We start from the raw sequence: 119,745 nt of genomic DNA, 5'->3' as shown, positions 1-119,745 counted from the left end.
ACTAAGCAGACGTGCATTGCTCGGTCAACTATGGAATCCGAGTTTATAGCACTAGGCTGAGGAAGCTGAATGGCTGCGGAACTTCTTGGAAGATATTCCGAGCTGGGAAAAACCTGTACCTGCCGTACTGATCCACTGTGATAGTCAATCGGCGATTGGAAGGGCACAGAGTAGTATGTATAATGGGAAGTCAAGACATATACGTCGTAGACATAATACCATTAGGCAGTTGATCTCGAATGGAGTGATTGCAATCGACTATGTTAAGTCCAAAGATAATTTGGCAGATCCTCTTACGAAAGGGTTGAGTCAAGATCAAGTATACTGCTCATCAAGAGGAATGGGATTAAAAAATCTACAACTGAAAACGACTGAAGTGGAAAACCCAACCTTGTTGACTGGAGATCCCAAGATCTTGGTTCAATGGGACAACAAAGTTTCAGAAGTTGTGGTTCAGCACAGGAGATAGTTTATCTCTATCCCAATCCTAGGATGAATTTGTGCTGTCCTACCTCATGTAGTGAGGTTAAGCTTATGCTTTTAGTGACTTCTATACCTTATAAGGTGGAGTATGGTAGGATACTCTTGATAGAAGTGTCACCTATGTGAGTGTGAAGACAGGCCGTTTCAATGAAACACTCATGAATCCAAGATGGTGTCCATGGCCAAAACGGAACCAACCATGAGAACCTAAAGTAGGTGAGATAGGTCTCTGTGTGGGTGTTATTGTCCTAGTATACACAAACAGCTGAGCAGTTCAAGACATCACGTTCACTGCGCAGCCTAGTATACTCGATAGCATTCCACTACGGAAGGTTCAAAGCCACAAGCTACCTCTCCCGATGCAGTGACTTATCGATTGGACTCTTGTAAAGTGTCAGCATGCATACACGCATTACATTAATTTCCATTCATGTGGGGGATTGTTGGATATTGGGGCCTAAATGGACCAATACGATTTTGAGGAGGAAAAATCGGAAGCCATCAATTGTTGAAAGTCGTAATTGACTTCAAAATTGAAATCTACGTTTCGTGTAGATAGATTTAGACTATTAATTTGCTCAAAACCGATTAAGGGTGAATGAGAAATTAATGTTCAAAGTCGGCCCAAAATAACGTTGGTTATTCATTAAGGAAATGCAAGGGAGAATAGTCCCACATCGGAAATTTCCGATGTGCATTCCTTACTTATTAATGATGTTGAGTTATTGGAGTTAACTCAGAAAAGTACCAGGTACTCTCTGCTCAGGGGCGAGCAGGTGCTCGCACCTGTGAGCCCGCCACCCGCCACGTGCGCAATGGGCGCTTTGTAGGCGCACTTTGCACTTCGCGAGGAGCATTGAGGAGCTTAAATTTATGCTCCAGGTGACATTGCAGTGCCTACATGGCACTCGGGTGACGTGTCAGGCTAGTACCTGACATGGCAGTGCCTATGTGGCATCCTCGTGGGCAAAGGGAGATGACTGGACAGTTGGTTGGGCGAACGGATGGCAGCCGTTGATCAACGTTGATCAAAGAAGTATGGTGGATCGCTTGTGATGCGATCTAGAGCGTTGGATCACAATGAGTCACGATCTGACGGCTTGGGATGAGACATGATCTGAAGCATCGGATCAATGGATCCAGATCCGATGGCTGATAGATCTGAGGGTCACAACTCTTAGATCTGATGGATGAAATTAAAGGGGCTATGTGAAGGGTTATAACTCTTCAGTCCAGACGGCCCAGATTAATCCATTCAAAGGTCACACCCCCTCCCTAAAGCCTCTTCCTTCTGTATAAATAGAACCCTCCAGATTGGAATCAAATCACTCAACTTAATCTTCTCTTCCTCAAGTATTCACTCACTCATCTTGTGCATTCAAGAGTCCAAGAAGCCTACGAGAAGGTTCGCTGGTCTCGGAAGTCGGAGTGCTACGATTCCGAGACGATTGTCGTCGTTGTATCTTGGGAACGAATTGCAACAATCCGTTAAGCACCGTAGCGGAGCAATATCGTTTACGGAGATAGTGTCGAACACTAGCCTCGACGATCAGTTTGCATACTCCGGAATTTACCGGATCCAACAGCATATTTATCTATTTCAACTTAATCATCCCATATGTCTAATCCTAACAAATCTATAAGAATTTCCAACATGTATTTGATCTCACAATCTCGTATATTTTGTTCAACGTCTGTGTGGTTTAACATTCATCTTGTGATGCTCATTGAGATGAAACACCTACATATTTTTTCTTGATTACTTGTATTTTATCCACATTCATCAGTTGTTCAATTGTTGTGATAATTTCTATGGAATTTTAGCATTTTCTTCTTTGTTTGTATTTCGTATCTGCACAATTGTCAAATATAATCAGTGAAGCTTCAGTGGTAGTGGTAGAGTTCTTCCACTTTATTCTCACAAATATGATGGAACAAATTAAAGAGTTTCAAAGAATCAAAGCAGCATATCGAGGACACAAACCACTCAACAAAGATAGAGTCAAAGAACATGAATAACTTCTTTTAGGATCTAATTAAAAAGAACTCACCCGTCAAAATATCAGGAGGATTTCTTGGTCTGGCTTCTTTTGAAGGGCATTGTCTCGCCGATCCGGTGTCAGACGTCATTCTCGTTGGCATCGGCCTAGCCCACAAGCGGCTTTCAGTGTCATCGTTAAGAGGACCAACAAGATTGCCTTTGGAGATGAAGATGGCCGATCGCATAGGTAATTGTATTAACCATAAAAAAAATCACCTTTTTTCTCATTTTTCTCCAAATTGATTAATTTAACATCCAAGTCGATTGATTCTTTGTTTTCATCTTCAAAAACAAACAAACAAAAAACATCTTTTGGATTTTTTTCCTGTTTGAAAAATTTGCATTTTCTGATCGGCGGCTAGAGCCTTCAATTTCCCTGAAAGCTGCAGTTTATATTTCTATTGTCAAACCTGTCATTTCCATGTTGCAGTGCAAGAGATTCACCTGTCTCTGACCATGTCGTTCTAATCTGCAATCCTAATATGTTAACTACACAAGGAAGTTTCAGTTTCTTTCCTGCTTTTACTTGTATTGTTATTCATTACTTTTGCTTGCCTTTCTTCTTTTCTCGTGATCTAATAGTGGTAACATAACTGAGTCACAAACTTAAAATGAATTAAATCATTAAAATGATTATTTAAATTTAGTTTGATTTAGTTTTTTATAAGCTTGAGTTTAGTTCAAACTTGACTTGAGTTTGATTCATTTAAATGTTATCAAACTCTCAATTCAAGTTTAATATTTGATTTTTTGAAATTTTTATTTATTTTTTTTGTCATTTTATTTTTATTTATTTAGCATATTGATAAAAATTTTATTAATTGTGCCAAAAGGTGAATACGCTCGCCCCAGCGCCCCCGCTAATCCATCCCAAGGCTAACACGGAGGAGGTAAATCACGGACGGCTACTAACCTTTGGAATAGTGACTAACACATAAGGGAGGTATTTACCTCAGCTTTTGCCAAGATTCGTACCTCAGATTTCATTATGACAACACCTCATGCGCTAGCCACTAGACCCATCCGAGGGGACGATAAAAATTATATTAATGAAGATGCACTTGAAGGTGAGCTTAATGTAATTTGTATATGCGAATACAAACTGAATCCATTTAAATGATCTAACAAAAATTTTTAGTTTTCGGATTGTTGGATGTGAGTTATATATGTAGAATTCTTTAGTCCGATCTATTCTCATCTATAGACTGACAACGAATTAAATCCTCTATATAAAGGAGAGGTCCTCATTGGATTACTGCATCAGACTGATCTCTTGGTTTCTCATTGACAAAGATGATTCGACATCCTCACCCTTTCTCTTTTGGGAGGCCACCTTTTGCTTCTGCAGGATCGAGACCTAGGATGATGTCTCTTTCACATTCAGGTTATATCACCGTTAGTGCAATTTCTGTATTGCTTTTCTCTTATGCCATGCGATTAATGAAACTAGATGATGCTCAATATTATATTTCTTGTTAAGAATTCTAATTCTGTTTTCTAGAATTCATGAGACTTAGGATTTATAATTTCTATCAATTAGTTTCAGAGTTTGTGTTTCATAGCTTTCGTTTTCATTGCAACAAAGTTTAGGTTTTTCGTCAGTTTCATTGTTTTATGCTAGTTTTGGTTTTCTGGTATGAATCAATGTTTGATTGTCAAAGATAGACCATAGAAAACTTAGGAAATGCTTGATCTTCTAGTTTTTTCATGAAGAACACATAGAATAGTAGTGAACCGCCATCTTCTTCAAGAAGAACCATCATGTTTAATCTATTTTTAGGTCAAATCATGATGGTTCAATCGATTGTCTTAGTTTGACAATCGGTTACCAAGTTTAAATTAACGGACATAATTATTTGGAATTGACTGACATAATCGATTAGTTTACATAAATCGATTAACATCCTTAAAATCGCAACTGAATCAATTTAATTGATCTGTTAGATTGATTGAGACACCAATTGATTGATGGACTTGAAATCGAGTATAGAAGGCTCTTGGATCGACTGATTGATCGATTGTGACCACCAATCGATTGCCATGAATCAATAATCGATTGGTAAGTGTGAAGTCGAACACAGAAGGTTCTGTGATTGATTAGCGGGATCAATTGATTATAACTAATCGATTGGCGCACCTCATCAATCAATTGATGGTCATGAAGTTGAATACAGTAGGCTGTCAAATTTATTGGGCCAATTGATTACCATATAGTATCAATATATGCCTAAAACATGAGTTGTAAAGGTTGATTAAGTGCTTATATGTTCGATTAAGGTTCCTAGAGGTTTCTTAGTCTATCTACATATGCACTACTATATGTTTAAGGATAGCCTACAACTAAGAAACAAAATTTATTTTGTTCAGGTCATACACAAAATATGCTGGCTAGAAAGAAGACATATTACATAGAATATTAAAATTGTTGTGAGCTTTGTATCAATACAAAACTCATATAAAGTGTAGAATTATACACATAATGGGTCGGTTCAAAAGAAGGTACATATATGATCAATTAAAGTTTGAATTATATTAGAGAGTACCGCCAATAAATTATATTTTAATTCACAGAATAAACCACAATGCTGTATTTGGTATCTTATAAAGAGTCTATTTATATACATTTAGATTTTATTTTACTTACATAATCTTATGTTTTATTATCTATAATGATATATGTTTTTGGCCTTAATTAAATCATGAGCTTACATTATTTTTTTCTTTAAATTCAGTGCAATCAGTAACTGCCAGTATTAATAACATCCCCACATTAACTGGTTTGAATTTTACTGAATAGAAAGAATATGTTATCGTAATATTGAGTTGCTTGGACTTAGACTATGCATTGAGACATGATCGCCCGACACCCTTGACTAGTGCTAGCTCTATAGAGTTGAGGGTTGAATTTGAAAAGTGGGAGCGATAGAATCGTATGAGTTTAAGTATTATGAGACTTTCTATTCTGACACCAATTAAAGGCTGAATAACTGAAGGAGATGATACTAAGAATTTCCTTAGCCAATTAACAGACCGTTTCGTGGCAAACAAAAAATTTGAAATTATCACGCTTCTTTCAAAGTTGGTAACCATACAATATAATGGCAAAAGAAATATCAGAGAGTACATTATGGAGATGTTAAATATCATCACAAGTTTGAAATAGCTAAAACTCAAAATGTCTGAGTTTTGTCTTGATGTATCTACCTATATGGTTCACTACTTTTAAGATTTTATATAATACTCAAAAGGAAAAGTGAACATTGAATGACCTTATAATTTAGTGCATGCAAGAGGAGGAAAGACTGAGTCATGAGATACCTGAAAGTGTTTACTTAGCATCTGGTTTTCAAGAGTCGAGTAAGAAGCAAAAGAGAATCAATAAAGGAAAAGGAAAGCAAGCTTCAAATTCTGGGGGTTATGGTCATAAGGAGCACAAGAAACAAGATAAGAAACTCACTTGTTACTTCTATAGGAAGAAAGGTCATATGAAGAAAGATTGCCCCAAATACACCAACTGACATGTAAAGAAAAGTAAACTTCTTAACTTTATTAGTTTAAAAATCAATTTAGTAATTGTACTTACTAACACTTGGTGGATAGATATTGGTGCTAATTACTCACATAAATGTTACTAGACAGAGTTGTCTCAGGAACCATCTTCTGCTTGATGGTAAAAGATATGTCTACGGGAAAGGGAAAGAAAGCTAAAGTCGAGTCCATAGGTATTTTTAGGCTTTGTTTAAGAACTAATGTCTATTTGGATTTAGAAAATACATTCATTATACAGTCTTTCCAACAAAATTTAATTTCAATTTCTTATTTGATCAAATTAGATTATTTTTGTTTATTAGGAAATAGAATTTTTAATATTTTCTTAAATTTAGTGTTGATTGACAATGATTCCTTGATTGATAAACTTTATAAATTAAACACTTTGATTTCTATGGTTGACAATGTGATTATGCATAGTATATATACAATATACAAATTGACTGATGAGAATTCGTTAATATTGTGGCATAGCCGTTTAGGATATATATACAGACAATGCTTAGAAAGGTTAATATCATGTGAAATTCTTGATTTCCTTAATATATTAGACTTTGATGTCTGCATAGAGTATGTTAAAAGGAAGACAACTAAAAAAAAGACAACAAGTCGATATAGTGACATTTTGAAGCTAATACATATGGACATTTATGGACCATTACCTAAGGCATCATGAAATAGACAAAGATATTTTATTTTCTTCATAAACGACTACTCTAGATTCAGATATCTATACCTTATTCATGAGAAGTCACAATTATTGGACATATTCAAAATTTTCAAAGCCAAAGTTGAAAATCAACTAGGTAATAAAATTAAAGCTATCTGATTCGACCGTGAAGGTAAATGTTATGATCAATATGATGAATCAGGTGAACAACGTCCAAGTTCTTTTGTAAATTACCTTGTTGAGTGTGGGATTGTGCCTTAATATATCATATCTAATACACTGAGTCAGTGGTGTAGCTGAGTGTCATAATCATACCCTAAAAGACATGGCAAGAAGTATAATGACCTTCAATTCTCTATTTGAGTTTTTATGGGATGAAACACTTAAGACTATAGTTTACCTACTTAACAGAGCACCTAGTAAGATAGTAACTAAAACCTCAATCGAGATGTGGATGGGTAGGAAGCATAGCATTAGACATTTACACGTTAGGGTTGTCCTGTTGAGGTCAGGCCTTACAAACCTAATGGGCCTAATAAAAAAAAATTGGACTCAAGGGCTGTTAATTGCAATCTTATGGGATACTCTGAAAAGTCTAGGAAGTATAAATTTTATGATCACTCTAATATGTTGGTACAGCGAGGCCGACAAGAGGGGGTGAATTGCCAAAAAAATAACCCCTTCTCGTTCTTTTAATTTGATTAGTAGCATAATTAAAATAACAACAATAAGAGAAACAACAATTTAAAAAGAGTAGATAAAAGACCGGAAGTTTACTTGGTTACAACCTAAGTGGTTGTTAATCCAAGGCATTAAAAAGCACTAGAAGATTTCATTCGTTAAAGGCGGAGAAGCCTTTTACACATGTTGATAGGTCAAAAATGACTAAGAAAGTTAATGCAGAAGTTGTTGAATATTTTCTAAGTCCAAGGGTCTGTTTATAACCCTTGAAAAATTATATCCGAGGCTGGAAGGTGCCTCCAAGATGATCCAAGGTGCCTTCCATCAAATAAATTTTATTCGTGCGAAGATAAAACTCTATCTTCGCTAACGGTTATTGTTCGCCCAGTCTAAGGCACCTTCAAGGGGTTGAAGGCGCATTCCACTAAAAAGATGTGAGGGCACCTCCAACCCTATTGGAGGCGCCTCCCACAGAAAAGCGCGGGGGCGCCTCCAACATCATTGGAGGCACCTTCAGCAGCTCCGCAACTCCTTGTTTGCTTTTCCATTGCTCCGATCGCCTGGGTGATTTCGTCCATCCAAAATTGGGCTCACCCAGGCCCATCTTCTAGCCTTCTCCTCAAGTAGGTTTCCTCCCCAGCTTCTCGACCCTCGAACGCTGCACATGTCCTTCTCATCCACTGGTGTACTCTTCCATAGCATCTCGTCCCTCGAATGCACCGAGCTCGCCAGCTCCTTTTCCGTATCATCTTTCTCGTTAACTACGTCTTCCGTTCGACTTCTTGTGTTCCTAAACTCCTGCATACTTAGCATAAGGATCAAATACATAGGACCTAACTTAACTTGATTGACCACATCAAAACTACCACGGGATACTTACAATCTCTTCCTTTTTGATGTGAATCAATCCAAGTTAAAGTTAGGGTAAATAAAAAGAAATAACATGAATATTTAAAGAAGTTGCAATGCACTAAATTAAGCAAGCTAATAAAATTGCAAACTTCGTTAAAAAAGGATGTCCTTATTGTTAGGACCTTCGGATGCGGCTAGAGAGGGGGGGGGGTGTGAATAGCCGACCTCAAATTATCGTTTCTTCCTACAATTTAGGTTAGCGCAGCGGAAATACAATGTAGAAACGAAAGTGGAGAAGATCAAACCTCAAACACGATGATGTAACGAGGTTCGGAGATGATACTCCTAGTCCTCGGCGTGTCCGTAAGGTGGACGAAGCCTATCAATCCGTCGGTGGATGAGACCCCGGATAACCGGCTAATATGAACTCCTTCTGGGTGGAAAAACCTCGCCACAATCTCTCTTGCAACAGCAAGAATGGAGTACAAGAAATAAAAACAAGAAACAATGGATAATATGAATGTAAATACACTCTACCAAGTTTTCTTGCCTTCTTCTCGTCGACTGGAGTCCGTTGATGAAGCAGCAACTTCACGGATGATGCCAACAACAGCTGATCAACCAGTCGAGGGAAGCTCACACGAAGCTTCAGCAAAGAGGAGCTCAGCAAAGCTCAAATTGCAGTAGTGAGGAAGTAGAAGAACTTGCAGTCCTAACCACTGTAGAGGCCCTCTACAGATTTATATGAGCCCGCGAAGAAGAAGAAGAAATCTAGCCGTTGTGTCTCAACGGCTAGACCTGGACCGATCAGGCCATAGCCTGATCGGTCCAGGATATCCCTGATCGGTCTGTGGACCGATCAGGCCCTTGTCTGATTAGTCCCCAGACCGATCCCACCTCTCACTCACAGTGAGGTTGCCGATCCCTGATCAGTCTGTGGACCGATCAGATAACCCACAGAATGCTTCTGTGTGGTTACTGATCGGTCACGAGACCGATCAGATCACTCGAGTATCACTGGATCGGTCTGTCGACCGATCCAGTCAACCAAAGTATCACTGGATCGGTCAACAGACCGATCCAATGTCTCTGTGTTAGTTTTAGAGCTTCCCAGCCCTAAACCCTAACGTCTTCCTGGTCCAGAGAACGAGCTACCGAGCCCTCTATGACCTAGTCCGGAGAACGAGCTACCGAGCCCTCTCTGACCTAGTCCGGAGAACGAGCTACCGAGCCCTCTCCGACTTCGTCCGGTCCAGAGAACGAGCTACCGAACCCTCTCTGACCTAGTCTGGAGAACGAGCTGCCGAGCCCTCTCCGAAGTCCAGAGAACGAGCTACCGAGCCCTCTCCGACTCCATCCAGTCCAGAGAACGAGCTACCGAGCCCTCTCTGACCTAATCCGGAGAACGAGCTACCGAGCCCTCTCCGACCTAATCCGGAGAACGAGCTACCGAGCCCTCTCCGACCTCCCATGCCAAGCTTCCATACTTGGACTTTTCTCCGTGCCAAGCTCCCTGCTTGGACTTTTCCCGTGCCAAGCTCCTTGCTTGGACTTTTCCGTGCCAAGTCTCCATACTTGGACTTTTCCCGTGCCAAGCTCCCTGCTTGGACTTTTCCGTGCCAAGTCTCCATACTTGGACTTTTCCGAATCAGGTCAACTCAAGTCGGGTCAACTAGGTCAACCTTGACCAAAGGTTGCACCCACAATCTCCTAAGTTTGTATTCTTGTCAAACATCAAGATACAACTTTTCTATTCTCGTCAAACATCAAAATACAACTCGAGTCAGGTCAACTCGAGTCGGGTCAACCAGGTCAACCTTGACCTAAGGTTGCACCAACAATCTCCCCCTTTTTGATGTTTGACAAAAACCATAATCAAGTTAGGTTAACCCGATAACCTATCTTAGGTTTTCCAATAGTTTTCCAATGCTATTCCTTGAGCATTCTCCCCAAATTCCAATGTTCTTCCTTGAACATTCTCTAGACATTCTCCCCCTTTTTGACACACATCAAAAAGAGTGAATCAAGGTTAAGAGTTTCTTCCTAATGAAAGTCCCATACCTTTCATTGAAACCCTTAATTTCCCCCTTGATACTAAAGACAATAATCAACTTAGTGATAATCCCATATCACTCATCCTCAGAAATCGAGTAAAAACTCTCCCTAAAAGTCAACTCCCACTTGACTAATAGGTAAAACTCCCCCTAAAGGTCAACTCCCCCTAGACCATTGCACCAACAATGTCTTGGAGAGTTTCAATCCTTTAGAAATCTAAAATACCAACTTCCAGCTGAAATTTCAGACAATCAGTCGAAAATCAGCATTTTGGCACGCTCAGCCCTTTACTGGATCAGTCACCAGACCGATCCACACTTCCCTGGATCGGTCCAGTGACCGATCCAGACCTCCCTGGACCGATCAGCATCCCCTCTGATCGGTCCACAAAGCTCTGATAGTGTTGGTGCAATTTTCAGTAGGTCAAGGTTGACCTAGTTGACCAAGCGTAAACCTTGGTCATGGTTTCGATCTTTGACAATAGAAAAAGACATGTAGACATGGACAATGCAGGTGCAGTTGTCCATGCGGAGAGATACTGATCAGGGTCTGATCAGGTTGGATGAAGAAGAGTCAAGTAGGTCAAGGTTGACCGGATACTTGACTGGAAAGTCCTAACTGGGATGTTAGGTAGTTCGGAAAGTCCTGGTGAGTGAAACCAGGCAGTTCGGAAAGTCCTGGTGAGTGAAGCCAGGCAGTTCGGAAAGTCCTGGTGAGTGAAGCCAGGCAGTCGGGAAATCCTGGTGAGTGAAGTCAGGTGAAGATCCTAGTTAGTGAAGCTAGGTGAAAGTGAAAGTCCTGGTGAGTGAAGCCAGGCAGTTGGAGAAAGTCCTGGTGAGTGAAGCCAGGCAGTTGTGAAAACCCTAGTGAGTGAAGCTAGGTGAAAGTCCTGGTGAGTGAAGCCAGGCAGTGGGAAAAGTCCTGGTAAGTAAAGCTAGGCAGTTGGGAAGTCCTGGTGAGTGAAGCCAGGCAGTTGGTGAAAGTCCTGGTGAGTGAAGCCGGGCAAGGGAAAAATCCAGATGGATCAAGGGTGATCGGACATCTGGTGTTGGAAAGATCAAGTGGGTCAAAGGGATTGACCGGACACTTGTTGGGAGTCTTAGCAGGTCAAGGGAGTGACCGGATGCTAAGCATGATGTACCAACAGGTCAAGGTTGACCGGATGTTGGTTTGGAAGGTTTGGGACTTGGTTTGGGCAAAAACCAAGCTCTGGATCGATCAGGTGACCGATCCAGTGATACGCTGGGTTATCTGATCGGTCTGGTGACCGACCAGTAACCAAACAGAAGTATTCTGTTGCTTATCTGATCGGTCAGCAGACCGATCAGTGATCGATCAGTAGCATACGGTGAAGTTCCTGATCGGTCACCAGACCGATCAGGAGACGATCAGAAGGAGATCACCTTCGGGAGGGAAAGGACCTGATCGGTCATGGGACCGATCAGGGAAGGACCTGATCGGTCTCCATGACCGATCAGGGAAGGGCCTGATCGGTCTTGTGACCGATCAGGACCCTTGTGGACCGATCAGGATGAAGCCTGATCGGTCCACATCCTAGCCGTTGCGTAGCAACGACTAGTTTCTTCTGTGTCTTCTTCGCAGGCTATAAAAGGAGTTCGAGGGCCTGTACAACTTCTTCTTCCTTCTTCTTCTTCCTGATGAGTTCTGCTGAGCTCTCGCTGCCGAAGCTTCGGGTGAGCTTCCTGCTGGTTTTCTAGCTGAGCTTGGATGCGAGAAGTTGTTGCTTCATCAGGATTCCAGTCTGCAACAAGAAGGCAAGCAAAGGGTTTTACATTTCGATTGTTCTTGTTTGCTTTCTCTACTGTTGTACTCCTTATTGCTGTTGCAAAGAGATTGTGGCGAGGTTTCTCCACCCACAAGGAGTGTTTATTAGCCGGTTCTCCGGGGACTCATCCACCGACGGATTGATAGGGCTCGCCCACCTTACGGACACGCCGAGGAGTAGGAGTTTATCTCCGAACCTCGTTACATCGACGCGTTGAGGTTTGATCTTCTTTTTTTCGTTTCTTGTTCTTATTTCCGCTGCGCTAACCCTAGTTTGTAGAAAGAAACGCGAAGAATTTGGGGTCGACTATTCACACCCCCCCTCTCTAGCCGCGATCATCGATCCTAACAAGTGGTATCAGAGCGAGGTTGCTCTTCGCCGGATTAACACCCGAGGGAGCACAAGCTAGAGATGGATCAACTCGGAGAAGACATCACCATTCCACCTTTCTATGATCGCGACGACTTCGCGTTTTGGAAGGTAAGAATGAAGTACTTTCTTATGACTAACCTTGAAAATTGGAGTTGTGTTCAATTAGGTTTCAAGCCTCCGATGGACAAGAAAGGAGAAACCCTAGAGAAGAAGGAGTGGACCAAGGAACAAGTCCATCAATCCCTAGTCAACGATGAGGTATTGAAAATTTTTGAATTTTCTTTACCTAATGATGTTTTATGTAGGATAGGTGGATATAATGATGCCAAAGAGTTGTGGAATAACTTGGCAAAGTTCCATGAGGAGAACTCCACTTCAAGTTATGAAGAGGAGTCAAGCGAGCCAAGGAGTTCACATCATGGAGGGATGGATTTAGAAGTTGAGGACTACTCAACATCTAAAGAAGAAGAGGAGGAGAGTTCTTCTTCAAGTTCGGAGCAAGAAGAAGAAGCGTCTACCTCCGGAAGGGATGAAGGAGAGAGCGGTCATCCATCCTCAACTCTAGGTAACTCAAGCCATTTAGTTTCTAGCAAATTACACATAATGTGCTTTGAGTGTAGGGAATTTGGACATTACAAGATGAAATGTCCAAAGAGGGTTAGAAAGACTCCACCGGCGCCAAAGGTCAAGGAAGCCGGAGTCCCAACACGCAAGGGCAAGGAGCACGTGGTGTGCTTCCAATGCAAGCGAAGGGGACACTATAGGAGCCAATGTCCGAGGGGGAGACAATCTCACAAGGACAAGAGACCGAGCACATCGATAGGGGGAGCTAAGGCAAACCCTAAGGTAATCTCTAAGGCACATTCTTGCAATTCTAGTAGGATGCATGCTAGTAGCCTTATTGCTATTGTCAAGAATGATAAGCATGTTAATTATAGGAATCAATACATGAGCTTAGGAGCCAAACATGTTAACCTAGATAAGGATAACACTAGGAAAGCCAACCCTAGAATTAACCCATCTAAGGCTAAGGAAAATCTAGGTAGAAATCCAAAATCATCTAGACATATGCCTAGGAATACCCCAAAGAAAAATGATAAATTAAAGCTTGAAGTATTAGAGAAAGAAAATCAAGTCTTGAGGTCAAGACTTGACTCTCTAGAAAAGGCTCTTGAGGATTTGACTCTAGAGTCTAGGGGTCAAAAACCCAAGTCCAAGGACAAGAAAGGTTTGGGTCACAAACCTAAGTTCCAAGTGGTCAAGCCCACTTACCATGATGTTCCATTCGATTATGGAACAAGACCTAGGGTTAGAAAGACCATCACCAAGGTCACAAGGGGAGTCACCCCTAGAGTGGATCTTGATGAGTCCCGAATGACCAAGGCTTTAAAGCCTAGGAGGGTCATTAGGAGGGTTGCTAGGGAAGTCATCCCTAGTGAATATTTAGTGAACCCAATGAGCTCCAATAGGTATTGGGTTCCTAGGAGCGTGATTTCATCACGCTAGATTAGTTAGGGTGTGCCAACCTTACTTGAATAGGTAGTTAACCTAATCATGGCAAAAGGTGGCACTTTAGGATTTTTCAAGGTATAATCAAGCCTTGAAAATGAAATTAAGAATTCTTCCTAAGGTGATTAGGATGTGCCAATCACATTTGAGGAGCTCTCTTAGGTCAATTTAATTGGCACATAGTGATCTAAACATCCTTGGTATGTGATTTTAGGTCTATTACACTTAGGAATATAGAATCTATGGCAAATTGATCAAAACTATCAAAAATGGCAACTAAGGCTAGAATTAGGTATTTTCTATACCTTTAAGTGCTATTTGCCATATATTGTTTGCCATATGCCATGTCATGACATCATATTTATTTTATGATCATTTAAAATGTCATAATAATGCTTAGGTCAGTTAAATGTCATGCTTTATTTAAGTTTCATACTTTATGCCATGACATCATAACATTGGCACATGTTTCACTTATGATATCATTATATGTCATGTCATCATCTTTTGCATTTATAATCAATTAATTTGATTTAAGGACAAAAACACAATTTGATATGGAGATCAAATTATTGTTTAGAAAATGCATGAGAATTTAGCCTAAGATGACCTAAACCCATATCTCACATTAAAATTGACTTGGATGTATTTGATACACCTTAGATGTGTGTGAGATATTAGGATTGTAAGTTAAGATCAAGGTACATAGTTCTTGTACCTAGATGAGCCTAATTCTAATTGGGGATCATAGGGAAAGCTTATGTACAAGTCATGTACATTTAGCCCTAAGATTATGGTCCTAAATTAAATGGTTTAAAATCATTTCGAAATTGATTTGAAAAACCTTGATGAAGCTTTTCTAGTGATAGCATTCATCATTGAACAAGTTGATGCAAAGATAAGTTAACTTTGAGCTATTTCAAAGACTTTTGAGCTTTGTATCAAGATTTGAAAATGGAAGATATTTTTATAGAAAACTATTTTTCCATGATAGTATATGTTATGAGGAATGTATCCTCAAAATTTCACAATTTTTTGAATTTTCTGTAATTTTCTAGAGGTTTCTGAATTTCGTGGAGAGAAATCAAAACCTATCAGACCTTTATCAGGTTTGTGGACCGATCAGAAGGGTTTCTGATCGGTCCAGGGGAGCCTGGATCGGTCACTGTGACCGATCCAGAGGGAGCCTGATCGGTCTGGTGACCGATCAGGCCGTGCCAACCTGCTGAATTTCGACTGTTTGTCTGAAATTTCAGCTCGGGAATTGGTGTTTTAGGTTTCTAAAGGTTTGAAACTCTCCAAGACATTGTTGGTGCAATGGTCAAGGGGGAGTTGACCTTTAGGGGGAGTTTTACCTATTAGTCAAGGGGAGTTGACTTTTAGTGAGAATTTTTACTCCTAAAGACTTGAGTGATATGGGATTATCACTAAGTTGATTGTTGAATTTAGTATCAAGGGGGAAATTAAGGGTTTCAATGAAAGGTATGGGACTTTCATTAGGAAGAAACTCTTGACCTTGTTTCACTCTTTTTGATGTGTGTCAAAAAGGGGAAGAATGTCTAGAGAATGTTCAAGGAAGAACATTGGAGTTAGTGGAAGAGTTTGTTGATCACGACGAGTGAAGTTGTGAACAACGATAACTTACTCTTCGGGGGGAGAGTTTGTTGATGTGTGCCACTAGGGGGAGAATGAAGGATTTAAGTTAGGCCTTCATTATCTAAGAAGGAGGTTGCCTTCTTAGAAGGAGAATGTAAGGTTGTAACTTATGGCATGAAGAAAGTTGAGGCTATTGGATTAGCCTAACTTAAAGGTATTGTCAAATATCAAAAAGGGGGAGATTGTTGGTGCAATTTCCAGTAGGTCAAGGTTGACCTAGTTGACCAAGCGTAAACCTTGGTCATGGTTTCGATGTTTGACAATACAGAAAGACATGTAGACATGGACAATGCAGGTGCAGTTGTCCATGCGGAGAGATACTGATCAGGGTCTGATCAGGTTGGATGAAGAAGAGTCAAGTAGGTCAAGGTTGACCGGATACTTGACTGGGAAGTCCTAACTGGGATGTTAGGTAGTTCGGAAAGTCCTGGTGAGTGAAACCAGGCAGTTCGGAAAGTCCTGGTGAGTGGAGCCAGGCAGTTCGGAAAGTCCTGGTGAGTGAAGCCAGGAAGTCGGGAAATCCTGGTGAGTGAAGCCAGGTGAAGATCCTAGTGAGTGAAGCTAGGTGAAAGTGAAAGTCCTGGTGAGTGAAGCCAAGCAATGGGAAAGTCCTGGTGAGTGAAGCCAGGCAGTTGTGAAAACCCTAGTGAGTGAAGCTAGGTGAAAGTCCTGGTGAGTGAAGCCAGGCAGTGGGAAAAGTCCTGGTAAGTGAAGCTAGGCAGTTGGGAAGTCCTGGTGAGTGAAGCCAGGCAGTTGGTGAAAGTCCTGGTGAGTGAAGCCGGGCAAGGGAAAAATCCAGATGGATCAAGGGTGATCGGACATCTGGTGTTGGAAAGATCAAGTGGGTCAAAGGGATTGACCGGACACTTGTTGGGAGTCTTAGCAGGTCAAGGGAGTGACCGGATGCTAAGCATGATGTACCAACAGGTCAAGGTTGACCGGATGTTGGTTTGGAAGGTTTGGGACTTGGTTTGGGCAAAAACCAAGCTCTTGATCGATCAGGTGACCGATCCAGTGATACGTTGGGTTATCTGATCGGTCTGGTGACCGATCAGTAACCAAACAGAAGTATTCTGTTGCTTATCTGATCGGTCAGCAGACCGATCAGTGATCGATCAGTAGCATACGGTGAAGTTCCTGATCGGTCACCAGACCGATCAGGAGACGATCAGAAGGAGATCACCTTCGGGAGGGAAAGGACCTGATCGGTCATGGGACCGATCAAGGAAGGACCTGATCGGTCTCCATGACCGATCAGGGAAGGGCCTGATCGGTCTTGTGACCGATCAGGACCCTTGTGGACCGATCAGGATGAAGCCTGATCGGTCCACATCCTATTCGTTGCGTAGCAACGACTAGCTTCTTCTGTGTCTTCTTCGCAGGTTATAAAAGGAGTTCGAGGGCCTGTACAGAACTTCTTCCTCCTTCTTCTTCCTGCTGAGTTCTGCTGAGCTCTCGCTGCCGAAGCTTCGGGTGAGCTTCCTGCTGGTTTTCTAGCTGAGCTTGGATCCGAGAAGTTGTTGCTTCATCAGGATTCCAGTCTGCAACAAGAAGGCAAGCAAAGGGTTTTACATTTCGATTGTTCTTGTTTGCTTTCTCTACTGTTGTACTCCTTATTGCTGTTGCAAAGAGATTGTGGCGAGGTTTCTCCACCCACAAGGAGTGTTTATTAGCCGGTTCTCCGGGGACTCATCCACCGACGGATTGATAGGGCTCGTCCACCTTACGGACACGCCGAGGAGTAAGAGTTTATCTCCAAACCTCGTTACATCGACGCGTTGAGGTTTGATCTTCTTGTTTTCGTTTCTTGTTCTTATTTTCGCTGCGCTAACCCTAGTTTGTAGAAAGAAACGCGAAGAATTTGGGGTCGGCTATTCACACCCCCCTCTCTAGCCGCGATCATCGATCCTAACAAATAGGAATTTCTGATTTTTCTCCTGAAATTCAGAAACCCCTAAAAAATCACAGAAAATTCTAAAAATTGTAAAATTTTGAGGATACATTCCTCATAACATATATTATCATGGAAAAATAGTTTTCTATGAAAATAACTTCCATTTTTAAATCTTGATACAAAGTTCGAAAGACTTTGAAATAGTTCAAGGTTAATCCATCTTTGTATCAACTTGCTCAATGATGAATGTTATCACTAGAAAAGCTTCATCAAGGTTTTTCAAATCAATTTTGAAATGATTTTAAACCATTCAATTTAGGATCACAATCTTAGGGCTAAGTGTACATAACTTGTACGCAAGCTTTCCCTATGATCCTCAATTTCGAATTAGGCTCATCTAGGTACAAGAACTATGCACCTTGATCCTAATTCATAATCCTAATATCTCACACGCATCTAAGGTGTATCAAACACATCCAAGTCAATTTTGATGTGAGATATGGGTTTAGGTCATCTTAAGCTAAGTTCTCATGCATTTTCTAAACAACAATTTGATCTTCATATCAAATTGTGTTTTTATCCTTAAATCAATTTAATTGATCATACATGCAAGAGATGATGACATGACATAAAATAATATCATAAGTGGAAACATGTGCCAATGTCATGATGTCATGACATAAAGTATGAAACTTAAATAAGGCATGACATATAACTAACCTAAGCATTATCATGACATTTTAAATGATAGTAAATTAGATATGATGTCATGACATGACATATGGCAAACAATATATGGCAAATAACATATAAAGGTATAGAAAATACCTAATTCTAGCTTTAGTTGTCATTTTTGATAATTTTGATCATTTTGCCATAAATTCTATATTCCTAAATGTAATAGATTTAAAATCATATACTAAAGATTTTTAGATCACTATGTGCCAATTAGATTGACCCTAGAAAATTTCTCAAGTGTGGTTGGCACATCCTAATCACCTTAGGAATAATTTTTAATTTCATTTTCAAGGCTTGGTTACACCTTGAAAATTTCTAAAATGCCACCTTTTGCCATGATTAGGTTAACTACCTATCCAATTAAGGTTGGCACACCCTAACCCATCTAGCGTGATGAAATCACGCTCCTAGGGACCCAAAACCTATTTGAGCTCATTGGGTTCACTAAATATTCACTAGGGATGACTTCCCTAGCAACCCTCCTAATGACCCTCCTAGGCTTTAAAGCCTTGGTCATTTGGGACTCATCAAGATCAACTCTAGGGGTGACTCCCTTGTGACCTTGGTGATGGTCTTCCTAGCCCTAGATCTTGTTCCATAATCGAATGGAACATTATGGTAAGTGGGCTTGACCACTTGAGACTTAGGTTTGTAACTCAAACCTCTCATGTCCTTGGGCTTTTGCTTTTGACACTTAGACCCTAGAGTTGACTTCTCCAAATTCTTAAGAGTCTTTTCTAAGGTGTCAAGTCTTGACCTCAAGACTTGATTTTCCTTCTCTAATACCTCAAGTTTTAATTTGTCATTTTTCTTTGAGGTATTCCTAGGCATATGTCTAGTTGTTTTGGGATTCCTATCTAGGTTTTCCTTAACCTTAGATGAGTTAATTCTAGGGTTGGCATTTCTAGTATTATCCTTACCTAGACTAACATGTTTGGCACCTAAGCACATGTATCGGTTTCTATGGTTATCATGCTTATCATCATTGGCAATTGCAATAAAGCTACTAGCATGTTTAGAATTGCAATAATATGCCTTAAAGGGTACCTTAGGGTTTGCCTTAGCTCCCCCTATAGATGTGCTCGGTCTCTTGTCCTTGTGAGGTTGTCTCCCCCTCGGACATTGGCTCCTATAGTGTCCCCTTTGCTTGCATTGGAAGCACACCATGTGCTCCTTGCCCTTGCGTATCGGGACTCCGGCTTCCTTGACCTTTGGCGCCGGTGGAGTCTTCCTAATCCTCTTTGGACATTTACTCTTGTAATGCCCATATTCCCTACACTCAAAGCACATTATATGTAATTTATTTGAAATTAAGTTGCTTGAGTTACCTAGGGTTGAGGATGGATATACGCTCTCTTTTTCATCCCTTCCGGAGGTAGAGGCTTCTTCTTCTTGCTCCAATCTTGAAGAAGAACTCTTCTCCTCTTCTTCCTTAGATGTTGAGTAGTCCTCAACTTCTAATTCCATACCTCCATGATGTGAGCTACTTGGCTCACTTGACCCCTCTTCATGACTTGAATTGGAGCTCTCCTCATGGAACTTAGCCAAGTTGTTCCACAACTCCTTGGCATCGTTGTATCCACCTATCTTACACAAGATATCATTAGGTAATGAAAATTCAAGGATTTTCGTTACCTCGTCGTTGATTGTGGATTGGTGGATTTATTCCTTCTTCCACTTCTTCTTCTCGAGGGGTTCTCCCTTTTTATCCACCGGAAGAGTAAAACCTACTCGTACACAATTCCAATTCACTAGGTTAGTCATAAGAAAATACTTCATTCTTACCTTCCAATACGCGAAGTCGTCGCGATCGTAGAAGGGTGGAATCGTGATGTCTTCTCCAAGTCGATCCATTCTCTAGCTTGTGCTCCCCCGGGTGTTAATCCGACGAAGAGCAACCTTGCTCTGATACCACTTGTTAGGACCTTCAGATGCGGCTAGAGAGGGGGAGTGTGAATAGCCGACCTCAAATTATCGTTTCTTCCTACAATTTAGGTTAGCGCAGCGGAAATACAATGTAGAAACGAAAGTGGAGAAGATCAAACCTCAAACACGATGATGTAACGAGGTTCGGAGATGATACTCCTACTCCTCGGCGTGTCCGTAAGGTGGACGAAGCCTATCAATCCGTCGGTGGATGAGACCCCGGATAACCGGCTAATATGAACTCCTTCTGGGTGGAGAAACCTCGCCACAATCTCTCTTGCAATAGCAAGAATGGAGTACAAAAATAAAAACAAGAAACAATGGATAATATGAATGTAAATACACTCTACCAAGTTTGCTTGCCTTCTTCTCGTCGACTGGAGTCCGTTGATGAAGCAGCAACTTCACGGATGATGCCAACAGCAGATGATCAACCAGTCGAGGGAAGCTCACACGAAGCTTCAGCAAAGAGGAGCTCAGCAAAGCTCAAATCGCAGTAGTGAGGAAGTAGAAGAACTTGCAGTCCTAACCACTGTAGAGGCCCTCTACAGATTTATATGAACCTGCGAAGAAGAAGAAGAAATCTAGCCGTTGTGTCTCAACGGCTAGACCTGGATCGATCAGGCCATAGCCTGATCGGTCCAGGATATCCCTGATCGATCTGTGGACCGATCATGCCCTAGTCTGATTAGTCCCCAGACCGATCCCACCTCTCACTCACAGTGAGGTTGCCGATCCCTGATCGGTCTGTGGACCGATCAGATAACCCATAGAATGTTTCTGTGTGGTTACTGATCGGTCACGAGACCGATCAGATCACTCGAGTATCACTGAATCGGTCTGTCGACCGATCCAGTCAACCAAAGTATCACTGGATCGGTCAACAGACCGATCCAATGTCTCTGTGTTAGTTTTAGAGCTTCCCAGCCCTAAACCCTAACGTCTTCCTGGTCCAGAGAACGAGCTACCGAGTTCTCTCTGACCTAGTTCGGAGAACGAGCTACCGATCCCTCTCCGACTTCCATGTCCGGTCTAGAGAACGAGCTACCGAGCCCTCTCTGACCTAGTCCGGAGAACGAGCTACCGAGCCCTCTCCGACTTCGTCCGGTCTAGAGAACGAGCTACCGAGCCCTCTTTGACCTAGTCTGGAGAACGAGATGCTGATCCCTCTCCGAAGTCCAGAGAACGAGCTACCGAGCCCTCTCTGACTCCATCCAGTCCAGAGAACGAGCTACCGAGCCCTCTCTGACCTAATCCGGAGAACGAGCTACCGAGCCCTCTCCGACCTCCCATGCCAAGCTTCCATACTTGGACTTTTCTCCGTGCCAAGCTCCCTGTTTGGACTTTTCCCGTGCCAAGCTCCTTGCTTGGACTTTTCCGTGCCAAGTCTCCATACTTGGACTTTTCCCGTGCCAAGCTCCCTGCTTGGACTTTTCCGTGCCAAGTCTCCATACTTGGACTTTTCTGAATCAGGTCAACTCAAGTCGAGTCAACCAGGTCAACCTTGACCAAAGGTTGTACCCACAATCTCCTAAGTTTGTATTCTTGTCAAACATCAAGATACAACTTTTCTATTCTCGTCAAACATCAAAATACAACTCGAGTCAGGTCAACTCGAGTCGGGTCAACCAGGTCAACCTTGACCTAAGGTTGCACCAACACTTACTCCCCCTTAACTTGTATATATTTCTCTCCCTTTGATAATATCAAAAAAAAATTTAGGAAAAATACACGAGCAGTTAAAAAACTTTTCTATTTTTCTAGGGGTACATAACAATAATTATCAGTAAGATATTATTTTTTCAAAAATATTTTTTAAAAATATTCTATTTTTTTTACTAATTAATCTCCTGTTTTAATAAAAATAATGTTAAAAACTACTTATATATTTTGAAGAATCCTCAAAAGTTTTGTCAACCTCAATCGGACAATGTTAGAATAGTGTAAAAATTTACATGAAAAAAATACTTTGTATTTGAAAAGAAATAAATTATTTTAGTACAGAAATTAATTTTTAAAAATAAATCTTTAAAAAAATATTTTTTTCAACTCTAAAAATTTTACTAATTTTCCTGGAGATGTAAACATATTGTTTAATACTAAAAAAATTAAATCTCCTGAATATCTTTTTTTTTTAATTTTTAATATTAAAAATTAACTTTTCATAAAATAATTCTTAATAATTCAGATAAAATTTAAAAAATATTGAAAATTTTTATTATGATAGAAAACATTACATTTTATCAAAAAAAAATTTTTTAAAAAAAATGCCTAAAGAATATTTTTAATTTTCAAAATATCATTCTCATAAAAAATATTTTAATGAAAAAGAAAATTTCAAAAATTGTCTATTTGTAGATTAAATCATTAGATAACATAGAAAAAATTTCCAACTCAAAATACTAACAGTAGACATGTAAATAATTTACTTAAACAATGTGGAAGAGAAAACAAATTAAAATTTAAAGCATGCATAAGATTAAAATTATACTAGGCATGAAACCAATATAAATTATTTTCTACTGGGTTAATTAGGAATTTTGGATACTTTTTAGGAATTTTTCTAATTTATCCTTGATGATTTCTTATATACCAATTGACTCTACCATAATTCCTAAATATTAATTTTTGCAAATTGTTTGAACATACATGGTCATTTTTCAATTTTTCTATTTACACTTTCAATTTTTCATTTTCTAATTTTAAGTTATCAAACATATCTAATGGGCATGACTTTGCTAAGTTTAATTTTAACCTAGTATTATCATTTTCTAATTATACTATGTCCTTTGAAAGTATTTTAATAAATTAGAAAAACTGTTTGGAAGAAAGTACAGGTACATCACTTATCTCGTGTTCTGATATTTCCCTTTCATCATAGCTTTCCTCTAAAGATCCTCTCCCTTCGTCAATGCTCATCTCTGAGGAACTTTCGACGTCCCTCTGGTGGTCTGCCATTAGGGCTAGTCTGACATAAGCTTCGATCTTGGACTCGAAGGACGACGATTCATCCCATGTAGCTTTCAAGTTTTTGTGCTTCATTTTTGTTGGTCTGTTACCCTTGTCTTTCTCTTTCTTCTTTAGTTTAGGGCAGTCGTCCTTGATGTGCCCTTCTTCTTGGCAGTTGTAGCATCGAGCCTTCCTTTTGCTCCAAAAGTACTTTTTCACCAATGACTTATTAACTTTATTAGATTTAATAATCTTACAAATTTTTATTACCAATAATGTTACTTCATCTTCGTCGATTGATTCTTCGGAGTTTGAATCTAGTTTGCCTTTCAGCTTAACCTTTAGTATTATGAGTTATTATTGATGAACTTGAGTTGGGTGTTCAGGTCGAACACATGAAGCTCAAGCTCATCAGGAGGTCAAAACCAATTCCTCCTCTCGGTCCCTACTGTAGCCTCTATAAAGCCTCGTATTCACTCGTTTTGTTTTTACTTCCTACCCAAGAAAGGGGCCGACCACTTCCTCGCTTGGAGCCCAAGCAAGGGGCCGGCCAAGCGTTGCTTGGTGCCCAAGATGAGGGTCGACCAAGCCTTGCTTAGTGCCCAAGCAAGGGGCCGGCCATAATAGTAATAAAAGGAAGATTTTATTTAAAACAGAATTTTGTTAAAAATTATTTCCTTTTATAACTATTTACAATGGTTTAAAAGGGAGATTTTAATTTTGTTAAAATCTTTCCTTTTTATAACCATCCATAATAGGAATTAAAAAAAGAGAGTAAATTTTATTTAAAAATAGAATTCTGTTAGAATCTTTCCTTTTTAGCCGCCAGCAAAGATTATAAAAGAACAGTAGGAGGTGCTCCCTAAATAATAACCTAATCTCTAATCTCTCCTCAACACAATTCTCCTCAATCCCTCTAGGGCCGGCGACACCTAGTTGTTTTTGCTAGGGTCGGCGGCAATTCTAGCCTCCACATCTTTTGTGGCCGGCGGCAAGAAGACAAGAGGAAGAGAAGAGAGAAAGGAGAAGAGACAGCATCCACCTTCAACCCATAGGGCCGGCAGCAATCCTTGCTTCCACCTTGGTGGGCGATGGTTTTATGAAGAAGGAGGCACCCCTTTTGCTTTGCATTCTTTAGCGGTAAGCGGCTTGGAAAGGAAGAAAAGGTACAGGTGTTTTGTCTTGGTAGATCGTCATCCACACAATGTCCAAGAAGAGGAGAGGAATACAGCAGAAGATCAAGAGGTCTTAGCATAAGAAGAAAGGTACAACTAATTCTTATTCCGTAGCGCAATTAGTTTGTTTTTCTTTATATAGATCCTGAACACCAACACAAGAGGCCAGCGATCTTGTGCTTCGATCAAGGTGCACTTTGATCAATCAAGAACTTTCTTGATTGATAAAACACATGTTTGATCGAGCATGTGGATTGTTAAGAAAAGTTCTGTGCTTGTACAATTTTTTTTTGTACAGGGGATTTATACAGAACAGAATTCCTAGCACCAACAAAATAAACATATTATTTAGTATTCAGTGTAATTCACATGCATACAATTTATGATTGACTCATTGTTAATTTGAGTTGGCTTACAAAATTCAGCGATAACTACGTTTCCACTCATCATTTGTATGATCCAATCAAATCAACATTGATCAATACTATTACATACATCCCAACTAATGAACTTAATCATTATTCTATCATGATTTCTTTAATTAAATAAAATAATCATTTAATAAAATAAACTAATCATTTAATAAAATGAACTAATCATTTTTCATGCATCATGTAGAGCAATCAACATATGAATGGACATATCATTAACATAAACATGTTGCAGTTTGTTAACATATAACAAACTGACATGAACTAAATGGACTAATACTGTTTATACATAATGGCAGTAACAATAACAAAACTCTAACAAACTAGATAAGTTAACACCACTCTCATTAGGACAGACACTAGTGTAGTGACCAACATAATCCTCTTCAACCTGGACTCATTTGAGGCAATCTTAGATAGACCAACTTCAAGATTTTTAATTTGATCTATCATCGAAACTTCTTTAAAATCCTCCTCAGATTCTTCAGGATCCTCCTCTGGATCCTTCTTAAATTCTTTAGGATCTTCCTCTAGGAACTCATGGTGAAGTAGTTCCACACACAACTATGCATATAAGATTCTCCCTTCAGAGAGCCTTCATATCTGGTGTGTTACCACCTTTGGATTCTCCAGTAGTGAACGAATCAACGCCCAGATCCTGTAATTATCTAGGATTGAAAACTCTTCTTGTTCAAGTTTCCAGGACTGATAATCATCCGTGCCATCTATAAATTAAAATTAAATAAGTCAATACAAAATCAACTAACTAGTACAAAACCATCTTAATTCAATTTACACAGGCATAGGACCAATATTATTAATCAAGAAAAATAAGTCTTCTTGATTTTCTGGAGTCTAAATCAACTGACCCATTTGATCAGTCGATTAGGAATCCAAATCCTAAACTCTGTCCAATGTTCTCATTAGAACTAATCTAATTGGATAGAGATTTTCTGTACCTATATTTTGTTATCGTTTAATCTAAGTCCATTTAAGCCAATCTCAGACTTATTGACCAAACTCAAGTCCGTTTGATCAACCCAATGTCCATTGGATTAAGTCTGACCCATTAGAACAAATCTAATCTATTTGATCAAATTTGACCCATAAAACAAATCTGGCCATTTGATCATATCTAGTCCAAGCCCTATTAAATCAACCTAAATCAATTCTGGTTTGGATCAAACTGTTTTGGTTAAACCAACTAATGGTTTAAACAAGACCGGGGTCTAATTGAACCATCATGGTCTGATTAAATCAATCAATGATTTAAATCAAATCTAGATTTGATTGGACCAATCTGGTCTAGTTAAACCAACTAATAGTTTGAAGTAGACTGAGATCTAATTTGAATTAAAGTGGTTCAAACTAAATTAGTTTGGTTCAGTGAACCAGATTTGTTTTAAGTCAAAACCAATTAATTAATTAAATCTAAGCTCAATTAATTAATTGATATGTCATGCAATGCAATAAAAACAAATTACGTTTTATTAATATGCATTAAACATGGATTAATAACAAACGTTATTTTATTTTTCATAAAACCACATCTTTTGCCCAACGCTGAAGCATGTCCACTTCTTCCACCGAAATCAGGCCCACAAGCACGCCGATGTCGTTTCTGCCACCCCATGCAGTGGTGAGGTTGCCGACTACTAGATACAATCAACTGCCGATCTTCCAGCGCCTTTTCTAGTGCTAGACGACTAAGGACACCTATGTCTATCCTCTCGACTTGGTCGTCGATGTTTTACGACCGTTTTACGTGACAAACACGTGGTTGGCAGCAATCGTTGGTTCTTTTTCTTCGAGGTGACTTGTATTATCCAGCACCCGGCAATGGTGGCAGATCGAAACACTGTCGCGATTTCACTTTCGATGACAACTCCGTTGGCGATTTCTTTGGTGATGAACATGTGCATACCATTCGAATAAATCTAAAGGTATATTTGCACAGATCTCTTGGCTTATCATTTTAGGCATTTCAATATAACAGTTCTACGTGTATACTGCCTACATGTACAGATATATTTTTGTGATCTTAGCTTATCACGATAACAAATCATGCAAGCAAAAAGATCCATCATGCATTCTTAGAACTAAGACAATGCTATGATACCATTGTTGATAATTCTAAAGCATGAAAAATACATAAATACAAAAACTGTAAAACTCACAGTGATCTCTCGTAGTAGATCTTGATCTTCGCTTTTCGTTCAAAATGAAAAACTCATAGTGATACTCGAAGAAGAAGATTGGAGAAGATATCGAAGAATAACTTGCCATTGGAAGAACAATCATGAACAAATCCAAAAACTCTTCAAGATTCCATGAGCCAAATCCATCTCTAATGGATGTTCACCTCTTACAATCTTGTGCACACAGACGAACCTTGCACAGAGACCTTTCACATATGGGATGAACCTGACTTGCACAAAGCTCGCACATAGCAAGCTCCCACAAAACTCCCCATTTTTTTCTTCTTTAGCTTGGACGCATATATATAAGAGGAAGATGACTCTCCCTCTCCCTCTATTAATAGAGGAATTAAATAAGCTAGAAGATGAAGGGGAAGGGGTGCCCTTTCATCTTCTTAACTCCAACAGTCTAAAAGTTAGAGAAATAGCACGTTGGACAGGTGGCTCGAACGTTTATCAGTATTTCTAATTACTCTTGTGTCAAGGTAACGTGGTGAGTTATCCAACTTCTTTCATCCCTATGTTTCAGATTCAGGCGAAGATTCCCACAGACGGTGTCAAATTTGATCCTGTCGAAAGTTGGAGAGATGGCTCGCTGGACAGATGGCTCGGATGTTGGCCGGAAGAAAACTTTTTAATCAGAGAAAAGGTTGCGAATGGGAGTGAAAATCCTCTCTACACACACTCAAAAGAGTAAACAAAACGTCAGTGCCAAAAACCAGGGAAAGGGTCCCTGCGAAGGCCCTTCGATGCTCAAGTTAATGTAAATGAGACTATTGTAAAGGTGTACCTTGTCAACGGAGATGATCCTCGTTTATATACCACCTCTCATAACCTTTGTAATTATAACATTATAGAGAATGTCGGATGTCAGAAACTATCAAGTAAGGAAATATGTACAACTTAGAAGGCGCATAGTCATCGTCCGAAAAATCTTCCATTACTCTGTGCACCCTTTTCATAACTTGTACCTTTAATAAGGCGGTTGAGGAAATATGCTATCATAATATATCGATTGATGGAAAGCGTATAATTACCTTTGAGGAATGTTCTCTTGAATGTTCATATTACAATAGGAGAATATTTTTTGACAAACAATTCTTATTCTCTGACAAGTTATTATGATTCTCTAACACTGTTGTCTCTGGAGTATATCTCGATCAAATTTATTAACCGGCTGACTGCATAGCCTCCCATCTTCAAGCCACGTGGTCATCTATTATGTGATATTGGAGATCTGATACGATAGGAATATGAAGCTAAGTCTCTTAGGTCTGATCGATTATATGTTCAACCGACCATTATTAACTGGACGATTGTAGAGCTGCTCGTCTTTAAGCCACTTAGTCATGTATTAATTGTGATGTTAGAGATCTAATGCGACAGCAATATGAAGCTAAGTCCCTTAGGACCGGTCGATTATATGGCCAACTGGCCATTATTAATCGACCGACTGTAGAGCCGCTTGTCTTCAAGCCACTTGGTCATGTATTATGTGATGTTAGAGATCTTATGTGACAGTAATATGAAGCTAAGTCCCTTAGGTTTGGTCGATTATATGGCTGACCAGCCATATATCAAGGTACTTGCTCCTAAAGTGATAACCTGAGTTCTGAAGCCTGACCATGTGCACAATGAGAATTGCCTTGTACATTTATATTTTGTACATATGAGATCTTAGTTGGTGTGCTGAGTTCTATAAATCCGATCGATTTTATTACCAATCGACTGTTGGATCAAACTAACATACTGCAGGCATACTAAGTGGGAAGCTGGATCTCTTGCATTCGGCCTGTTATATGGCCGACCACACCTATGGTAGACTAGCTATCCCTTAAACCCGATTGGCCCATGGCCGATCGAATATATATATAATAGATGTTTTAGCATAGGCATGGAGCATTTGGGTCCCTTAGGTACGACTAGTTACTAGGTCGGCCGCTCCGTACTAAGGGCCTTAGCACTAGGCGAGGGATAAAGCTCCGTTGAGAGTGACCCTTTGATTGTTACATTCCCTTAATTTTGACCGTCATCTCATATTGATTTAGACTGCCACATCATAAATATCTTGGATCCACTCGTAATATCCCGTATCACATGTGAGTTTTTACTTCCTATTAAGAAAAAAAAACACAAGAGAGAAGAAAATCAATTTGCTTGTGGCCAGCAAATGCATGTGATTGCAATTGTTAATTAATAATCTAATGACTTGTTTTCTTTCTAAGGACTCGTGATAACAAGGGTTCTGTTGTGTTGAGCAGTATACTTAAGCCAATTTTGTTCTTTAGTTAATCATATAAACTGAAGTTTAGATATTTGCTGTAATCTAAAGTTGGATTTTGCTATCGCTTTTGAGTTTTGGGACAGTTTAGGCAACATCTAACAGATTAAAGAAAGGCTATATTTATTGGGTGTCTGGTGGATTATTAAAACTGAGTTGTTAAGAAAGGTGCAGTACATATGTTAAAAGTGAGTGTTTACATGGGATATAAGTTTGAGAGTCACTTTAAACCCATCAAATTACTTCATCTAATAATTTTTCGATCAAAACAATACTTTATTAATTTTATTTTAAAAATAATAAAAAAATAATTTACTGATAAAAATGTGGCAAAAGGCGATTTGCTCATCCCAGTGTCTCCGCCAATTTGTCCCTAGACTAACACGGAGAAAGTAAATCATGGGTGACAACTAGCCATCAGTGCATGTGGCAAGACATGAGAGGGAGACATACTCGGACACGCTGAATTTTGACTCCAAAATATCATGTGACAATACTCTATGTCTTAATCATCGAACCATCCCGAGAAGACAATTTAATGATAAAAGTTAACTGAGTTTTTAAGGACTTGATTAAGAAAATAAGTCAACTAAATCAAAGTTTTAGCACACTCAATTTGAGAGTATTTTGATTTAGGAAAATGAGAGAAGCTGGATTTGAACATTTTCCAGTCTATTTGATAAATTGCTCTAATGAAGAAATCAACTCATAAGAAAACAAGGGGAAAAAAAAAACAAACTGTTTTCAACGAGATTATTCGATCAACCACAATGTTTCTGAAGCTTCCAAGTTTAATCGAAGCCCAACGCAGTAGTAACTAAATTCACCCTCTGTTTCGTTAATCTCCATGCAACTAAATCTGACACGTAAGTTGACTTTAATCATGCGCTATTAAATATCTAGTTCGGATATTTGTCCTGAAATCATGTGTCCTCTTACCGATCAAACACATAATACGAATGGCACTTCATTTATTTTGTTAAAGTCAAAATGAAAGTTCAAACATTGCACCAGTAATAATATGCAACCTTATTGATGAACACATAAACACACTCCGTACTGAAACTAAGCAAACCGAAAGTGCACACTCCATATGATCAGCTCCCAATTCTACTTTGTCATGATCTTGCGCGCCGTCTTGCTGCTCTCTCCAACTTCATCCTCCTTCTGCCAAAATCCTTCATCATCGCAAGGCCACTTATGAAGCAACTCACAATTGAATTTTTCCACGCGCTGGAGCTTCGGAAACGAAGCATGCAGAGAGCTCCATGAATCCTCCAACTTCTTGAGGTACCTCACCCGCAGCACGGTCGCTGACCAAGTTTTTCCCTCTAGTATAAGGCTCGTCAGCATGCTCCCACCCCTCAAGTAAAGCTTCTCCAATTTCTTCAACTTCTCAGGATCGATCCACTCCGGGAGTCTCTCTTTATTGAAGCACCGGAGGTCCAACTTCTCCAGATTCGGAGGGAGAACCTGCGTCGGCGTTGATCCCGCCGGAGTCGTTGTTCCCTTCGTCGTTTGTACCCTCTTCGCTTGATGATCTTTTGAATCGGCCACATCACGAGTCGGAGCGACAGCAGTTTGCTTGCTCTGAGAAGCTTCTGCTCGGATTTCCCTTTTGGTGGCTTCTTGAACTGAAGGTTGACCTGCGCCGCCGGCTGCGGCGGCCACCGGCTGAGATTCCTTTTGGACGACTCCCCATGTTATAATTAGTGTGGTGACCTTCTCCAGTGTGCCAATTGCTTTCAACTCTTCGTTCCTGAACTCACGACCCGTGTTGATGCTGAGCTTCCGCAGTTTGGCCAACTTCCCCAAATCGCCGAGTTGACAATGGTTCCTGTTGGTGTAATCGCCGACGACGAAGCCCTTGAGCACTTCCAGCTCCGACAGGGAAGAGAGCGTCTTCGGAATATGGTCGAGTAAGTAGCACTCTGACACGTCGAGGAACTGCAGCCTCTTGATGCTGCCGATATCCGGTGGCAGCTTCTCAAGGTTATGGCAGGCCCGGAGGTCGAGCGTCAGTAGCTTGGTGAGCTTCTCGGTGGAGTCCGGCAGCTTCTCCACCCGAGAGATGCCCCTGAAGCTGAGGTACTTCAAATTCCGGCAGTTTCCTAAGCCGGCCAAGAATTCATTGTCACGGACCTCAATATGCTGCTTCTTGTCCTCCTCTGTTTGCTCCCGCCACCTCCCCAGATGCATCGTCGTCATCTCTGTCTTGTTAACAAGCCAATCCGGCGGGAGCTCGATGTATCTGTTAAAAGAATATAAACATCATCATCAAATCTAGCTCCTCGTCATCTCAAAATGATTTAAGGTTTAAATTAAGAGGATGATACTGTTTGCTGATGTTGTAGACAGTGCGCAAGCTCCGATCTGCCTCCTCGTCGGTGGCCTTGAACAGCTGGTGTTTCCTGGACAGGCAAAAGCGGTGGCTCCTGGTGTAGTCTTCACTGGGATGGCCCGACTCGTCGTACTCGAGGAAGGCATTGGTGTTTGCGACGTCGATCAAAAGCCGGCGAATCCAGGTCTGGATCTGGCAGTAATGGTCCTTGTCGCAATGTAGCTTCTTGATTGGGATGATAAAGCCCTTGGCAATGAGGTGATCGAAGCAGCGCTTGCCGTCTTCGATGTTCTTGATGATGTCCTCGCCCATCCACCAGTGGAAGAGCAGCCGCTTCTTGATCACGGCGTTGGGGGGGAAGACAGAGATGGTGAAGAGGCACTTCTTGAGTTGCTGCTCGAGGCAGTCGACCACGAGCTTGAGGTGCCCCCACGCTGAGCTCTTCTGGATCTCCCGCTCCGCGAACGACAGCTCCTCCGGCGGCTCCTCCTCCTCCTCCGGCACGACCTTCTGCGGATCTTTCTCAGCGACTTCTACTTTGAGCGCTTTGTTGAGGGCCTTATCGATGCTTTCGAGATTGCGCTCCAGAAACTTGGGATCTAATGATTTGCTGTCTGTGGTCATGATCTCATCGATGCAACGGGCAACTTGACCAAGTTCCTCCATGGCTTTGTTTTCCTTGGACGTGTCTTTGTCGAGCATGCTCTTCAGCTTCACCATTTCATTCCTAATATTCTTAAACTTGTCATTGAAATCTTCCGGCAGAGAGCCGCGGGCTACGCCGTCCAAGCGCATCAGCAACCGTGAGATTATTTCGACGCTGCTTCCACTGCAGGGCCACATGCTGAGTTCTTGGTGACGAACAATGGTGGAAAGTGAGGAACTATCACTCACATATATATAGCCCTAAGCATGGTGCCTCCCCTGATCTGCAAGTAAAGAATATCAAAAACAAAGAGAATGGGTAAAGAATAAAGAAAAAGGAAAAAAGTAAATGAAAAGAAGTAAATCAAAGGAAAAAGATTGCTTGACGTGCAGGTTTTCACTGAGCTTCTATGAACCAATTAGGAATTTGCTTGAAGAATATCATTGACAGAGCATCATCGCTGCTAACTTTGTGCATCAACATAGGGTTGGAAATATGTTTAACATGACACAACACGAAGTATGAAAAAGAATTTAAGAATATTCAAAATATATATGTCTCATAGAATTAGACAAAGTAGAACAATATAGAAAAGAGTTTATGAAAACTAAATAAGTAAACTATTAAGCTTAAGCAACGTTAATTTAACTAGCATTGAACCAAATAAGTGATGCGGCGTATGATGTAGGGCTCTCGAAATCAAGTGAAAGTTCAGGAGATCAACTGACATGGTGGTCAAAGTCAAAGATGAGTCAATACTCGAAGCTAGCATAGTCGATCACCTCAGCCTAGCAATTAGCCGACCGGACCCTTAGGTCGATCGCATCCCGAGTCCCTCAATATTGGTGAAGCCCCGAACTGAGTCAGTACCATCCAAAGCTAAGTCCTCTTCATATCTTGGGGATAGCATGGTTAATCAATTCGGCCGAGTGGTTTAGCTGATGGGACCTATGATTCAATCAGACATACTGGGCACTTGGTCCAACTAGACCCTTTGACCAAGCAGAGAGGCCGAGCGAAGATCGAGTCTCTGATAGTATTCCTTAAATTCGACATGGTCGCTCCTACAAGCGACATCCGATCGGATCACAGAATGGACTTGGTCGGTTTGCCGGTTAAGCATATTAAGGACCCCTAACCCAGCGGCCTAACATTCTTTCTTATCGTTTTGTGTGACAACTGCCAAAGAATCAAGGAAATATCTCTTATGCCAACTGTACACTAGAAATTTCTACTTTGTGAAACGTAGAGATTGCGAGTTCATTTTAATAAAAGTGTTAGAGCATCTTTATGGTCTGTCTTTTTTTGGTAGTGCATCGAGATTCATGCATAGAGGAATGGTACCACTATAAAAGAGGATGATACTATTTTTTGGCAGTGCTTTCCACTCGATCGGTCACTGACTTAAGCATGTGGAGGCTTCTCGAGTCCTGATCTACTTGGACTCTCGATTGGTCCTTGAAGAGGGTAATGTAACCGGCAAGAGGAAGGTTGGGACTATTGTGACCGATCAGAATTATGATATGATGGGAGGGGATGTTGCAGGTGAGGGTTGTGAGGCGTATCTGGTCCACTTCACCGTCATTAAAATTAAAGGTGGCGGAGGTGCTCTAGAGCCCATGGGCAACAACAGGAGGAGTTGAGGCCCTGGAAAAAGAAGAAAGTTGAATGAAGGATGAAAGAAAACAAACTTACGAGAAAAACAAAGAGCTTGAGAATCGTCGACGATAGCAGAAGGAGCAAAGAGGAAGACGATAATGAGAAAAATGTGAAAACAATAAGGGTTGCATCAACATGTAAACCTTACAAACCCTAGCGGTGGCATCCAAGAGTCGTCCAATCAAGGGAATAGAAGAGAGAAATTTAATCTAGATCGTTGAATTTGAACCGTCATATGTCACATCAAATCCCAATAGTCATCTGTTACATTATATATTCTTTTCATAGGTGTGCGACACGTGGTAGCAAGCTATGGGTTGCATTTATGAGGGATGGGAGACAATAAATAAAATTATGATAAAAAGGCATGCTCATCATGCTTAACATTAATGATAAGTGATGTGTCCGATTTCTAAGGTGCCAAAGTGATGTCATCTTGAGCCAAGCAACAATACAAGGACTGAGCATTCAGTCGGGAAACAAGAAACAAGGAACCATAGAAACATCAACAACTAAGTGTAACATTCACTTAAGTTAAGCGGCAGAACAAAGACTGAAAGTCCGATCGGAGGACAAGAGACACAAACAATACTAGTGTCTAGTTAGTCAGGATCCACAGCCTCCTTTGACTAGACTTGAAGGGAGACTTGTGCTTTGATGAATGATATAGGTGTTAGGGAATGGCAATGTGGTGCGTGCTAAAACACGTTTCAAAAACATACACAGCGGAAATAAAAACATAATTCCTAATTATGACATCACACACACACACCACACGCAAGCAAGGATATAACACGGCCAGACATGATCACATAATTAAAATTTTATGGAAAGTAAATTTACGCTAGGTATACCTGACATTTCATTAACGAACCTTGTAGAGAATGTTTACTAGCCTCGCAAGGCAAGCCTCCTTCGGAATCAACGTGCAAGTGACCGATTGATAAGGAGTGGAATTGGAATCAACTAAGTGACACTAGAAAGCCTCGCTTCTATTCATATCCATGCCGAGCTATCGTTAAGACGATGTCAGAAGTCACGAGTTCCATCTTTGCAAAAGGTACTAGCCTTGTGTGCGAAGACGGAGCGATCTGAGAGAACTCCCACAGTATGATTTGGAGAGCGGTGCGACACTGAAATCATCGACACTAGATTCATTGGTATCAAAATCATCGGTATTGAATTTGTCAGCACCGAATTTGTCAACACCAAATTTGTCGGCACCAAATTCGGTGGCTAGAGATGGCTGGCGGTAACTCTTGGGTGACAAGAGCTTGGGCGATGGCTAGAGAGAGGGAGAAGAGGATGAAAAGAAACCCTAATCAAATTAGAGTTTTCTCTCAAAAATAAAATCACTACTCTTTTATCCTCATAGAGGGTATTTATATACTTCTACATAACTTGGGGAGCAAGTCATCTCCCAAACCCAATAAGTAAAGTCAACCCAATCCATTATCATTAAGATTAAGTTTGGTTCACAACCAAACCATCTTGGTTCATAATTAAACCAAACACTTTTAATTTATTATTAAGCCAAGTTGTTTTATAAGTAAACCAAATTCTTTTTGGTTTATTATCAAACCAATATCTCCTACAATAGTCATGGCATATTCTCGCTTCTGTTTTGACAAATATCTTTCCATATTTGTTCTTTCCATTTGGTCTAACCAAACTCTATCTCTCTCTTCATTTAAGAATTTAATTCTTAAACTCGTTTTAACTCTCTAAGATAAACTCGTAGTGCATGTGACCTTAGAGGTTCCTGGTTATATTGGTCGTCCATAATTAACCATTAATTATGAAACGATCATGAGGGACACCTACTAATATATTATGATCCCCAATTAATAAAAAAAATACAGTTGATTCCAGAACCACTTCTTAACCCTTCAGCAGCTACAGGAGCCGTGTCTCATTCCTTTTACTCGTCTTATACCCACTTGGTTCAAAACATGATCTACTTGTCAGTCCTCACTAGGTTGATTATGTCACACGGGCCAAATAATACTTCCTCGTCATGCAGATTCAAATTACTCATACATGTGTCCAAGACTCTCGTACTTTGACATATGATACTTTGGCCAAAGATGTTGAGTAATAATCTTGACAAGTGACCATAGGGTATACTGTTGGATTGTAAAGACACTAGAGGAAGGTGAATAGCCTATGTTACTTTTTCGAAAGTCAAGATTACGCAGTGGAAAAGAAACACAAAAATATAAATGCTAACACAAGTAGTTTTATTTGGTTCGGAGCCTTCGACGACTCATACTCCAAGGCCTGCACTCATTAAGTGCTTTCATTGGCAATCCATTAATAGTTTGAATAATACAGTAATGAAGTACAAGTAAACTATAAAAGGTTACCGACAACAAAGAAAGTAAGGAGAACTTGATCGCTGGTTGTCGGAGGAGCATTACAGCTTCGTATGAGCTTTTTTGAAGCAGTCCGCTGGAATGAAAGTTGTAGCACTTGTTGTTGTGAAGCTGCTAGTTGAAGGCTGCTTTTATAGCCCCATCCGAGCGCCTGGACTGTGCTGACACAGCGAGCTCTTGTCAAAACTTCATTCACAAAGTTTATCCACCTCCAGGCTCCCGAATCCCCTCCGGGTGCTCGAACCGTTGATGTGGGTCACCCAATCGTCGCGCTCCAACTCAGCTTCTGGATGAACTTTTCTGGTCCGGGTGCCTAGAGCACCTTTGGGCATCTGGACCACTAGGATGCCTGGCTAGGCACTCATCTGGGCGAAACTACGAGCGCCCAGACCAACTCCGGGCTCCCAGAGTCCGGGTGCCCAGATGCCTTCCAAGCACTCGAACCACTATTTTTCAGTCTCTTCTTTCATGCAAAAAAGAGTTAGTCCAGGCAACCAAAATATGTTTATTTTGTAAAATAAAGTTAGCACAATACAATAAGATAGTAGTAGTAATTAGATCATGTCTCCTCGAGACCAGGATCTAGTCAACATCTTGGCTTATACTTCCCAAATGGACTTAAGTTGGATCAACGTCTACTATTCTCTTAACCGGGAACGCGTTCTCACTGGATTTCTCCTCCAGTAGCTTACCTTTTACTTACTAACTGCAATCGCTTGACTTACCTTTGAGCCACCTGGTCTTCTCGCCAATTGTCAAGTCCGCAGACCCAACTACACTTCGGTCAGTTATCAGGTCTCACAGACCTAACCGGACTTCAGCCAGTTGTCAAGTCCCACAGACCCAATCGGATTTCAGTCGATTGTTAGGTCCCGTGAACCTAACTGGATTTTCCACCAAATATTGGATCACTCCTTGACATATCTAGATTTTATACTAGCTATCGGGTCCCATAGACCTAAATGGATTTCAGCCTAGTGTCAAGTCCTCCAGATCCATCAACTCCTGCATACTTGGTAAAGCAATTAGACTACAAACACTCTAACTTTAATTCACTTGTCATTCATTAGTGTAACTTGCACCAACAATCTCTCCCTTTTTGATGCAATGACAACCTGGGTTAGAGTTAGAAAAAAATAATATTGAAAGACGATTTTCCAAATGCAAACAAATGACTTAAGTCAGTTTTGAATTTGATTTACTTGATAAGTTTTTGTTTGTTCTTTTTCTATATTAACCCTTACCTCCCCTTGGCATTCATAAAAAAAAAAAAAGGTAAAAGACATGCATAATATGGGATAGGTAATACAAGACATTAATGCACAAATATAGCTGAAAGTATATACTTTGTATGTATAGGACTTAGGGAGAAATTTGAACAAAAGTTTAATTTAGCAGAACAAAAAATTGTAAATATTTTTTAGAGAATTTTTTATGTAAAGCTTTGTCAAAATTGTGTTCCAAGTAAAGCTTTGTCAAAGAATTTTCCAAGTAAAACTCTTCAAAAAAATTTAATTAATTTTTTTCAAAAATTTTAAGTAAATTTTTTCAAAGATAAATAAGAATTTTTAAAAATAATTGTAATAAAAAATTTTCTAAGTAAATATTTTGCAAAGGAATGACATTGTAGTAAATATTTTCCAATAATTTTCTAAGTAAAGATTTTCATATTAAAAAAAATTTGCTAAGCAAGATTGTTAAAGTTAATTTTAAAGAAAAATTTTCTATGCAAGATTTTTAAAATAATTTTTTAAAAAAATCTAATAAAGATTTTCAAAGTAATTTTAAATAAAAATTATCCTAAGAAAAATTCTTTCAAACAAAGTTTTAGGTAAATGTTTTCAAAAAACTTTTAGTAAATGTTTTTTAAAAAAACTTAAGTAAGACAGATTTTCACAATAATTTAAGAGTAAGGATTCAAAATAATTTTTCAAGATTTTTTTAAAATTATTTAATTTTTCAAAAAAAACATTTTAAATTATGCATTTTTCAAAGCAAATAATTTTCCAAGATGTTTTCTAGGAAAAAAATTTTCAAGAAAAATTTCTCAAGTAAATATTTTAGAGTTTTTGACAATTGATTTGAAATTAGATCCTCCCCTGAATCTGATATCTTTATCTTAAAATAATCATTCAACTATCAATATTCTTAGTACATATCTAATCGTTAGTTACTATCTATTAGAAAATAGTAGTATTTACTTTGTTAGTCAAGTTAAGCAAAATTTAATCGAACTTATTATTTATTAAAAAGAATTGTTTAACTTGATCAATATATTATTGTATTTATAGCCCAAATTTATTTTAATGCACTGATATAAGCATATAAAGCATAGGGAAAAGACTTACGCATCTCACTCCATTCTACATTTTGAATCCACAATCAAGGTAGACCTAGTGTATTTGTAAGATGCTCATCCCTGAGATCTATAGGATCATGCTTTCTATAGGTTCGATCTAAACTAAAGCCAAGATGATTTTTGTAACACTAGAGAAATGAAAATTTTTAGAAAATACAAGTAAATAATTTTTCTAGAATTTTAAAATTACTTGAATACGTATCCTCCCTTTAACCTAAGGTCTTAGTTTTAAAAAAAAAAACATACTTATAATGATTTTACTGTATTTACAAATGTGATAAATTTTAAAATAATTAATTACTAAGTTAAAATATTTCTTTTATATTCATTAGTATTATTTTAATTAAGCTTGATTATTTAACTAGTATTACTTTTGTTATAAGTCATTTTGAATAAATAAATTATTAAATAAGTTTTAAATTTAAGTTAATTAAATTTCAATTAATTTGTTTAATTAATATTTAAGTTTAAATTTAGTTTAATTTTAATTTTAATTTTAATTTTAATTTAATTTAATTTAATTTAATTTATTTTGATGTTTATTTTAATTATAATTTAATTTTAATTATAATTTAATTTTAATTTTAATTTTAATTTATTTTTTATTTTTAATTTAAGTTTAAGTTTTAATTTAATTTAATTTTAATTTAATTTAATTTTAAGTTTATTTTAAATTAATGTTAATTTTTTATTTAATTTATCTTTTAATTTTAATTTAAGTTTAATTTTATTTTAAGTTTAATTTTTATTTATTTTTAAATTTTAATTTATTTTAAATTTATTTTAAATTTATTTTAAGTTTATCTTTATTCATCTCACTCATTCTAAGTTTTCGGACAAAGGGATCCTATGCTTTTGTGAGATAAGTTAAGTTAAATTTTAGGATTTTGGTTTAACTTATGTTAGATTCAAGTTTAGTTTTAGGCTCAACAAGAAGACACTCTTTGGCTAAACGTTTAAGCTGTGGTGGGTCACCTAGGCATCATTAGAGTAATCACGCCTTCAAAAATTTTTAAATAGTCCTGCCCACTGAACTTGGTATAAAACTTTCGTCTAACCAGCTAAGATTAGTAAGAGATAGCTTCAGTTACTTTCAATAAGCCAAATGTATTAGGTCGAAGTCATATCTTTCTAGACATGCATAGACAGAGTTTTCCTAACCTACTATCATCCAAAACTTCTCTAATGTTGTTTGTCAAGTTAAACTTTTATCCTTGTTAACCTAGACATAATTACCTAACCTGATTAATTATTATTTTGGAAGTGTCAACTAATTTGGAGACTCACCCAGAATTATTAAACTTTGGGTTTATGTTTTAGGTTTATGTCGATTAGTTTTATAGTTGTAATAAACTTGATTGAAACTTGTGTTTAAATTAAATTTGTAGTTATTTGATTTAAATTTAGTTTTTTTATTTGAGTTTGATTTGTTTGATCTCATTTTACATTTTAGGTTTGGGTTTGAATTAATAGGTTTAGATGGATTTGGTTTTAGGTAATGAATTTCATTTTTAGGTACATAAAATTAATTGAGTCCTACTTGCTTGGTTAGACAAGCTTTCGGAACTCAAGCTTTGGTTTGTTTTGAATTTTGACTTATTAATGAGATAAAAGGTTTATTTGTCGAGCTAGACTTGTAACCAAGCCCGGGCATATTATATATAGCTTTTTGTGATTTAAGGATTAAGTCTAAATTCTTTGATCTTGCGATGAAGGTTTCTAATAATCCTTTAAGTTTATTGATTTCACCTTTTAAAATTATATTCTCCTCCTCAAGTTTTATAGCTTGATTTAGATTTCCATTTTTAATTTGAGTATTAATTTGTTCTTTGAGGTATTGATTTTCCTCAAGAAGCGTTTCAGTTTATTTTTCAGATCTAATTAATTTTTTATTAAGAAATGCAATTATTTTAAAGAATTTAGAAGTTAAGATAATTATGATACCTCGTTCGAACCTTCAAAAATGAGTGCGGACTCGTGGCTTGATTCATATTCAAACTCGTTGTCTTGTTCCGCCTCACTTTCTGATTCCAGTCCCGATGCTATCAACACGAGATAATTGTGATGCTTCCGATTTTCGATATTCAATTCTTCGAAAGATGCCTCATTCCATGTCACCTTTTCTCCTTCCTGCATTTTTATGTTAAGTAACTTATTGAGAGGTGAATCCGTCTCGGTTACCTTTGCATCGTTTGTTCCTTCGTGTAACTTGATGAGTTTATCCCAAAGTTCCTTTGCATTTTCATGCGGGACAACGCGATATAGTTCCTCCTTCGTGAGTTTGCACTAGATCATGTTCAATGCCTTGAAGTCAGTTTGCGCCTTCTTTTTCATCTCTAAATTCTAATTTTCTGGGTCCATCAGAGTTCCAGTGTTGTTGTCGATCGGATGCTTGTATCCTTTGCGTATGTTGGACCATTGGTCGAAGTTTGTCTTCAGGTATACCTCCATCTGATTTTTCCAATACAGGAAGTTATCTTCATTGAAGAGGGAGGGGGGACAGACAATGTTGTACTCTCGTTTTGGGCTACTAATTTCTGAAAGAGAAACTTTGAAATGTTGTCAAGACTTGGTTTGGGGTAAGTAGTGTGGGAGAAAAGAAATACTTGATTGGTGTTGCACTAATTCAAGATATTGTAGAAAGAGACGAGAAAACTTGTCCAAAATGGTAATTGTACCAATTTGGGCTTTATCGAAAAGCTCAAAACCGAAAATAAAGATTAAATAGAAGTTTGAAAGTCATCCCTTGCTTGATTGGTGGTTTCACTAATTCAGAGCCAACTTAGCTCTGATGCCACTTATTGGATTGTAAAGATACTAAAGGGGGAGTGAATAGCATTCATTGCTTTTTTGAAAGTCATGATTATGCAGTGAAAAAGAAATACGAAAATACAAACGCTAACACAAGTAGTTTTACTTAGTTCTAAGCCTTCGACAACTCCTACTCCAAGGTTCGCACTCGTTGAGTGCTTTCATTGGACAATCCACTAATCATTTGAATAATACAATAATGAAGTACAATGAACTAAAAAAATGTTACCGATCGACAACAAAGAAAGTAAAGAGAACTTGACCTCCGGTTGTCGGAGGAGCGTTACAACTTTGTAGGAGCTTTTTCGGAGCAGCACGCATGAATAAAAGTTATAGCACTTATTGTTGTGAAGCTGCTCGTTGAAGGGTGCTTTTATAATCCCATCTGGGCACCAGATCCCCTCCCGGGCATATGGACCGTACTGATGCAGCAAGCTCTCGTTGAAACTTTATCCCCGAATTTTATCCACCTCCAAGCGCTTGGACTGTTGACGTGAGCCACCCAATCGTCGTGGTCCAACTCAGCTTCTGAATGAACTTTTCTGATCTGGGGGTCTAGAGCACCTCCAGGCACCTAGATCACCCGACTACCTGGTCAAGCACCCATCTAGGCGAAATTAGTTCGAGCGCTCGAACCAACTCTGGGCATTCGGACCCCTTCCGAGCTCCCGAACCACTCTTTTTCAGCCTCTTCTTTCCTAAAAAAAGAGTTAGTCCAGACAACCAAAATATGTTTATCCTGCAAAATAAAGTTAGTACAATATAATAAGGTAGTGGTAGTAATTAGGTCCTGTCTCCTCAGGACTAGGATCTAGTCAAGGTATCAGCTTAGGTTTTCCAAATGGACCTAAGCTGGACCGATGTCTACTATTCCCTTAATCGAGAACGCATCCTCACTAGATCTCTCCTTTAGTATACTTATCAACTACGATTGCTTGACTTACCTTTAACCCATCAAGTCTTCCCACCAGTTGTCGAGTCCGCAGACCCAACTAGATTTCGGCCGGTTGTCATGTCCCACAGATCCAATTGTACTTCGGCCGGTTGTCAGGTCCCACAGACCCAACAGAACTTTCTGACAAATATCGGGTCACTCCTTGACATATCTGGACTTCGCACCAGTTATTGGGTCTCGTAAACTTAGCTAGATTTCAGCCTAGTATCAAGTCCTCCAGACCCATCAACTCCTGGACATTTGGTAAAGGAATTAGACTATAAACACTCTAACTTTAATCCACTTATCATTTATCAAAACCTAAGTTAGATTATTAGTGCAACTTGCACCAATATATATAACTCCTTATAAGGAGTGGTGAATCCTTTGTTAGTTATTCAAACATCTTCGAATACTTTGACTTATACCCAATTATTTTGGGTCCACACCTTCATGGAGATGTTTGCTTAAAATGTCAAGATATGTCTCCATGACCAAGGTGACTTGAATATCTCAAGTCGAAGAAAACTTACACTCGAGCAGCAATGAGATCTTCATTAACATATTAGAGAACCATATAAAGTCTCAATGAATTTGTTACTATAACTAGTATCTACGTTTAACTCTTGACATCCCAATGTTTGATGCCTCCAGCTAGTGAGGAACAACTGCTTAGATAAACCGAGTATAACCCATGCTAGTCTCGCAGAATCGATGATGTCCAAACTCATCAATTCAACGACTAGGGACTATTTCAATACATTTATCATTGCACATGTAAAGATGCTCATTAGTTGTGATCCAATCATAAGTTCTCTCATGATATAAATCGTATTGTGGGCATTCAGTAAGTGAGTTTAAGATCCAATCATACACATAGGGAATGTGCACTCAAATAGTAAATTTCATTTATCTAATAAATGATACAATATCTAAGGTGATTGCCTTAAGACATCTCTCAAATATAACAATAGGGCCTCCGAAGTCAAGTCAAAGTCCAGGAGGTCGACTAACGTAGCGGTCAAAGTCAAGGAAGGGTCATCACTCAAGGCCAGCATAGTTGATCGCCTAGACCAAGTGGTTAGCTGACCGAACCCTTAGGCCAATCAGATCCCGAGTCCCTTAGTATTGGTGAAGCCTCGAGCTGAGTTAGTACTATCCAGAGCCAAGTCCTCTTCATCACTCAAGGATAGCACGGTCAATCAATTCTGCCTAGTGGTTTAGCCGATCGGACCTATGATTCGATCAGACATACTGGGCACTTGGTCCAACCAGACTCTTTAACCAAATAGAGAGGCCAAGCGAAGGTCGAGTCTCTGATAGCATTCCTAAATCCGACCTAGCCGCTCTTGCAAGGGACATATGATTAGACCATAGAAGGTACTCGGTCGGTTTGCCGGCTATGCATATTAAGGACCCCTCAACCCAGCGGCCTAACATTCCTTCTTATCATTTTGTGTGACAACTGCCAAAGAATCAAGGGAATATCTCTTATGCCAATTGTACTCTAGAAATTTCTACTCTACGAAATGCAAAGATTGCAGGTTTATTTTTGGGAAAGATGTCAAAGCACCTTTAAGGTCTGTCCTTTTTTGATAGTGCATCGAGATTTGTGCATAGAGGAACAGTACCACTATAAAAGAAGGTTTCCATCTACAGGCGTAGGTACGCTTGTATTACGCAAATGCTACACACGCATCCACAGTTCATTTCACTATTGTTCATTTGCTTTCCACTCGATCGATCGCTAACTTGAGCGTCGGAGTATTTGTGTTGGGGACTCCCTCCCTAACCTGGTTGCTAACACTCATTTTGACATGTAGCAGTGTTTCGCGACATTTTCTGCCATCTTAGAGTTTTTGCACATTCAATATCAGAGCCACCTTCTCAGCGAACCGTCCTCTCCGCTGAAGGATCAATAAACATTACAATAAAACAAGCAAGTTAATATCTGAACATCTTCCTATTTATCGATCGTAAAGGTTAAAGAAAATAAATGATGGCATCACAACTCATCCAAACTAAAAAAAATTCAGTTAGCCTCATTGACTATCTCTGGGTGACCGACCTAGTCCTATGAATATTTTCCACCAGCCACCAGGATAAATCGGGAAGCATACGCAGTGGCCAGTCCAAAAGCCTAACATCCTTTGGTTGCGTGCCCCATTTGGAGGAAAAATTTCTACAAATACGTCATAGCTAGGAATCGAACTGCAGGTGTCTGAATGATAACCTAGATATCCTACCGTGGTATCATAGTCCCGGGGACCACAATTCATCAAAACTAGCACAAAGTATCAAGTGCCCTTAACCCAACTACCTAACATTCATTCTTATCATTTTATGTGACAACTGTCGGATAATCAAGGGAATATCCCTTATACAGTGGTACACTAGAAGTTTTTACTTTGCAAAATACAAAGGTTGAGGGTTCATTTTAAAAAAAGGTATCAAAACACCTTTTTGATTTGTCTTTTTTTTTTACAGTACATCGAGATTCGTATAAAAAAGTTAATACCACCTCAAAAAGAGTCTCCATCTACATGCGCATGTACACTTACATGACGCAAACACTACACATGCACACTGTTCATTTCATTACTGTTCATTTACTTTTCACTTGATCGATCATTAACTTGAATGTCAGAATGTTTGTATTGAGATCCCTCCCTGGCTCAATTGTTAATGCTCATTTTGACATATAGGAGCACTTCACGACATTTTTTGCTATCTCAAAGTCTTCGCATGTTCAATATCAGAATCACCTTCTTAGTGAGTCGTCTTCTCTACTTTTAAACAGGATCAATAAGTATTACCATAAAACAAACAAGTTAATATCTGAACATCTTCCTATTTATCGATAGTAAAGGTTTAAAAAAAATAAAAAAATGTCTCAATCACTGCACTGCAACCTAGCAGTTAAACAGAATCTCTGACATCACAATTCATCAAAACTAACACAAAGTATAAACACCCTTATCTCTACTACCTAACATTCCTTCTTATAGTATTACTCAACTGCCTAACATTCCTTCTTATGTGACAGCTATTAGATAATCAAGAGAATATCCCTTATACTAGCTAGACACTAGAAATTTTTACTTTACAAAACACAAAGATTAAGGGTTCACTTTGAAAAAGGTATCATAACACATTTATCATTTGTCTTTTTTTAACAGTGGATCGAGATTCATGCACAGAAAAATAATATCACTATAAAAAAAAATCTCCATCTACATACACATATACACTTGCATTACGCAAACACTACACGTACATTTACTGCTCATTTCACTACTGTTCATTTACTTTCCACTTGATCAGTCACTGACTTGAACGTCAAAATGTCTGTTCTGGGATCCCTCACTAGCCCAATTGCTAATGCTCATTTTAACTTGTAGGAACGCTTCACGACATTTTTTGTCATCTCAAAGTCTTCACACATTCAACATCACAATCACCTTCCCATTGAGTCGTCTTCTCTGCTTTAGACCGGATCAATAACCATTCCCATAAAGCAAACAAGTTAATATCAGAACATATCCCTATTTATCGATCGTAATGGTTAAAGAAAATAAAAGATGGCTCAATCACTGCACTGGAATCAAGCAGTTAAACAGAATCTCTGACATCACAATTCATTAAAACTAGCACAAATTATATCACTGTTATCAGGTCATTCATGTTCACTTAACATCTATCGCAAGAATTATACTGCAAGAACCAACCTACTAATTACTAATGGAATTGGTACAAACAGAAACAAGCCAAACTACTGAATGCCCAAAGCTTCATCTTCAGATCTCAATGGCGCAACACCGCCATCATCATTTGTGTTGTTCATGCCTGCAAGAATCAAAATCGACATAGAAAAAAAAAATTCTGAATTAATGTCACAGTACACATGGAACAGTGTAATCATAAAACAAGAAACTCTTCAGGCAAACAGCGAAACAACGATGCATCAACATCATCCCCAAAGCCATGGGATGGCTTTGTGCTGAAGGCATGTTTTCCCCCAAAGTTGGTTAACAAGCATATAGTCAAATTCCCTACTTGATTTTGTAATAAGACAAGTTTACCTATTGATTTATGAAATCAGACCGGCCATATAATATGCAAGACATTATAAAAGGATGAAAAATGAAAGCAGAATTTGATATGACCAGGATCAAGATTGAGGGTTCCATACAATATGATCACCAGGAATAGCATGCAACTCAAATTTAACTGCAAAGTGGAAACAAAATTTTGCATGAAAAAATGGATCCTTGGTGGTAACGACATGCCAGATTATCATTGCACAAGTGATCACTTATAGTAAGATGATGGTGTCACATGAAACGGCATTACCAACAAGGTTTTACCTGAGGAGGCGGTTGTTGCTGATAGTTACTATATCCTGGATATGCTGCATAAGCATACATATTAGGATCTTGAGGAGCAGCATATCCATAGCCTTCGTATCCTTGGTTGTAGCCGTAGTAGCTGCCATTCCACTGGTTGGGATCTTGCTGTGGCTGATAAAGAATAAAAAGAATAAATGAAAAAAAAATTAAAAGATTTCTAAGCCTTTAGAACCTGAGAATGTTCAACCTGTTTATTTGTTGGAGTGCGACCCCATGAAAGCCGGATGTTTTGTCCACCCAATGACGTCCCACTTAGCATCTTCAAGGCTTCCTCAGCACTAGTTCTGAGAAAAACAAAATAAAGACAAAATACTACATAAAAAATTAATAAAAAAATTACCCTGTTTCCCAAGATGCCTAATTCAATTATAAGTTAACCTGTTAGCAAATTGAACAAAGCCACAACGCTTGCCAACAGGTATTTTAACATACAGAATCTCTCCATATAGACCAAAAGTATGGTGCAATAGATCATCTGTGACATTTGAATCCAGCCCGCCAACAAATAACTGCAAATCAATTCATCCATTTCAGATTATTAAAGCCTCATGAAAATTTAAACCAAGTACTTACAGTGGTATTATTTGGATCATTGTCAGACTCAGTATTTGGTGTAGCATGGTATGAAACTGCAAACAAAAACAAAACATTTCAATACAATGAATCTTAAATCACAATGATGAAGACAAGTAATTGAAAGCTAACCTACAATGAACCACAATTAAATGTGGACTACGAACACTTCAAGTATTGTCCATTCTCACAACTTACATATCACAAGTTATATGAGGTTTGTAATTAAGGACTTTTAAGGGTTGTGCTTAATGAATGAGGATAGCTCAACCTCTGAAGGTAGAAATTGGCTTGGATCAAAGCCCGCAGCACTAAGCACCTTCTATTTTCATTGAGCATTCACAGATTAGTTGATGTCAATCAACTGATGCTGGCCTAACCCATGTTGAATCCCAATGCGAGTCTTCAAACTCCAAACAGACATAACTTTTGACTTGGGAATCAGAATCAAGTTGTCTGTCGTCACACGTGTAGAATTCAAAAACCTACGTTTGTTACTAGTGAAACTGTAACCATCAAATTTTCAACCCAAATTCCACAGTTTTAAACCATTTTCAAGGTCTTTTTGCTATTTTTGATAATTTTTATTTTTCAGGTATTTAGAGTAATTTTCATATTTCTAGTATTTTTTAGAGAGAATTTGTCTTGATCCGCATTTTGATTTGAGTTAAGATCGTTATGATAATTACTTTCCTTTTCAGATAAAAATCTATTTCCTTTCTTTACAAGATTGAAATTAAGATATGTTAATTGTAATTTATTTGCTTATTTGAGTCTTAGGTTATAATTTATATAAGAGTCATGTTTCGATGTTGAGGGATTAACTCGAATTTTAATAAAAAAGTTTCCTTCTTAGGGGGTCCTCTTCTTATCTTCTCCTCAATCTTTCCTCTTCTTGTCAGCCTGCAGGATAGTGGCGTCAGTTGGTATCAGGGCGCAAGAAGGTCATCAACATATCCAATGGCGGGTCGTCGTGGTCGTAGTCACAATCGCAACAACAGGCAAGCTTCAGCGGAGGAAGCTGAGCACCGTGGTCATAGCGTCAAGGACATAATGACGATTGAGGATTTACGGAGGCAAGTGTCAAATTTAACCTAGCGTATGGCGACGCAAGATCTCGAGGATCGTGTGATTTCATATCGTGGATCTGAGTCTTCTTTCGAGAACTCATATACGCTATGGACGAGGAGTCTGTTGGAGACTTTGGATTTCGGGATCTGCCAAAATTTTCTGGTTCGTTGTTAGCAGAGAACTTCATCGACTCGATCAATGAAGTGGAGCAAATCTTCGACTACAAGCGAGTTGTTGGTTGCTACTCGGAAAACCCAATGGCTCGGACAAAAATTTTGTACGTGATCTGAACCTTTCCTAGCTACCATGTGTTCTTTTAAGTTAAACTTGTATCTCCGGCGGAACTTAACACGTTTGATTCCAAGTTTAACTTATATGTTCTTTTAGGTTTAGATTTAGATCTCCTACGGAACTTAACACGTTTGATCCAAATCACCTAAGTTATAAATTCAATTAAATATTAGTTTCCAAAATTGGCTTCCAGTACTGCATGTCGAGGCACTTGGCCTTCTTGGATATGGGAGCAACCATCACCGACTAGACAAAGCCTTTTAAGGAAAGTTAATATTTAATTTCCTTATATAACTCTAGGTTAACCAAAAGGAACAATCAAATCACAAGGAAAAAAGAAAAAGAACACAACATCGAAATTAAATTCGAAAAACAAGAATCGAATGTCTCTTGTATTTGGTATTTATACAAAGAAAAATTAACTAGTATGATGCGGAAATTAAATACTAGCTATACCTCTTCCTTGTATGCTAAAAACCTCGAGATCTTCTGTCGTATCCCTCGCCTCCTCTTAGACGTCGTGTGGACGACGATCCTCCCAGACGAACACCACCCGGAAAGCTTCTCCTCCTTCTCTAGAATTCGGCCATCACCACCACAAAGGAGCAAAAGAGAGCAAAGAGAAGAGAGGGAGAGGGGTCGGCCACTTGATGATCTCCAACAACACAATATCAATTGTTATGTTTTTTAAGGCTTCCCCTTCCCCCCTTTTTATATTAGTTTCCCAACGGAAAATTATGGAAAGAGTTTTATAAAAAATTAGACTCATTCCTATTTCCTTTTAATTTTTTCTTTATCTTTCCTTTTAATTAATCAACCCTAGATTGATTTATTAATTAAACAACTATTTGTTGATGTTTAATTATTTGACCGGCCCCTTGCTTGGGCACCAAGCAAGGTGGCCGGCCACTTATTAAAAGGGAAAGAAAGAAAAAAAATTTATAAAATTTAAAAGAAGAAAACTTCTAATAAAATTTTACAAACTCTCTTTTTTTTTCTAATGTGGATATTAAAAGGAAAATTTTAAAATTTAAAACCAAGTTTTAAAATTTAAAACATCTCTAATAATATTTCTTTTTAAAAGAAAGTTTTATAAATTTTACAACTCTCTTTTAAAACCTTGTGGCCTAATTTAAATTAGGAAAATTTTATAAATTTTTAAAATATCTCTTTTTATAAATTGTAAATATCTGAGGAAATTTAAAAATTCAAAACAACCTTCCTAATTTAAATATTGCGGCCGGCCCCCTTGCCCAAGGCAAGGGCCGGCCACTTCTAGAGAATATGTGGCCGACCATTGCTTGGTCACCAAGCAATGAACCGGCCCCTCCTTGGGCACCAAGATAGACTTTTCTTTGGATGGACTTGAGGCTTTATTGAGGCTACAACAGGGACCTAGAGGTGAAATTGGTTTTGGCCTTTCGATGATCTTGAGTATCTCGTGCTCGCCCCGAACACACTACTCAAGTTCATCGATAATAACTAATTCCACTAGAGAGTTATTACCGCACTACTGCACCAATCACAAATTACATTATGGGCTCCTTGTTAATATGAGTGTGTTAGTCTCCCTGTGTTTAAGATTACGAATGTCGACTAATTAAGTAAGTTACTGATAACTCACTTAATTAATATCTAGCTCCTAGAGTAGTACCACTCAGCTTTATTGTCATGTCGGACTAAGTCGACCTGGAGTGTTTGACATGGCAATCCTTATAAGCTCCTCTTGGGGACATTCTCAACCTAGATAACTAGGACACAGATTCCTTCTATAATCAACAGCACACACTATAAGTAATATCATTTCCCAACTTATCGGGCATATTGATTTATCGAGCTAAACCTCACCCTTTGATAAGTCAAAGAAATAAATATTAAATATATATGCTTGTTATTATATTAGGATTAAGAGCACACACTTCCATAATAACTAAGGTCTAGTTCTTTTACTAAGTCAGTACAAAAAGAACTTACCTAAATGATCCTACTCATTACACTTAAAGTGTATCAGTAATTTATTAGTCAAGATAAACTAATACTTAATTACACTACGTCTATTCTGATGGTTTGTTCCTTTCCATCTTAGTCGTGAGCAACTGTTTATAATTTATAGAGAACCGACAACATGATCTTCTAAGTGTGACTCCACACTCCATATTATCTACTATATAAATTAATTGAACAATTGCATTTAACAAATAAATGTAAACATTTGACTAATGTGATTCTTTATTTCAAAATAAATCTGTACAAAAGCTAAACTTTTAAGTATACACTCCAACAAGTTCCAAATTGGATGAAAGTGAAGTTAATTGCCATCAGACTCAAAGGGCGAGCATTAGCATGGTCGAAACAAATGCGGCGCTCTCGGAACAAACAAGGTAAATCCCACATAACTATCTGAAGGAAAACATAAAGGAACACTTCCTTCCCTTCGCCTACACCCAAACTCTGTTCCAGCGACTTCACTCATTAAGACATAAAGTTGTACACTTCCTTCCCTTCGTCGGCGAATACACAGAAGAGTTTTTTCAACTGGTGACCCGAAATGACCTATCCGAGATTGAGGAACAGCAAGTGGCACATTACTTAGGGGGTCAGTGTTTGGCCTTGCAAGATGCCCTCAGTCTTCATTTATTCTTGACAGTGTCAGAGGACTTTCAATGCGCACTGGCGGCTGAAAGGCAACAAAATAAAAAACCAGCGGGGAGAGGTGACCAAAACAATCGGCAAGTTCGCCCTCAAAATTCTCATCCTTCACAACAGCAACTACCGAGGCAATCATCGCAGCGACCACCACAGCAGTTACCATAGGTTTACTCTAAGACCCCTATCATATGTGGTGATAGGACATATGGAGCACAAATGTCGGAAGCCCTCTTCTACTAATCCGAAGCGCAAAAACTTGTTGATCGAGGAAGAAGTGATAGAACATACAACAACAATTGGCGATCCGATGCATGAAGCATCTGACGAAGTGATTTATGACGATGGTCATGAAGACTTTGGTCGTTCGTAAAAGTGACTCCCAAGGGCGATTCGGGGGACGATTGGTTGAGAACCAATATTTTTCACACTACCTCCACCATCGCAGATAAAGTCTATAAGATGATTATTAACAGCGGCAGTTGTGAGAATGTAATATTCGTAGAGGTTGTCCAGAAATTACAACCGAAGACAAACCGTCATTCTAAACCCTACAAGTTATCTTAGCTGAATAAAGAAAGCGAGGTAACAGTCTCGATTCCTTGTTTCCTTTTCAATTGGCAAATATTTTGATAGTGTCTGGTGTGACGTGGTGGTCATGGATGCATATCATGTATTGTTGTTCATGATGGGCGAAAGAATACCTATGCCCTTAACGTCAAGGGAAAAAAATTTGTGTTGGCGTCGTGGTAGGAACTACTCCAATCCCTGTAGCTAAAAATACTCTATATCCAGATTTTTAAATGAAGTGGAGCATGGAGTTGTATATACTTTGCTACCATGCCAAAGTATTGCTCCGACCATGGACGCTGAGTAACTAGCCAAAGTACAGCAGCTGCTAGATTTTGATAAGCTGATGTTGGAGGATCTTCCTTCTAGGCTACCGCTTATGGGAGATATCCAACATTAGATTGACCTTGTTCCGATGTCGAATTTGCATAATCGGCCAACTTATCGCCTTAGCCCTAAAAAAGCAAAAGAATTGCAGCATCAGGTGGTGGAGTTGCTGGAAAAGAGACACATCTGAGAGAGCATAAGCCCCTGTGCAATTCCTACCCTGCTAGTACCGAAGAAAGATGGCTTATGGCGTATGGGTGTTGATAGCAGAGTCATCAACAAGAATACAATAAGGTACAGGTTTTCAATTCCCCGCTTGGACGACATGTTGGATCAGCTTATCTGGTTCTAAAGTCTTCTAAAAAATTTACCTTAAAAATGAATACCACTAGATCAGAACAAGGCTTGGTGATAAATGGAATGCAACATTCAAGACACAACATGTGCTATATCAGTGGATAGTCATGCATTTTGGACTGTCCAATGAGCCCATCACCTTCATGAGGTTTATGCATCAAATCTTTTGCGACCCGAAAAGTTTGTAGTGGTATACTTTGGCGATATCCTCGTTTACAGTCTGACAAGGGCATCACACTTCGATCATCTCCATGTTGTCTTCGAAAAGCTTAAAATGGGGTGCTTATTTGTAAACAAGAAGTGCTCTTTCTTTACTACATCGGTAACTTTCCTTGGCTTTATTGTGTCAACTGATGATGTATATGCAGATCAAAGATAGATGCAGTCCGGGAGTGGCCTCAACCGATGACCTTGCACGATGTCAAAAGCTTCCATGGCTTAGCTTCTTTCTACCGTCGATTCATAAGAAATTTTAGTACTCTAATTGCTCCTATCACTGAGTGTCTCAAAGGAAGAGACTTCAAGTGGTCTGAAGAAACAAAAACTAAGTTTCAACTAGCCAAACAATGGATGACAGAAGCACCAATTCTAGCACTTCTTAATTTTGATAGATTATTCGAGATCAACTATGATGCATCCGACATAGATATCGGGGGTGTTCTGAGTCAATCTGGGTGACCAATTACTTTCTTCAGCGAGAAACTCTTTGGGTCCAAGAAAAATTATTCTACTATGACTTGGAGGTATATGTCATTGTGCACTCCTTGAAGCATTACCGACACTACCTAATCCAGAAGGAATTCATGTTCACTGATCATAAAGCACTAAAGTATATCAATGGTCAACACAAGCTGAGGAGGTGGCATGCCAAGTGGATGGCTTACTTGCAAGAGTTCACCTTTACACTAAGGCACTAAATTGGAAGTCTGAACCATGCCCCAGATGCCTTGAGTCGGCGTTCTTCATTACTCAGTATCATGAGTACTAGCGTTGCGGGCTTTGAGATTTTTCCAGATATGTATGCAACTGACCCATCATTCGGAAGGATATTCCAGAAGGTACATGATGGTTACCGACATGATTTTATTTTGCATAATGATTATTTGTTTCGTAGGTTGCAGTTGTGCATTCTAGACCACTCTCTAAGACAGTAGATTATGATCGAGCTTCATGATGAGGGGCACTTTGGACGTGATAAGGCGTTGGCCCTGATCTCTGCCAATTTCTATTAACCCAAGTCGACCAGCGATGTGACTCACTTTTTTAATTGATGTTCTGTATGTCTAACGGGTTCTAACCCAAACAGGCTTGTACACTCCCCTACCCGTTCCTAAAGCTCCTTGACTTGATGTCAGCATGGATTTCGTATTGAGATTACCCCACACCCAACGAGCCTCAGACTCAATTCTTGTTGTTGTTGTTGAGAAATTCTCAATGATGACATATTTCGTAGCTTGCAGGAAGATTATGAATCCTGCACGGATTGCCCATCTTTATTTCAAGGAGATCGTGCGTTTACATGGCGCTCTTCGGTCCATGACTTCAGATCGATATACCAATTTCATTAGTCACTTCTGAAAGAGCTTATGGGAAAGTAGGAACACAGTTAAATTTTAATAGTGCTTATCACCCTCAGACAGATGGACAAACCGAGGTTTTGAATCGGAGACTAGGCAATTTTCTAAGATGCCTTACAGGAACTACTGGGCAAACCAAGGTGGCGAATCGAAGTCTAGGCAATCTTTTGAGACGCCTTACAGGAACTAAACCAAAGCGATGGGACTTGGCGTTACCCCAAGCAGAGTTTGCCTAAAATAGATCGAAAAATAGGACCACGGGATTGAGTCCTTTTGAGATTGCCATAATGCTCTTCGGTCCATGACTTCAGATCGATATACCAAATTCATCAGTCACTTCTGAAAGAGCTTATGGGAAAGTAGGAACACAGTTAAATTTTAATAGTGCTTATCACCCTCAGACAGATGGACAAACTGAGGTTTTGAATTGGAGACTAGGCAATCTTCTAATATGCCTTACAGGAACTACTGGGCAAACCAAGGTGGCGAATCGAAGTCTAGGCAATCTTTTGAGACGCCTTACAGGAACTAAACCAAAGCGATGGGACTTGGTGTTACCGCAAGCAGAGTTTGCCTAAAATAGATCGAAAAATAGGACCACGGGATTGAGTCCTTTTGAGATTATCTATGGCCGAAATTCATAAGCAGTTCTAGACTTAGACACTGTTCCACGTGTAGGGTGAATTAGTCCTAAAGCAAATAAGATGACAGAGCATCTTTGAGTAGGGTTGTAAACGAGCCAAGCCGAACAGTAAGAGGCTCGAGCTCGGCTCAGTTCAATTCCAACTTTAGTTCTTAAGCTCGAACTCAACTCCTAATAAAATTAAATAGCTCGAATTTGGCTCAAGCTCAGCTCGAAAAAAGCTTGTTTAAAAATTAAATGAGCTTAATTCGAGCTTGTTAAGATAATTAGCTATAATAATTAATAATATATTATTATATTTATTATTTATGTGATATTTAATTATATATATATATATATAAATGAACATGTTCGCGAGTCTCTTAACGAACACGTTCATGAGCCTCTAAACGAACATGTTCGCAAGCTAACGAACATGTTGGCGAGTTTACAAACCAAATACTGTTAAGTTTGAGCTCGACTAGATAATGTTTTCGATCTCGAAATCAAACTCGAGCTCGGCTCGTTAACTCAATCGAACGAACATTTTTTTTTAAAACCAAGACCTGAATAGCTCGCGAGAGGTTTGACTCATTTACACCCCTATCTTTGAGGTATTCATGAGCAGGTGAAACTACAATTATGAAAAGCAATACTAAGTATAAGGCTCAAGTCGATCGTTATCGTCGACAGATACTTTTTGAGATTGGAGATTTTGTCTGGGCTATATTGACTCGTAATCATTTTCCTGTTAGAGAATATATTAAGCTAAAGGATAGAAAAATCAAACCATGTGAGATACTACAGAAGATTAATGACAATACCTATAGGTGGTGCCTTCCTAGTCATCTGAAGACTTCTGATGTCTTCAATGTGAAGCACCTAACTCCTTATTCAACGGTTGCTAATGAAGTTGATTTGAACTCGAGAGCGAGTTCTTTTCAATTCGAGGAGACTGATGCAGGCCCAATCCATGTTGAAGTCCAATATGAGCCTTCAAACTTCAAACGAACATAACTTTTGACTAAGGACTCGGAATCAGGCTTTGTCTGTCGTCACGCGTGCAGAATTCAAAACCTACGTCTGTTACCAGTGAAACCATAATCATCAATTTAAGTTAAGATCGTTAAGATAATTACTTTCCTTTTCGGATAAAAATTTATTTCCTTTCTTTACAAGATTTGAATTAAGATCTGTGAATTGTAATTTCTTTCCTTATTAGAGTAGATGTTGAGGGATTAACCCAAATTTTAATAAAAAGTTTCCTTCTTGGAGGGTCCTCTTCTTGTCTTCTTCTCAATCTTTCCTCTTCTCATCAGCCCACAGGATACTCTATCCCGCCCGGCGTCATTAACCCATTAAATCTGGTCACATGATGCATTATCCAAATATGATACCATTAAAGCAATCCACTGACAAAAACCAAAAAGAATTCCAATTTGTACTAAATGTGTAAATGAAATCACTATGGAAAATCTAGTAAAGTATTATTCCATCATTTGACTAGTTTAAAGCTATTAAAACAAAAGACAATGAGGAGAATAAGATGTTGTGTTGGTTAATCACCTCTATAACCACTTAAATAACAGTAATGCAGTTAAATGATGAAATAATTTAGAAATAAGGCAAATTCATGCTACACAGAAAAAAGCAGGTAAGAGAATCTGCTAGACAAAAGACAAATATGTTAGAGTTAATTTGTAGCTAGGCGCTTCGTTGGCTTACTTCGTGCTTCGTTGGCTTACTTCGTTATTGTTGATATGTAGCGGAAGGACTCGAAACAAGACTCACAACGCTAACACGAGAATTTACTTGGTATCCACCTCGAGAAGAGGTGATTAATCCAAGGATCCACACACGACACGCGCATCCACTATGAAAACACTCTTTTACGTAGCTTGCACAAACTCTAAATACAACAAGAAAAGAAAAACAAACTTATACAATACAAATCTTACAAGATTTACAAAACCCTAACTTGCTTCTCCTTTTAGAACGCCTCTTGACCTAGGAAGTGCAGCAACACTTTGCTAAAAAACTTCAAGAACTGGCAGAGAGTTGTGGAGAAACTCGCGTGAAGATCGGGAAGAAGCCCACGAAGAACTGCCGAAGAGATCGCTCGCCAACAGCTTTAATCCTGCGCAACAGTCACTGCCCAATCGATCGGGTGATCGATTGGGGAGGCGACTGATTGATTCAACCTTCTTTTGTTCTCTCGCGTCTGCGCGAGAAACCTGGCCCCAATCGATTGACCAATCGATTGGGGAGCCAATCGGTCGGCTGATCGATTGGGGAAGCTACTGTGTGCGCGATATATGTTCCCAATCAATCGACTGATCGATTGGGCTGCCATTTGTCGCAGCACTGTGCCCAATCGATCGAACCGATTGTGGTTCAATCAATCGACTAATTGATTGACCTCCCTTTGACTTGCTTAACTCAAGTCTAGGGTCCCCAAATCCAACATCCGGTCAATCGTGACCTGTTGGAACTCCTCATGCCTAGCATCCAGTCAACCTTGACCTGCTGGGACTTCTCGCCAAGTGTCTCGTCAACCCTTTGACCCACTTGGATTTTTCTCCTCGTACCAAGTGTTCGGTCAACCTTGACCCACTTGGACTTACTGTCTCGTGTCAAGTGTCCGGTCCTCCACGACCGGACTTCCACCAGATGTCCGGTCACCTTTGACCCATCTGTATTTTCCTCGTGTCAAGTATCCGGTCAATCCTTTGACCTACTTGGACTTCCAAACACTAGGTATCCGATCAACCTTGACCCACCACGATTTCCACGTGTCTGGTTTCACTCACCAGGTCTTTCCTTCTGCCTAGCCTCACTCACTAGGGTTTTCACCTAGCTTCACTCACCAGGATTTTTCCACTGCCGGGCTTCACTCACCGGAACTTTCACCTGCCTAACTTCACTCACTAGGTCTTTCACCTGGCTTCAGTCACCAAAATTTTCTCACTGCCCGGCTTCACTCACCGAGACATTCACCTGCCTAGCTTCACTCACTAGGTCTTTCACCCGGCTTCACTTATCAGGATCTTCCTTTGCCTAACCTCCCGTTAGAACTTTCCCAATCAAGTATCTGATTTATCTTGACTACTTGACTCTTCTTCACATCAAACTGGTCATCCTTTGACTAGATGAGAATTGTATCAATAATCTTCCCAATCAGACGATTGCATCTACAATCTCCATGTATTGTCAAACATCGAACCCCAAACATCAAAACTCAAGTTTGAGCCAACTCAAGCTTAGTCAACCTGGTCAACCTGACCCAAGGGATATTACACCAACAATCTCCCCCCTTTTGATGTTTGACAATACCTTTAAGTTAGGATAATCCCATAGCCTCAACTCCTTCTTCATGTCAATGATTGAATGAGGGTTTCCTTCATTCTCTCCCTTTCCTAGAGGGCAAACTCCCCCTTTGGATAATGAATGCCTAACTTAAACCCTACATTTCTCCCCCTATTGGCACACATCAAAAACTCTCCCCATGAAGAGCTACTCAACGTTGTTCACAACCTCACATGTTGTTCACAACACTACAATGAAGGTCACATACCCTTCATCCAATGCTCACCCTTGAGTATTAATCCACTTCATACTGCTCATCCTTGAGCATTCACAACTTAACAACGAAGATATTCACTCTTCATTGTTTTTCAATGCTCAACCTTGCGCATTTACTCTAACGAAGGTTAACCACCTTTCAAGGTATTTGAAAAATTAATTTTCATGTCCTTAAAAAGTAACTCCCCTAAAGACATGCATCAAACTTATGTCATTGCACCAATAATGACTTGAAATCCCTAAACCTTTAGGAAACTCAAAATTTTGAAGTTTTGAGATTTAAGTATCAATATTTGAAGGCAAACCTCATCCTAAACTTCAACCTAGTGTTCCTTAACCATTTCTCCTTATTTTCATCATGAAAACTCCCCCTAAATGTATATAAATATAATTCAGGGGGTTAGGAATGGTTAAAAAGACTAAAAATAACTTAAAGTGCTGAAATCAGACTTTCCCAGCCAAAATCAACGTTTTCAATTGATTAGGTTAGGACTCAATCAATTGACACTAATTTTAATCGATCCACTGATCGATTCCGTGAGTTTCTGTTCACAGAAATCACCTTAAATTGATTGCTTGATCGATTCAGCATTGTTGAATTGATCAGCTAATCGATCCCACAAGCCTCTGCTCGCGAGAAACTCCCATCTCAATTGATCGCTCAATCGATTGAGACACTCCAATCGATCACCCGATCGATTGGAGTTCTGATTTTCTTAAATTCAATTTCAGCGAAATTCAAAAACTCCCTAAAAATTCTACAAAATTCTAAAAATCATGAAACTTGTTGTAGACATTGTTTAGGGTATATACTATCATGGAAAAATAATTTTCTAAGAGCCTCTGCTTGCAAGAAACTCCCATCTCAATTGATCGCTCAATCGATTGAGACACTCCAATCAATCACCCGATCGATTGGAGTTCTGATTTTCTTAAATTCAATTTCAGCGAAATTCAGAAACTCCCCAAAAATTCTACAAAATTCTAAAAATCATGAAACTTGTTGTAGACATTGTTTAGGGTATATACTATCATGGAAAAATAATTTTCTAAGAAAATACATTTTATTTTCAAAGATTGACACAAACTTAGAAACTTGTAAAAACTTTAATATTTCTTCTAAGTTTGTGTCTAACTTTTCAATAATAATTGCTATCAAAAGATAGCCTTCGCCAAGGTTTTCCAAAAGCATTTTAAAATCATTTTCAAAATCAATTTCCAACCATGTTCTTTGGGCTCAATACACATGACTTGTACATTAGTTTTTCCAATGATTAGAGTACACATAACTGTGTTTAGATGAAATCAAAACTCAATAAGACTCACTAAATCAACATCTTGAGTCTTGTTCATCATCCTAACATCTCACTTGTATCTAATGTGTACTAAAACACATACAAGTCACCTTATAGTCTTTGTGAGATATGGATTTTGGTTTTGCCCTAAACTAGGGATCATGCATATTTATCTAGGCATCTTAAGAGTTATGAACATCCACCTAGGATGTTACTTGTTAGTAAATGTCATTGTCCTTAATTGCAAGGAAATTAAAATAATACATAATGATTTTATGTCATACATTAAAATATAAATAATTTTCAAAAGAAAATCTATTATAGCTACATGATGTATATATGACATGCCATGGTATTTTTGTTGTTTTTCATAGTAAGCGGGAGTGCAAAGTATAATGTCATGGCATATGATGGGCAAACAATCATGGCAATTAGCATAAATAAAATATACCTAGATCATCTATCTAAGTATCTTAAATCCTTAGTTAAACCTAAAATTAATCCTAGATTGCCCATATTTTTCTCAAGAAAATGTCAAAACCCAACTTGGCATTTCTTTCACTTTTCTGAAGTGTGCCAATTTAAATTAAGTACACTTCCTCAAATTTTAACAAGTTTTACTCTTCCAAAGAGTAAACACTTAACTTAAGACTTAAATTTGTCCTTAACTCCTTAAGGAAATACCAAAATCCCAACTTGACATTTCTTATGCTTTTCTCAAGTGTGTCAATTCAAATTAAGTTCAATCTCTCAAATTTTGGCATATTTTGTTAGGACCAAAAGTAGCTAGAGGGGGGGGGTGAATAGCTCGTCGCTTGCTCGATGTGCTTCGTTGCTTGTTTCTTCAAAGATATGGCAGCGGAAAATACAGAAACAATCACACAACGCTAACACGGTTGGTTTACTTGGTATCCACCTCACAAGAGGTGACTAATCCAAGGATCCACACCAACACACACACCCTCCACTAATAAAACTCTCCTTTATGGTAACTACCAAGGGCGGAGAAGCCCTACAAGACTCAATACAAGAAGAGAGGGAAAGGATACAAGAAATACAAGCTTACAATGAGTACAAACCCTAACCCTAGCTTCTCTTCTTGGCTTTGATCTGCCTCTTGACTTGGAGAACTTCGAGATCCTTGAGCGATGCCGAGCTTTGTGAGTTCGTGGAGGAGTGGCGAGATCGGAGATGAATCTCGAGAAGAGATGCGCCAAGACAACGCTCGTCTGCGGCTTAAATCGACGCTAACGGCCGAACCCGATCGATTCGAAGTTCCCATCGATCGGGAGGCTTGGATCGATCCACGGATCGATCCGGAGCGCCTCTGTGCTAAAATTCCGGATCGATCCACGGATCGATCCGGCGCTATCGCGACAACATCGTCCCAATCGATCCACCGATCGATTGACATCTGATCGATCCACGGATCGATCCAGACTGTCGCGTTAAGCTTTGGATCGATCCATCGATCGATCCGATGAGTCCCCAACCAAGTCCCAATACTCCCAAACCAACATCCGTCAACCTTGACTGTTGGTACATCGTACGCCAGATCCGTCACTCCTCGACTCCACTCACCAAGTGTCCGGTCAATCCCTTTGACCCACTTGGACTTTTCTCTTCGTGCCAAGTATTCGGTCACTCCCTTGACCTACTTGAACTTCCACCAGATGTCTGGTCAATCCCTTTGACTCATCTGGATTTTCCCTTGCCTGGCTTCACTCACCAGGGCTTTCACCTAGCTTCACTCACTAGGACTTTCACCTGGCTTCACTCACCAGGATTTTCCTTCTGCCTGGCTTCACTCACTAGGACTTTCACCTAGCTTCACTCACTAGGGTTTTCCATGTGACTAGCTTCACTCACTAGGACTTTCCAGTCAAGTATTTGGTCAACCTTGATCTACTTGACTCTTCTTCAATCAATATCTTATTGTCAAACATCTAAACCCAAACCCAGACTCAGCTTGGTCAACCAGGTCAACCTTAACCTGAGGGATGTTGCACCAACATATTTTACTCTTCCAAAAGTAAACAATAATCCATTTCATTTTCAACGGTTATCTATAACCTTGAAAATGTTCTCCAAGTGTCAACTTTATCAAGGTTGGGTTAACTACCCTTCCAATTAGAGTTAACACTCTCTAACTCATCTAAGGAGTAGAGAAAATGCTCCTATGAACCCAACACCTATTGGTGCTCCTTGGATGCTCTAGGTATTCATTAGGGATAACTTCCTTAGATATCTTCCTAATGACCTTTTTAGGCTTCTTAGAAGCTTTGGTCACTTCCACTAGGTCAACTCTAGGGATTGCTTCCCTTGTGACCTTTTGGTGACTTTCTTAGACTTCTTAAAAGTCTTAGTTGCATTTGTCTTGGCAAAAATACTTATAGGGATAACTTCCTTTGTATTTTTACTTGACCACTAGACCTAGGGTTGGTTTCATAACTATATGGAACCCTATGATAAGAAGTCACATATTTCTTGGTCTTAGGTTTGTATCCCAAACCTTTATGGTCATTTGATGGCTTTTGTGTTCCTAAACATAGGTTATGCTCATTTTTCCCTTTTAGAATATTTTTCATTCATTTTAGGATCTTTTCTATTTTATCAAGTTCCTTAAGACTTGATTTTCTTTCCATAAATCCATAAATTTTGATTTTTCTTGATTCCTATGAGCATTTCTATTTCTAAGCTTATAACTAAGAGCCCTAGTGTTCTTGCCTAGTTTATCTACCTTCTTAACCTTAGGAGAGGTAGTCTTGGTATGAAGAGCTACATATTTTTCTTTAATCCGATCATGCCTTCTATTTTTATGATAAATAGTATTAAAATGATATAAACTATTTCTAGCATGCTTTTTAGCTCCCCTTTACTTGTGCTTCCTCCTTTAGGCTTGACCGATTTCTTCCCCTTTGGACATTGGTTCCGGTAATGTCCTTTTTGGTTGCAAGAAAAGCACACAATGTGCTCCTTGCTCTTCTTTGTTGTGGGGACGGTCTCCTTGGGCTTCTCCTTGCCCTTTGGTGCCACTTGACCCTTCTTCTTGGTCAATTTATGGTATTTACTCTTATAGTGCTCATGTTCCTTACACTCAAAGCAAATGATATGATTTTTATTATTAATAATTGAAATTGTTATACCTTTACTTGTAGGGGGGACACATGATCCTCCATTTGATTTTTCTTGACTTGTGGAGATGACACCATCTTCTTCTTCTTCACTTGATCCGGAGATAGAGGCTTCTTCTCGCTCCGGAGTCAATGATCTACACTCCCCCTCAATCTTAGAGGTGGAGGCTTCATCATCTTCATCCTCTTGCACATGAAACAAAGAGTATGCTCCCTCTTTGCTCTTTTGGTTGCACTCCTTTGAGGATGAAGCTTCTTGGATTTCCTTTTCGGAAGTTGAGCATTTCTCAACTTCGGAGTCCTCTTCCTCTTGGTCTTGCTCCAATGAGTCGCCCTCTTTAGATTTCTCTTGGTTTGGTGCGGTGGAAGATTTTTCATGAAGCTTGGCCAATTTGCTTCATAGTTCATTTGCATCCTTATATTCTCCAATTTTGCAAATGATTGTGCTTGGCAATAAACTAACCAATAATTTGGTTACCTTGTCGTTCGCCTCGCACCTTTGAATTTGCTCCTTGCTCCATTTGCTTTTCTTGAGAATTTTGCCCTTTGAGTCTTTTGGAGCTTCAAAGCCTTTCATTTTAGCAAACCATTGCTCTATCTCCATCATGAGGAAATTTTCGATCCTTGATTTCCAAGAATCGAAGCTCATTGATATGAATGGTGGAGGCACCCTCGTGTCGAATCCAAGTCCATCTTGGAATTCCATTTAAAGTTAAGCCTTTTGATGAAGTCTTCGACTTTTGAACTTGCTTCAACTTCTTCTTCCTCTAGCTCGTTGTCCTTTCCGGCGATGATTCCGGTGAAGAGCGACCTCGCTCTGATACCACTTGTTAGGGTCGATTTGTAGCTAGAAGGGGGGAGGGGTGAATAGCTCGTCACGCTTCGTTGACTTACTTCGTTGTTGTTGATATGCAGCAGAAGGACTCGAAACAAGACTTATAACGCTAACACGAGGATTTACTTGGTATCCACTTCAAGAAGAAGTGACTAATCCAAGGATCCACACACGACATGCTCATCCACTATGAAAACACTCTTTTACGGTAACTACCGAAGGCGGAGAAGCCTCCTTACACAAACTCTGAATACAACAAGAAAAGAAAAACAAGCTTATACAATACAAATCTTACAAGATTTACAAAACCTTAGCTTACTTCTTCTCCTTGTGGAACGCCTCTTGACCTTGGAAGTGCAACAACACTTTGCTCCAAGAAGCTTCAAGAACTGGCGGAGAGTTGTAGAGACGCTCACGTGAAGATCGGGAAGATGCTCACAAAGAACTGCTGAAGAGATCGCTTGCCAACAGCTTTAATCCTGCGCAACGGTCATTGCCCAATTGATCGGTTGATCGATTGGGGAGGCGGCTGATCGATTCAGCCTTCTTTTGTTCTCACGCGTCTGCGCGGAAAACATGGCCCCAATCGATTGACCAATTGATTGGGGAGCTGATCGATTGGGGAAGCTACTGTGTGCGTGATATAGGCTCCCAATCAATCGACTGATCGATTGGGTTGTCATTTATCGCAGCACTGTGCCCAATCGATCGGTTGATCGATTGAGTTTCGATTCAATCGATCGGTTAATCGATTGACCTCCCTTTGACTTACTTAACTCAAGTCTAGGGTCCCCAAATCCTACATTTGATCAACCGTGACCTATTGGAACTCCTCATGCCTAGCATCCGGTCAACTTTGACCTGCTGGGACTTCTTCGCCAAGTGTCCGGTCAACCCTTTGGCCCCACTTGGACTTTTCTCCTCGTGCCAAGTGTTCGGTCCTCCATGACTGGACTTCCACCAGATGTCTGGTCACCTTTGACCCATCTGGATTTCCTCGTGCCAAGTATCCGGCCAATCGTTTGACCTACTTGGGCTTCCCAACACTGTGTCCGGTCAACCTTGACCCACCTGGATTTCCACGTGCCCGATTTTACTCACCAGGTCTTTCATTCTGCCTAGCTTCACTCACTAGGGTTTTCCTTCTGCCTGGCTTTACTCACCAAGACTTTCCTTCTGCCTGACTTCACTCACTAGGGTTTTCACCTGGCTTCACTCACTAGGATTTTCCCACTGCCCGACTTCACTCACCGGGACTTTCACCTGCCTAGCTTCACTCATTAGGTCTTTTCACCTGGCTTCACTCACCATGATTTTCCCAGTACCCGGCTTCACTCACCGGGACTTTCACCTGCCTAGCTTCACTCACTAGGTTTTTTACCTGACTTCACTCACCGGGATTTTCCCTTACCTGACCTCCCATTAGGACTTTCCCAGTCAAGTATCCGGTCAACCTTGACATACTTAACTCTTCTTCACATCAAACTGGTCATCCCTTGACCAGATGAAAATTATATCAACATTCTTCCAATCGGAGGATTGCATCTGCAATCTCCATGTATTGTCAAACATCGAAACCCAAACGCAGTCACCAACAAAATCATTTAATAACAACTGTTGAATGTTTCAGATCCAAAATTACTACCATTGAGCAACAGGAAGCAGCTTGATAACTCCAAAAACTTCAATGATAATAAATGAATGCATAGTTGTAAAAGAATGCCAGCAATATTGAAGAAAATCACTTCCTTGCTGGACGCTAGTTAACAACCAGAGGAAAGTTATTTGACAAGCTAAACATTGTCACTGAATCATCAAGAAGATCAATTGCACTTAAATTTTTTTTAAATATCTTTTTTTTTTAAAAAAAAGAAGAAAAATGATAAAGAAACATAAGAGACATTAGTAGAACTATCTCTCAAGTAATAACTTTAGTATTATAAAAGCAAAGATTACAAAAAGACAGTAGAACAAGAAACACAGGTCACTGGACCAAATTATAAATATTGGCAATTTAAAAAAAAATATAACTACATAGATTGGTATTCCTTCAGTAATAGACCGAAAACTAGATGCATCAGAAGAAAAAAAAATGTGTTGCAAAAAGATCAGAAAGCCGATTCAAAAGGCTTGATTTGCAAGATTATAACAATAATAAGTTCAACCAGCAGGTGCCAAATGCAAGAAACAGAGGGAACTAAAATATAGAAACAAGCACGAATCAAGGTATGATTCAAAAGGCTTGATTTGCAAGATTATAACAATAATAAGTTCAACCAGCAGGTGCCAAATGCAAGAAACAGAGGGAACTAAAATATAGAAACAAGCAGGAATCAAGGTGTGATTAAAAAAAAACTAATTTACATTAGTTACATAAAAGGTAAAAAAATAAATTGTAGCAAATAATGCCACAAAAAAAGGACTAACCAAATTACGACATTATCAAAACACTGACCTAACCAGGGTCACCACTATAGGTGATATGCATCTCAGTTGAAGTCAATTCCATGCCCTAAATGAAGGTAGTATGGAATCCTGCTTTGAGACAATATGAGTTTCTATAAGTGCACTTCACTAAATACCATATTTAATGAGCCCAAGTTATGAAAGATAAGTACTTGAAGAAAACAACTTCTACAGGAGAGCAATAATGTCAAGACCAATCTTGGAAGTTATAATAGGTTGAATTTACTTGTCTTATCTCAACTAAGCATGAATCTGATATTAAAAAGAGCAACTATGCATTCAATAAAAATACAATGGGTAACTTTAGATTCAAATAACAGGACACCTGCAAAATTAGAGATCAAGCTGCACAATACACACAAATTGAAGCAAAAGAACTAACAATGAGTACATACCATTTGTAGATAATTGTTGTTGGGTCCCCAGATTTTTCTTATTTGCAGCTGGACCAATTCTCATGGCCCTGGTTGAACAGTAAACACCATTCATTTCCGTCATGGCTCTTGTTTGCTCATTTGGATCACCAAACTTAACAAAGCCATAGCCTTTGGAATGCCCCGTCAATCTATCAGTGACAACTTTAGCACCTTTCACAGATGTGTAGTGCTTCTTGAATGTCTCTTGTAATAAATAATCAGTCACATCTGCAGCCAAATCCCCGACAAAAATCGTGTATTTTATGCCATCATTTCGTTTCTCACCTGCTCCACATGTTGCCCAATTCAATCTGAAAACTTGTTCTGAGTTTGGCATCCCTTGACCATTATATATTTGAAGAACTCGATCTGCAGCAACACGAGTTACAAACTCAATAAAACCAAAACCTTCAGAATGCCCAGTATGCCTATTGCGGATTAATTTAACAGAAACCACCTGCATCATTAGGAATATGAATAAGGAAATCATAAAAATAATACATAGATAATAAAGTGTGGTATGCAGAAACCAGAACCATAGGCAGAACCATTATGTAAGGCACATGAAACAGAACAAAAATTACAAAAGAACATTCTCAAAAACATGATTAGCATGAGCAATTACTGCCCTAACATTATATAAGAATACATACAATCTGATAAACCTTATGAAATTTCACTAAAATTTGGGCAGAGCTACGTTGAAACCTATTGCTGAACAAACTAGGCAAATTGATAACTAGACATTTAAATAAAATGAAATTTCTGATTATGAAAGCCTATGCTCAATACAAGAATCAGTATGTCAAAATAGTCCTACACAGAAACATAAACAGCCCTTTGATTCATGAAGAAAATTATGTTGGTATTTAATTTACATCTATGGTTTAAATTGTTGACGAATCATAGTATAAGGAAGTCAATACAATACAATTTCAGTATCATCTCGAGTGACTAGTTGGAAACATATGGATCTCAAGGCAATTATTGGCAGCTGTGTTTCTAAATACAAATTAGGGAATATAGAACTTATGATACCAGAAAATCCAACCCACAGAAAAAGATTACTCAATAAACTGATCATGGAGAACACCATATTAATTACACTGCTATTCATTCACAAAAAAAAAAAGTTCAATCGAACAGTCCAAAAATGAAAGCAAGACATTAGTTTCCAAGTGAAAACTTAGTAGTGTCTGGTAGAATGGTGAAAAAAATGTTGGAAACCAAACAATCTGTAGCCGGAGATTTACAGGAAATTAGCTGAATCTAAATACTCGAATTAAATTCAACTCACAGTTAAGATGACCTGAGCAGATAATTTCAGGCTGCCAGCAGGGGCTGGTTTTTCTGACCTCAGAGTCTGAGCAATCAGATCGTCCGAGCAGACTGAAGGATAGACAGGCAGAGCGGGAGACCAGTCGGGCAGATCAGAAGGGCGAGTGGCCGACCCAGCAAATGAAGAGTCCAACCGAGTGGACAAACAGAGCACCGGACCGAGGCCTGCGATCGACGCAGTTTCCTTGAAACAGATTCGTCCCACCTCCGGCTGTGCTTCGAGGTTTTCTCGGATCGTCTGTTTCTCAGGATACAATGGCAAGACCACGAACGCAACCAAGCACTGGTTGTTCGTGGCGAACTGAGAATGCACCTGAGTGCTATCACAAATAGTTTAGCCGAGCGGATGCACGACTGAGAGAAAAGAATCAGGGAACGAAGATGGAGGAATTCTCTTGCTTTCGCTTTGCTTTCGTTTTTTTTTCTTTTTGCTTAAGATCCAGCCTCGTTATATAGGAGCTCTCATCTTGCCTGCAATAAATGATCAAATTATGATCATTTAATGCTGAGTTTAATTTCGTCATTAATGGGTTTAATGTCTTCATTAATGTCGAGACGTTACAGAATCATTATTAATGAGATTAATGTCGTCATTAATACTGAGACGTTACGAAATCATCATTAATGAGTTTAATGCCGCCATTAATGTCGAGACGTTACGGAATCAGCATTAATTTCACATTAATGCTTCCATTACATCCTTGAGCAAGATTCAAGTGGCTATATGTTGGTTCATTCTTTTGGGTAAATTTTACCTCAACCGGTCCGGCATTCGACATGCACAAGTCGTGCTCGCGCACGAGTCAACCTTGGTTTGGTACAATCCGGCCCTGGATTTGCACCCACCCCTGCGCACTCACGCGTGAGAGAGTCTCTCCCCATGTATATGTTTACAACGTCAATGCATGTGTCATAAGTTAAACCAACAATAAAGCCAAGAGACTTCTAATGTGGGACTAAACTCATGCACAATAGAGTCTCTTCGTCTCCATCTCTTTATTCAACAATCCCCCACATGAATGGAGATAGGTATATGATAGTATTCAATAGTTGAGTCAAGTGTATGATAGATAGGTTTTACCCTTTGAACCTTCCTTTGTGAAGATCTGGTTGCTTATTGGCTGATAGTAGACATGATGTCCTTGAACTATCTGCAAATGCAGCGGTGTGAATCTCACCCAAGACTCTCCCGATACAACTCGGTTCTCGTGGTGTGTTGTTCTTAGCCATGAACACGCTGGTTAGAAGGTCAGAATTATGCCTCGATTCTCTTGAAATGGCCCCACTTCTTTCTCACATAGGTGATCCCTAGAGTTCCAACTACTCTTTTGATCATTAAAACCCATTGACTTACCTATCGCCTAGTCATGTTTCGTTGCTTGCGTGTGTCTTGTCGTATGATTAGTTGTCCCTTTGAACCTAGTTTTAGGATCTCCAAGATAGTCGAGGTTGGGTGTCCTCTGCGATCGCGACAATGGCGTCAAGCTCATTCCACAGATGAGCTTACTAACTCTCGATTTAACCCTTTGGTTAGCGGATCCGGGTTATCCTTTGACTTCACATAGTCAGCGGTGATAACTCCAGTTGAGGTTATCTAATGGTATTATGTCTACGGCGTATATGTCTAGACTTACCATTATCCAGATGGCTGTGCCCGACCGATTGTTGATTAACTATCGCATGATGTATGCATCGCGGCCGGTTTCACCCATCGTGGAATATCTTACATGAATTGCCGTAGCCACTCGGCCTCTTCACCGCAGAGCTACAGAACTCGATTCCATGTTGTGGATCGGTTATTCCGGTTTGCTAGAGATTTCCAAGAAACTAGGTGAAGACATATCCACTCGTGAACTTAGAGTCTTTTATATCGGATATCCACTTGCGGTACTGTATCCTTCGATTTAGGCCATGTGATATATAGTACAGTCCGTATTCACGAGTATACCTCAAGTACCTCGATACTCTTGTTATCCCAATGCTCAACAACGGATTACTCATGTATCTACTCGGTTTGCTTACTGCGTCGGTCAAGTCTGATCATGTACAACTCATCAATCGAGAGTACTCTATCTGCGAGATACTTTCACCTCGATTTTCGATAGATGTTGACTCGTATCTATCGGCGTTCGTGTCAAAGCAGTATCACCTTTGGAAGAATTTTGTTCACGTAATGGGATTGACTAAGAACAAGTCCTTCCGATGCTCTAAGAATTTTGATTCCCGAGAATCACATCAAAGCCCATGTCTTTCGTATCGAATCTTGAGTTCAACATATCTTTTGTGGATTTGATTATCTTATCATTACTCCCGATGATAAGTATGTCATCTACACACAAGATGACATAGTCACTCTCTGTGACTCTCGTATATATTTATCACATTCATTGATCTTGAATCCACGTTCCTTCATGGCATTATCAATTTTCTACGCCATTGCTTTGGTGCTTGTTTGAAGCCGTATAATGACTTCACCAATCTATAACCTTGTTTTTCTGTCTGGCAAAAAACCCCTCAGGTTGGTCCACGTAGATTTCCTCTTCTAAATCTCCGTTTAGAAAAGCTGTCTTTACATCCATTTGATGTATTTTGAGATTCTATAGAGCGGCAATAGCCAACAATACTCTAATGGAAGTTATTCTCGATACCGGAGAGTATGTATCGAAGTAATCAAGGCCTTCTCGTTGTCGGTATCCTTTGATTACCAATCTGGCCTTGTATTTATCGATCGTGCCATCTGACTTCATTTTCTTCTTGAAAATCCACTTGCAACCTAGTGGTTTACTTCCGATCCATAGGATTTTTCTACCCTAGCTCTATTGCTCCGTCTAGGCTCAACCTCCACTGGTTCCTCATTGTCATCATTTTCTTCTTCACCTTGTGTTTCATTCGCCCGTTTTGAGGAGCTAGCATCCTCACGGATCTTATATGGAAACACATGCTCGAAGAAAGAGGCATTTCTCGATTCGATTATCGAGTTCTTATGTATCTCCGATATGTGTGACTCATACACGCAAAATTGATAAGCACTGCTGTTATGTGCATATCCAATAAATATGCAATCAACAGTCTTTGGTCCTATCTTAATCCTTTTAGGATCAGGCACCAACACTTTGGCAAGACACCCCCACATTCGTAAATATTTGTAGGACGGTTGTCTTCCATTCCACAACTCATAAGGGTTCTTATCTATTTTCTTCCGAGGCGCCTTATTTAAAAGGTAATTAGCTGTTAACACAGCTTCCCCCCACATGGACTCTGGCAATCCAGAGCTCAATAAAAGAACATTCATCATCTCCTTTAGAGTTTCATTCTTTCACTCAACAACTCCATTTTATTGAGAAATATAAGGAGATGTTTCATGTCTGATCTCATATTCAGCACACAACTCAGCAAACGGTGATACATATTCACCGCTTTGGTCACTTCGAACTACCTTAATCTTTCTATTAAGCTGGTTTTCAATCTCAGTCTTATAGAGAGCAAATTTCTCTATAGCTTCGTCCTTACTTTTGAGAAGATACACATAACGATATTTTGTGTTATCATCTACAAAAGTGATGAAGTATTTATTACCACCACGCGTTGGCGTACCTTTTAGATCGCACACATCAGTGTGGATTATGTCAAGTGGTTCGTTACTTCTTCAATATGTTGAAAGGATGACCTTGTCATTTCGCTACAACACAAATCTCATACTTGTGTTTTGGGTCAAGGTGGAATGTAGGTATGCTTTGCATATTTATTAATCTACGCAACACATTGTAGTTAACATGTCCTAGTATATCATGCCACAAACATGAAGACTCAAGCATATAAGTAGAAGAGCTTTCATTTTTATTTATCTTAGGCCTAATGGTCATTACATTAAGTTTGAATAACCCATCAGATACATAGTCTCTTCCTACAAACATTCCATTCTTGGACAATACAACTCTGTCCGACTCAAAAACAATGTGAATGTCATGCTTGCTTAATAGTGATCCGAACACTAGATTCTTCTGAATCTCTGGAACATATAGCACATTGTTCAGAGTAAGGTCCTTGCTTGAGGTCATTCAAGACCACCTTTCCTTGGCTCGTGATGTCCGAGGTCTTTGAGTTCCCATGAGCAGTTTGTCTCCAGTGACTTCTTCAAGTTGTGGAGCGACTCCTTCTAGTGGCTCCAGTATCGATCCACCGTTGTCGCGGGTTTGAACCGATCGAGTTCAGAGACCACAGCGAGGTCGTCCATTTCGGTCCCTCGTTCGGGTTGGCCTCCGCTTCTTCTTGACTTCTGCGGTCAGAAGATTTGTGACCACTTTCGCGGTTGAAGCACTTCCAGAATTTCTTCTTCGATGCCTCCTTTGGGTCTATCTTGGAAGACTTGGGTTCTTCCGTTTCAAGCTTTGACCACGCTTGGCTTCGATGTAGAACCGAAGAACAACTTTCTCTCGAACTCTTGTTGTCTTCTTCGATGCGAAGTCGAGCGATGAGTTCCTCGACATTCATCTCCTTCAGGCTTGGTGGTTCTTGAAATCCTTCCAGGTAGGGCGCTTCTCGATGATAGCGACCACTGGAAGGTTTCACTCGAACCATCCTTAGAGTGGATCTCGTGCAAGATCACCAAGCTCCCGGACTGTTGATCACCATCTTGGGTCAATCATCTTGTAGTCCGAATCGCCCGATGAACTTCTTTGCCTCGCGTCCTCCGTCTTGTATTTCTTGTCTAGGGACTCCCGGTTCCTTAGCCATTCTCTTCATGCTATATACAGCGTACAACAAGTCGGGGATGTAGTTTCGTAAAGGAACTCGGAATGAGTCCATGCCTCCACTGTATGGTTCGCATCAGCATTCTTAGTGCGTTTGGGAGGGTCCTCGATCGAAGCAACCGAGCAGTTGAGTGTGGTCGGGTGAAGAGCATCTTCTGCGCCACCTCTTGAAGTTCGATCCTGAACTTCTCCGCCTTTCCCACGGATCGCAGCCCACCCATCGAGGGGCTGAACATGTTAGTCTGTTGCACCTCAACATTTCGTTCCGTGGCCATCTCAGCAGAATCGAATCTGTTTCAAGATTGTTGGAAATCAAACAATCTGTAGCCGGAGATAAATCTAAATACTCGAATTAAATTCAACTCATTAAGATGACTGGCAGATAATCTCAGGGCCGGTTTTTCGACCTCAGTCGAGCAATCGGATCGTCCGAAAGCATCAAGGATAGGCAGAGCGGGAGACCACGGCATCGAAGGCGAGTGGCCGACCCAAGAAACGAAGAGTCCAACCGAGTGACAAACAGCACCGGACCGAGGCCTGCGATCGACGCAGTTTCCTTGAAACAAATTTGTCCCACCTCCGGCTGTGCTTCGAGGTTTTCTCGGATCGTCTGTTTCCCAGGATACAACGGCAAGACCACGAACGCAACCAAGCACTGGTTGTTCGTGGCGAACTGAGAATGCACCTGAGTGCTATCACAAATAGTTTAGCCGAGCGGATGCACGACTGAGAGAAAAGAATCAGGGAACGAAGATGGAGGAATTCTCTTGCTTTCGCTTTGCTTTCGTTTTTTTTTTCTTTTTGCTTAAGATCCAGCCTCCTTATATAGGAGCTCTCATCTTGCCTGTAATATTATGATCATTTAATGCTGAGTTTAATTTCGTCATTAATGGGTTTAATGTCGAGACGTTACAGAATCATTATTAATGAGATTAATGTCGTCATTAATACTGAGACGTTACGAAATCATCATTAATGAGTTTAATGCTTCCATTACATCCTTGAGCAAGATTCAAGTGGCTATATGTTGGTTCATTCTTTTGGGTAAATTTTACCTCAACCGGTCAGGCATTCGACATGCACAAGTCGTGCTCGCGCACGAGTCAACCTTGGTTTGGTACAATCCGGGCCCTGGATTTGCACCCACCCCTGCGCACTCACGCGTGAGAGAGTCTCTCCCCATGTCAATGCATGTGTCATAATTTAAACCAACAATAAAGCCAAGAGACTTCTAATGTGGGACTAAACTCATGCACAATAGAGTCTCTTCGTCTCCATCTCTTTATTCCATTCACATTTCCAACAAAAAAAAACATATTTCGAAACTAGTCACGCAAACATTGTGAAATCAACATAATTTGTAACCTGCTACCAGCACTGAGATTAGCAGCGAAGAAGAACAAAATCAGAGAAATCAAGTAGATAAAAGTGGCAGCGGGAAGAAAGGAAAAGCGATGAGAAAGATACTTCTCCGGTTTGAACAAAGCAACTGTAGATGTAGCTCTCATCCATCCAGTACTGCAAGTCACCGATCCAAAGCGTGCGTATCTCATCAGCCGAAGCAGATTGTGGAGCCAAAGCCTGGGCCGGTGGAGGAGCTGGCGCCGCCTGGTACTGAATCTGGGGAGGCGGAAACGGAACCGGGGGCTGGTACTGCGGCTGCGGCACAGGCGGAGGGACCTGGGACGGCTGCTGGCTCCACATAGGCGGCGCAGGGCCAGTCTGGTAGTACTGAGCTTGGGGAGGCGGCGGAGGAGGCATCATCATCCACGGCTGGGGAGGCTGCTGCTGCTGCTGTTCCATGGTGGCTGGTGCCATGGGAGGGGCCTGAACCATACCAGCAGCCGGCTGCATCATCTTTGCTCAACAGAAAGGCTCAACGATCGCGAAATCAGGCGACGAAATCGGGCGCAGGAGTGTACACGTCGATCGAAGAAGAACGCAATAGGGATAAACCCTTAACAGTATTTGGAGGTGACGAGCATCCTCTATAGAAAATGTGTAGTATTCCTAAAATTTAAATTTAGGAAATACACTGATGTAAAAAAATTTATATAGAATTTAAGATACATTTTATGTTTAGGAAATTAATATAAATATTCTAAAAATAAGTTGATGAGAATCCTAGACGATAAATTTTATATTTATTAAAAAATATATAAATAAGGTAATTTACTTTATCCTTATCCTCAACCTGCTAAGTAACTCCCTATACCGTCCTTACGATAGACAGGACGAATGTTTCCCTGTGCAAAATTGTGATTCCATAAAATAGGGTAGAAAGTTTAGGAGGACGGATCTGTTAGGACCGAAAAGTAGCTAAAGGGGGGGTGAATAGCTTCGCGTGTGCTCGTCATGCTTCGTTGCTTGTTTCTTCAAAGTGATGCGCAGCGGAATACAAAGAAACAAACTACAACAATGCTAACAATAGGATTTTACTTGGTATCCACCTTACAAGAGGTGACTAGTCCAAGGATCCACGCACACACACATACCTCCACTAATAAACACTCCTTTTCGGTAACTACCGAAGGCGGAGAAGCCTTACAAGACTCTCAATACAAGTAGAAGAAAGGGTAGTAAAGAATAAGCAAAAGCTTACAAGAGATGCAGTAAAAACCCTAGCTTCTTCTTCTTCTCGTTGCAACTCGCCTCTTGACTTGGATGAACCTCCAAGAACCTTCAAGAACTGGCGGTGAGGAGCTTAGAGAGTGCTGGGGAGGAGCTGTGATGAATCTGGAATGAATCGGTGAAGCGATGCCGAAGGAAATGAACGCCTGCGGCTTAAATCGACGCTAACGGTCGAATCCCGATCGATTGGAATGCTCCCAATCGATCGGGGCCTTTGATCGATCCACGGATCGATCCGAGCTTCTGATAAATCCGGATCGATCCACGATCGATCCAGCAAATCGCCAGGGCGTCTCAATCGATCCATCGATCGATTGGGACCTCTCGATCGATCCACCAATCGATCCAGGGGTTCATCGTTCACCGATCGATCGGCCGATCGATCCAGATCTTCCGGATCGATCCACTGATCGATCGATCCTTGGGATCGATCAATCGAACCTGCTGGATCAATCCACAGATCAATCCAAACCTGCTGGATCAATCGGCTGATCAATCCAGATCTTGGTTTTTGCCCAAAACCAAGTCCAAAACCCCCTAAACCAACATCTAGTCAACCATGACTTGTTGGTACATAAGACATAGCATCCGGTCACCCTTGACCAGCTAGGACTCTCTCACCAAGTGTCTGGTCAATCCCTTTGACCCACTTGGACTTTTCTCTTCTTGCCAAGTATCCGGTTAGTCCCTCTGACCTACTTGGACTTTTCTTTCTTGTGCCAAGTATCCGGTCAATCCCTTTGACCTACTTGGACCCTCACCAGATGTCTGGTCAACCTTGACCCATCTGGATTTCTCTTTCCTGACTTCACTCACCAGGACTTTCCCAATTGCCTAGTTTCACTCACTAGGTCTTTCACCTGGCTTCACTCACGAGGATTTTCCTCCTGCCTAGCTTCACTCACTAGGACTTCCCAATTGCCTAGCTTCACTCACTAGGTCTTTCACCTAGCTTCACTCACCAGGATTTTCCTCCTGCCTAGCTTCCCAGTCAAGTATCCGGTCATCCTTGACCTACTTGACTCTTCTTCAATCAATCTTGTATTGTCAAACATCGAAACCCAACCCAAGACTCAAGCTTGGTCAACCAGGTCAACCTTGACCTGAGGGATGTTGCACCAATAGGATCTTTTGTCCCGAGAATTGTCTGTCCCGATGTCCCATTTACTAAATGCCAAAAACTTAAACAGTGTCGAAAACGTGACTCTACTTTACCCTCCCAAAATCCACCCCGTGCTTTTACTGTCTTGTGCCCTAAAAAATCCTGCGGCGTCGATGACTCCCAGCAACCATCTCCGCCATCTCCAACGTGGTCCTCCATCATCTCTGTCTACTCCGCCATCTTCGACGTGGTCTGTCGTCGACTGAATCACCACAGCTCTGTCCCCTCCCTTCATCGACTCCAGCAGCTCTGGCTTCCCCTCCCTTCGTCGACTCCAACAGGTCTATATCTATAGTTTATACCTTCTATTTTCCTCTTTACCTTCTGTTCAGATTTTATAGTTTATACCTTTCTTTCAATGGAGATAGGATTTAATTTATTACAATAGGCGGTTAAGATACTTGTCTAGGTTGTGATTGTGCCCTAATTTCTTTCTTCAACAATCAGTAGGTATGAGATTATTTTGGGGTAGACTTTTAGAGCTTACTTTGAGATCTATAGTTAATGAACTCCTCAATGATCTAAAGCATGTTTTCTTTGACTCAAACATCTATAGTTAATGAGACAAATTCGAGTCTATTATATGGTCTTACTTTAAGAAATCCTTGCTTCAGTGGTTGCTCCAATTCATTTTCTTGATAAAGCATAAGTTCTTTTTGCACCTAATATTATAAATATATATTTCTTTGTTATTTTTTTTCAAGCCTAATTGTAATTATCATGGAGTTATCGTTGGTTGAATTTACGAGTTGTTGTAGGTTGACTTTTGATGCAAACAAAGACTATCGGGATGATGAGTTTGATGTTATTGATGAGGGTATAGAGTATAGACTCTACCATATTATTGATGAGTTCTAATCCATCTATCACAGAATAATTGATACCAAAAATGGGTATGGAATTTAAGACAGAAGAGGAAGCTTATGAATTTTATTTGAAATCTGCTAAACAAGTTGGATTTGACATAAGAAAGAGCAAAAGCCATAATGATAAATCGGGTAAATTAGTTGACAGAATTTTTTGTTATAGTACGCAAGGTAAAAGGGAAAAGACAAACGAGATGTTTATGTGAAATCAAGTGGTCCTGAAACAAGGTTTGGTTGTAAGGCTAAAATGAAGATTAGTTGTCGAAAAAATGACAAGTTAACTTTGGAGCAATTTGTTAAAATGCATAATCATTATCTTTCAAGTTCAAACAAAACTCACCTCTACAGATAAAGAAATATATCTTCTTCTGCGACGATACAGATTGAGATGGCAAGTGATGTGGGAATCCCCCCAAAAACATCTCATGATCTTATGGTGAGATAAGTAGGTGAGAGAGAGAATTTAGGTTTTATTCCTGAAGATTACAAAAACTACTTGCGATCAAAAGAACATGAAATATGAGAGTTGGTGATAGAGGAGGTGTATTGGAATTTTTACAGAAAATGCAGTTTGATGATCCCAACTTTTTTTATGCTATTCAAGTTGATGAAGATGATTTGATAATTAATATTTTTTTGGTGTGATGCTAAGATGAGAGTTGATTATGGAAATTTTGGAGATGTTGTTTGCTTTGACACAACCTACAGGAAGAATAATGAAAGTCGTCCAATTGCATTGTTTGTAGGTGTTAATCATCATAAGCAATCTATAATTTTTGGTGCAGCTTTATTATATAATGAAACATCTTTGACGTTTGAGTGGTTGTTTGATACATTTACCAAAGCTATGTGTGAGAAAAAACCAATAATTATTCTTACAGATTAAGATGCAGCAATGACAAAGGCTTTAGCTTCCAGATGGCCTAAAACACATCATCGTTTGTGTATTTGGCACATTTATCAAAATGTCACAATACATTTGAGTGGAGTTTTTTCTGATTTCAAAGAGTTTACTAAAGACTTTTCTTCATGTATATATGATTTTGATGAAGAGGGAGATTTTATTTCAGCTTGGAAAATGATGTTGACCAAGTATGCACTTGAAGTCAATGATTGGTTGAGACGTCAGTTTCGCATAAAGGAAAAATAGGTATTAGTATATGGACAACAAATGTTTTGTGCGGATATGACTACAACCCAAAGAAGTGAGAGCATGAATAATATTTTGAAAAGGTATGTCACTTATCAATACAAGTTTTTAAACTTTTTCAATCACTTCCAAAGACTGTTTGATGATCATCGATATGAGGAGTTAAAAGCAGATTTTAGACCAAATACAAGTGTTCCATATTTAGTGCATCCAATTGAAATTTTAAAGTATACAAGTTGTATTTATACTCCTGAGGCATACAAGTGTTTTGAACAAGAGTGGTACAAATCTCATGATTATAGTGTAGAAATTTGTGAGGATATTGAATCACATACAAAATACAAGATTACTTCTCACAAAAAGAGTTACCATCATATAGTTACACTTGATTCATCGGGTCAAAAAATTGAGTGTAGTTATAGAAAATTTGATTTTGCTGGGATTTTGTGTTCTCATATTTTGAAAATATTTACAATGAAAAATATTATGAAGATCCCAAGTGAGTATATATTGAAAAGGTGGACACGAAAAGCGAAAGATGGATACTTTGGAGTTATTGATTTAATTGTGAACAAATGTAGTTTGGATTCAAAAGCTTGCACCAATTTGTGATATAAAGAATTAAGTGGGTTGTATGTTCAATTGGTTACCAAGGCAGCAGAGAGGGAAGACACTTACAATGGTTTGTTGAGTATGTTTAAGATGGTGGATGAGAGGTTACAAGTTAATGAACCAACTGTTCAACACTCAATTGAAACAGAGTTCGAAATTGGTGAAGGAAATTCTCTTGGAGTAAAAGGAATTAAAACAAAGAAAAAAATGATTTCAAGAGGTTGAAAGGTGGCTTAGATAAGATTTCAAAGAAAAGGAAAGCAGTAAGAAAAACCAACCAAACTTCAACAATTGTTAAGGTTTCTCCCCATTCTTACTAAAGTGTTGTTTATTTCTTGTCGTTACATTTGAGAAATTATATAGAATTAAATCATTCTATTTTTTGTATAGCAGGATGTAGAAGGGCGTTATGAAAGTACATCCTGCATGCCCAATGTAGAATGTCAACGGATGATCAATCAAGTTAAGGATTGTTTTAGTATGTTAAACTAAAATAATTATGTTATCACTATCTAATACTATATTTTATTGTTTTAACCAACAAATTATAGTTGTGTTGAAGGTTTGAGTATTGTCATCCACCACTTTTGTCAACATAACTATCTCAGGTTCACTCTGATAATGGTTATTTTCAGACAAGTAATCGGGAAGGATGGTAAGAAATTAATCAGGTTTACACCTTTGTTGTCTTTTTAACCATTTCTCATCAGATCAGATTTGTTGTATCAGTATAATTGTTAACAACTTGAAAGTATTTTTATATGCATAAACTTCATGATGATTCTATATTTCTTCTGATTAATGACTTAGTTACTCATACTTTCTATTGCCATGGAACTAACAGAGTCAAGAATTAATGATCGGATGATCAACAAAGAAAACTTTATTTTAGTAGGCTTAAACAAAAGTTCTGGTCTTTAATTAGTTCAACTATTGTTCAGAATTTGCTAGTCTTTAATTAGTTCATTGAAAACTCTTTTTTGGTCTTAAGGTAACTTAGGAAAGATGTCCAATATCTAACGTGGCAACACAAACACATGATGCATTTTCCTCGTGTAGTATAGCAATTGGAATTATGTAGCTTGCTTTGGACTGGAATAGTATACATTCTCTCATTGACCATGATTTTTATGCATAAGCAAAATATGTTAAAGATTACAAATTTTGTTGAGAAAAGTTATATTATGGTAATGTTCAAATTTCATGTGCGTGTATGGGCTAAATTAAGACAAATAAGTGATGTTCTGGCTTTTATTTTGTGATGTTCTTGATAGTTAAGTTTTGGTAGGAGAAACGATCATTGATATATTGGAGCATTGATATATATTGTGATCCTGTCCGAACCAGGAGTCAACGAACGCTGGGGACGTGGCGCTCCCTGCTGGACCCTCGAGCGCTCCGGCGAACCTGCAACAAAACCGAGCCGGGAGGGGTGTCCCGGCGACGGCCCTCCGACGCTCAAGTCAGGCGAGGAATGGATGAAGGAAGTGGCTACAGAATGAAGACTCGTGTACCTCCGGTGAAGAAATGGAGGCCTTATATAGAACTATCGAAAGAGCCCGGGCACGCCAATCGAAGCAGTCATCTGCTTTAGACCATACCCAAGTATGGGCCTGTCAGAAGAGCATATATGAGGCTATACTGCTACTGTATCCACCTCTCCCTGATGTGACGGCGAGATCTTCCATCGTGCAATCTTGTGTACGGTCTAATCATCAGACATGCCTTCTCTGACATCCCATATCCCGAGACAAGCGCATAGGCCGCTCGGCTACCTTTGTACCCTCGCCCTTATCTTGGTCGAACGGACCACCTGCTCGGCCCTTTGGTCCCAGCCGATCGGGATCCCGCTCGGCCCTTCGATCCTTCTGCCTTGGCGTCGGAAACCCAAGCCCCTGGATGGGTTATCTCTAGCTCCGCTCGGACCATTACCCGCTTGACCAGCCTTCCATCCGTCCTTAGGCTAGGACCCTTCAGAGGGTGGGCCCCCCATTCTTACCGCCGGATCACTTGCCTTCCCTTCAAGTCTAGTCGAAGGAGGCAGTGAGTCCGACTGACTGGACTATGTGTCCGAGCGGGCGGTCGCCGCCTTTCAGTCGCTTATAATATCCCTGGGGCCGTTCGGCCCTTCTGCCAAATTCAGTCACTCGGCTCTTAGTTATGGTTGTCTTGTCGCTCAACGTGGATGTTTGCTTGTCTAAATCTTCTCGAAAATCACGCAAATCCTCTTCATTAAGGCGAAGCGTGCGCGGTATGGGCGCATTAATTGCGCTTGGTGACAGAGCGCCACGTGTCGACCATTGTGTGGCGGCGGCGTCACTTACGATGGGACGCCCCCGTTTAAAATGGACGGCCCGATGGCGTCCTTGTCTGTCGTGACCTGGATCGGACGGCGAAGGCCGACTGATCCCAGCTATATAAAGCCTCAGTTCTCCTCCTCTGCCGCACGCTCGCTCGTGCTTTCTCCTTCTGCCTCCTCTGCCGCTGCAGCCTCCGGCGATCCAGTTCCACTTTCCGGCTGCTACCTTCTCCCCGGTGATCTTTTCCGCCCATTTCCTTCTCAGTGAGTCTTCTTCCTTCACTTACTGGGTTTTCCCTGCTCATTTCGCCTCTTTCGTTCCCATTCCTTCGATTTCTCGCTATCTTTTTGCTTCTTCGAGATGGCAAGCTCCTCCGAACCCGCTGTTGGTGTTCATGGCCCTTGGTATCTGACCATGGAGAGTCGGTTTGATGAGGAGGGTGCTCGGCGCCTTGCTCGGACATATGGGATTCCCGATAACTATGAAATAGTTGTAGCCGACCCGACTGACCGGCCCCATGACCCCCCGATCGGCACCATTTGTTTTTTTCTAGACCAATTCCAGGGCGGCCTTAGATTTCCTACCCATCCCTTTATTTTAGAGGTAACTATTTTCGCATCCCGCTCGGCCAACTTGTGCCGAATTTCTTTAGGCTGCTGAGCGGGGTGGTCGTTCTCTTTAAGCTGCACAGTATCCCTCTTGACCCCAAAATATTCCACTTCTTTTTCTACCCTAAACAATCCGAGCCGGGCACTTTTATCTTCCAAAGTAGAATAGGCTTTAGATTTTTTGATAATATGCCGACCTCCAACAAACACTGGAAGGAGTTTTTCTTCTACATCCGACTTCCCGAGCGGCCAGCATTCCGAACCAAATGGCAGACCGCTGTGCCGACCAACCCAGCCTATCTTCATGCGGCGAACTGGTTATCCGGTCAGCGATACAAGATCGACCAGTTGCTTCTCAAGGGGGTGTTGTATATTTTCGGATTGTCTCCCGTTCGGGCAAATCTCCCCTTCCGCATGAGTAAGGATTCTTTACTCTCTTAGTCTTTTTTGTCTAATTGATTTTAATTTCTTTTACTGCAGCTGAAGTCATGTGGCGCTCCAAGGCCACCGATCATCTGAAGTTGAAGTCTGTGGAAATTGAAGCGGCGACTAAAAAAGAACTCGCCGAGCGGGGTCTTATCCCCAGCCGCCCGGCAGCTACAGGAGAGGGGGGGACTCAGTCTGCCCCTGAAACAGAAGTTACCTCAGCCGCTTCAACGGAGGTTGAGGCGGATCCTGTTTCCTCTGCTCCAGCAGAGCTGGGAGTCCCCCAGGTCGGGGATCCCCCACTGGAAGTTCGGCGGAAACGTCGAAGAGACCCCAGCCTTCCGACGACTCAAGGCGAACCACAAGCACCGATCGGGGTAGATTCGCCGGACCGCACACCACCGCAGATCGGGACCCCCGTGGCTTCGCCTACCGCACAGCCCTCTGGCTCTCCTCCCCAAACTCGTCGTCGCTTACGACGGTTGGGCGAAACCTTTACCATAGGGGAGTCCTCAGGCCAGGCGACTGCAGCTGAGGAAGCGCCGGCCGGCCACCCGACCGTCAAGACTACCCTTCGATTCCCATCGGAGGAATATTTATTGTCTGCTGATCGGCCATCAAGCCCCGTTCATGAAATAACCCTGACGGGCCCGCTCGTCAAGCTCTTCGAGGACGCCCAGATTCAAGTGGCCCTCATGACGCCTAAGCAGCTCGGCGATAACAACATGCAGCAGGCCACTCAGGTAAATTCATTTTTCTCTGTGCTATGCTACTGTCCGGTTCGTCATTTTATTATTTCCCTTACAGCGCTGGGCTGAGCAAATCGCCACTAGCCATCGGCTAGCCGAGCTGGAGGATCTCCTGGAGAAACTCCAAGTGTCAGGGGGTCCATCGGCCGAGCGGGAGAAACAAACCCTTGAGGCCGAACAGAAGAAGTCCGCCGAACTGGCTACAGAGGTGGCTCGGCTAGAGGGCCAAGTCAAGAAGCGCGAAGCGGATGCCAAACGCGCTACTGCCCGGAAGAAGCGAGCGGTAGCCGATTTGGACAAGATGAAAGTAGATGTCCGTACGCTAGATCAGCGATCCAAGGATCTGGAGGCCCAACTAGCTGCCGAACGGGATGGGCGCTCAGCTGAACGCACCAAAGCGGAGGTGGACCAGCAAGTTCTTCAAGATTCGCTGATTGCCTCCCGGGCGGCGCTCAGACAATATAAGGAGGGAGAGTCGAGTCGCCTAGCAGCAGCTCGCCAAGAATACCTCCGCTCGGAGCGGTTCGGCGCAAAATTCGGTGGCAACGTCTCCTCAACTTTCCTCGAGGCGGTCAAGGTCGCAACGGCATATTTTAAGAAGGGGGGCACCTTCCTGCTGACCTGAGCATTCCCCCTCCTGATCTGGCGGCCATGCTTGACGACATCCCGGACGCCTTTTTTAATTTTGAGGATCCGGAGTGATGCGGGCTCCTTTTCAAGTACTTCCTGTATTTCATCCGCTCGGCGGATGTAAACTTTTTGTACGTGCCGGTCGGCATAATTTTTCTTTTAATGAAACGCTGCTCCTTTGCCTTTGTCTTCGTACTCATTATCTATAATATTCTTCTGTTTGCTTAACGTTTATGCTTAGAGTCAGTCATGCTCTTAAGCGTTCTCCATCAAGCGGCCGATCGGCTTAACCCATTAAACAAATTTCGAGCGGGGAAGACTACTCGCGCTGCACGTATCTGGCTTACGTGAATTTAGCTAACGCCAAGTATCGAAGGACCAACCCCCCGATCGGGCCTGAATGTTTTAATATTCGTAGTTTCCGCGGTTTCTTATTCTGATATTCGTTCATCCGCCCGGGGTATTATAGTCGCCGGACCGACTCGATGTTTGATGACGGGGCTCGTCGGCGCGTATATTTATAGCCGGTCGGCGTGGCTCTCGATCTTTAACGACGGTGCTCGTCGGCGCGGATGTTTATAGCCGATCGGCGCGACTCTCGATCTTTAACGACGGTGCTCGTCGGCGCGGATGTTTATAGCCGGTCGGCGCGGCTCTCGATCTTTAACGACGGTGCTCGTCGGCGCGGATGTTTATAGCCGGTCGGCGCGGCTCTCGATCTTTAACGACGGTGCTCGTCGGCGCGGATGTTTATAGCCGGTCGGCGCGGCTCTCGATCTTTAACGACGGTGCTCGTCGGCGCGGATGTTTATAGTCGGTCGGTGCGGCTCTCGATCTTTAACGACGGTGCTCGTCGGTCTTCCGCTCGGGGATTTATAGACGCCGGCTCGTCTCTCGATTTTTAATGTCGGTGCTCGACGGCGCGATTATTTATAGCCGGTCAGCGCGGCTCTACGGTTTAACGTCTGGGCTAGACGGCCTTGAAGGCTAACTCCTTACCAGGTCGAGCGACCTTGGCCTTCATAACTTATCTCGCGCTTGGACAGTCTTTGTGCCCGGCCGAACGGCACGGGTCATTTGATTGCGAATCCAATCGGCTGGGAGGCCTTTACTATTCGGGCGCTTGGTTCGGATAATCCATATGCCCTTTTCACCTAGCTTGGAGAACGTACTCCTTGCGAAACAGCTCAGGGTCTGCTTCGTCGAGCATTTTGGCTCGGATAATTTACCTCCGTCCGGAAGGTACTGGGTCTTCGTTCCTCGAGCGCTCGGCTCGACCCATTTACCACCGGCCGAGCGGCGCGGGGCCTTCGTTCCTCGAGCGCTCGGCTCGACCCATTTACCACCGGCCGAGCGGCGCGGGGCCTTCGTTCCTCGAGCGCTCGACTCGACCCATTTACCACCGGCCGAGCGGCGCGGGGCCTTCGTTCCTAAAATTACGATGAATTCTACGCCCGAAATAAACTATATCTGAAAAACTAACTTGTCGATCAGCATAAGCTCTAACGCAATTTCTCAACTCCCGAATACCCGTGGAGTGAGGTGGATACAATGTACTTCGTCGAAATTTATCAAGGCCAGGAGGATGGCGAAACTTCCCGGTCGGTCCTCCATGGCCGCTCGGCCTACCAGAGGTGGAGGCGGCCTGCTGCTTTATCCTTTTACTTGAGCCTTCCGCTCCCATTGCTCCACGAGCCTTCGTCATCGAGCGCCTGGCTCGGATACTATACCTCCAGCCGAACGACTCGAGGCCTTCTTCATCGAACCAAGAACGCTTGGCTCGTATCTTATACACCATGAAGATAGGCCGCTCGGCCAATAATTCCAATTGCGCACATTATAACATTTTGCCTTCTACATTTCAAATATACCACCAAACGGAAAATATACAGCACATTCTATTAGTGCACCTCTTGCCCTGCCCCGGACAGGCTAGAGATACTTTGTGCTTCATGGTGGATCCAAGTGCCAATCCCTCGTCATCCGCTTGGCGGCTCGTCCACCCAACTTCCTCGTATGCGGTCGATTCATCGCCTGACATCAAACTCCCGTTCTTGAGGTTCCAGAAGGAGGGGCTTGCTATAAGTCGAATTCGGGAGATGAAGTATCTGCTTTTGAGGGAAATGGAACTGTGGCAGTCGGTGCTTCCGCTCGGGAGAAGCGTCTGCTCGGAGGGTTTTGCCCTTCTTATGATCCCGAACGGGAGGCTCATCAGATGAAGATCCTTGATCCCTGTGAGCGGGCGCGATTTCTGAGGGAGTACGGAAGAGTGCCTGAGGGAATGCGACGGTGGCTTGAGGTGCTCCCGCTCGGCCACCCGACGCAGATGTTGCTTGTTGCTCCGGCCGCTCGGCGGCTGCTTTCTGTTTTAGCTCCATAAGTTTGGCGGCCCTCATCTCGACCAGAGCGTCGAGTTCTTCCGTCGAAAGCATCACCGTGTGTTGTCGTCCAGCCTCGTCCATTGTTCCCTTTCGGATGCAGGTGCGTTCCCACAGACGGCGCCAAATTGATCCTGTCCGAACCAGGAGTCAACGAACGCTGGGGACGTGGCGCTCCCTGCTGGACCCTCGAGCGCTCCGGCGAACCTGCAACAAAACCGAGCCGGGAGGGGTGTCCCGGCGACGGCCCTCCTATGCTCAAGTCAGGCGAGGAATGGATGAAGGAAGTGGCTGCAGAATGAAGACTCGTGTACCTCCGATGAAGAAATGGAGGCCTTATATAGAACTATCGAAAGAGCCCGGGCACGCCAATCGAAGCAGTCATCTGCTTTAGACCATACCCAAGTATGGGCCTGTCAGAAGAGCATATATGAGGCCATACTGCTACTGTATCCACCTCTCCCTGATGTGACGGCGAGATCTTCCATCGTGCAATCTTGTGTACGGCCTAATCATCAGACATGCCTTCTCTGACATCCCATATCCCGAGACAAGCGCATAGGCCGCTCGGCTACCTTTGTACCCTCGCCCTTATCTTGGCCGAACGGACCACCTGCTCGGCCCTTCGGTCCCAGCCGATCGGGATCCCGCTCGGCCCTTCTATCCTTCTGCCTTGGCGTCGGAAACCCAAGCCCCTGGACGGGTTATCTCTAGCTCCGCTCGGACCATTACCCGCTTGACCAGCCTTCCATCCGTCCTTAGGCTAGGACCCTTCAGAGGGTGGGCCCCCCATTCTTACCGCCGGATCATATTGGATAAACAAAATTTTTAATTTGTAGTTAATCTGTTGTTATACTCTGTCTGCATAGATATATTGGAGCATCTGTCATTTTTAGTAGCATCTGCCATTTTTAGTAAATTTACATGGGTTTCCTTGTTTTGTTTTTTCTCCAGGTACATCAATTAGGTGGATGTTGCTACAATGGAATGCACATCAATTAAAGGACACCGCTAAGAGTGATTAATGTCAGTCAATATAGGTGTCGTTGGCATCAAGTTACAATGAAATGCAGACAAATATGTTATGAAGCAAGCTCCTTAAAAATCAAATACGCATACTTCATTTACGGCTAAGCCAAGAACTGTGCTGCTTACTTTGAGAACTTTTATGGTTACCATATTTTGTGCTACTTATTTTTTATGCATCTTTTGTTTCGTCTAATTATTTTTATGTGAACTTTTGTGGTTACCATATTTTGTGCTGCTTATTTTTTTATACAGCTTCTATGGAAACTTGTACAAGCTCCATATTTTGTATGATAGCTATTCCTATCATATATTTCTGATCATGTAATAGCAATCGGATGCTACAGTAACAAATAGCTGGGTGGAAACTGTAGTTTTGAATTCTATTAATTTACTTTTTAACCTCTCTATTTAGTATTGTAAATAAAAAGCTTGATTGTGAACTACATATAATTTAGATCGAATTTATTTATGTTTATTTGATAATTAAATTTATATTAAATAAATAAGCTCAAATGGTAATGACGGTAGTTTGTTAATGTTGATGAATTAAGTGTGAATAATTCATGTAAAAATAATATTAAAGGAATAACACGTGTTAAAATTCAGGCATAAACAAAATAAAACCACCGGCCGGACATGATGAGCAAGAGCCGTTCCACTTAAGGATGCAGCTTCCCCACTTGAACCGAGTAGCCAGTCACCACAAATTCCTGCACGCCCTCTAGGATCGAAGATACAAGCAACTGCAGGAGTATTTGTTGGAAGGGCTGCACCCCTATTAGATTGAAAGCAAATATATAGTCACCATCCATTTATTTTGTGAAATTGGAGCAACACTGGTAAAGATTATTGACAAAATCGAGATAAATATCTTCCTTATGTGTTAGTCATCATTCCAAAAGCTAGTAGCCGTCCGTGATTTACCTCCTCCGTATTGACACTGGGACGGATTGATGGGAGGCGCCAGGACGAGCATATTCGTCTTTTACCATAATGTCACAATGCAAATCATAATTGAACTCTAGTGTAAAAAGGCTTCTCGAGTGATCCTTTAGATAATCCAAGGGCTGATTCTACACCTTCAAGGATCTCATTTGTCACTCTCTCTGCTGTTGCATTAGGTATGTTTTCCTGTATGAATATTCAGATAAGCTTACATTGAGTAAACTGGCAACACGATGAACTGTGAAAAAATAAAGCAAGAGTATGCCATATTGATTACATAAAGCAATAGGCCTATCAGAAATTTAGACAGAATTTATTTATGTTTATTTGATAATTAAATTTATATTAAATAAACAAGCTCAAATGGTAAAGACGGTAGTTTGCTAATGTTGATGAATTAAGTGTGAATAATTCATGTAAAAATAATATTAAAGGAATAACGTGTTAAAATTAATCTCAATTATTCTTGATGCATATTGAGATCCAACATTTCCTAAAATAAGAAATCGAGATCGTTACAAATGCATATACAAAATAAATCTCATCATCGAAAAATATTGACATCATTTGGTGATATAAAAGGTAACTGAAATAATAATACAGAGTTAATATTCATCCATAAACAAAATAAAACTAAATGTCGACATCATTCATAATTATATTTCTTTATCATATTACAACACTAGCACTACTTAACTAGACCAACTAACAAACAAAATAAATATACAGCCAAAAGAATTAAGTTTACTATCACTGATATTCAGACCATATACGGTACATTCCAATTTCCCATATTATGTCCAGGATAAGCAATGTATTCACTTCCTACCCTCAACTCCACTCTTGGCAACATCCTACAATGTATATTACTGGTGTCTTCATTTAGTCTAATATCAGACCTCACCCACTTTAACCATTCATGCTACTCACATCCATAATATAGTCTTCTTGGATTCTTGATTGATCTAGAGACTAGCACTAATATTCTTAGTCCATAGTCCTTGCATCGTACAGTTTCAAATTTGGTATAGTCGATGCTGCTGTTACTTGATGATGTCATTCAATAGCAACCTAATACTAAAAAGAATAAGATTCAATAAAATTAAGCTAAACAATGGCAATACGCAAAAGTAATGAAAAATCACACATTTTTATGAAAAATTTGACAAACTTCACTCAAAGCAGCAACAATTTACATGAAATACCTAAATTCTATAAAACTATATAATTGATCCATATAAGGGTGCATAGGCATTCCATACTTTTCAAACAAAAAAGAACTAAATAATGTATAGTATTGTGTGTCAAAATTTTTATTTACCATCTATTTAATAAATCAAATTGATCAACCTTTGAAAGTGATATCGACATAATTTTCACCTATTACCAAATGATTAAATCAAGCATTCATAACATATAAATTTTACTTATGAATCTAAGCAATACATATAATAAAAACTACATTACATATAAGAAACCATGATAACCAACCAACAGCAATCATTAGAAAAATCAAGAGCAAACCTTAGAAAAATCTACAACATGGGCTGACCTATATATACAAAGAGCATGCATGCTACTTGTTTTGGTTAAATCATATCAATATTATCTCGAACATGACTTAACAAATTGGGGATTGGTTTAGCTTGCATGATCCTTAAATTACCATATTTAGATGCAATACAATCTCTTCATAATCCTATGCTATATTAGTGGCATATGAGGTAGATATTTATAAATAACACAAGTCTTGTTGAAGAAAGAATTTAGGGCAAGGAGACCTGAATAGAAGGTAAAGAGGAAAATAGAAGGACAATCAACACCAAATGTCTTGTTTGAAACACAGTGGAGCTGCGACAACGGTGGAGGACCAGGACGGAGATACGGACCTGCTGGAGTCGACGAAAGGAGGGGAAGCCAGAGCTGCTGGAGTCAACGAAGGGAGGGGACGGAGCTGTGGTGATTCAGTCGACGGTGGACCGCGTTGAAGATGGCGGAGTGGACGGAGATGATGGAGGACCACATTAGAGATGGCTGCTGGGAGTCGCCGACGCCGATGCAAAGATGGTTGTTGGTAGTCGCTGACGCCGTAGGGTTTTTTAGGGCACAAGACAGTAAAAGCACGAGGTGAATTTTGGGAGGGTAAAGTAGAGTCACATTTTTGACACTATTTAAGTTTTCGGCGTTTAGTAAATGGGACACCGGGACAGGCAATTCTCGGGACAGAGGATCCGTCCTCCTATGGCGATAGTAGTTTAGGAAAAGAAGGGTAAAACCATAAAAGTATTATGTAGGATATTTTTAGTGTCGAGACCCTAGAACTATGCGCGGTCCACACAAAAAACTGGTGCACTGCATAGTATTAGGTGGGCCACGTTGGTCCGTTAGTGATGGCCTGGATAAGCCCAATTAACCTAATTTATATTTAAAATAATTTTTTTAAAGAAATTGGGTATCCAAATTAGGATAGTAAATAAATTGAATATTCGTAAATAAGTTTAGGGGGTGTATTCAATCAAGAGATTGAATGACTTTCATTGACTTTTTTTTAATGATAAATTTTTGTGGAGTTGATTGATTTTTATTGACTTGTATAGAATCTCGCGTAGTTGTGAAAAGAATTTTATGGAGTTCTATAGACTTTTTTGCAAGACTTTTACAGACATTTATAAACTTTTTCATGGAAACTTGTGGATTTATGAGAAAGAAAAATTCGTTTCATTATTGTCAATATGATAAACATCGCTCCACATTCGATTCGTTATTATATCTCTCCATGCATTGACATTTGCTTGTTATTGTTCTTGAGTATCAGATAATTGATCAAAGCAATTGACACTATGAACTTGTTCTGATAAAAATGATGAAGCTTCATTATCTAGTTCAACTAGAAATTCATTAGAACGACACTCCTTGTGAAGAAAATTATGTAATCCGGCACAAGTCAAATTTTTTATAATAAAAATTTTATTTTAAAAAAGGCTATAAACTTTAAAAAAATTAAAGAAAAATTAAAAAACGGTAAACTAAAAAAATATAAACTAAAAAAATATAAACTAAAAAAAATGGTAAACTAAAAAAAAAGTAAACTTTTTAAAAATGTAACGAAAAAAATATAAACTTAAAAAAAAAAATTAAACAAAAAAAAACGTAAAGTAAAAAACATAAAAGTTAAAAAAACCATAAAACATAAAGTAAAAAACTTTAAAAAAAAGCTAAACAAAAAAAATATATAAATTAAAAAAAAACCTAAACTTTAAAAACAAAAAAAATATAGAAAAACATAGAATTCAAAAATAATAATAATAATAAAGTTAAAAAAACATATATAGTTAGTTTGGAAACAGAAGTGTGTTAGTTCAAAAAAAAAAAAAAAAATATATATATATAGTTAATTTTGTAACAGAGGGTAATACATCCCTAAAGTAATCTCTATAGTAGATTGTCGACGTGATCAAGGTGGTGAAAGAATAACATCGAGAACAATGTTAAATTTGATTAAGGTGGTGAAGATTCTTTATTGAATATGCGTCAAGTTAGACTGTGTACTATTATATTGGTATGCTTTGGACGGGGCTCAAAGAAATAATCAAAATCAAGAAGCGGAAAGAGAAAAGACTTATTCGTAAAAACTTAAAATGATTTGAAGTCTATAGAAATCTCAAGGGTAAGCAGAAGACTTTTTATTTTATATTTAAACTTGTATCAAATATTTTGGAGAGCTCTCATTAGTTAAAATTTATATCCAAGAAATTTTAAAAGAATCCATGAAAATCTATTAAAATTTTGGATACCAAAAGATTTTCATAGAGTTTTAAAAAGTCGAGTTTGAATACCACACGACTTTTTAAAACTCTATAAAAATCCAATTTGGATACCATTAGATTTCTAGAACGTTTATAAAAGTCTAGATTGAATACACCTAGACTTTTAAAATCCACAAAAGCCATTCAAAGTAATTAAAAGTCCAACATTGAATACACTCCCCTTAGTGTTCTGATTTAATAAAAGTTATTTATGTTCATTCAATACATACAAGATTTATTAGAGTATTTATAATGTTAGGAACATTTCTCCCAAGTATTTGAAGGGGAGCTTTGGCGCATCAGTAAAGTTGTTATTTTGTGACCAAAAAGTCACGGGTTCGAATCCTGGAAATAGCCTCTTGCAAAAAAAACAGGGTAAGGTTCCGTATAATGGATCCACCGGATTGTCTTTTTTTTATTTGTGGTCTACACTTTCACATCATTTTTTAAATATCCTACTATTCAAATATCTCAAATCTCATAATGAAATATCCCACCAATCAAAATATTTATGGATTTTACTCTTAAATATCTCCAATTCCACAATCAAATATCTTACCAACCAAATATTTAAGGATCATGCCAATATTTTATTAATTTACATTTAATTTTAAGAAAAATACAATAGAAGACATACAAATTTAATAAAAATACTACTTCATATCGAATACAAATATTTTATAAATTTGAAATTGAAATATAGATGTACAAACCATATTAAATTAATAAAACACATAACGATAAATTATAGAAATTATAAACTACAATTAATAAAATAAATAAGAAGCGGATAAAATAAACCATAGAAATTAATCGCATGTTCAATTTTTTCTTCAGCTGTCACACATCGCTAGATGATTTTTGAAGCTGTCGATTTGTCATGCCTCGTGTGTCCATTACAAGGAGTTGATGTGTTTGGATGAATTGATCCACCTTATTATTGTTATTATACTCTTTCAAATGTATCATTAATTGTTACATAGCCTAATTTAATTTATCAATTAAGCATACTTTTTTTTTTGTCTTTCCTTTTCGCTGTCTTCTGTCTCATTGGACTAGATCGAGCTTCTCTATCATCTAGATCAATAGTTGTGTTAGGATTAGAAGAGTCGATATGTGCACCTGATAATTCTAATGTTCTTACTTTCTTTGTAGCCCGTCGCTCTAAGGATTGAGGAGCATACATTGGACTATCTTTCACAATCCTTCACACATATTCATATTGGAAAGTAGTTTTAAAAGTACTCTTGTATTTTTCATGAGCTCGCACCATCATATCCTCGTCACTTCATTCACTTGGTCGATCATTATACCATTTATTGTAGATCCTATTATATCTATTCACGATCTTTTTCAACGAATCCAATGTGATTTTGCTTTCTCCATAATTCTCTTTTTAGCTTCCTTATCTCGATTAGCATTGTAGTATGTCACCACCTGTTTCTAAAAATACTCACTCTTCTAAGTATTATCAACTACTGAATCTTCACTCATAATTGTGTAGGCCATTGCAAGAAGCTTATCATCTGCTATTGTTCATACTATTCACTTGCTATGATCTTCATCCGATTCGTTGTCCATCTCTAATACTTGATTGAGAATAATATCGTCGAACCCTATTTCAGATGAGAATAGAGGAAATTGTGAATCGGAGACTGCATACGATATTTCTTTACCTTTATTACTATTAGTTACATCAACACTAGCTCTTCTTGATTCATTTGATTGAATCATCGATGATTGAAGTGAATTAATTATATAAGATGGAGCTTACATGAAATATTGACTACTCTGCTAATATTTTGGATGATATGTATAAAATGGAGCTAGAGAGTTGTCACTCAAAGAATTTGGATAATTTTAGAAATTATGGTAATATGGTGGTGGGTATGGAAAATGTTGGAAATTTAGTGGATGTTGAATGGAAAATGGAAAGTGAGGATTGGGGAAATTAAGACGAACTTAAGAACTTTCTTCACTAGAATTTTCATCGATGTTTGAAGAGTTGAACACATCTCTAAAATAATGACCGGAATTTTTATCAATTTTTCTCTAAATTTAGTGGAATTGATCAAAAGAGATGAAAGGAACGATGTATATATAGAGGGAAAACGAACATTGCCTAACGTTCGGAAAAAATGAACGTTGATTAACGTTTGATTTTGATTTTTTCCAATGGTTTTAATTTTGTTCTCTAAAAGGTCTAAAAACATTAATTAAATTTTAAAATAAATAAATAAAATAAAAAATATGGTAGCCCACCTTTTGGTTGCCCCACAAAAGGAAAATCACCTGACACAAACTTATGTCCGGTGATTTCTAATCACCCAATAGATATCCTCTCTAATGGGAGATATTTGATAGAGGGGTATTTGGAGAAATATCCCCTCTAAATATCTTCCACTGGAGATACTCTTAAATAACAAGCTTGGATAATTCGTTAAATTAAACAAAAATTTTTTTTTAACACATATATGTTCAACTCGTTAATATTCTTAAATAATATTTATGAATAATATTTACAAATGATATTCATTAATAAACTTTTTATTAACATGCTAAATAAATAAAGAAGTTTTTAAAATAAATAAACAAATTTAAATTAACAAGTCCAATAATCAATCAAATAAAAATAAACTTCAATCAATCAAATAAACTTAAATTTAGAACTCAATAAAATCTAAATAAATCAAGCTCAAGTGAAACTCAAACCAAACTCAATTATAAAACCTAAGCTAAACTAAATTTGAAGAATTATTTTATCTTTAAACATCTCAAAATGGACTCGCTGCATACAGCTTACCAGCCTAGTCGAAATTAATGGTAAATACTTATTTGGCTTATATTCGTACTTGATGGATACAAAAAAGCATGAACAAAAAAAAAAAAATCAGAAAAGACGGACACAATCTGAAAATTACTGAAAACGAGTGATTCTTCAAGCTGCAGCAGCATTTGGGTTCTTAGTTGGTGACAAGAACAGGCTTCAAATGCTTCAAGATCTGGTAGCACAGGAAATGCCTAGTTTTGGCGATGGCAACTCTCAGCCTTCTCAGTCTCACCCCAATCTTTCTCTTCATTCTGCACACCCTCATCCTCGAAGAGTACGATCTCCTCTGCTGTGTCCCAGCTTCCTCCAATATCTTGTATATCAGAAACCTCGCTTTCAGGCGCTGCATTTCTTCAGGGTCCTCCTTGTCGAGTTTCGCGTAAGGAAAATGAATCCTCAAGACACCCATCGATGATAACTCTGAATAGAGAACAGACTCATGAAGCTAGCCATATATAAAGAGAAAGAGAAGCGATCACCAAACCAAGACTAAATTATTAAAGATGTATATTATGCAACTGGAGTGATCAGTGATGCAATTGTCAAAAAGAAGAAAAAAAAACAAAGGATTAGATGGACCACATAAGCAATCATCTTATTTTGTAGTTTGCATGAAGTCAACGACAATGTATGAACTATAATTGTAGAACAGCACTCGTTGAAAAATGCCTTCACTGAAGATTCACTAAGTGGGATAAAGTATTGATTCATGAAGCAATCATCTGAAGAAGTTGGCAGAAGTACTGATGCTGTCTGTGATGGAAGCATTCATGCGTTTGAAAAGGATTTACAGAGCAAGCTGTGCAATATGTGCAGATAAGCACTGAAAATGGATGGAAGACTAAAGCCAAAACTGGACAAATGGAAGAACAAAAGAACATGATCTCATTCTACTGCGTTATCATCTTCAGTATGCTAACTCTGCTACTTCCGGTATGGTGCGTAGCTTCGGCCTCCAATGCCTCTCCTGCTCTTCTTCCAGTCTCCTCGGCCCTCCGACGAGGCTGCTGAGGACTTGGAGCAGAGGCATCCCCTGTGCGTCCACCTGCTGGAGAAGATGCTCCAGCTGTTTCTTGCTGATCGTGACCCTGATCTCCGTTGAGCCTTCGACCTTCTTCTTCGTATTCCTTGTTGCGGCCTCCTCCTTCTCTTGGAGCTTCGCCGGGAGTTTGCTCTCGGTGAATCCCCAGTCGTCCTCGTGGTCGTCGACCCATGTCACTGGCTCCTGCAGGACGATACAGTTGCCCATCTCGAGATCTTAGAATTGGTGATTTCTTTCGGATTCTGCTTCCTTTTTCTTTTTCTTTGTTTTGGGATTGAATTGAATTGTTGGTTGAAGGGATAAGAACAATGGAGCAGGGTGGATTTATAGGCGCCGGGAGAAGGTGAACGAATGGAGTGCGACGGCGGCAGGGACACCGGAAGAGGTCAAACCTAATCGGAAGGTAGGAGATGCACGTCGAGGAATCGGTCGAAGCGACACGTGGCGTAAGCGGGAGAGTGCCAGATCAGAGCAGGGTTCGGCAGATGAAGGAAGACACCGTGTGAACGCGGGGCGGAGGGAATCTAGCTGTTGGACCGAGGGAACGGTTCGTGTGAACGGGGATTGTTGGGGGAATATTGTAGGTTCGGTCATGCCCACCCTATCACGTGCAGCGCACGTTGATTTGAATATAATGGATGAGATTAGAATACTGACACATGGGGAAAAGATAAAAATAACATAAAATAGATTATTCGAATATTGTAAGTAAAAATAAACAGAAGAAACTAATTTATTTATTTATTTATTTATTTATTGATGATATACTGACTGGATTGTTCAGGACAATTTTGATAAAACCCAAGACTAAATGAAACAAATGGAAGTAGCATTAGGAAGGAGTCCAATCATGCCCGGTCACTTTGTTTTCATAAGAAAGTATCAGGAACCATCAGTTCATAATGCTTACCTAATTGCTTGAATTCTTCAAATAAGGCTACTCTAAGTTAGGTAGGAATTCGTGCACGGACTCAACCTACAGTGATTCTCTCTTTATCCATTCAGTGATTTATTTATCCTCTTCGAAAGGGGAAGGAAGAGAGCACGTCAGCAAACAGGCCAAATATAAGAAGCAAAAATGACATGTATGACTTTCCAGGTATGTGGGTTTGCCTGATACTCATATCAGTCTTGTATTTGTCACGAACAACAGATTAACTAAATTCGTAGGGAACATAAATGTTGTGCGCATGATTTGTTAAATCATATGCTGAATTGATAAACAGAACAAAGCTGTACATGCACCAAACTGCCATCGACATTTATGCTTCAGAAGCTACTCCACTGCAGGATTGTAGAAAGGTGCATGAGGAATTGAATGGATTCACGGGATGAATTGAAATTAGAAGTTCGATTGTATCGGAGAAAAGTACATTGAACACCTCTTATTTGGGCGATAATCCATTTAGCAAAGTTGCAAAGGAAAAGCTGGTACTTATCCTAGAATATCAGCTATGTGAACAAAGCATAATTTTGAAGCAGCGTTAGAGTGCAGCAATACACTCGATCTCAATCCTAGCGTTCATTGGCAATGCTGCTACCTGGTAAGTGGAACGTGCTGGTGCAGGAGATGGGAAATCTGCAACAGAAGAACAGAATTAAGGAAGAAAATCAATATCCGCAATACCGGATAAGAAAGAGCATAACATACAAATGCACCCTTGCTTTGTGACAAGATACAAGAAAATTGAATATTATATTGATCGTACCAGATAAAATGTTCAGAATGACACTTTAACCACGTGGTGAGTTGTAAGCTACTAAACAAACTTCATAAATTAAGATGAATGAGTTATTATAAATTTAAGCCTATGCAGTTCATGCATTATTGGTCAGTGATTGGAGCAACCAAGTTGATTGTTCAATTTCACTAATTTAAGTGGGCCTTGTCACAGAATATGCACTACAATTATCTGTGAAATGGGAAATGACATCCCTCTCTTGAAATTATTAAGTGGAGGATTTTATCCAATGATATGGAAACTAACATATAAAGAAAGAAATATTCAGAATGAAAATGCTAAATGCCAAATTATTGTATTATGATATATTCAGAATCAGCAACCAGTTACTTTGATTAAACAAGTAGCATAAACTGGTAGCGATTAACATCAGATGACTTAGAAAGAAAGAAAGAATAAGTGCAGCAGTTTGTGGACCAACACAAATCCATAATCAAAAAAACAACACAGGACAACATGGGCCAAAACGATCAAAAGTCCCAACTAATTTCAATGGGTTTGAAGAAAATACATCCACAACAGGAAAAAAACAATTTGTCAGAAACTCACATTTTGCATATATCTCATTCACTTTCTTGAAATCTTGTAGATCTGCTAACCTGCAAGTACACAAATCGTTAGATCATTAGATGAAATTGATGAAGTTTTAGAATTAAAGTTGATAAAAGAATCTAATTGCTACATGATCGTTGTCTTGACAACAGAGGCATAGGTGGCACCACTTGCTTTCAGAATCTCTCCCATGTTTTTAAGGACCTGAATTTAATTGCCACTTGAGCATATCAGTTATGAGATGAAATGTTTAAAGTAGTGCCACAAAAGCAATGATGATACTGGAACTCAATGAATTTATATTCATAGAGATCAGATAACTGAAGACTAGTGAAAGAAATTAAAAATTGATTGCCAAAGGGCAAACAAATACCATGAAAGTGTTTTTTTCCCAATAAACAGGAAAAAAATAAATCAAGTATAAAGATCCATGGACTTTAACACAAAGTACAGAATATGGTTTGAAGTCCCATGATCCCTAAAAGGTAGACACAATAATGGAAAGACATTTTGCAGTTGAAATTAAGGAAGCATTCACATATACCATATGCAGGCTCTAGTCTTCTATATCCTGTTTGTCATGCCAAATATAAAACATGCTCTCATAATCTGAAACGCCATAATATAAAACATGCTAGGAGCTAGGTAAATTTTCAGTCTTTTTGAACAAAAATTACAAATCAAAAATGACATTTTGAGGTTGCCGAAATATACCAGATTTCAAATGAAAGTGTTACAGTTTTTAAGGGATCAATCTTTCTAGGTGCTGTAGAATTGTTTGTGTGATCAAGTGTAGAAGGTTTTACTGTCACAAAAATCATGGCGAAGAAACACAACCTAGCACAGAATACTAGTGAATCACGTTAGGAAAAAAGAAGATTAAAAAGAAAACTTAAAAGGAGCATAAGTTCATTAAGGCACTAGAGGTTTACACAGTTTGCTTCAGGATAACTAGTTATGTGCAACATTTAAAGCATTTATGCGGCACTAGAAATTTCAAAACTTGGTATGTTTACCAAAAATAGTAAAATATAGTGTATCTTCTGCACTTATGTCTCCCTAAATGGAGAAAACAACCATCTGAGATCTCTTAAATAACATATATTACTTGATTATAATAGTCGTAGGATATTCCACTGATGTACATAAGATGCTAGCTGTTTTCTCTATTTAATAGAAGTTCACAGCTATTAAACACCAAAATTTTGATTCAACATAAGTAAAATACCTGCTCAGTTTGTTCCTCAATATTGTCAGACACAAATTTTCCTGTCTGTATAAAAGTTCAACATTTGCTGAATGTGAGAAAGTATAGAAGAGACATTATTCACAAATGAAACAATGTGATAAAGGGTAATATAGCAAACCTCTGGAACAAGACCCAGAACACCAGAAACAAAGACAAGGTTGTTGGCTTTAATAGCCTGAGAATACGGCCCTAAAGCTGCTGGAGCTTTTTCTGTTTGAACTGCCTCCTTGATAACTATTGAAAAGTATGCCACTCTTATTGCATAAAAGATTCATTTGCCAAAAAAAAAACATTTGGCAGATTAAGCATGTCAGGTTCATACAGAATTGCTGACTGTTGTAAGGAGAAAGAAAGTATTGAATTAACAAAAGTCGATAGAATGCAAGCAGATCACAGCATGACCACCAAAACAAAATAGTGACAGAACTAACAGCATATCAGATTGTTTCACTAAATAAATGCATCTGGCATCATAAGGATCATTGTTGAATACTAAGAAGAAAGAAAAGCTTCTCGGAACTAGTTTTAACTTTTAGGCTGAAAATATCAAAATAGTTAACTGAAACCCTTAGTATTGGGGTTTTTGCGGATGATGCCCTCTTTCACAATAATTCACCGAGCTGAGAAGGAAGGAGATCCCTGATGTTTATTTTCAGACATCAAAATTATTACCATGTTTGTTTAAATCTTTAACATTTAAAATAATCTTTGCGCGTTTCTCCCTTTGCAATGATGCAGTCTCTGCCAAAATGTTAATTGAAATCAAAAGTACGTAGTAAATAAAAACAATACAATGAGCACGTTTAGTCGTATCCATTCTGAGCATTTAAGCATCACAGCCTAAAATCGGCATCCACTAAGATTTATCTACTCTAGCCGAAACAGCAAAATCTAAATCTAAAACCCGATGAACACGCAAAACATGATGAACATGCATTGCCAAAGACGGAAAATTAATTCAATGTTCGGACTGAAAAATAGGTGACGAAAATGGGTCAACGAGATGGTTGGGCTCTTTACCACTGGAGGTGGCGGCAGTAGCCGAGATTGAGGCGAAGAAGGGTTTGGGCAGGCGAGACGACCACAGATGGGAGGCAGCGATTGAGGCGAAGCAGATCCCTACAGAGATCGGAGTCTGACTCCGAGCCCGCAACGCGCGGAGGTCGATCGCCGGCGCTCCCACAGACCTCGAAAACGCAGCGCTCCAAGCCATCTCTCTCTCACGCACGCACACACCACTCTCTCTCGTAACCCAGTACGACACAAGTATCGCGAAACCATCCTCCTTTATAGATTGCCTGTCTTATAATAGACACCGAACAGGAAGATTGACGAACAATACAAAACCTATGACTATGAGAATCACCTCCATCAGATTTTCTATCCCAACAAATAAACATCATTAAGGACTTGTTTAATTCAGCAAAACCAATAGAAAAATGGATGGATAATTTCTATGAATTCTGGAATGTGACGATCGTCTGATGTTCGGCCAAGCAAAGAAACCAGATCCCTTAAAATTGTCTTAAATATTAACATCACGACGATAATTATTAAATAACGGCTGAAATAACTAAAATCTTAGCATGTTCCATCTCTTTTTTTTAACAATGTTTGTCTTTTTGACAAAAACAAAAAAAAAATCTAGAACTGAACACGATACATTTCTGCTTGTCTAAATAACAATGATTGAATCATACATATATTTGAACAAATCCCAAAATCTTTTGCAAATATCTAGAGCTGAAATAATTACATGTTTACGACTGTTTGCATCTTACATCAGCCACAAGATGCCGAATGTGAGGTGCATACCACTTGACTCGCTCCAGGTGTTGAATTGACACATCCCAAAGCAAACCTGAAAAATCGAAATACAACTCAGTTTGTATTGGCATGTATTTTATATGTATTCAGGCCTGGCTAAGGAAAAATTCCGGGTTCAGATTGCTATTTGAAAATGCTTGTTACTTGTATTGTCATATGTCCTCTTTTTCTCTTAAGCGATCGACTGTTTCACCAAACAGCTTGATAATGGTACTTCATAGAAAATTATAAAGATAATGAAATTAGTAAATTTTCAATCTATTAAGTAAATAATATTTTGTATTGGAGTTGTACACAACTTCACTTGGGATGGTGAATTTTGGCATAATTTTTTATATTTACTAACTGTTTGGCAGACTGAGTTGGGTATTTTTAACATATAGGGCTTAGATTAGGTATTTTGAATGAGAGGCTTGAACTCGGAATTCTTCATTAGCAAAGGCCTGTTTTAACTATTTGCTCTCTCTAGATATACATAGAACTGTATTTTCCAAGTATGATGTTTACCTTCAGAGTGGGCAATGTTGCTTATGGATTTGACAACATGGTCCAACCATGAATCCTCTTCGCAGTCCTTAACATTTCCATGCACATGAAGGATGCCACCTTCGTGCCTAAACAATTAATTTGTTGTAAACATCAGAACACTTGCGACATGAGATTATTTATGCCGATAATAACAAGATGCATTTTTTTAAAAAGAACTGATAATGCTTGTTCAAGAACAAGATGCATTTTAAAAAAAAAAAATTGTTTTAGAAAAATCATGATATAATACTTTGCTAAGATGAATATGCTGATAAACACAAACAATATGCTCCTTAAGGATTGAGAACCATATTAGTTTGTATAGACAAAAGCAAGGTCGAGGTGATAGCATTAGCAAGATACACCTTACCTTAAAGCCCTTACAGCAACATCCCAGCTGCACTCGCTTGAAGGTAGGAGACCAAGGCAAACACGATTAGCAACCCCCTACCACAGCCAAAATCAATGGAAGACCTTTAGGATGTGCTATACATTCTATCCCGATGGAAAAGGCAAGCGAAAGAACACAATGCAAACTCTGGAGCTTACCTAATGGAATTTGTAAGCTATAAATTCTCTAAAATATAAAGTAAGTAAATCCCCTTCTCAGAAGTAAATATGTCTAAACTAGAAGTGAACAAGATTTAAGGAAAACACAGACATCAGATCAGAGAAAACTATCATACATGTCTTTCAAAGTAAAACATAGGAATCACAAAAGAATAAGCAATTACAATGCTTTCTTATTGTATGCAGGTGCAGAGAGATGAAATCATGAAAATGAGGTTGAGTCATCATGAAAAAGCTGCCTCCAGTAAATGCAACCTGTCACTAACGTAACTACACTCGTCGTATGCAGAAAGACATAAACACACAATAATTTTGTAAGTAATGGAGTCAAACAACCAGCCAAAAAAGTTCTTTCAAGGAAATAACTAAGAAACTAAATTTGTCTTGGCTACTGTAAGAAGCAATAAACTATGATTTTGTATGCAATGGTGCTAAACAATCAGTAAATGCGTTCTTTGATTGAAAGTTGAAACAACTAAAAGAAACTAAGTTTATCTCAGCTACTTCAGGGTTTTCACTCTGATTTACAGAACAAGAATAATGCTATGAAAACACAACTTGTAATGCCAAAGATCATTAACTATGCTTCTTTCAGCTTAGACATCTGTTTCATTAAATTCATTCACACATCAGATAGAGACAGCTGAAGACTATGGTACCGCTTTAAAGACACATGAATTATAACTTTTGAACTGGGAAAAAAACTAGCACATACTTTAGGTGCTGTAATGTGATTATCTCCTTCAAGTATAATACATTGGTTGGCAACAGAATTTGCATGGACGTTGTGCTGAAGGGCCTTTATAGCATGGGGATTCCATTCACAAGCATAAACCAGTTTTGCCTTAGCCCTGCAAGAGGACTTGTATGATTAATCAAAAGAAAAAAACACAACGGTCAAATCCTTTTAGTTTGAGAAAATGCAGATCTCCTAACTGAAGGAAATGATCATACTTGACAAGAAATGGAAGCACAAAATATCCAATTCCAGCAAACAAATCCACAATGACTTCATCTGCACAGTCTAGTGCACCCATACGGCGCTTCTCAGACAGATTTCCTGAGGAGAACATGCATCTTGTTGCATCAAATGAGTAAATAATTCCATTTTCTTGGTGGGTAACCCAGCCATTGTCTCCCAGAAGTAACTCTAAGGTGCTGTCTCTGGTTCCAGTAGGTAAAATTCGACCCTGATGTAATATCAATGAAGTGGGATAAGAAACAACAAAGTAACAAGGGAAATCTACTCAATTTTTTTCCCCCTTATGTAACATTCCATTCATTCAACACAGAAAACCCACTAGTGCCTGGTGCAATGCAATAATTAACAAGAATAAATTGATAAGTTTATACAACCTTCTTTGAGAATCCTAGTTTAGAGCTAATTATTCAATGAAAGTAAAATTACATTTGGGCAGTCTGGTTTACTGATGATCACCAAAGAAAATACAATTTTCTTATGAGTGCCACATTGACATGGATGCTTTCTTTAGAGAGCTTCTAATTTTTCATCTAGTAGGAACTTAAAAATTTGAGAAATGCTAACCCAAAAAATTGTCACTAAGAAGTATAGGTTTTTACACACTAAAAAGGAATTGTATATTTGAGGGCCAAATTAGTTTTATGAGAAATTCATATGGCATGAGTTGCAAAGTAATACACATATTAGGATATTTTATATCCATCTAAAACTTGCACTAACATAACAGAGAAAAATGATAAAATAACTGAGAGCAGAAACTTGGAAAGAGGCTTTTTAATTTTATTTTGACTTACTTGGCGTGCTAATCGCTGAGCACCAAGTGATTTAGCCACAAGAGGCCAAACCTCCTCTTCGATGGAATCCCATATAGGATCCGTAAAGGCACTTTTTGGAAGCACAACAATGTCTCCAAGATGCTCCCACCTGAGTGAAACAAAAGGCTTTTTCTAAGTGTAATGAAAAACAAAATATTTTTACAATGGCGTTCCTTGAGTCCATTCCTTTAAAGCAAAAATATTTCAGACTTACACTGATATAACTAGGATATGTAATTTTTTGTTGATAAAAGAATAAAAGATACACGGAGTAGAAAATCAAACCTTGTTGGCAACTGATGCAACAGCTGCAAAGACATTCCTTTTTGTGTCAACAAAGAGCGTACAAGTTCTTTCATCATTTTTTGAGGAGATTTGCGCAACTTTTTGTTGCAAGGTACATCATCAGTTACTAGAGAAATTCCACAAGCTAACAAAACATTCAATGCTTTTGAAACAGTAATCTCATTTACAGAAAGGTCATTTCTTTGAGATTCATCATGCTGGTAAACATGATCAAGACCATCACTTCCTATTTGTTGCGTGAGCTGCTTTTCCAGAAGTAAACTGTGGAAATCACTAGTAATTGGTAAAAGAATATCGCAGCCATCTGGACTCGGGCAAACTTTTCTTGAAAGATCTAAGAATCCAAACTTCTTTGTCACATCCTTTGCAAATTTAGCATATCTTTTCTTGATTTGTAGCACATAGATTTTATAATCAGCACAATTACCATTTCCTTTAGAAAAATTATCAGACAAATCTGTTGGTTCCAAATTTGATGAGGTCCCCTGCAGATAATAGTCAGATGTTGAATCCTTTTTATTATTTCTATTATTATGATCAATAGTGGGCTGGTATCCTGCTTCAGGGAGAAATTCGCATATAGATTCTAACAACTGCAAATTTATTTTCATTGGTTCGGTAAACTTTGTCCCAAATGCATAGCATGAAGCTCCACCACCGATAATAACAAGTTCATCATTAACTAGACATGCAGAGCTACGAACCCAAAGTTCTCTAGAAAAAGAATCAATGGTCACGTGCACCCAAACGTTGTTAGCCAAATTCAGCAAACTCAATTCTTGATGTTGTTGTCTAACAGGACATCCCCCAATAATTCCAAGATAATTTTTATATGCAAACATGGAATGTGAAAATCTAGGATAAGGAGCTCTTCCTGTTGTTTTCTCCGTTTTCCACTGTAATGTTTTGATATCAAAGCTATAGAGGTCCCCTAGTGCCTTCTGACCATCATAGCCACCAAACATGAACAATTGAGAGTTAATCGCCACCATAGAATGTGAATGTCGAGCACAAGGCCACACTCCCAATTTGCTAATTTCACTCCATGTCAACGTTTGAGTATCTAGAATGTTCATGGAGGAATATATTACGTCATTACAAAGCCCTCCAAAGATATATATTTTTGAGCCTATAACTGCAGCTGTGTGGCGATGCCTGCGACACAATAAGTATTTGAGTAAAATAATAATTGCTTATGATTTCATAGAATCCTGACGATAATGAACCCAACATCAAATTCAATTTTGTATAGACAATTTCTAAAATTAGGGCATTAGAATTTATGTCATAGATGTTGATGGGTGGATCAAATGAGTATGAATCATGATTCTTGGGATAGTTAAACATAGGTATTATAGTGCGCAAATTTCCAAAATGGATGTAGTTGCCTTGATAATTGTTGTTCAACATAGATGTCATACAAAGCGTGTTATCAATAAGTGTGACCCCTGAATTATTACTAGACTAGCAAATGGCAGCATAGATAGCTAGTTATTCAGCATCCCAAATTTATTCATAGTGTTAGCATTCAACTTGGAGAAAGCATATTAGAGCCGAATGGCGATGTGAAACTATGACAAATAGGCACATCAAACGAGGAAGAGGAAAATCAAAAAGTCTTAGTTAGCAACAATACAACAAGATAAAATTTAAGTATAGATTAAGATATAGTAGGGATAGAGTCCAATGGCGTAGAAGGATTTATATAGCCGATTCCACCTAATAGGATAACACTTTGTTGCTGTTGTTGGTTGTTGTTAGCATTGAACTTTGAGAAAGCAAATTAGATGTTAGCAAGAAAAGTATTATAAACACAGTTCTATATGCAAATAAGATAACAAGTTTTAAAGAAAGTTTTCCTGTGAAAAAGAGAAAGAGGCTTTAAAAATAAGTTCAGATGCTTAAGCAGTATGAAAGATTTTTAACATTAATTCATTGTTAACTATTCAATTGAAGTTCCATAGCTAAGCCTTGAGAGTATTCTCTGTAAGTCGCATCAGCATATAAAAATTGTAAACAATATCATAATGAATTTAGGCACTGAGAATCAAGTTACCTTAGATTGAAGAAATGACCATTACATTGTAGTAGTGACCAAGTATTTTTGGTTGTTTTCAGGACCCAAACATCATTAAGAATCTCCAAAGGACCAGCCCTTCCTCCAATAACGAAAATACAGCTCCCAACAAGCAAAGCAGTATGGCCCATACGTGGAGATGGTGAATTTGCAACTTCAATTTCAGTCAGTAGTCCGGATTGAGAATCAAGCAAAAGTGAATAATTTTGCCGTGAATGCCGTCCCAAACCTCCAAAACCACCAAATACAAATACTTGTTCTTTTCCTCCACTGCTTAGGACGCAAGCTGATTGGCCCCAGAGGGAGAGTTTTTCATATGGTTCACCAAAAATCTTTAACATAACTACAGAAATTGAGCACCTGGAAGTTCCTGATATGTCTGTTGAGAAATTGTAACTTAATCTATGCAGAAACAGTGGTGTGCTTTAAATCATCTGAAAGCGGCATAAGGTTATATTAAAGGTTGGATTACACAACTAGATAATCATCAAGGAGAAAATGTAATATTAGATGGTTTAATTCAATTAGTTGGTGAGGCACCAAGTGATCAGGGTTATTATCAGAAGATGAAAGAACAAAGAGCCCACAATTTCTTAAGTTTGATCAGATTTGCACTGTACTTATAGGTAATTTTATTAATATTGTGGCAATCAACTCTTCATGCTGCAATTTGTCAACTAGCATAAACCATAGATATAGATGGTGATTTCCACAGTTACTCACGAGTTGTAAGTAATTCACCATGCAGTTGTTCGATTGTCTACAACTAGACTAGGGCAAAGTATGATTTGCAGCAACAAGCATTGCACGTTTTGCTGCCAGATGGTGGCCTATAAGCTAAAAATCCACTTGTAATAGAGATCAAGAGTTGCACATGTGACTTAGACTTGAAAAGATGATGTTGCGCCAGCAGCGTGCAATTAAACATTAGAAAATCAAATATAATAACAGGCGACCCAAAGAGGAAAATTTGCTTAACCTATATAGATCAAGAGGTGTCAACCTATTGTTTATACAACATTGCTTACACAGACAAAATAATAATAATAATAATAATAATAGTTAATATGAATAATAATAATAATAGAGTCGATAACAACAATAATAATAGTCTTGTTAGACAACATAAAAATTACACTGATAATGAAAAAAGCGTAATTTATATATATGTATCAAATGGGCCGAGTCAAGCCGCCCATGGCCTAACTTAGCACAATTTGGGTTGTGCTCCTCTTGGATGCAAATGGGTCAATCTGGGCCCGACACTAGAAGTGGGTCCTTGTCAAGCGCAACAAGATTCATAGGCCTGGGCTCAAATGTATTATAAAGTTCATTGATTGATTTAGATTTTTGTACTGTTTTTGTTTGATTCATTTAGAAAAATGAAAGTAATCTAAACATAAGCAACTCGAACAACATGATTATAATTCTATTGGGAAGATATAAAAATAAAATTCATCTTTCAACTTTATAATGTTGCCTTGCTAAATCATACTACAAGGAGAAATATCTGTTGTGTATTTTATATGAGCATAACAATGCATAAAAAAATGCCTATTATTGTAATATGTGATGGAAATCAAATCTAGAAAAAGACCAACTTGATGATTTAATTTAATCCTCTGACAGTACCAGAGAGACAAATGTACAAACCAATCAAGTAGGTTCTTCAAATTTACCTATATTAGAATCAGTCTCGTGTTCAACTATCATTTTAGAATGTCCTATTTCTGATTCAACTTCAGGGGAACAAACTGATTCTTCTAACAGTTTGCTGCAAGAAGCAACAGTGCCCTTCTCATCAAACCGTTCAGAACACCCAGAGTTACTTCTATATCCATCATCCAGGTGAGGCTCTACTGCTTTGTTCCCATCTAGTTTTGAAGCAGCAAAAAAGTTGTTTGTTTTGGCTTTAAAGGAACCATCTTTGCCAATCTTCTGAATGCAACCTTGCCCATAATCTAGCATATCCTTAGGTGATACTGGAAGGCCCTGCGAATCAAGTTAATGCTAGTTTTGGTTAAAAAAGATGCTGGGAGAATCTAGCAAAGTTTCCAGAAAGATAATGGAAGATCAAGCCAATAATATGTTCCACTTGAAGGGGAAAAAAAAAGCAGTAATAGTGACCAAAATCGACACCTCGAACACAAACTGGTAATTTATGATCATGTTCTGAGAGCACAAATAATGCCGGACAAATTGATACACAATTTGCTTATATTAGGCATCAAGCATATTGTACAGCTGATCCAAAAAATTAACTGATCTCTGAGGTTTCTCAAATATAAAATAATCCATAGTAACCGCACCTTGTATTTCAGGACATGGAGAAAACTTTCTGTTCGTTTTCTATTTGTTTCCATTTTCTCATTAGCAATACTCACAAGGAACTGAACATACTCAGCTGGAACCAGCAAATGATCAAGTTGTCCCAGTGGCACCTCCATACGTATAGAACATCTTATAGCAACAATAACACGCTTTTGAGTATTTGTTATACCTGCATAAAGTGATAAAATTGGCATTAAAAATACTTTTTAAAAAATCTAAATTAAATTGGTCAAAACATATTTTTTTCAAAGTTCACTCAAGCAATCAACAAAATCAAATACGTTAAACAAAGTGAATTAAAACTGCCAAGAGCCATCTGCTCTCCCATGGAAATGTTCTTTTTTCGTATCAAATTTATAGTAAAATGTGGTTATTTTATATTTCAAAGGTAAACTGCTGACAAGGAGTTCAAACAGCTTCAGTCCTAAACCAAACTATCCTAAAATAATTCTTGGATAATTTTGTGATAAGATTAAGAACAAATTTAAGTATGAATATGAGGATTATGCTATACAATTAACATTTGTAATTGACTTATTATAAAACATGAAGGTAAATAACAGTGCATATGCCAAAGACCCAGCTTCAGATGATCCGAGACACTTTGCCCATACAAACCACAATAAAGCTGGTTCACCAACAAACAGCTCGTGGGAGAGAAAGAAAACACACTAACTCACCTGACTCCCTAAATCCACACGAAATAGCGGTGGAGACAAGCGCCTGAGCGGCGGCGACCTCACGGCACTCGACAGCAACAATGAGCGGCTCGAACCGGAACACCAGCTCCCCCTCCATGGCCTGGGCACGCTCCCCGAAAAGGAGGTCGACCACGGCTTCCGGGTCGGCGGGGTCGTGGCTGACGAATACCCACCCTCCGCCACCCGCCTTCTTTTTGGAATAAGCCTTCTTCTCATCTTCTACAGCGCTTGAGTCGGAGTAAGACGGTCGGCGGCGGTGGGCCAGAATGGAGATGCGGCCGGAACAAGAGCTCGTGGTGAAGTAGGAAGGGTGGCTATTGAGGACGTCGAGGAGGGGAACGATAGGCGCATCCACTCCCCCCTTCGGCGACTTGTCCGGCGCCGGCGCTGCGAGCGCCGCCATGGCCGCCGCCTTCCGTTTCTCGAACTCCATGACTCCTCGTCGGTTGCCTCTCACTGATCATGCAGCTCTTTCTAGGGCTTTCTTAATAGGTCGTTTGGGCCGGCCCAATTAAATTCAATTAAGAAAATTTAAGGAAGCATTTCATTTCCAATCTTTAAACATGTTGTCCAAATTAAAAATAGAAAAAAAAAAAGTATGATAATATTATAGGTTTGTCCTCACCTCTGATTTACCATTAGTAATATATAGCTGCTGCCACTTGTCGTCATGACTTGTGTGCATTGATGTTCCTCCCTCCATATTCGTGGGGCCAGCATTAGGGGGGTTACTAAGGTAGCGGATCTACTTTGTGTGCATTGATGTTGCCGCTCATGTATCTTTACCGCTTGAAGGGCGCTGTTCGCTACTGTCATCCTAAGCAAACACTGGTAATAATAATTTCGAAAAAAAAAAATTTCCTTCGCGTTCGAATCTAGAAAAATCTCAGCAGATGATCTGATAATTCGATTTCGAGTTAGATGCCTCGATGATGTTTGCCAAATATTTTATAATAAAAAAAATTTCGAACCAAATATGATTATCATGAGTAATCATAAATAAATAATCATGATTATACATGGTAATCCTGAACATTCTTAGAATGTGTTTACTTGAAGATTATCCTTGATAAATTTAATTATTCATCGAATATTATCAATGAAAATCATATTTAATTTAAATAATCGATAATTTCTGAATAATATATGTTAAAAAAAATATACAATATGAAATCAAAAAATTTTAAAGAATTGAGATTTTTTTATTCTGGACTAATGAATTTTTTTTAATCAAAAATAGAGAAAAACGTTTAGAAAAACGTAAAGAAAAAAAAACAAGAAAAATAAAAAAAACTTTAAAAAAAACAGACGTAAAAAATTAAAAAAAAAACATAAAATAAAATAAAAAAGGTTAAAAAAATTAAAAACGTAAAAAAAATAACATAAAAACTTTTTAAAAATGAAAAAAAATGGAAAAAAATAAAATGAAACCTAAAATATAAAAAAATGAAATTTAAAGAATATTAAAAAACATAAAGTTTAAAATTAATAATAATAATTTTTTTAATCGATAATAATACAATAAAATCTTAAATTATGTTCAAATAAATAAGTCTTTATTAAATTAAAAAATATTTTAATTATGTTTTATTTCTCAAAAACTTGGTTATGTGATTACCTAGTAATCACATAACTAAGATTATACATGATTACTTGAACCAAACGTACACTTAGGGTGCGTTTGGTTCAAATTATTATGTATAACTTTGGTTATGTGATTATAATCATGATCTTGTTCGAGAGCTAAGTCGATGGACGTTCAGGATGTGACGCTCATGTTGACTGGTCGAAGACTCTGAAGACGTAGATCTCTTGCTGGCGTGGACCTGCAAGCACAACGCTGAGCTGGGGAGGGTTTCCCCAACGATGGTCCTCCGATGCTCAAGTAAGATCTCCAGCAGAAAGAAGTAGAGCAAAGAGGAAACGAGAACTGTAGCTACAATAAAAAAGTGAGCATACCTCCGTCGAAGTGTGGGGGTCCTTATATAGGGATCCCCAAAGGCGTGTGCACGCTCCCCGAGATGTGCATGCTCCTCAAAGCATACCTGGAATGGACGTGTCAGAAAAGCATGTTTGACATCATACCTTAATAGCACGAGCATATCCTCGACGTGACAGTGGAAATTTCCACCGTACGATTCTCTGTTTGACCATGCCTCTTGTCGGCGATACTGGTCCCTAAGAAGATATCGCCAACTGCTTCCTTTGTCCTCTACCGAGCCGATCGGAGGAACTGCTCGGCTAGCGCCTTCCGTGCGACACCAAGGTCGGGCCGATCTGGATGTCCGCTCGGCCGGTGATTTGATGTCTGACTCCACCCTGTCAAGCGAGGGAGTCTTAACTACCGGGTTGATGTCGTGTCCCTTGTTCGCTGAGCGGGATGGCCGCTCGGCCTTCGTCTCTTCCCGCTTTGCCTCATGAGCGTCGGAAGCTCGGCGTCAGGCCTAGCTGTCGAGGTGTCGGGCCAGCTACTTTTCCTGCTGATCGGGAAGGTAGCTCGCCCGATCGAACGCATACTTTGGATGTTGACCACTTTGACTTCTTATTGGACGAGCCCCATCTTACCACCGGATCACGTGCCTCCCCCTCAAGTCTAGTCGAAGGAGGCTGCAAGTCCAACTAACTGGATAAGTAGTCTAGTGAACAGTTGGCCAATCGGCTAATAAATGAGTTGGATCTCGCTCGATCTCTGTAGGACTGATCTTTCTCTCCGGATCGGTGCCTGATGAAGGGGCGCGAGCCGGATAGTTAATGCTGACGCCGTCCGAATCTCCTCGTGATACGCACAAATCACCTCCATTAAGGAGCACGCGCACATTAAATACTGCCCTGTGGGAGGACACCACGTGTCGCCGGTGCAGCCACCGCACGTCCAAGGTGACAGTTGCTGATGTGACATTTGACGGTTCGAATTCAACTGTCGAATGTGCACTCTGATTCCTATTCCCTAGATCGGACGGCTCCGGTCGGTTGGGTCTATCTTTATAAGGATTCAGCGTCGCCATTTCCTCTGCTTTTCTCCGCGTTCCCCGACAGCTTTCCTCCGGCGATTCTTTTGCGTTCAGTGCTCCGGCGATTCTCCCATGTTCAGTGCTCCGGTGATCTCCTCCCCTTGTAAGCTCTCTCTTGCCATCTCCATTGTTGCTTTCCTGTCGCTCCTCTTTAGTCACCGTATTTTTCAGTTGTGTTTTCCGGCCACCTTTCCTTCCGTATCTTCGACTTTTTTTGTTTCCCGATCATGTCTAGTTCCTCCCAGTCAGTCGACCCTGCCCCTGGTCTATGGTATACCATCATGGAGACCAGGTTTGATGCGGGTGACGCGGTGAACCTTATCAGTGCCTTCGATATTCCCTCTGACCACAAGATTTGTTAGTTGCTACTCGGAAAGCCTAATGGTTCCACTGTACAAAAATTTTGTACAAAGCTCTGAACCTTTCCTAGCTACCATGTGTTATTTTAAATTAAACTTGGATCGCCTGCAGAACTTAACACGTTTGATCCAAAGTTTAATTTATTTGTTCTTTTAGGTTTAGACTTGGATCTCCTGCGGAACTTAACACGTTCGATCCAAATCACCTAGGTTATTAATTCCATTAAATATTAATTTCCAAAATTGGCTTCCAAGACTGCATGGCGAGACACATGACCTTCTTGGATATGGGAACAACCACCACCGCCTAGACAAAGCCTTTTAAGGAAAGCTAATATTTAATTTTCGTAAATAACTTTAGGTCAACCAAAAGGAACAATCAAATCACAAGGAAAAGAAAAATAAAAGAACACAACATTGAAAACTAATTTGAAATACTAGAATCGCATGCCTCTTGTATTTGGTATTTTTACAAAGAAATAAAACTAGTATGATGCGGAAATTAAATACTAGTATACCTTTTCTTTTGCAAACAAAAACCTCTAGGACTTCTACCGTATTCCTCTTCTAACCTCGGACGTTGTGTGGGCAACGACCTTCCGAGATGAGAACCACCAAGCACCTTCTTCTTCCTTGCAAGTTTCAGCCATCAAAACTTCTCCTAGGATGAAGAGGTTCGGCCACCACCACCATGCTCCAAGGGATGCTAGAAACAAAGCTTTCTTTCTCTCCTTCTTTTCCTTCTTCTCTAAACTTGATTCGGCCACCATATGAATCTCCACAAGAAGGATGAGGTTCGGCCATCAAAGAGAAGAGAGGAGGAGAGGATGGTCGGCCACACTAAGGAAGAAAAAGAGGGAGAAAATAGAATAGAGTTCTTGTTATAAAGGTACCTCTACCCCCTCTTTTATAATCCTTGGTCTTGGCAAATAAGGAAATTTTAATAAAAACTTCCTTAATTCCTTTGTCATGAAAAATAAATTTAATTGATATGAAACCAATTTCTCTTTTATTAATCAACATAGCCGGCCACAATAATCTAAGCAAAGGAAATTTAATTCAATCAAGAATTAAAACCTTCCTAATTTGTTTCCGGAAATAAAATTTCTCTAATAATTTTTATTCCTTCATGATTGGTTTATAAAAAGGAAATTTAATAAATTAAAATCTTTCTTTTAAACATGTAGATAAAAAAAAAGTTATCTCTAAAAATTAAAATATCTTTTAATCTACAAATAAGGAAAGATATCAAATATTTTCTTAATCTTTTGTAAAAACTTATAAAAGAGAATATTTAATTTTTAAACTCTCTTTTAAATCATGAACATGGTTAAAAAGGAAAGTTTTCTTTAAAATTTAAAATCCACATTTTAATCAACAAATAAGGAAAGATTTCAAATTTTAAACTCTCTTTTAAATATGTAGATGATTTACAAATAAAGAAAGTTTTTACCAAAAATTAAAACCATCCTTTTAATCTACAAATAAGGAAAGAGATTAATCTCTTCTCTTAATCTTTTGTAAAAAGCTATAAAAGGAAATTTTTAATTTTTAAACTCTCTTTTTAAAACCTTGATATCCACATAAGAAATAATTTTAATAAAAATCCTTTTTAATATTCTAGTGGCCGGCCACCTAAGCTTGGGACCCAAGCTTTGGTCGGCTACCAACTTGGCTCATCCACTTGGTCTTGGCCGGCCCTAGCTTGGGTTCCAAGCTAGCTTGGCCGGCCCCATTGGATGGGTAAGAAGGTGGGTATGTGGTGGGTATAAATCTCTATATACAAGAGGCTACATAGAGACTGAGAGGAGGAATTGGTTTTGGTCTCCCGATGAAATTAAGCATCCCGTGTTCGCCCCGAACACACAACTTAATTTCATCAATAATAATTCATTCCACTAAAGAACTATTATTGAATTACCGCACCAATCCCAAATTACATTTTGGGCTCCTTCTTATTATGAGTGTGTTAGTCTCCCTGTGTTTAAGATAACAAATGTCCACTAATTAAGTAAGTTACTGACAACTCACTTAATTAATATCTAGCTCTAAGAGTAGTACCACTCAACTTCATCGTCATGTCGGACTAAGTCCACCTGCAGGGTTTAACATGACAATCCTTATGAGCTCCTCTTGAGGACATTCTCAACCTAGATCACTAGGACACAGTTTCCTTCTATAATCAACAACACACACTATAAGTGATATCATTTCCCAACTTATCGTGCTTATTGATTTATCAAACTAAATCTCACCCATTGATAAATTAAAGAAATAAATATCAAATATATGTGCTTGTTATTATATTAGAATTAAGAGCACACACTTCCATAATAACTTAGGTCTTTGTCCCTTTATAAAGTCAGTATAAAAGAGACGACCTCTAATGGTCCTACTCAATACACTCTAAGTGCACTAGTGTAATTATATAGTTAAGATAAACTGCTACCTAATTACACTACGACCTTCCAATGGTTTGTTCCTTTCCATCTTGGTCGTGAGCTACTGTTTATAATTTATAAGGAACCGATAACATGATTTTCTGTGTGTGACACCACACACCATGTTATCTACAATATAAATTAATTGAACAACTACATTTATCATAAATGTAGACATTTGACCAATGTGATTCTTATTTCTAGATAAATGTTTATACCAAAAGCTAGGCTTTTAGTATACATCCTAACAATATGCCACTTATACTAAAAGACTAAGCTGCCATATCTGCTGCCATACATCTGATTCCCAACCCTTCAACATGCCCATCAAAAGCTCTTGCCTTAAGGGCCTTAGTGAAAAGATCTTCTAGGTTATCACTTGATGCAATCTAGGCAACAACAACTTCTCCTCGTTTATACGATTTCTCGTATTGGGTGGTACTTGCGCTCTATTGTGTTTAATTGCCTTATAGACTCATGGTTTCTTCAAGATTGCTACTGCACCACTATTATTACAATAAATTGTAATAATCTTTGAACAAACCAGAAATCATATCTAAGTCTATCTTGAGGTTATTGAGTCATTCAGCTTTTATGACTATCTCAGAGGTTTGCCATATACTCAGCTTCTATGGTGGAGTCCAGAAAAACACCTATGCTTATCACTCTTCCATAGTTATGACTTTACCTCTTAAAATAAACACAAAACCCCGAGGTTGACTTACTAATGTCCCTATCTGATTGGAAGTCAAAATCCGTGCAACCCACAGGGACCAAATTAACTGCCTTGTAAGCTAGCATATAATCTCTAGTGCCTCTAAGTTACTTTAATATATGCTTTACTGCAGTCCAATGTCCTTGTCTAAGGTTACTTTGATATCTGCTAACTATGCCCTTGGCAAAATATATTTCTGAACTCGTGCATAGCATACATTAGGCTTCCCACAGCCGAAGCATAAATAACTGCCTTCATTTCCTCTATCTACTTTGATGTCTACGGAGACATCTCTTTTAGATAAAGTTACTCCATGCTAAAAAGGTAAGAAACCTTTCTTGGAGTTTTGCATGCTTAAAACGAGCAAGGATTTTTCCGATGTATGAAGCTTGGGATAAGTAAAATATTCTTTTCTTGCGATCCCTTATTACTTTGATCCCAAGAATATATACATTCTCCCAAGTCCTTCATATCGAATTGTTTGGACAACCATACCCTTACTTCTACCAAAAATGTTATCTACGTATAGTACAAGAAATACCACCATGTTTCCATCACACTTTTTGTATACACAAGACTTATCCGGTTACTAAATAAATCCATAGGTCTGGATTACTTTGATGAACCGGATGTTCCAAGACCTTGAAGCTTTGCCTCAGTCCATAGACTGATTGAGCTTGCACACAAGATGCTCTTTGCCCTTTGCAATGAATCCTTCTGGTTGCTTTATATGGATGCTTTCTTCAAAACTTCCATTAAGGAATGCTGTCTTGACATCCACTAGATAAAAGAATCCGGATAGACTTAAGCATGGCTACCGGTGAAAAGGTTTCATTTTTCAACAAGCCTTGCTTTGAAAGTTTCTACCTTCTTGTCTATCCCTCTTTTCCTGTTATAGACCTTTTTACACTCAATGGCTTTTACACCATCTGGTGGTTCTACAAGCTTCCAGATTTTATTAGAATACATATATTCTAATTCTATTATTCATTACTCTTTGTCAAGATGTTGCATCTTTATCTTGGAATGCTTCATCATATGTCCGGGATCAGGCTCATGTTCATTTGGTATCAAGTCCAAAAGACTCTCCCAAAACATGAATCTTTTAGGTTGTTTGACAACCCTCCCATTATGATTAGGCACTGTCTATAATTGTATATCAATTGTGATACATGTTGCAGTTTCTTGTGATATTTCATCTTGTACAGTTGGTACTAGATTAAACGTGTCCTTTATTAAGAACAAATTTACTTATAGGCTTGTGGTTCATTATATAGTCCTTTCCTAAAAATCAGTCATTGATACTAACAATGACCTTCTGATTTTAAAGACTATAAACCTACTTTCATTTCTCTAGGATAACCCACAAGCAAGTGAATTCCTTTCCAACTTATCATTGTCTCTCTTTAACATATGTGATGGACTACCCGAATCCGAATATGCTTCAAAATAGGCTTATGCCTATTCAGCAATTCTATATGAGTAGAGAGTTCTGACTTTGGAAGGTACTATGTTCACTTTCCTTTTCAGAAGTATATCCTTAAAACGAACTTGGTAATTTTCTGAATAACTCATCATCAATCTAATTATTTCTATAAGAGTTATATACCTTCTTTCTACTACACCATTCTGTTGGGGTGTACCAGGTGCAGTTAGTTGGGATTGAATCCCTACTTTTGATAAGTAACTCCTAAATTGTCCCAAGAGGTATTTGACACTACAATCTTACCATAGTGACTTGATACTTTTACTTTAACGTTTCTCCGCACCAGCCTTATACTCTTTGAACTAATCAAAGCACTAAGTCTTGCGGCACATTAAGTAAATGTATTTGTATCTTGAATAGTTGTCTATAAAATAGACGAAATATTCGATACTACCTCTTGTCTGGATAGTCATAGGATCACACAAATCATAATGAACCAATTCCAACATATCTTTGGCTCCATACCCCTTAGACTTAAAAGCTTCTTGGTTATTTTTCCTTCCAAGTAAAACTCGCAGGTTGGAAAGATTTCCTCTACTAATGAACCCAAAAGTTCATCAGCTACCAATGAATCCTACTCAAGTTAATATAACCTAGCCTTAGATGTCAAAAATATTAATGGTTCATTTCCGAAGGTTGCTTTCTCTTAAAATTAGAAGATGTGTTACTAATTTCCATTTGTTGCATCGTGGGAGTTATTGGATTTATAAATTGCCAACCTACATACCAGAACAGATAACTTTTCTCTTTTTCTTGATAACAACTTTTTAAAAGAGGTAGAATATCAAGTTCTTTGAATAGTTTAGAAACTGAAAATTAGTTCTTTCTAAACTTGGTACGTAAAGACAATTACTCAAAAATCCATGTTCTATTCTTATCAAAGGATAAACTTCTCCCAGTGCAACAGCTGCCATTTTTATAGCAGTGCCCATGTGGACGGTGTTTTTATTTTCATTTAGTTGTCGGGTTTCCTGGAACCCTACAATGAATTGCAGACATGATTAATGGCATCTGTATCTACACTCCAGGTCTGGTAGATAACACTACTAAACATGTTTCAACTAATGAATTAAATACACCTATATTGTTCTTAGTTCTAAGAAGACAGACTAACTTAATGTCCAAGTCCTATTTCCAATCATTACAATTGGGACTACTAAGTCTTTTCTATAGTATAACAACTAGCGAATTGACAAACATTTTAAATCCTAAGAATCACAAAAATATTTGGTCAAGATCAATTCCTTAAAATCCCCATGAATTTTGTATGCCACGATAGTGTGGACGTATACAAAATCAAAGAAGAGATTTTATCCATTAATTTTATTATCTCGTCAACTTTACTTTTTGACGAATAAAATTAATAGTTGATCTTTCTTTGATCAAATATTTGGTCAAAACTTTTGAATTTAAAATAACATTGATTCCTCAAACAATATTATTTAAATTTACCAACACCTCAAACACCGTGAATTTTGCATGTCACGATAGTGTGGACATATACAAAATTAAACATTTGTAAGAGGAGGAGTTTACCCATTAATTATCTTGTCAATAAATCTTTAATTACCTCAAACACCGTGAATTTTGTATGCCACGATAGTGTGGACGTATACAAAATCAAACATTTGTAAGAGGGGTTTTTAATTTTATTATCTTGTCAACTTATTTATTTGACAAATTAATAGTTGGTTTTCTTCGGTCACACAAATAATAGCAGTGACTCCGATGGAGAGGATACTATTAGACGTGCCTAAGTGTATACCATTACTTGACACTAAGTCCATTAATAAGATTGTGCCCCTTCCGATGGGGAAGATCACACGCTCTTAATTAACTTCCTATAGTCATCCAAAATGGAAGTTTAATCTAGTGATCCGCAAACAAGCTCATCCGATATGGAGGAAGGCACTCAGAGCTAATGCGCAAGCTTGTTGCATCACTTATAAACCAGTAATGGAGACCGTGGAATTTATTTAAAAATAAATTCCTCTCCCACTTAGTTATTTAAAGTGAGGAATTTTGACTATGCTAGCCTACTTAACATGCATACTAACAAGCACACACAGCACAGCATAAAAAGCAATAAATAGAAAAACTAATTTTCAACTATTATGGCTTTTATCTATTGCTGTCCTCCGTGTGTTGCCAACCCTAGCTGTTGCCATCTTTGGCCACCGCCATCGGGTCTAGTTGTCGCATCCATCTTGCTCCTTGTTCTGCTGCGCCTCTGATCCTCAAAAGGTTCCATGCCTTGC

General features: G+C 39.1%; 4 protein-coding genes across 6 annotated transcripts; all 4 read right to left on the bottom strand.

Moving 5' to 3' along the window:
* Window positions 1-30,263: 30,263 nt before the first annotated feature.
* LOC121970642 lies at window positions 30,264-32,451 on the bottom strand. The gene is made up of 2 exons (XM_042521471.1): window positions 31,583-32,451; window positions 30,264-31,497 (listed from the first exon to the last, which is right to left on the bottom strand). Exons 1-2 carry the CDS (start codon window positions 32,428-32,430, stop codon window positions 30,357-30,359), a joined length of 1,989 nt encoding a protein of 662 aa, XP_042377405.1. The 5' UTR covers window positions 32,431-32,451; the 3' UTR covers window positions 30,264-30,356.
* A 13,483-nt stretch (window positions 32,452-45,934) lies between these two features.
* Window positions 45,935-74,615, bottom strand: LOC121970641 (RNA-binding protein L-like). Of its 2 annotated transcripts, none has more exons than XM_042521470.1 (7): window positions 74,099-74,615; window positions 66,522-66,999; window positions 47,354-47,409; window positions 47,213-47,289; window positions 46,968-47,064; window positions 46,739-46,891; window positions 45,935-46,217 (listed from the first exon to the last, which is right to left on the bottom strand). In XM_042521470.1, exons 1-7 carry the CDS (start codon window positions 74,486-74,488, stop codon window positions 46,212-46,214), a joined length of 1,257 nt encoding a protein of 418 aa, XP_042377404.1. In that variant the 5' UTR covers window positions 74,489-74,615; the 3' UTR covers window positions 45,935-46,211. The 2 variants fall into 2 exon arrangements, with proteins under 2 accessions (XP_042377404.1, XP_042377403.1); XM_042521469.1 differs by having other exon boundaries at window positions 45,937-46,217; window positions 47,159-47,289; window positions 74,099-74,612.
* Window positions 74,616-97,127: 22,512 nt separating this feature from the next.
* LOC121970640 (reactive Intermediate Deaminase A, chloroplastic-like) lies at window positions 97,128-100,619 on the bottom strand. Its single transcript, XM_042521468.1, has 6 exons — window positions 100,359-100,619; window positions 99,457-99,572; window positions 99,318-99,362; window positions 98,220-98,293; window positions 98,087-98,136; window positions 97,128-97,374 (listed from the first exon to the last, which is right to left on the bottom strand). Exons 1-6 carry the CDS (start codon window positions 100,549-100,551, stop codon window positions 97,280-97,282), a joined length of 573 nt encoding a protein of 190 aa, XP_042377402.1. The 5' UTR covers window positions 100,552-100,619; the 3' UTR covers window positions 97,128-97,279.
* Window positions 100,620-100,908: 289 nt separating this feature from the next.
* On the bottom strand, window positions 100,909-109,960 carry LOC121970639 (tRNA wybutosine-synthesizing protein 2/3/4-like). 2 transcript variants are annotated; one of them, XM_042521466.1, is made up of 11 exons: window positions 109,455-109,960; window positions 108,753-108,943; window positions 108,123-108,435; window positions 106,423-106,822; window positions 104,346-105,521; window positions 104,040-104,169; window positions 103,218-103,453; window positions 102,979-103,114; window positions 102,064-102,140; window positions 101,673-101,779; window positions 100,909-101,199 (listed from the first exon to the last, which is right to left on the bottom strand). In XM_042521466.1, the coding sequence occupies exons 1-11, from the start codon at window positions 109,906-109,908 to the stop codon at window positions 101,099-101,101; spliced, it is 3,321 nt and encodes a 1,106-aa protein (XP_042377400.1). In that variant the 5' UTR covers window positions 109,909-109,960; the 3' UTR covers window positions 100,909-101,098. The 2 variants fall into 2 exon arrangements, with proteins under 2 accessions (XP_042377400.1, XP_042377401.1); XM_042521467.1 differs by having other exon boundaries at window positions 108,828-108,943.
* Window positions 109,961-119,745: the final 9,785 nt, after the last annotated feature.

The sequence above is a fragment of the Zingiber officinale genome, chromosome 4A (assembly GCF_018446385.1).
Source record: "Zingiber officinale cultivar Zhangliang chromosome 4A, Zo_v1.1, whole genome shotgun sequence".
Classification (NCBI taxonomy): Eukaryota; Viridiplantae; Streptophyta; class Magnoliopsida; order Zingiberales; family Zingiberaceae; genus Zingiber; species Zingiber officinale.
The sequence above is the reverse complement of the archived record's forward strand: the minus strand, read 5'-3'. Positions and strand labels throughout refer to the sequence as shown.

Excerpts from the sequence above, each read along its gene's own strand:
- LOC121970642 (XM_042521471.1), bottom strand. The coding sequence starts at position 32,430 with ATGTGGCCCTGCAGTGGAAGCAGCGTCGAAATAATCTCACGGTTGCTG. Across the intron at positions 31,498-31,582 it reads GTCTACAACATCAGCAAACA|ATACATCGAGCTCCCGCCGG; the intron begins GTATCATCCTCT and ends TTCTTTTAACAG.
- LOC121970641 (XM_042521469.1), bottom strand. The coding sequence starts at position 74,488 with ATGATGCAGCCGGCTGCTGGTATGGTTCAGGCCCCTCCCATGGCACCA. Across the intron at positions 47,410-66,521 it reads ACAACAATTATCTACAAATG|TTTCATACCATGCTACACCA; the intron begins GTATGTACTCAT and ends TTTTGTTTGCAG. Across the intron at positions 47,290-47,353 it reads ATGATCCAAATAATACCACT|TTATTTGTTGGCGGGCTGGA; the intron begins GTAAGTACTTGG and ends ATTGATTTGCAG.
- LOC121970640 (XM_042521468.1), bottom strand. The coding sequence starts at position 100,551 with ATGGCTTGGAGCGCTGCGTTTTCGAGGTCTGTGGGAGCGCCGGCGATC. Across the intron at positions 98,294-99,317 it reads TTGAGGAACAAACTGAGCAG|GTCCTTAAAAACATGGGAGA; the intron begins GTATTTTACTTA and ends AATTAAATTCAG. Across the intron at positions 97,375-98,086 it reads GAATGAGATATATGCAAAAT|ATTTCCCATCTCCTGCACCA; the intron begins GTGAGTTTCTGA and ends CTTCTGTTGCAG.
- LOC121970639 (XM_042521466.1), bottom strand. The coding sequence starts at position 109,908 with ATGGAGTTCGAGAAACGGAAGGCGGCGGCCATGGCGGCGCTCGCAGCG. Across the intron at positions 108,436-108,752 it reads TCCATGTCCTGAAATACAAG|GGCCTTCCAGTATCACCTAA; the intron begins GTGCGGTTACTA and ends CTTGATTCGCAG. Across the intron at positions 103,115-103,217 it reads GTGCTTCCATTTCTTGTCAA|GGCTAAGGCAAAACTGGTTT; the intron begins GTATGATCATTT and ends GTCCTCTTGCAG.